Below are 144,179 nucleotides of genomic sequence, written 5' to 3'. Positions count from 1 at the left end.
GTGCTTCAGTTTCCTGGATTTATGTTATCGCATATTTAACAGCTTCTCAAGTATAGCTCTTACATGTTGAAATCCCCCTATACAATGAATTCACATAGAGAAAATTAAGATTTTTTTTTTTTTTATATCAACTTCAATTACATATTCTCAGAAATATTTTGGATACTTGGTAAAATAACAACACCATTAGGAAAACAAAGATCAACAAAACAACAAACCAGTGCAGGGACTTAAGGAAAGAGTCAGAAATAAGACATGAGATAGTTAAATTCAGATGTCCCTGAGAATGCAAAAATTTGCATTCAAATTTTTTTTTTTAATCCAACATATTGACAGGAACAGCTATTTCAAGGAGCACATCTGCCTTATTTGTGTTCTTTTCTTAAGAAACCTTTCAATTCAGGAGCATTGCAATAAAGTTAACTCATGAAAATAGCACAGGCACATCCAAACCACTGATATAGAATCAGAAAGGAAGAAGGATCATTCAGCTTTGGCTCACCTCTCTCTGGAGGTCCTTTCATTCACATAAAAGGCCCCTTATTTTCCATCTCACTTCCTAGGAAATCTGCATCCCAAGCTACTTCAGTCCAGCACCGTCCTGGCTTCATCCCTAGCACGAAGGTCCCATCTAGCTGCTATAACTGGCCATATTCTCCCTTATCTCAGCATTTAAAAAGAAAACCTTTCAAAAACACGGCCTCTGCTTTCTTTAGGTCAGGTGGACAATTGGAGGTTTGTTGATGATTTTTCCAGCATTTTACCACCCACTGTGAAAACACAATTGCAAGTGAACAAGAGGTAGCAACCAGCTCATACTGAAACCTGTGATTCATGCAAATAATGTTCTTCTAGAAGTCTGGGGCTTTAAAAGCACACATGCAGTGATTAAATAGAGCCATGCTGTGAGTGGCTGGCATTGTAAATACGGAATTTATGGCCTTTCTAGCTATGATTTTTCTATCAAGCCTTGAGAATGATAATGGTTACTCATTCTTTCTTTGCATCTTTCAGTCTGAATTTATCTCAATGGCTGAAAAAGGCTGGGGAAAATTAAAAACTGGGACACTGCTAGACAGCCTTTTGGAAGCCCCCAGTTTGGAAAGCAAGGTGTAAAGGCAGTGGGTGGAAACATTTGCTGTGTGAGAGTAGAGCTGGATAAGGCAGCTCAGGATGACAGAGATGGGGATGTGTCTTCTGCCATGACAATTCTCCTAATAGCAAAAACTGCGGCAGAGCTATAAACAAGAGTGCTACTGATCTGTTTCCTTGCCTTGTCCTTTGTTTAGGCAGATAGAAAAAAAAAATTTTGCAGCTATATTTGATGTTGAATCTGCTTATCTATACATATCTGTTCAGGCAGGAGCCCTGACAGTCATTAGCAAGAAGAATCCCTTTGGTTCAAAGGGGCAGCAAGCGCTGACTAGCCCAACACCAAGGGCTGTTGAGGTTGACAAGTGCCACTCTGCCAAGCATACGGGTGTCCCCTCTGCCTCTGCACCTCCTGGGGAGCTGCAGTCTGATGTCTGCAACAGGCATGGCTCTGTGTCACTGCACGCCATCCTGCTGCAAGCTGGGGGCTTGGAGATCCCCACCAGAAAGTTAGGTTACCTTTTCATCATCTTTTGCCTGTTTCATTGTGTACAGTGCAACAGTATCCACCCACCATGTGGCGCCTTCAGCTTCATCCCAGTATCCTAAATATCTGCCCAAAACTCAGCGCCTGTTAAATTCTCTGCTTTCCCAGCCCTTTCCACTCTATCTTCTCCATCCTTGATGCCTTAAGTCTTACCTCTTTTCTTGCTTTTGACCATCACCAATTTTGCTCCTATTTCTCTCATATTTGTGTAGGAAAGGGAGGGAAGGGCAGAAAGGAGGAGCTTCCAAATGTTCTTATTGCAAAGGACCCTCTATCAGTGGAAGTTCTGCACTTCTTCAGATGCTGCTCCTGGGAGGTACAGATGCTGGCCAGGTATGCTCAGCACTACTGCTCTGTCACTCTTACCTGGCCAGGCTCCAGCCACAGTGGGTGTGTGAGAAACTGGAGAAATAGTAGAGCATAGCAAGGCCTCTGAAAACCTATTTTGGCTTCCAGCCCCCAAAACAGTACCATTGGCATTGTCCTCTTATGTCAGTGGAACTGCAAACAAGGTAAGCATTAACAAATACTGCTTTCAAAACCTTGTAAGGTCCTCGGCTCCCACTTGATTACCTTCAGTGGGTGTTTGGGCACCAAAGACTGCAAAACATTGCCCCAGTCATTCATGGCATCTAGTCAGACAAGAAAGATTTCTGAGCTCCTCACTCAAATATTACAGTGATTGATGTTGCAGAAATGGCAGTAAAAACAAAAAACATCAAAATATGTATTGCATGTACATTCCAATTATTGCTCAGCACTAGATCAATGTAAATGTATTTTTCTCCTATTAAACTTACTGGGACAAATTCATCCTTTAAATGGAGCTATGATGATTTACACCAGCTGATGTTCTGTCACTTTATGCTTGTCTTATCATATTTTCAGAACAGCAGGGAAAATTTCACTAGTATAAAAAAACCCCACAGATGCTGTTATTAATTTTCTGTAAGTTTTGGAGGCTAGCAGTTGTGTTTGCTTTTCTTTTGCTCTCTCACTCTTTCTCTCAAGAACAATCAGAATAATAGAAAAATATACAATGTTGTTATGATTACATCTTTTTTCATGCTTTGGTTTAATTTTTTCTGACACTTTTGTTTATACCCTTCTGGAAGAAGGAATTCTTCTTTGAGCAAGAATCCTTAAAAGGAGAAATTATAGCCATACACCTAATGCATCACTGAAGAAAGAGGATTTATTATCCTTCAAGTATCTTTTCACGAAGAATTTATCCCAGCAGGTGGACTCAATCTATGTGGGGTAGGTAAGCGTAAAATTTGATCCACAGATTTTAGAGCTACTGTAAAATAGCCATTTATGTTGGTACCTTTACTAATAAGTGTTTCGATTTATACTGAAAGAGATTAAATTGAAGATCCTCTACTTCTTGATGAATACTTCGGCAAATGAGGGTTCAAACTATTCTGTGTCTGGAAAGGCTTATTTCTGTACACAAAACTGTAATAAAAAATGTTTGTCCTTTTTGTGTTCCCCTTTCTTCTTCCCTCTTCATCTTTCCTTTCCTTCCTCTTAAATTCTCCCCTGCCCTAGTATGAACACACACTATTAGTTTCACATTTTTAAAGATTACTATGAGCAGAAATAGCTTAAATCTTTGTGGTACTGGTCAAGGATAACATTCATACTCTTGACAAAACAATCTCTCAGTCTCATCTACTTCAATTCTAATTGCTGAATTATTAAAACCAGAGAGCCTCTTATGCTCTGTCAGTACCTACCTTGCTTCTGAAATACCACCAGTGATGGTGCTGGCTTTGAAGCTGCTGGCTTTGAGCTTGCACCATGCCTGCCTTGGAATTGCTTGGGAAGGATCATCAATTTCAGATGAGCATGAAGAGACTCCCTTTGCATGTTTGAACTGGTTAGAGGAAAGATGTCTTCCAAACAGCATGTCCACCAAGAAGAGACAGTGCTTGCAAAATATTGAGTGCTCTTCAGCTACCAAAAAAAAACCCAAAACAAAACAGAAATTCATATAAGGAAGTTGAGCTACCGACTTACCTGAGCTCTTAAATAGCCTCCTCATTGATTTGAAAGTGCCTGGCAATAAACATGACCACTTGAGGATAGTTACTGACTTTCTCATGTCCAAGCCATACTCAGGTGGGGCCAGAACTGCAGCATCTGGGACTGAGTCAAACTTATTCTTGTAACCAGAAGAACTGTTCATCACTCTGCTTTTGCACATACACTGGGGTAAAGCACAACCAGAAAGGAAGCCAAAGGACTGAGATGGGTCAATGCCCACATATGCCACATTTGGCTACCTGCTTATAAAGGCCATTAAAAAATCTCAGACTGTACAGCATTTCTGGGCTGCTTTATCTTCATAGTTTGCAACTGATATAAAACAAGAGACCAAACAGTGTAGTTTGTTTGCCTGATGCCCAACTCCCAGCCCCTTTTGGAGCCATTCATGGTTCCTAGAACAGCAGTGAAAGCAGTGATATCACATTAACTGTGGGCATGGAAATGAGCTTGTGCCATTGTGCTGTATGGAAAGAACATTCACACCATCCTGCTGACCTTCTCAAGTGGTCAAAACCAAAGTTACCTTATTCTTATCAAAGCAAATGTTGTGATTGCAGACTATTTTGATCTGTTTTTTTTATATATTTGTTTGCTTTTGACTAAAAAAGAATAATACAAAATAAAACATTTCTGATGCCCTTAGCATAAGAAAACACTTCTTTTTCATTGAACCTATAATTTGAGTCTAATTTGACCTGACAGAGTCAACTGACCATGCAGTTACTTGGCACCTGCTGAATGCCTCTCCATTAAGCCAAATTTACACTAATAAGCAGCAGTCATTAGTATTCACTGTCATTAGATTAAATCAGTTACCTGAGACACCTCCCAGTAAACATAAATCTTGATAAGATGCATTCCAGTTAAGAGCCAAATTATTCTTTCTCATCCATTTTCCCTGTTCATGTCTTTAAGGCCCAGACACCCACCAGGCACACTGCACGTGTGTCTGTTGAATGCTCACGTGCTACCTCTCTTGTTGTGGATCCCTGGGACAAGGAATATAGCTGTTTGCTTCTGACATATGCTAACTGTGATGGCTTTTTGGCAACTCTATTTGTGCTGTCCTGCATATTGGGGAGCAGACCTCAAGCTTTATTTTTCCCATCCCTGCCATGTGTAGGAGAAAAATGGGATCGGTTGCAGATCAGTTTGATGCCTTCATTTTCCATTTCCTGTGGTTTTAATTTGTTTTTATTTTGTAAGGAGGTATTTTGAGCATATTTATGTTTCAAAAAATTCTGAAATGTACCTTCTTAGACTATTGTAATATTTTATTTTATGCCAGAACTAGAAACACACAATATGATTTATACAGTTCAAAGCTGTGTTATGCTGTATTCTGTCATGACATGAGGCAATTGTTAAAACAGTAACATAATTTATTTTATGGTTTATTAGTTTTAGCTTCCTGTAAAAATAATTAAGTCTAACCACTACACAGTACAATTTGAAATACTGTCTTTTCCAGATGAATATGTGCCTTCATTGGATGGCAGTGACATTGCCTGACAATCTGCTTATATTTTGTTTTGAATGTGTCTCCTGTTTGCATTGAAATGAAATGGGTTGGCACTTTCAGCAAGGGAATAAGTTAATGTAAAACTTTTTTTTCAACACAAAGTGGTGTTATTTTGATATAGAAAACAAATATTTGACTATGTATTATATACCAGCTGCCTTAAATGATTTAAAAATAAAATAGAGCAAAACATAGTATAAAATAAAGGAACAGAATGTTTCAGCTATCATTAAGTTAATGTATCAGAATTAGCAAGGAATCACCCTATCACAAATGACAACGTTTCAATTTTTTTTCTTTTCCCCGACAACACTAAGGCCTATGAGAAGAAAAAATAACTGAAAACATTAGTTTAGGTGCAAAGCTTCATCAAAAGTGACACCATGTACTAAAAACCCCTCTAACTTTTCTGAAACACTTTTTCATCCAATTAAAGATTTCTACGGACCTCCAAAAAAGTTTCCCCTGTACCCTGATCTGGATAGCTCACACGGAGATGGAAGGAGGCTTTTTACTCTTTACTGTTATTCTTACATGTCAGTTCAGACATCTAATGGTACAGATCCACAGCTCTTTTATTTCCTGGGTGGCAGTGTTAGTTTGCCCCATCTTTCACCTTCAGCTACTCAATGAACTGATTTGAGTTGAAAACACTTAATTTTTCACTCAGATACAGCTGAGGAGATGGTTCACTGGAGTGGGAGCAAGCAGCTGGAGTGAAACACACATGAATTGGTCATTCTAGCACAGGAAGGGTTTTGCTTTGTCACAGACACATTATGACAGGCATGTGGGCTCTGTTTCCAGGGGGAATTTTATAGAGTCTTAGAATAGCCTGGGTTGGAAGGGACCTAGAAGTAGCTCTTCCCTTGACTGCTGATGCAGTCACTCCATTTCTATACAAGGCAGGGAAAGAAAGAACTCCAGAGCACTCCAAATTCTTCATCTTTGTGAATATTTGGATTTGCAGAGATTTGGGAGAGTTTTTAATTTTTTGTTCATAGTGTGTCCATAGCTCAGATATGCTATGTTTGAGGAATTCTTTTCCATTTATGCAAAAATTCCATGGGCTGGCCAGAGGTATACTTGTCAGTCATGCACTAAAGAAGTAAACCATTTCTCAGAAATGTTGAACTTAATGATGTGGCATAAGCACTTTTTTGCTCCTGAGAAATCTTTGATGTAAAGATGGAGGCCTTATCACATGCATGATTCTAGAGTCATCATGTTTTTCCAGGTAATCAAGCAGTTCAAACGACAGACCAAGCCTCTTACCCTGTGACCCAATTAACACACAGTACCACAGTAATCCTACAACTAAATACAGACACTACTTGTAGACATGAGTTTTAATCCTTTTAAATTTAGCAGCAATAACACCTGCCTCTAAGACAGCACATTTCATCAGATCTCTGAGAGCTTTACAAAGGAACTGTATCCATCTCACATAAAGCTTTATGGATGGTGAAACAGAGACACCACGGGGCAAGCTAACCTGCCCCAGCTCACCCTCAAGGCCAGCCACAGAGCTGGGAACAACAATTCAAGTCTTCCTGGTGTTAAATTTCCCACCTTCTCAAATAAACCAAATGACCTCATTGTCATTTGTGATGAATAACCCATTTATTGGAAACAATGAATGGAGCATTACAACACCACAAATCTATTATCTTCATCTGTAGTGGATTCTTCTTATGCTGTCATGAAGTGTCCCTAAAAAATAACCTTTTTTAACCCAAATGTGTACCCAGGGTTAAAATTCTTTCTATGCAGATCTTTAATTTTAGATACCATCTCTATTGGCTGTTAGTGAATGCTTAACTTTCACAGAGGGTCAGAAGAGGTCATCACTATAGAAAAGCTTTGTATAAACTGACAATTCTGCCTTCGTCTCTTATTTAAAAGGAATAATATATTGTGTGAAAAAAAAAAACAACAAACAACAAATAAAAAAAAAACCAAAAGTGTTCTATTGCAAAAATGACAAATCTATTTTTATTCCAGCCTGCAGCATACCATAAATTTTTATTTTTTTTAATATGCTGAATGACGTGCACCCATAGAATTATCAGATAATTGACACAGGATGTAATGGGAGTGATAATGATCTTACATCCTCAGTAAAAAAAAATCTTTGTTAAAGCAAAGTTAAGCTCATGCATATATCACAATTAAACTAAAAAAAACACTCCGGTTCTAAAAAGAAAACATTGGCATGCATGGAAATTCTCTGTTAATGCTGAATTCAAATTTTTAAAATATGAAGGTCAGGAAGTTCATTTTTTTAAGTTCTGCAATCAATGACAATCCCTTCCTACCTGTCATCAATCTCCACCAGCCATTTAGCTCACCACAGACAAAAACTGTAACATGGCTTTACAAATCTGGGGTATCACAATCATGCATGAACTTGATTCCTAGTAACTGCCTGCTTTTTTTGTGTTATCTGATACTCCTAGAATCCCACCAAGAGGATGTCTTGAAGTGCTGATGGCATGGAAAGCCATTTTATTATCATATCCTCTCCCAACACGTTTGGAGAAAGACTTTCCAACTATCTTTAGCAAAGAAGTGAAAATGCCATTTGTGAATCAAACTCATTTAGGACCCATAGGTTCTGGGTGTCTTCTAGAAAGGGACCCTTCAGGATCCTGAAATGACCTGGAGCCTCTTACTCTCTTCACTTCTTCTATATCTACATGTAGATGTTTCTAGACAGTTTTGGACTCTGAGTCCAAAGGCTTCTGTTAAATTTCCAAATTACCTGCTCAACTATCTGTGCTCACTGTGGCTATGTTGACTGATATTCTGAAGGGTAAAAGGTGAAGTATTAGTAGCAGCTGCTGTCAATAGAGCAACTATCATATGAACACACTTTTGTGGCCCTCAAGTGATGTGAAGCACAAGAGGATCTGGTCCTGTGATCTGAATAATGATTTGGAGTAAGTAGAAAAAAATCTTGCAGGATCGGGATTAAGCAATTCCAGGACTTCAGAGTCTTTATATTTGAAGTTTTAATACTCTTTTCTTGTTCAGTGCATTGGTTTTGAAGAGGCTTGAATGATAAGCAAGTTCAGGTTATGAGACATTTGTCTGAGCAGCACTTAGCTGTCTTGGAAGGGGCAGGGACAAAGGCACTAAAAGTCAAACCAAGGAGAGTATTTGGTATAGGGTGTCATCTGCATGACAGTTACTTGGATAAAAGGAACTTCTGGAATTACATCCAGTCCTATTCTAGTCTCTCAGATTACCCACTCAAAAGTGTTTTATATGCTGCAGCTGTCTGCTTTCCAGAGTAATCAGACAATTTAGGACATGGTTGGACCAAATCATTTTCTATGTTTTCTGTTTCTGTACTAGAGTGCATGAAATGTGTATAACTGTGTTGTTCAAAGTTCCCTTTAAAAGAGGGGTGGGGAAGAGAAAAACAAACCTTGTCAGAGCTGAGTTTTTTAAAATGTTTAGATTTAATTGTCAAAGAAAAGAAAAAGGAACTTCTTTTTAAATATTGCCTTTTGTGAAATCTCTAGTTTTCCTTCAAGCTGTGTCAAGTGGTATAATAAAGTTGCCACAGACATGAGAGGTGGTAGCAATTTCCACCAGCTTTTCTTTTCCTTTGTATAGCAGCCCCGTGCACTGTTAGTTGTGCTCATTCTGTAGCAAAGCTCCTTGCAGTGGGAGGGAAATGGTGGGAGAGCACTTGTGGAACGAGAAAATTAGAATAACAATGGAGTCGTGTTGTGAGGTGCAACCTTCTACCACTGACTCAGCATGTTCGGGTACATGTGGGCGATGGTCTTGGGCTGACCTAGTTGACTCAATCAAAGGATCTGAAATAAAATGATACTACCAACTTTAGAACTTCAAGGGGTATTAAAAGTCTCTACAAAGATCAGCACATTGGGCTGGAAAAAAAAAAAAAAAAGAAGTAAATGTAGAAGCAGGAGTGAAAGAAGGATTTGAGAGAGATTTGTGAAATAATCAGGAATGCTGGCTAGTATTTCTAATTTCATAAATGGACATGTTTGTCCTAGATAGAACTGGTTGGAACTCACAATATTAGCATGGCTTAATGTATGAGTTTTTTCACCAAGGAGTAAGTTCTTCAGTTGCCTTAAACTTTAGCAGAAAATATGGGGCAATTGATACCTCTTCTCCAGACTAATTAGCAGCAGAAAAAAGTTATGGGCATCTGGGATGCTGGGTCATTCAAGAGGGGACAGGGCGTTAACTAAAGACAATGAGATGAGCACATAGGATAGAAAAATCCTCTGATAGCTTGAAAACATGTTGAAGTAAAGCAGCAGGAGGCTAGGGCTTTTGGGATAGTCTTCATTTTCTGCCTCCCTTAGCATTCTGGCTTTGTCTCTTACAGATCCTATTTCACTCCTCTATGCCTCTTTTTGCTCTTCCTCCATCAAAGTGTTATGTAGGTCTGACCTTAGGAGGAGGCACAGAGAGAGGAGAGGAAGAGAGTTTGTCCTGTTCTCTGAAACCAGACATCCATCCGATCCATCTGTCCACTGTAGCCTAGGGAAACCCACAGTTCAATGCACTGCAAGAAACCTAATCTGGGTTAAAAAAAAGGTGGAAATAACACTGTCCCAAAATAAGTGTGGGTTAGCATGGTCATGCCTCAAAGTGCTGAAGGGATGGTGCTCACCCACTTTTCCAGGTGTTTATTTGAAGTTGTGGAAAGAGGGAAGAAGGCAGGAAGGGTCAAAGCAGTAGCCACAAGACTTCCATCAACTTTTCCTCCTATGCAGCCATACCTGCGGTAGATAGGAAGGCTGGGGCATAGCTAGAGGCATGCAGATAACTAGGCATTTCAGCTCTGCCAAGTGTTGCCACACTGAGACCTGTCATTGAGACCTTCACATGCTTTTGTTAGCAGCCTGCTTCCCTTCCTCACCCCCATGAGCAATTGTCCAGCCAAGTCCTGGGTGAGGACTGAAATTGTGAAGCATCGCATGGGACAATTTTCTCTTGCTAAAACCTCCTGGCTTACCTTGAGAAAATTGTCTGTAGAAGCATGCACCTGACCAGAAGTACACACCTGACTCTCTCCTTATTCAGAAAGGACATGTAATGGAAGATGTGGGCTGTGTGGGAAAGGGGGAAGAAAAGAAAAACATCAGTATGACTTTATCAGCATGAGTTTAAAGGGAACAAATTTGGATTAAATGCATAAGGGACTGCAATGGATAGGAGCCTAGCTGAGAGTTGATTCCCTCTCCTGGCCAAGAGACATAACAGAATATGTTTTTGTCAAAGTGTATTCGGTAGAGTATATATGTTTATGTTCATTGTGACTGTTTGTCAGAAAGAAGCAGGAAAGCATAGGTGTGCAGCTGTTCTCTGACCTTCATACTTGGCTGCACCGGGGCATCTGGCCAGCACTCTTGGAGTGGATGACAGTGAGATCATGAGAAACTGCATGGCCCCACGATTAAATAATCACAGAGCTGGCTTAAAACCCATTGTTTTTTCTAAGGGTATAAAAGCAGGACCCTCTTGTTGCCAGATCCAAAGCCTCACCCATGGGTGGACACACCGTGTAGGAATTTTCCCAGTTACCTGAAACTCCTGGCATTGGCTGCAAAGGGGCTTCCCAGCTTGAACTGTGAGCCTGGATGATGATTTGGTGGTATTTGGTGATGTATTTGTTCTTGATCTCTGTTCTCTCTATGCTGTAATTTGATGCATTGCTAATTTTCTGCTGTAGTCTATATATATAAGCTCAGATTTGCTTCATTTACTTATTTACTGTATATATAGAGATATATACGCAATTCACTTTAGTGTGCTTGTTTAATAAACTGTGAATATTATGTGTGGTCATTTTGTAGCATACCCAGTGATTCAGTTCTGAGCTTCGGCTTAGACACTTGAAAGCATAGAGAGGTAAGTTTGTGCTGAGTTAAATTTGTAAGGTTTTTATTGCAGCTACCACAATTAGATGGGTTTTTTTTTTGTTTGGGGTTGGGTATTTTTTAAGGAAGAGAAACATTGTGGAAATTACTAGACTTCTAAGAAAGTGCAGATACAATTATCAGCAGATTGCGTGCTTTGATTTGCTCTGAATAAGTTAGGTGCATGAAAAAAAAACAAAAAGCAAACATTGTGATTTACAGATTTCTCCACAGTTTGCCGGTTTTATAAGGTTCACTCATGCACAGCAGATTAGATCAGTCTGGAAAAATCACCCCAGAAAGAACATGTTACATCTTTAAACTGTCTCCCTTTCAAGGAACACTGTACAATATACAAGTTGGAACTGAACTAACTGTTCATTCTGAGTATGTCTTGATTAAATGTATCCTTTAGTTCTGTTGATGAATGACCCAAAGAAGGCCATTTCTTTTTATACTAATTACTGTAAGCTTCCCTTTTTGCAAGTATATTTCAGTCTTGATTTTGCTTCACTGAGATGAATGCTGTGAAGAACTATTTCATATCTACATCTCTAAATTGGGCCATCAGGGCCTAAAGCTATTGTTTTTGTTCTATAAATGTAAAACAACACACTTAAAGCTGACCTAGTATTCTGTAACCCTTTCCTCTTCTACTTCCCCATATAAAATTGATTCCTAGTACATACATGTAACTTCAGTCTTTTATACATCTTGGGATCCTTGCAGCCTTTTCCATGGCTCACCTCCCATGCTCACCTAGATTCTTCCCCCCTGTGTTGGGTGGCCAAACAATTGCTTGCATTTTCCAATTTTTCAATGGCTGACTCCTGGACAGACACCCCAGAGACTATGAAAAGGGGCCTCCAGGACTAAATGAACTGGCTTAGCATATGGCTGAGAGCTCAAACCTTGCCAATTATATCCCCTACAGATTTCAGCAAGGCTTTCAAGTCATCAGTGAGTTCCGTTCTCTCTCATCCCACTTTTAATATTGTCATTCTTAGAGATGTCTTTGTTGGCTCTGAATACACATGTGGTCTGATTCCATTAACAGAAACCCCTTGCTACAAGAGAGACACTGGGGTTCTGGAGAGTGTCCAAAGAAGGTCAGCAAAACTAGTGATGGGTCTGGAGCACAAGTCTTATGAGGAGCAGCTGAGGGAACTGGGGTTGTTTAGTCTGGAGAAAAGGAGGCTCAGGGGAGATCTTATCCCTCTCTGCAGCTAGATGAAAGGAGGTTGTAGTGAGGGTGGAGGTCGGTCTCTTCTCTCAAGTAACAAGTGATAGGACAAGAGGAAGTGGCCTCAAGTTGTGCCAGGGAAGTTTTAGATTGGAGAATAGGAAAAATTCCTTCATTCAAAGGATGTCAAGCATTGGAACAGGCTGCCCAATGAAGTGGTTGTATAACCATCCCTGGAGGTATCTAAAAGACATGTAGATTTGGTGCTAAGGGACATATTTTAGTGGTGGACTTGGCACTGTTAGGTTAACGGTTGGACTTGATGATCTTAAAGGTCTTTTCCAACCTAAATGATTCTATGATTCTATTCTATGATTCTATGATATCCTGATTGTCACTTAAGTGAAAGAAACTGATTAGACATTTTTCTAAGACAAGTCTCATCCTTTGTGCCGGAATGTGAGAGCTGACCTCTGGATGCTAGAAACTTTGCCCACAGGTGACATTCATATTGTATTTGCTCATGAACAGGTTTTCCCTATTTGGAAAAAAATCTTTTATATCTCGGTATTTTCTGCATTTATAAAGTTCTTTTGTTAATGAAAAAGCTTCAGCGGGGGTTCACATACTCTTAAAGTAAACACTTAGTGCAGGTGAGGACCAGAGGTGTACGCTTCTATGAAGCTGCCCTCTTCAGTCTTCACTTTATCAAATAAATTAAAGGTGCTTCATCTATACTTATAAGTACATCATTACTTCTAAGTGCTATATTATTATTATCGAAGTGTTCTTACACTGTGACAGAAAGACCTTGACATGCTGTAAATAACTTTGCCTCTCGCTTTGATACTACATAGACTCCTGCAATTGTGTTTATTGCCTGCAGGCATTATGGATGCCTAATATGAAAGAACTGAAGAGCTCACACTCAGAATGAATGGATATACATTCTCTTTCAATTTAAGCTGATTCTTTACCTCAGGGAATATTTGATACATCATCTTGGGCTTTGGGACTGAAAAGGCTGAAAGGGAAAGGGAAAAAAACACCTGTACACTGACTCTCAGTGCTTATTTTTCTTCACCACCCTTCAGTAAATGAAGGAAAGATAAAGCATTATGGAGATAGCAGTGGCTGAACTTCAACAGCTTCTTGGGTACAGGGTGGATGCTTAATTATCAGCTCACATAAAACCTGATTAGCAATCTTGTACTGAACACTCATATGATTCCTGATAGCTGCTGTCTTGAGCTGGCCACTGAATCCTGCAAAAAGAACTTGAAATATCACAGTAATTTAGTATTTCAATATCCAGTACCAGAGGAAACAACAAATAAACAAAGATCATACCACATAAATGACCCAATAGTGAGTCAAACTGCCAAGATACATTAAAGACCAAATTTTAACCTGTGAATTGCATGTCTATAACTCAATAGCAAGATAAAGTCTGTGACAGCAGAAGACAGAATGCACATAAGCATGAATATCTGGCTAGGGAACAAAACAAAGAATGGACAAATCCATTCAGAAGGGCTTGAAAATTTTACTTGGCCAAAGACCCTCTTCCTGGCATTGAAATTTTCATCTGTTCACAAACTTGCAGCCAGAGACTTGTCAGAGCCTGTAAGAGCCCTTATTGTATTGCATGTTGTTTGCAAATCACTCAGATATAGAGAGAACAATGACAATATAAAATCCCTAGAAAGAGAGTTTGTGTTATATCCAGCAACAAGAAATATTTTTACAAGACGTATCTACAAAGTGACACAAAATCCTTGCATCTGTTTCTTTCACCAACCTCCATATGTCTTCCTAGTAATGGCTGATTTTCTATAACCATCCCTATGTTTGTAGCTTCCATATAAACCTGGCATTGACAGAGAATGGACTGAAAGTATCAACATTAGATATAAGAGAAATATCTATTCTGGCTTTATATATAAAGCCATCTTCCTTGATACATCAAGAAAAGGCTAGATTTACAACTGGCAATGATTAAAAAAAAAAACCCACATGTATATATATAGTGCATATGAAAGAAATTACAGTGACTTGTAGCTACCAGCTCTAGAATAACTACAGTATAAGCATCATGGGCAAAACCTCCAGGCAATCAGTTTTCTAATGAAGCTTGATACATACACAAAGAGGATTATACAACTTCACTGCTTGTAACTGGAGGCCTGCTGATGACCTGCAGGGTCCCTTCCGGTGCTGTATCTTAATTTGCAATTAGGTTTGTTTCTGCTTAGATAGCAAAGCCAACCTAAGGCTCAAAAAGTTAGCTGGTTCAGATCTGCTTTTCTTTATCAAACAGTGGTTGCAGAATCTTTGTTATTGCTGAGACGTGAGCCAGAAAGAAATCACCTTAGGAAAAAAAAAAAAAAAAGACCACTGTGCTTTCACTTCTGTTCTAATTACTGTCTCTGTGAGTAAAATCTATTCTTAGAATGCCTGCTATTGAAATGCATTGGTTTATTAGATTATGTATTGTATTGAAATTTAATTAACAGTTTAATCCCTGTGTATCCATCTTTACATGCTATGCCCATCACAAGGGTATCTGCACACTTTGGTAACTGAGTTGCAAGCTAGAAACCATCAAAAATGCTGACATTCAACAGGCATTCCAAAAGGTGCCAGCAGTTTACCAGGATGTTTGCCTGAGGAAAACCTGAGTGACATCATTAGAATTTGGTGGCTCTTCTAGTGATTAATGTAGAGAACAAAACTGTATTTTTATGTGAATAGAGGATCATTTGGTTTTGAAAGTAAATATGCCTAAGCTGCACTGAAAGTAGTCAGAGTTTATGGTTACAACAGATAGAAAAAAATTTATGCTGCTCAGAAGTATATCAATCACACTAAATAAATATCTAAAATATCACCCTATTCAGAGCCGAAAGTTTAATTCCATATGTTAATGAGGTACAAATCTGTATTCCAAAAGGCTGTAATAACTTCCTCTGTAATGCCCGCTAGGGTTGTGTTTTTTTCAGGGGCTGGAAAGGGGTAGAGTGCAACCCTTTTCATGGCCTTCATAGGTTTATGGAAAATAATTTTAAATTTCAATGGCAATGCACATTATATGATCACCACCACCTAGGCAATGACATTAGTTGCCATAGTAACCTCAGGTTCCATCATTAACAATTTTAAATGTTGACAGTTGGGAAGCATAGCTTGAAACACTGGGAGAAGAGCAGGAAAGAGACAGGCTTGAGAGAAGTGTGTAAAGCGATCAGAGGGCTGAGTGCTTTCTCTTGTGCCAAGACTGGCTGGGGGAACAATGGAGGAAACCGATGGCATGGATATATGAAGTGGCTTTTCTGTTTTTCTCCCTGATCATTGAAACAGAGGGGGGAAAAACTGCTCTCCAGCTTTCTTATTCCTCCCTTGTTGTAGTCAGAAAGAAGGGCACCATACCCATTTGAAACTGATTACTGATGATCTCTTTTCACATTTTAGACAAGCTAGAAGCGCATGTGGCTAGCTGGGGAGCCACGTCTGGCTTCTCTGGAAATTGTGGTGTTTCTAGGAACTTGGTTATTCTGAATCTCAGTTTGTTTGCACTGGTGTTGCTCTGCTGATTCTGATTACTTCTGCATTATACTCTCTGTTAACCAGGATATTTACACCACCGCCTTTTGCCACAGCATGAGGTGGCCTTGTAAGTGTTGAGAATACCCAACTTTCATTTATAATATGACAGAACGAATGAGTACTTTCTATTCAGACATATTCCTCTTTGATCCCTTATTCTGTAACCCTTCTTTTCCCAGTGATTTGTGGTGAAAATAGTGGAATGTTGACATGACAGCCAGAGGAGGCTGAATGAAGTGCTCATGTAGTAGCGGTCAGACCCTTATGCCACCCAGTCCCTCCTGGCTTTTTTTTGCCTTAAAACTCAGTAGCTGTTGCTAACAGACTGGCTTTGGAAAACAGTGCTAGAACCTGAGTATCTATCCAGGAAACTATTATTGAAAACCCTGAAGGAAGTCAAGTGTGGCAGGAAAGTTTTCATTCTTTAGTTATTTCACAAATGTGAATGCAATTATAGTTTAATTCTATAAACACATAAAGGAAAATTTGAGTGCCAAACACAACTTCTGGAGGAAGCATGAACAACTCTCATGGGTTCCCAGGGCATGTCATGCAGAACCTACTTTCATGCTTCCTTTCTTCTTTTTTTGTGCTTCTTCATCTTTCTTTCTATTTATTTTCCAGATATCTGGCTATAGTGCATCCTGGTGAGTAGGAACTTCTTACCTAACCTACCTCTAAAATCTTCTATGTGACAAGGAAGGGACAGCAACAGGTTAAAAATCGTAGGCTCCACAACTGCACTGACTACAATGATATATCTAGTAGTCAAAATATATCAATAAGAAGTTTCCTGGTGCACCCCTATCTTCTGTATCAGAGGATGAAGGGCCCTATGTTGAGAACAGCTGGTTTAGGTGCAGATGTCAGACTCTCATGCCCCCTTCCCAGCTCACAGTAGAAGCAAGGCTCCCTAAGTGCATCAGTGTCTGTGTGTCTTCAGGAAGGTTTCAATGCTATTCTAGCCTTGCTCAGAGCTAACTCTAGCCCATTAATTTAGAACTAGTGTTAAGCATGCTTTTGTCTTGGTTTGAGTTAAACAGTGCTCACAATCCTTTTACCAACCCCCATAAAAGATGGACACTTCTGCTAAGGGTTTATGGCGAAAGACAGACCCTCTCCCAAGATACCTGCACAAGTGTTTCCGGTGACCAGCATTACTAATTTCTAGTCCTACACAGCTGAAGTCACACTTTATTTTGATGCTTTAGGAATATAAGATACAATTTCCACCCATGATTTATCACTAATTTGGGATATAAGAATCTAAATAGGACATTAGACAAGCATATTAGCTCAAAGCCCAGCTGCTATGAAATGGCTATTAGAGATTAACTTTAAAAATATATTTTACAGCAGTTATGCTCATCTTGTTGTTGAATAATCAATGGCTGCACCTCTGTGTTAAATTTATTAGCATATCTACAAGGTGCAAGTGCATTTTCATTGCAGAAATATATACTGGATGGATATTTTCAAATTAAGAATAATCACACGGTGAGATATATTAAGCAAAATGGAATTGATAGCAGCACTGATGTGTCACATACACTGCTACTGGGTTTTGCATTAGAAAGTATTTTTCTTTGTTGTTGTGTTTTCTTTAAATACACTAAAGTGACTCACAAGCATATGCATTTCTATGAGGCCTAATAGAAGAAAAAATCTCCCCAGTCAGAAGTAATTCTTGACTCTGGAGTGTTTGTAAGTAAACTATAACAACTGAATCAGAAAATCAGGAATTTCATGCTAATTTTACCAGACAAACATGTGACTAACTCGACATATTCTACCATAGGTTCAAACATGCAAGTTTGCTTTAATGATTAAAGACTTATATGAAATTGTTCAGATTAAAGGATAAAGAATAAAATAATCCTATCAATTGCTGCTTGTTAATAATGGTTAAATTTTACCATGGAAATGTAATATACAGAATGAATATGTGCTTCTCAGATTCTGCTTCAAAACTCTACCAGTCTGTGGCAGTAAAGTGGCTATGAGAATGGCCGCATCATCATGTCTTGCAGCCGGCCCAGCAACCCCTTAGGCTACGCACAGCATCTCTCTCTGAGATCTCCAAGTCTTTGATGGCCAGGAAATGGATAACACAACTCACATGCCAGGCACTCACATGTCCTAAGACATGGTTCACAACACCCATATCCAAAGACCAGTGTGAAAGTGGTCCTTCAGCCAGACATGCTGAGCCCACTGCAACAGGCACATAGTTTTATCACTTCAAGTACCCCATTACAAAGCAGGTCTCTGGACCTAGATTCCATGGATCCACACATTTAGCAGCCTGGCTTTTTTGTCTAAACTGCCTTGGAGGCCAGGCAAGAACACATCCTGTCTGGTCATTTTGGGCAACTAGCCCAGGGAAGAGTCCTAGAAGGACTCCTAGGTACATTTTCACATGAATAGGCAGAAAGGTTCCCAATGGCCTTAGCAAGCAAGGTCTTGATGTGTGTCAGACCTGTGTCTAATATGAGATGCAAGTGGCCGTTGATGTTCTATACATCACTGCTTTCTCTTTTTTCAGCTTTGTGGTAAGTTTTTTTTAGGAAATATGGACTAGACTTCAGGGTTTGCTCCTTGACAACAGCCTCTCTATCTTGCTGTTTGCATCTGACAACAGAAAAGCAGCAACAAATTAGTGGGTTGTGGGGTAGTGGTTTTTTTTTTTTGGGGGGGGGGGAGGTGGAGGATTTATTACAACATGGAATTTAAGGGCTATTCATAAGAGCTCTAAAACACCTGAGGACGCATTTCTCAAGGAGCAGAGATGCTCAGATGATAGAACCTCATGTACACACATCTAACATGGCTGACATGAATGCTCAGATCATGGACAGTGACAAGTGAGAGTAAGGAGTTATGGTGACCCATGCAATTAGGCTGAAAGCCAGGAAGCACTTGTACAGGAATATCATGTGGAAGCTGTGCCCCATCAGTGCTGTGGCAGAGCAGGCTATGAGTATGATGTTATCCTGAAGTCTGAGATTGACATTTGGGGTAATGTGAATGATGTAGGAGAATGATGGCCTTCCAGATCTTCTTTGCCAAAGCCAAACTGGTAGTATGGAGGCAAGAGGAAATAATTGAGAGTGGTCTAACAGAGAAGTATAGAGATGGCAGTAGCAACCGAGTCCTCTAAACAGACCCGGTGTTGGGCCCTGACATGGGATCTGGAGAACTGATTCAGCACTCCATTGCAGAGGGCCAGAGAAAAAAATGCAGCAGTGGAATAGACACCATTTGACATGTTTGGCTGACCCTCTTAGATACAGACATTCCTGAAACCATCTCAGGCAGTTCCAGGCAGGAGAGCTCTTGTACTTGGCTCATTCTGGGGAAGACAGTTCAGTTCTCACACAATCTTTTTTTTACTCTGTTAATGAAAGTGCTTTCCTAGGGTGCAAGAAGTATAAGGCAACAGGACATAATAGCATGTATTAGCAGTCTCTGATATTAATAGTACAGATTGTCACATGATATGACAGTGATTAAAGTGGCCATGGGTAGAGGTCTCCCTTTTTTCTGGGAGGCACTGTTCCCCTTTGCAAATAGAAAATAAACACAGCCCTTCCAGAGCATAAATGCCAATAACGGTGAAATTTTGATTAAATAATAGATATGTGTTCAGAAGCACTTTTTATAGTATGTGATTAAGAAAGATAACTAGACATTCTTACAGCTATAATGATAATAATTACCACAACACATAAAGTGTAGAATATGACACTGGAAAGGCCACTATTAACCTTTCCAAGGGTTATTTTTTGGTGCATTTTTGACACTATGGACAGCAGTGTTCAGAGAACTAAATAAAACTATAGCTGTGACAGTTCTTTCCAGCCATTCTCTGGTATGTTAAAGAGGAGTTGCAGAGGGGAGTGAGATATCTTCTATTCAAAACAGATGTTTTTTTACTATCAAACGTCTGAGTAGTCTTAGAAAGACTGTTTTGCTAAGATGTCTGCAACTCTTGGTAATTCAGAAAACTGACAACATTTCAAAATTAGGCTATAAAGAATAGCTCCTTGCCCCAGACCAAAGGCTTTTTTACTCCTAGCAGCAAATTCCATGTCTCTAAAGTGTGATGCCATGTTGTCCAACAGATCATATACTTTATCATTTAATGCCGATCTGTGAATTCTATGTTATGACATCTTTGTTCCTTGCAACTCTAGTAGAGAATAACAGGCCATACATAATTGATCATAAAACCTGAATCACTATTTTAGGTCTTACCAAAATTACTTGGTGTGGAATGGCTGAGTAAATAAGTTGGGGAAGGCAAAAAAGATTGGCTGTGATGGCATCAGGTTTCCCAATGGCAAAAGCAAGAATGGGTAAATTCCAGGGGTCTAAACATGAGGCAATGCAGAATATAAGAACACAGTAAGTAGGTAATATTGGTACAAATCACCTTAAAGATTACCATGACTGAAAAAAGGGAGAGCCAGCTCTGGAGCTTTGTAATCCACCTGTAATAGAGGATGGCCTCTGTAAATCAGTCTAGCTTGCAAACATGCCACTGATGTTGAGTTCTGCTTTTTATATGATAAAAAATTCCCTATTAGTCAGAGTCTTCACAGCTCCAAAAATCATTTTGTATGAAGGCAGGAAGATGCCATTATTTTAAATGATGGCATTGCAATGTAATAGATGGTGTGAAAGAAGGCTGTAAATTCTGGGTCAGTCCTATCTGCAGTGTCCTGCAAATAACAAGTAATCCAGTAGTCCAAGCTGCTCAGGATAGTGGGCTTTAAACACATTAATTAAATCAAATTGAAGTAAGTTCAGCTAAGCCAAGATTTCTTCCACAATTTATTATTGAAAACACAATTAGCTGGAGGCATTTGGAGGAGTTTTGTGAAATCAAAGGCTGCACTGCAACTGAGAGTAAGTTTTCAAGCCGTCAACTCATTAATAGCAGAAAATGGATGTGATGCTGCAAGGCACCAAATCAGAAGTAAAAATATGGAACTTGTTACTGTGACTTCAAGAACAAATTCTAAATGTTAGAATATTTCCAAGCTGCTGTCACCAATGCTCTAACTTCATCTTAAAGTTGAAACTCAGATTCCTTATACCCAAACTGTTGGTCTTTGAGGCAGATTAAGCAGCTAAAGGGTACAGCTATTATGTTCAAATACATTTTGCCAACAGAGTTATCCTGACTTTTCAGGATCCTTTTTCTGACTCTCATTTCTCAATTTCACCATCATTTCCCAAGTTGCTCACTTCCTGCATTGAACTGGATGCATCAGAAATAACTGTTACTGAAATAAAGGCATATTAGCCAAACTCAGGCCACAAAAAAGAAACCTGCTGCTCTCATCCATGCTGCCCTGGGAACCATGAACTCTGGCATCACAACTTCTCTGTGGAAGGAGCTGAGACTTCAGTCCGCAATAGCTGCTGAAAGGTCCAAATAACAGAGGCAGCAAAATGTTCTTTAACCAGCAGAGCAGGGCCTGACATTCTCTGCAGGAAGGAGTAGCTGTGTAGGCACAAAAGAAAAGCAGTTTTGCAGTAAATGTCTGTGGGTAGTGAGGATTGAAACCACCATTCCCATGTTAAGTCTGTAAGAATGACCCAAATATCCAAGGATTCTATAAAATTTTTGTATTAATAGGAAGAAAATTGAAACCCAACTGACCCATTAGTATCTGAACCTCACTGCTCAGAAACATAGCAAGAGTCCAACCCTGCCCACCACAGCATTCATATCAATGTACCTCATGAGTTTCACTAGATGTCAAAAGCCATTTGAAGTGAATGCTGTCACAAGTTTGAACCTGGATGTTCAAAACAGTCTTAGGGGTAAAGAACTGTCTTTCTCCTGCTCATATACAGTCCCTATTGATGTGGGCTGTTTGCAAAGTGAAAGTAAAAATTTGCTTTGTCTTCTGTCTTCAGAAAAAGCTGGCTTTTCATTAAATTTTGGTTCACAGATCTGAGTTTTTACAAAAAGAGGACTTAGGATTCTATGATGCAGCTAGGGACATGTAGACAGACTAGACTTCATCCCAAGCTGCCAAATATAAGCCAAAGTCCTGATGCTGACTTAACAAGAGAGTTATGTATTTTCTGAACCACAGGGTTTTTCATCCATACAGCTGGGAATGTAAAACAAAGCTCAAATGTGTAGACATGGATCCTACTACATTTAAGGTTATGAACAGTCATCTGTGCTGCTTCCCCTCCTGTATTATATTGAAAGCAGAGGTAACAGAATTAAGGAATTGTGCCTTCCAACCCTCAGATTAATTGAAATTAATTAACCCAAAGGAGAAAATGTTCAGTACTTCATTATTAATTCCTACTGACTTTCATTTTTCTTTGCTTTCAGAATAGATTTTGAAATGCTAAAGTAATTCAAAGAAATCATATGACTGCCTCCAATGTCTTTGCATAGCAAGTACTAGAAATCTCAGGCAGGCCCTGACAAGGCTACATATATTTCCTGATTTTGTTGATGCACTAAGTTCTGTTATTAAACGCCAGCTTAACTCCAGCTCTGGGATCATGGTATTGCAAGTTTGCCAAAGAAATTAGAGTTATGATGTTCTCCAAATTTCTGTGTGTGCTCATTTCTCCTTGTAACATCAAAACTCAGTGGCCAGTTTCAAACAAAATTAACTAATAGGCACTGTCAAATATACTAACTTCCAGTGAGTTTTGCAGAAAGAGTTGATGAGATGGAGTACTGAAACTCAGATTAGTGACCTACTATGGAAAAGAATACAAACTGATCTCACCAGCATCATTAGACACAAGCAAATCCAAATCAGTTAGAGATACTTCAAATGTAATTGGTGGAGAATTTGCAGTCAAAGCTTATATCTCATTAGCATGTGACAATCCAAGTTGAAAACATGGGGCCAGGACAGCAGCATTCAACTTCTGCTACTCTCTGAATTGTGTGGCATTTGTCAACCAGATGTTTCTAGGTTTCTTGAATTTATAGGGAATTTTTCAAAAGTATAAATAGTCACCAGAGATGACTGGCAACTGGTGAGGTTTAACACTTATACAGGACACTTACTACAGTACAGTGCAGGAATTTGGCCACGCTCTGCCTGTAAACCTACACAGCCATACAAAGGAATTGTGTGAATTTTCTGGGTTTCCTTTTTCTTTTCCGCATTTAAGTTAAAGATGCATATGCCACAGACGACAGAAGGAAACCAAAGTAAAAATAGTATCTTGACTTAGCATGAGAACAGGGCTATCTACTACCTTTTAAAAAACTGAAACAAACTGAAAGCATAGAGAAAAAAAATGAAAAAATAGCACAGGATTTGGCAACCAACTTCTGTGATGAAAAGTTAAGGAATTTGTCTTTGCTTAGAGAGTGGAAGGGAAATGGAAGAGCGGTTTCTAGACATGGGGAGAGATAGTGAAGAGACCATTAATCCATGAAGTCACAAAAAAAAAGAAGTACAATCAAATGATACCTTGCTTTGAGCACAGCATAGTCATACCCTGCACAAATCCCTTTGTGTCATGCTTCACTGGCAACTCTGAAAACATTAAAACCAACAAAAACCCAGATGAAACCTCTGTCCCAGGCTTGGTTATCATTAATACGTCTTTGGCCTAGTCCCTTGCTCACTTGCCCAATGGTCACACTCCAGTCCCATATATATGCCAACATGACATAACAGGATACTTTACTCACCAGAGGACATATATTTGCTACTTCCATGTATGTATGGTTCACCTTGCTGTTTGGATTACACCATGGTGCCATGTGGCTAACATGCTCAATACTCATGTTAGGTGAGATGATCTCATTAAAGCAGCCCCCTTCTACTGCCCAGGGCCTTAGATACTTCTCTGTAATTTATACATGGAATGATGATGAAGCAGGTAAAGATAGCAAAATCTGAAAATATAGAGATGACTATAGATTGGAAGTCATTTGGATGAGTGGATTAGCAAATCATTAAATTAATCCTATTGCAATGCAGGGGAGAAGACTATATTAACCTTTAAAGGTTCCACAGAAACAAGGGTGCTATAGAATGCATCATGGTTGAGGAAAATAATCAATTACACACTTTACCAAACATAAATACATATCACTTCTTTTTCAAATATACAGTGATGTTGATGATTATATTCTGTACTTATGAAATGCCCCTCAGCGAATCATCAATGCCTATTTGCAGAGGTGCTTCACAAATGGACACAGCTTTCAGAAAATACAAATTATTTTCAGGAGCCAACTGAAGTAAGCTGAAAACCTGGATATATAGCAAGGATCAGTTATGGAGCTTTTCTGAATTTCACTGCTCATGCACCCATGAGATGTCTGACAAAGCATTTTTTCATATTTGACAAAGAATACATCATATTTCACTGGCACCATAAGCACACAGAAGCTCTTCTGATCTCCAAGAGTAAAACATCTAATATGCAGTTAAGAAATTTCTAAGAGCACATATACAAACCTTAGGCAGCCCATAAAGAGCAAAGCCAGAGCAATAAAGAGTAAAAATTAGCCTGGAATTATTTTCATGTTCTCACTGGTCTCAATTCTGACCCCCTGGAAGCTGCTAGAAATATTGTCACTACAAGTCTTAAAACATGAGAATACCTCAAGCTGCTCTTGAAATATTACTTCTGATTTCCTGATGTGAACTTCCTGACTTCATGGGCATGAATGGAATTTCTCCATGTGTGTTTAAACTGCTTTTTGAAATTTCTATATCTGAGAAAGACATTTGAAAAACAACACATATACATGTATATGAATGTATAAGTACATATCTCAATTAGTAGTGGGAAAATTCGGTTTTTTATTTAAAAGTTCAACATGGTGATACTTTTCTGTCTTCTTCATCAAATGCTGAAATGCCCACATAAAATATGTCAGCTTATGCAGGATGCAGCATTTCTAAGAAATTGTACAGATGTTTTCCCTGGGCAGAAAATGGGATGGAACAGCAGCTTTCCCTATTCTTCCATGCCCCTCAGGTCAAATTTCAACCCTTGAAAGTATGTTGTACTGTCAGCATTATTGTGGGAAAGGCAGTTGTAATATTGGGTTTCCATGCTTGGTGGAAACCTTTTGTGTTGTCTAATTGCAAATGTTTAATACTTGCAGATCCGAATAAGCAGATAGGCACTATTATGTCTGAAGCATGTACCTGACATGTAAACGAATGTGGGCAATATTTTGTTGCTAGAAAAATGTTGTGGTTTAACTGCAGCTGTCAACTAAGCACCACACAGCCGCTCACTCAGTCCCCCTCCAGCAGGACAAGTGAAGAGAATTGGAAGGATAAAAGTGAGAGAACTTTTGGGTTGAGATAAGAGCAGTTTAATAATTGAAATATAATTATAATAATTTGTATATTTTACAGTAAATTTTATTGAGAAGGAAAATAACAGAGTGAAATAAATCCCAAAAACACAAGTCGGGCAAATGAAAACAGTTGCTCACTACCAACCGACTGGTGCCTTGCCAGTCACCAGTCAGTGGCCTCTTGGCCAGCCTTCCCACTACTTTTGTTGTTGAGCATGGACCATATGGTATGGAATATCCCTTTGGTCAGTGTGGGTCAGTACTGGCTGTGCCCCCTCCTAATTTATTGTGCTCTCCCAGCCTGCTCACTAGTGGGTTTGTGTGAGAAACAGAAAAGACCTTGACTCAGTGTAAACACAGTTCATGCAGTAAGTAACTGCATGATCAACAGTTTCCAGCACAAACCCAAATCATAGCCCCATGCTAGCTAATATGAAGAAAATTAACCCTAACCCAGCCAAAACCAGCACAAAAAGCAAGCCCAACTTTCACAACTCTTTCTGTGAACTCCCACAAAATTAAAGAAAAAAAAATATAGTGTGTAAAAATGAATATGTTTGTGATTGGTGAACTTACCAGTTTTCAGGCCTCCTGCTCAGCAGAAATCACAGCACCTCAAACTGCATAGCTGTTCTGACTCCCATAACTTGCTTTCACACCCAACACACTCCTAACAGGACACCTTGAACATGGGTTCAGCAGTGAGATACTGTGATATTAAACAGTATATTGCTAATATACATAGAGGAAATATAACTGTTACTATGTAGAAGAGTATAAACACTCTCCCTTATGTTAATGATTTCTAATAACAGACAGTAAATACTGCCTGGGTTGATTGAGGTAGCTTTCTTACAAAGCTAGATCTGAAAGCCTTCTGACCTAGGCCACAGTTTTGGAGAAACCCTGTGGTTCATCTGGGTACAGACAGACCTCAAAGGGGCTTGAGTATTTGGTAGGAACAGTCCTGGACACTTGAATACATGAAATTCCAAAACTAACACATAGCATCAAACTGACTTAAAATCCTTGTCTAAGATATTTGTAAGAAAACAACCTCAACAACAACAACAAAACCCTACCCCAAAAAAGTCTTGCAGGGATGACTAAGTTGTATCAGTTCTCCCAGAGGTGTAATGTATACAAATAAAATCAAAATATAAATCATTCCACCCTGTTGTGGGGTTTATGCACAGTTTCTTTTAATAAAATATGCAAATATTTTGCAGTAAATTGATTTCCCAGTTTTAGTTCTCTTATCTCCATATTTATTATTCATGATTCTTCTACTCCCCTACTTGAGAAGATGAAAAAAAAAAAAAAGGAAAAAAGCTGTGTAGAGTTCACTTGCTTTTAGGAACTAGCTTTATTATTGTTATTATTAGAACAATTTTATACTCCTAGGAGTGGAAGATAAATGTAGATATTACTTCTAATCTCAACCAAAGCTAAGAGGCAATACAATGACACTCTCTTTAATGCAAATCACTGCAATAAATGACTACATAGCCCAAGTGCTCTACTGCATTACAAATTGAAATGAAAGTTTGAATTGCTGAGCAAAATGACTATTGTTTAACCTGTGACCAAGCTGGATACTATCAGTACTATTGTTAAAGAAGTACACACTATGACTCTACAGGAAATAAACCCAAATATTTTAGATACCTAAAACTGTTGTTAAATACTGTTTCTGGTTAAAAAAAAAAAAAAAAAAGAGGGAGAGAAAGAAAAAAAAGGGGGGGGGGGGGGAGAAAAAGATCTGGTTTTCCTACAGGAAAACAAGCAGCTAAAATTGCTGAACAGTTTTACATTGCATTAGCCAAAGTATGCAATTGCTGTTTTCCATCACTATGTTGTTAACAAGTTCTACAGCAGAAAATCAAGATGATTGATCAAACTTTGGTGCACTGTTTTGGATGCTATTGCTGGAGGTCTTAGCTGGAATAAAAGACAGACAGATGAGGGAGCCACTGAGCATCAGGGCAGCAGAACAGACATAGCTCATCACATGCCAGGAGAAAGTCAAAGACAAATGCAAGAAAATAATTAAATGTTAGATTTCAGTCCTATATAAAGAAAACCTTATCACACCATAGGTATTTTAAATATAACTTATTACAAGCATATGCTTCAAGAAAGATCCATTTTTGGCAGCTTTATACAAATGGAGCTATTTTCAATTTAATTAGGCATAATGGTTTCTTCCCATTAAGAACCTCTGTGGATTATAGGTCTCATTTTTAAAAAACATGCCTCTGATTTAGCAGTCCAATTGCCTTTTGAAGGATTTAAAAGTTTTATTCCTTTATGAATAGAGAGCTAGGCCTGCAAATATTCCAATAGGAATTGTAGTTTGTAACAAACCCTAGAGAAAAAGAAAGATTTTAACAGATATTCTAGGTTTGTTGGACTGGCTCAAGGATTAAACTACATTTTTTTCTGATAGTGCTCATCCTCACAGGAGTTTAGGTGACTGTAACCACAAATCTTGATCTCTGCAGAAACAACATTTTCATCTAAAAATTCTTCAGAAGAAAAATTCCCAACAAGACCCTAAGGTGGGCTATCTGTGAGAAGAGGGCTCTTGCAAGGTTTGGCCCAAAGCACTGAAGATCAAATTTTCTCTCAAGTCAAAGAAATAGTATCAGCACAGAATCTGGCCTTAGGTATCAGTGGTGAAAAGAGACTGCATTGCAACTGCATTGGCATTGCAAATCAGATGGGGAAAGAAGGAAAACTTCACAAAAAGACCTTAGATTTCTTTTGTATCATACCATTTCTTCTCTGCCAAGAAACTGATAGGGCTTGTCTCTGCTCTTTCAGCATCAGCCTTCACCTGGAATAAATCTCCTGCTTTAAATGGAATGGCAACATTAAACTAAATTGATGACATAGAAAGTCACCCTCCTATCTCTGGAAAAAAGACTTGCAGGTTTATTCAAGGGTTAGAATAATCCTCTTTGTAGCCTGACAACAAGTTATTTACCGTAGGCAGGTTTTTTGATGTTTACTTTTTTGACAGGCAAATAAGATGTTTTTACATCAGAGAACCTGACACATTACCAGAAATTATGACTGGCCAGCTGCTTTTCCCCTACAGTCTTACTCAGAGCTCCTAAGGTTTATCTTCTCTGCAGTGGTGCACACCAGGTCCTAAAGCAGAGGTCAGGCATCACGGTGGGTCAGGGAGGAACAGGCTCCAGACTGCAAGTTTCTTACTGCAGTCAGCTATTGCTCACTGCTGCTTGGTTATAACCAGTACAGAACTTTTTTTATTATTATTTTATTAAGATGTAAATGAAATTTAAAAAACTCTGCAAAAGAAAAGTCTGCTTGAAAAAGTTTGTTCATGTTGCAGAGTATTATCTGTAAGTCCTCCAGCTAGGCTAAAAGCCTATCCCACTGCTCCTTGGGATTTCTAGTGAATTAATAATGTCACTGATGAATATTCAAAAGTAGGCAGCTATTGTGCCTCCAAGCACATAATTAATTATTCATTACACATTTTTATTCACTGAATTAAAATACACAGTGTGCTCTGGGAAATGAAGTGTAGTTCACTGCAGGGGCATGAAATTCTACACTGCCCCTTTAAGGATTATTACTCTGTATTTATAGTTGCCAGGGCAACATAAATGCTGGGCAATTAGATCATGGGTTGTCCCCGAAGACTGATGGGATAATAAGCAGTAGTCAAGTATTAAGTTGACCCAGTAAATGTCCCACATGAATAAACCTGGGCTAGGACCACAGCTGGCATCTTTCAAATAAAACTTTTACATTAATATAGTTTAAAAGGTGCATTTATCCAGGAATTGAGCATGCATCCACAGTGGGAAGGCTGCAGAAAGGGCTAATACCACTTCCCGGTGGTGATCTGCAGGCTTTGTTCCTCAAGCAGGGCTTTGTGCAAAGTTAGGAGCATATTGAGCCTCTCAAAAGCTCAGAAGAAGCGGGGGGAGCCCCACATTTACCTCCTCAAAGCCAATGTTCTGTGTTGGTGGAAGGGTTTTTTTTCCCCTAATTATTCTGCAAAACTCACCAGCAGGGGAGAAAATCAGTTTTGTTCCAAGCTTTAAAAAAACAAGTATTAAAACTTGCAGAAAAAGATAACTGCTTAACTGGGTGTGCTTCTGCCTTAGAAACAGTTTAAGAGAAAAATAGCACCAAGAGAACCGCTGGAAATTATCACTTGTGAAAGAGTTCTGTTACCGAGGGCATTTTTTCTGGAATGAAAAGGACCAGAAAGATTCCCCTAAACTATATTTCCTTTCATTCAGTTTTGTTACAAATATTAAATTCAAATTGTTGCTGGCTACTGGCCATCCCTTTTTTTCCCTAAATTCCATGTAATTTCAGAAACCTATCTTTCTTCTCAAAATTATTTTCAAGTAAAAAAAAAAAAAAAAAACAAACTGTGGAGACACACAAACCACACATCCCCCATTAATACTTGTTATATTATTATTTATTTAACTTAATGCTCTCCACTACCCCCACTGGTGACACAAGGTGATGGTTTTATTGAGCTTTTAGATCACTAATTTTGCAGAGGAAAATGGGAAACCATAGCTTATCTCTGTCTGCAGACACTTGGCTATGCTAGAGCATGAAATAGTTCTCAGTTAGAGATACAGTAACGCTTTCTATATTTTTGTAATACATGGGAAAAAAATACAATTCCAAGGAAGTATCCCTCAGTGTAAGAAAAAAAGACACATTTTATCAGTGAGTGTGTGTGTGCATAGATTTATCCAAATATATAGGTACAGATTGCATTGCTCCAGACAGTTGAATGCATTTGCTCATTCATTAAAATTATGGTTTTATATAATGAAATTACTAGCTTTGTAGTGAAAATATTTTAAGGAAGAAAGCAAGTGCTTAGACACAATTTTTCTATGATACTATTATTTGCCAAAATTTCCCTAGCTTTCAACAGATGACACTTTCAATTATTTGGGTATAATTCTAGCTGGCAAACAGAGAGGTGTACCTTTCTCCAGAAGGAGAAAAGGAGGTGCACCATCAACTGCTGAGAGGGCAATCATGTCCAGACCATGTGGTCAGATGCTGGCAATATGGCTTTGAGAAAATAAGATTTATGTGCTTAGAGTTAAGCACATGCTTAATTATTTTTATGTGATCCAATGCTGAGAGTTAAACAGCTTATCAGACTAAAGCCTAACTCTGGTTATGGGTACAGGTCACCCTTGTCATGTAGGATGGGGACCAGCATCCTCATGTACCCATGAATTTGTTCAGGAGATGGAGCAGAACCATCCCTTAGCACAGCCATTAAAAAAAACCCTGAGCTGCAATAGTCAAGGACATTCACCCTGTCAGGGCTCTCCTCCACCACACAATGACTCTGTGGGATAGCAAACCCTAGGATATCACCTCTGCTGCTTTTATTAGTTACTGTTGAGTCCTGTGTGTATTTCCCAATGACAAGTCAAGAGGTACATGGGAATATTTCTAGGTACAAAATATATTCATTTTCATACTTATAAATATAGATGTGGTTATATTTTATATATGTGTATATAGACACTAAAATGGAAAATGTCTAGGGCAAATTAATTCAGTTGCATTTGTGGATTTGAAATATCAGCAAAATATCATTTCTAGCAATTATTTTTAGCTATAGGTAAATGATGGAGGACTGGCCTCATCAGCTTGTATCTATCTATTAATTATAAGGATGCAATAATCTGACAAAAAAACTTGAGATTTCTTTCATGGCATTATGAATCCCAGGAAATTCCCCTTCCTGTATTGATCAATTCTCCACTTGGACTCAAAAAACCTGACAAAAAATCAGCTTCAATGCATACATCTGCAGCATTCTGGTCTGGACTGTCGTTGCAGGAAAATGCAAAATAAGCTGATGGGAAATCTCTGTTTTGTTTAATAGTTAGAAAAATTAGGAACTGTCCCAGTCTGCAAGACCTAGCAAGAAAAACAACATGATCAAATAGAGATGTTGATTTTGCTGGAAGGAGCACACTATCAAAAGTTCAAAGTAGGCTCATGTGGAGATAATCAATCACTATGCTAACAGTAACACTGAAGAGACGGGATTTCTAAGGCTGTAGCTTCAGCCAGTGAAGTTACTTCCAGCAATTTCCCAAAGTTACACCTTAGACTCATGACATGGCAGCTCTCACTCTGAAGCCCCAACAAGTTCAGCCCAAGACTAGTTCCAAGGGTTGGAACTAGGTGATCTTAAGGTCCTTTCCAACCCTAACTATTCCAGGATTCTAAGACAAGGAGCCATTTTCATCAGTATAACTAGGGCTCCTTGAAGAAAAGACAGGACTTGGTGATAGCACTGTACTCCTGGACTGCATGCATGGGCACTGAGATCCCTTGGTAACATTCAGCTCAAGACAAGTAAGAGTCTACACAGCATTTGAAGAGACTTACAGTGAACTGGGAGTATCAGAATATTGATGTGTGGGAGAATAATGCTAACTAAAGGCTCACCCATATTGGTAGCTTCCCAGGCAATGTAACAATAAAATCTCATGCTATTATCCAAGTTTTAAATTAAGAGAAAGACGCACACATCCCTTGTGGTGATTTGAGCATGTACCTTACTAGGTCCATGGGAGTGAGACATTTCTTGTTTGGGTTATTTTATTTTTTTTCCTCGGTTTAACCATTACTGAACACCCAAAATAGAAGCCTTGCATTTGCAGGAACAGGAAGACCTCCAGTCTTCTGCAGGAGCTGAAGCAAGCACCTTTAACAGGTGATTCCTACAGCTCAGACAAACGAATTATCTTTGCAGGAAAATTCACCGAAAGAAAACATGAATGGTTTTGCTTCCATTAGAAATGTGGAAGTAGTCCCTACAACAGGAAGCTCTGCCACAAGACTACAAAGCACAGTGACAAAGACATTTGGACAGCCACCTGTGTTGCTAAAATCTACTTTAAGATTCCTCATACGATTAATTGCACTGTATTCATCCCTCTATAAAAAAGGTGAAAGGTGAAAGTTGGTGGGAGTGCAAAGTGCACAGACTGCATATGAAGGAAATTTTCTGCTGCAGGATCATAAGTCATGGTATCAAGCATCCATGCATCCAGGATTCCACATCTCTTCGGCAAGTAATGGCAATGTGAGGCACCCTGCTTCCTGCACACAGAGTCTAGCCAAAGAGTTGTTTAAATACATATCAAACTAACTATTTTTCTAGGATCCATTTCAGTCTTTATTTTTAATTGCTTGGAACCAGAAAAGCCTCCATATTGCAAGCTCTCGCTGCCTGGACATGACTGCGGTGACTGTCAGCAGCAGCTACACAGAAGCACTGCTGCTACATTTATCCAGCCCATTTCTTCAACTTCTCCCATTCATGCCCATTCCTTGACATTCACATTATCTGCATCAGAAAGAAAATCTCCTTTCAAGGCTGATATATGCTGTCTGCTTTCCTCTTCCCCCAGCAATGCACCTGTATTTATGACAGAGTAAATGTTAGTAATCCTAAAAATGTGACAATCTCATTGAGGGAACAAGAAGCCTCCTTTAAGTCCCTGTCTTGGCTGGTGTTTTGTCACTAAGTGTTCGCAGCTGTAGAACACATAGAGCAAAAGCTCCTTAGGATAGCCCGGTTGTCTTTGGTCTCTAGGAAGTGCTGGACACACATGAAGAGGTCTGTATCAGGGCTAAAAGGACAGTAATAACACTATCAAACACAGTATTCCAATTTCTAGCACTCATCTTTTTTCCTAGAAGAGGAAAATTATTTATATATGTATATATATATATATGTTCTGAAAGTCCAAAGTCCACACTAAGTGGAAGTGTCTGTGTACTGAGGCATCAGGTCTTAAAATCAACAGAAGTCACTGGATTTTTAGCCACTAACAGCATACAGAAACCAATGGTACATTTACAGTGGAAGTGTTAACACTGTAGACATGCCTACACCATGCTTGTGACTCATGCTTGCTCAGAAGCTCCCCCATCAATGGCACCAGTACCTGATCAAATTAGTTCTCAGTGGCACAGTTCTAATAGAGGTAGAACTTCTGAAAGGTACTGTATTTAAAAATGTGGGTAGAGATGCATGCCTGGAGATAGCAGCATCATGTGCCATTGCACAGCATTGACATGACTGAAAAGATTAATCCAAGGTCATGGGGGAAATAAGTGACAAAGCAAGAGTGGCAGACACAGATTTCCTAAGTTCTCATCCTGTGTCTATCCTACCTATTCCTCTGTCCCTCCAAGGAGTTCAAGAGTTTAACCAGACAGGTTAATGTGGGGTTACGCGCATGCAGATTTGCTCCATTGAAGGGATTCTTGACTTAAAAAGAAGGAGGTAACACTGAGAAGATCGTATCCCACAGTCACAGTGTTATATAGGTTAAAGGAAAAGAGCTTTTAGAGAAGCACGTTTGCCTTCTAGGTCACCCACAGTGTAGCAGCAGGGAGGAGAGGATGGAAAGAACAGGAGAAAGACTGAAGTTAAAAAAGAGTAAATTGTGCTCTATTAAAACAGCATTACCAAAAATATCATGAAGGGGTATTGACATCCCGGGCAACCCAGGTCAGTCAACCTAATTCTTATAGTTGATGAGGAGAACTTGATGAAATTTTGTACTGAAGGAGTCTGTTACATGACTTAACAGATGCAGTTGTGTAGACTCTTATGGCTAAATAGAGACATATGTGTGCATGTATCTTTATACTTATATTAGGAGAACAAGAAAAGACATTTTAAATCATCTGTTTCAAGCTATTCATCTATACCAGGTGCTAGCAAAATTGAGGGAGAGAGAGAAAAAGAATAGGAAAAGGAACTTGTCTCTGCTGCAACTCCCAAGCCTTAATTACAATACACAAATAAGGAGGCAGGCAGACAGGTAGGCAGAAGGGCACAGATAAAAGGGCATGTATGTTCAAAGGAAACATAATTACCTGCTATTCCCTTGCTCTATGGAAAAAAGTTCAGATTTTCAATACTGACAGAAGCTAAAAATTGATCCATAGAAAAATGTTCACTTCACTAGAGGCTGCAAAAGAGCCGCAGCAACAGACGCAGTGGAAAGTTGTTATGAATTCCTTCAGGCAGGTTGGAAGGCAGGTCTGACTTGAATAACACAAGAGGCCTTTGAGGCATACAGATGCCCTCCTTTCTGAAAAGTTTTTCTTGGAAAGCAAACCTCCTCTCAGCTCATGCTTGGCAGAAAGGATTGGAGTCCAGGCTTGCTGTGCAAATTATTTCATTCCAGTATCAGTGGAGACAGCTCAACAAAAGTTAATAGCCTCTTTCCTTCGCACAGCTTTTTATATCAAACACGAGTAATCATCCAGTCTGTCCTTCCCTGTTTCAGTTCATCTTAGTCTCTTTCCTGTCCATTCCAGCTAAATTCTCTTCTCCTCTGCCTTCAGACAAACTCAGCCTTGGAAAATTAAATATTTATTCCTTTCCAAGCTCTGTCCCCTTGTAACACAAAGGTTTCAGACGCATCTGGAGGTGAATGGATTACATACTTTCATCTCTACAGCGTAACATTGGTATTAATCCCTCTAACCCTCTCCCCCAAATCTCTCTATGGGGCAAGGAATAGTTCTTCCTCCATGTTTCAACAACAACCAGCGAGATGAAATCATGGGAGAGCCTTTGGTCATATGCATACTTAGCACTCATACTAATACAATTTTGAAAACTCCATTGGCTGGACTGCGGGATCTCAGATCCTCCACTCAGAGGGAGCATGCAGCCAGCAGGGCTCTGCTAGCCCTGCATATGCTCCTGCTGCTCCTCCTCTGCTCCAACTCAGCATCAAACTTCTCCTACGAGTTTTCTGTGAACAAGGACAACTTCTATAAGGCAGTATTAAAGGTTCTTCTCTATCGTCATCTTCAGTCATGTCCATATTTTCTTTACAGCAATAATTAACAACATATTCACCAGCTGGGTTATTTTTTTCCCTAGATTTAATCAGTTCAGGCTCTGATTTACATATTAAAAGCACTAATTAGCCCCTCAGAGTGTCTGAGCACGGATAGTGCAATAACTGGTCATGTAGTCACTAGAGAACACTCCCTAGTGCTTTTGGTAAGATCTCATGTATACAGCCTCAGTCTCTGGATGGCAGGAATGGCCTTGTGTAGAGGGTTGTCTGCTTTGTTTCATAGCATTGAGGGACTGTAGAGCTGTATTGCTTCATTCTTGCATTTTTTCTTTGATGTGTTGTGTTTGATCTGTCTGCTTGTCTGTCAGATTTTCCCCCTCCCCCATTCCCCATTGCGTCACATGCAAGAGCCTGTAAGAGGATGGACTGCCTTTGGCCAATGATGGTGCTGCAAATTCCAGTCCAATCAAAGTCACAATGGCCTTTTCTCTGAGCTTTGATGGAGAATTCAAGTAAACAAGAACTGTGCACTCAAAAAGAAACAAAAATTAATAACCCTCTGAGCCGTTCTTCTGGCTAAGGATATTAGAAGAAATTGTTTCATTTTCTTTGCATGTTTCGAAGTCACCTACAAAATGGCTCTTAGGTCAGGAAGCAATGTTGTGTAGCCCCAGGTGAGAAGCCTGAGTCTGAATCCCAATTGAGATTGTTTCCAAAGTTGCCAGAAGCTGCAAAGCCTCCAGGGTGGGAAGAAAGGGTCTCTGAACCCAACTAACAGGGTTTTGATACTCAGTTTCTTCCTGAAAATGTGTAAAAGCAAGACAAACACCCCTTCCCCATCAACCACTGTGAATACTCCCTAATTCTAGAAGATGGAGAAGGTCCCATTACTCTAGAAAATGTACAGGGCTTTTTACCTCACATGCAATGCTGCCATATGACCATGATGCTTTTTCTGTGGGCAACAGGAGCTGGTGTCACCACACAGCATTAAGCTGCATTGCCTCATGGCACCAGGCTCTGTTTGCTAGCTGGCTAAGGAAAATTAGCCTTAATGTTATGATTAGCCCCTGAAATGGTTAAGTCTATGACTGAGACTCCTGGACACTAGAGTAATGCAAGTACTCAGCACAGCAGTATTACAAGCCTGGGAAATGTAGCACTTAGGCAGATAAAAACAAGCCTGGGTAGAAGAGAGAAGGAAAAAGTAGTACTTCTTGAAGTTGCTCTCCCAAGTGAAACTTAGCATTGTGGTTTGAAGAATGATTTTTGGTGCAGTTGTTTGTCTTTGCCTAAAGGACCCCTAAAGCCTATGAGGAGTTGCAATACCATAGAGGAAAGAGGCAGATGGTATCTACATAAGCACCAGAGGGTTTGACCAATAACAAAGGGGAAATTGTCTTGGCTGTGCCACCATCATTCTTCATAACAACACTATATTTTTCCAAGGGTCCCATTTCAGAATAGGTCTCTTAAAAAGCTTGAATTCCAGTGTTACCAGGAGCCAAAGCTGCAAGAGAGCCCAAGAGATTGTAAAACTATAGCTTCTAACTGTTGATTTCTCTTCAAGTTAAAGAAACCATATAGTAGGATGGAGGACTGGTGACACAACTGTGTAAACCACCCTCTGCTTCCAACAGAGGCCAATACCTCTGACATATTTAAAGATGTTGTGCAAAGGAAATAAGTCAACAAAATATATTTGATTTAAGCTATAGACTCCCACAGGATATCAGAACAGACCCTCTGTCTGCTGAGGGAGCTGTTTGACTAATGCCAGCTCTTGTGAGATGCTCTCCAACCTTTAAATGTGTCGGGAATGCTCAGAAGACATACTATTCTGATTAGTAGCTTTGAAATCATAACTGAAGTTTGACATAAATGCCATCATCCACAGCATGTGTCTCTGATTTCAATTGAAAGTCTCAGTCACAGCTGGCCACATGCCACAAAGAGGAAGGGAATGATTTCCTAGGAACTCCTCCTTCAAGACATGGCACATCTTGTCTTGAATAGATGACAGCTGATGAAGGTTTTCCAAGAAAAACCTGCAGGTTTGCTGTCAAATCTTTGTAGAACAGTATCACAGAGACCTCCAGAGCAGAGAAGACCTTCAGTCCTCAAATAAAGAGTGTGATTTCTTATACAAATTTCCTTTTGGAGAGTGTGTTTCACAAGTTGTTTGTCAATGCCTCTGATAATCCAGGCAGCTAATTTACTCCAAGCTTCCCAATAACTGAAGCCATATGTTTTGCTTTGATACAGATTCTATCAAAATAAAAGATTTGGCAGGAAACATAACTGTAGGCAGTATTTACTGTTCACTAGAGAACAGCAAAAAGTTAGAGGTTTTAGTACATGTATTCAGTTTGGGATGATCTGCTACAGAAGTAAGTATTGGTGAGCTCCATATAGCTCATGTTATTCCTGGCACAAAACCTCCAGGAAATAAAACACCTTTGTGCTTCCCTGATGCACATGCCTTAGAAGCACATGTTCTCATGCTTCCTCCTTCCCTTCTTCCTCTTGTGCCTTTATCACCTTTGGCTCCCAAATAAGACAATTTTTTCATTCCTATCCCACTCAAATAACTTCTCCATTTCTTTCCTGTTCTGTAAACTTTTCTGCTGTCACTACCAATGTCTTCTTCCCTCAGATTTCAAGATAGACTATATAGACTTCCTCTTGTTCCTGTATTTCAAGTCTCTGCAATCTCAGTGCCATTTGTAGTATCCAGTCACCTTAGTAAGACTCAGTGGTTTATGCCCAGCCTTTTTTTGCGTCATCATAAAAGCTGAATTTTAGGAGATGATAGACTAACAGCTCAACAGAAAATTATGTTCTATCCCTCAATGCCAATGTATCACGGCAAGCTCTCCTTGCATGCTGGGGCACCAAGTCATCATTCTCAGAGTACTGTTACCTGTAAGCACATTCGGACTGTGCAACTTTGAGAGGGGTAGGGGATGGAGGTTCATTAAAAGCTTCTGCGATATCCAGAACAGAAGTAACAATCATCAAGCTTCGTTTCATAGCCATCCCTTCAGTCTCCCTATAATGGCATTGCAAAATTCAGTTGCCCCCAGTAAAGCCACAAAAATTCTTGCCTTAAAGCCACGAAACAAAGCAAATTCTCAGCTGACTCATGAACTGCATCAAACACTGCAAAGTGTCTGTCTTGGTAGACCTGGCCTGACTGTGAAGTTTGTGATCAGGTAAGATCAGTTTAGCAGCCTGTGATGTCATCTGTGCTGGGAATATTCATCCCAACAAATCATCCCTATGGTATCACACCCTGCTGTAGATCTCTATAAATATTTTTCCCTGAAATTTTCTCTTTGCTATATGGATGCAAGTCCATGTGCATCCACAGCTGGGGTAACTAAGACCTTAACTCCCATCACCTGTTTGCATCCTCATCCTGAAGAATGCAAGGCTTTCCTTCAAATGCCTCCTACACTGTTGCACACAACATAGGTGTAATTATCTTAAAATACAGCTCAGGCTTAACCATTACCACTGCTAATTGGTGATTAAGACAAAGCCTTTTTCTGTTGACGAAGGCATCCTTTTCTCCATGCTTTGCAGGCTCATTTCTGCAGTCTGGATTGTGCTCATCAGTGGGCAAGCAGAGCAGCTCATACCAACCAGGCCAAAGTCCACAGTGCCACGTCTTGGTAACAGAAAGGTATTGCTGAAAATAATTGGGCCTGGCAGTACTCAATTGGTTTCCAAAACCAGTCCATTAGTTCCAAGGCTCACTGAGTGTTTGGTTGCTCTGTAAACCAGCCACATGCCTAGCTATTGTGCCCAATTAATCTGGAATGAGTTTGATTTAACAAAGTATATTTGCAACAAGCTGCTTCTGTTAAAAAAAAAAAAAAATCCATTTTTTATCCCAGTTACACCTTTTTCCATTTTTTTCCCCTTTTTCCCCTTTCTTTCATCAGCTGTATGGCTGCCAGTGCCCACAGGTATTCCTTAGGGATGTGGCAGGAGACAACAGAACAACTGGCTTCTTGACAAGGGAGAGGTGGCCTGCCAACTGCTACCCATTGAATGGAGTGTGTTCTTGGCTCTAGGAGGCAAGCACTGCTGCAATATGCTCTCCCTGGAGAAATCCCTCCTCAGGAATCATGACTACTGGTGAAATGTTCCCAGATCTCACTGCACTTCTGAAGCATGGAAGTTGAATATCAGGGGAACCAGTTAAAACTATGCATTTAAATTGTGGAAAATAATAATGATGTGCTTCCTCCCAACACTATTTCTGCCATTTTTTGAGTTGTTTTTCTCTGCATTGAACCCTCATCACCAGTAACCACACAGACAAGGGAGATCCATGCTTCAGATGAATGTTGTCTTCTGTCTGGGTTTAAGACATACTCTCTTTGGAGGAGTAAAGATTCTTCATTCAAACAAATTTGCAGACATGCAGAAATGTAACCATTTTACTGTTGCTTTGCTGGACATTTCCTTCCCATAAGTTCAGTCTTTAAAACCTATAAACCAATTCTGTTAACATTACAAACTAACACAAACTCATGATGTGCAGCAAGATGCATAATTTCTAACTTGAAAAGCAGAATTTATATTGTTAGAGCTGTCTGATTTAGTCACTAGACTGCATAAGACAGCCTGATGTAACTCCAGGCTCACTTCACTAAAAGCAGAGAAACTAGGCTAGTTAACAAACCTAACTTTCTCTAAAAGCACCTTATGGTTACAATGATCCCTAATAGCCTCCAACATTGGAGAAAACAGAATTTACCTACACGAATGGGGTTGCAGAACACCTGAACACAAATACTGGGAAGCATTTCTGCGTCCCAAGTATGCTATGTTTCAGCAGCAGGGATGCTCAGGTTTTGCTGATAGCCTCTACAACCTTGAGAATAAAATAGAAGAAACTAGATTTAGTTCCTCACTCAGGGGGACCCTATATTCAGTCTCCATTTTTCCCCAGACTACTTCACTTTGCACTGTTAGATACAAGAATTGGTCAGAAAATGTGAAAATATCACATTAGTAAGAGCCTACAAGAATTAAATGGCTTAATGTGTTATGGCTCATGGGATGTCAGCAACTTTTTATCAGTATGTGAAATATGTCTTGGCACTAGCTAACTAGTTTGGAAGGAAAGAAGCTGAATTTAAATTTCAGCTTCCAAGTTCAGCCAGCCCAGCTTCAACTTCTGAGCAGTGTTATCAACCTTTTCCCATTCAATGCTCAAATAATTTCACTAGATTGTCTACTTCCAAATCCTACTTTGCTGACACTGAACAGCCCCCCATTTTCCTTCCTGCAGACGAAGTCTGGAGCAGGGACTTTGTTTCCATCTTTTGGCTTATACCATACTCAAAGGAGACAGAGCACATACAACCTCTGGGCACCAAAAGTCCCATCTCTCTGCAACATGGGACTGGAGCAGGGTGGGTCTGGCTTTTGCATGATTTCAAGACCGAATTTTCCTTGTGAGGGAGGGAGATGCCAGTGATGGCACAGAGTTATCTTCTTGGAGCATTTTACCCTTTCACAAAGCCCTCCCCAAGCTGTGTGCGATCCAGCCCTCCAGGACAGCTCACATTTCTGACCAGATTGTGCACAAGGTTCCAGCAGCTGCCTGCAAAGTAACTCCAGCAATTAAGTGTTGGTAGGTTTTTTTTTTTCACTATTTTTTTTAATCTGAAGGATATGGCCCACTGTGCAGGGTATTGCAGCCACCCTCCCTGTCAGGCCGTTTCACAGTAGTATTGTGGCGCCATGGAGAGGAGCTAATTGGATTTGTTGTCACCTCCCGAAGCTGCCAGGAGCTCACGTCTGCTCTGGTTACAGATGAAGACATCACAGTGACAGGCTTAGAGATGGCTCAGCTGGCATCCTAGGGCCACTAATAGAGCCATGTTGATTTAATGTCCGAGTGGAGAGGTGCAGACAAGCTGTTCAAGTTTTTTATTCCAAACAAAGCAGAGATCTGTTATCAGTTGTCTGTGGATCAGTAAATAAACTTCCATGTGGCTCTCACAGCACCTAACCATCTCTACAAAAGAATGACAAAGTATTTTAACATTGAGATGGTACTTTTAAATGAGAGCACTGTCTCTATGGTTTATGTTGCCCTCAGGGAAATCAGCTAATTCCTTCATACATAAATTTTACTTAACTATGTAATTATGGATGAATCCTATTAGTCTTTAAATTGCTCACTAGCTAAAAGGTGTGTGTGTGTGTTTTCTATGTCTCTTTTTTGTGGAATGTACAGATCATCTGCATTTATGAAGATTAAAATCCTATTTGTGGATTTTTTTTGTTTGTTTTTTCTGCTTCTCTTTTAAGTGAAAGCATAGAATTTATTTGAAGATTAGAGCATGGGGGGTTTGCCTTTTCTACATAGTACTATCCACTCAGAGCACGAAACAGGGCTCAGGAAGCATTTCCTTTATCCTTAGTGCTCTCAAAATCTCTGTCAGCACTCACCCTGACCCCTGGCTGCGCTCACGTGGTATCACTCACCTCTCCCTTGTGCTCCATGTTAAATGTTCACTCATACCAGCGTGAAGGGAGTGTGACAGACAGCTCAGACAGGACAGTGTCCTTTCATACCCATTTTCACAGCTCTGAGCCAAGGCTGAAGTACAGCTCTGAGTCACGTTTTCAAGGTCTTGGCACCCAATGCCGCATTAGACTTCCTTTCAGCAGCGTTCAGGTCCCACTTACACACTTCAGGCTTAGGTTTCTGAGAGCAGTGGGAGTCCTGCTCTTCCCACAGCCATGTTTGCAGCCAGAGTTTTAGAGGAGGTTAGCACCTCCCATCTTAGTACCAAAATGAGACCTTTCACTTGATAACTCAGGATCACTTTGAATAATCCAATCATGCCTAAATCTACAGGCATTTACAAAACAGGTCTGTGGCTGTTAATATCTTTGGTACTTCCACTGGCTCTTTAGGAAACCCCAAATTCTGTCACATCCTGAACCTCTGAAAGGCAAGAGCACAGTCTGGACAGCTTCCACAATGCCATCAAGGAAGAACACTGAGGCTCTGCCAGTTGCCACCACCATCATCTCCAGCCAAGGAAAGCAGTGACTCACCAGTTTGTCTGGATAAGAGGGCAATGCAGGCCTACAGGGACCTCAGGAGGGCTCTAGCTCAATCCTGTGCTCAAAGCAAGGTCAGCCTTGAGCCCAGCCCAGGTTGTTCAGACCCAGGTTGGGTCTTGAAAACTTCCAGGGTAGTGCTATGTCTGTTCATCACCAGCACTGAGGAGAGCCCAGTGAGAGAGCAGCCTGATCCCTGAAGAGCTCAGGTAGTCCCAGTGATATGGCCTGGGTTGCACTAGCTGCAGGATGGAGCTGCTCCTCCTTGCCCAGGTTAGGGGTTGCTCCCTTTTCTGTCATCTTGCATGCTTGGTGACCTGGGAAGCCCTATGGAGAAAAAGCAAAGGGAGGGAAGGTGGCACCTACGGAGCAAAGATGCTGATACCAAAATGGCCTTTCTTCAGTCTGTCACTTACTGACACAGGTACCCAAGATCTCATGGTACCTGAACAGGCTGAGAGCATTATTTAGGAATCTGGCTAAAGGGGAACAATATCCTCTCTGCTCTATCAATACTCAATGTAAGCCTGAAGCAAAGCTGAAGACTGCCATTACACAACTAACCTGCAGCAAACCTGTGAACAGAAACAAATCAGGAGAGAAACAAGGACCCCTCCATTAATACCTGACTATAGCATTTCTCACCCATAGACTGCAGGATTTTGTAAATGACACTGTTGTTATCTCTGTTTTCCAGGCAGAATAGAAATGTGTTGTGACTTGCTGGGACAAGTGCTTCATCAGCCCAGCAGCAAAGTCAGGAGTCTGTGTATTGAAGCACCAGCCTCATGCCCAAACCACTGAAACCCACTTCCTCCTCCTTAAAGAGTTATTTCCTGGCTGTCCTTACCTGAGGTGTGGTCAAGGCCTGTGCGCTCCACACAGCACCTCAAAAAAAGCCTCAAAAAAGCAAGCTAAACCAGAAAAATCAGAGACTCAACACGCCCTCTAAGGGCTCTGCTGGGCCTCTGCTGGACCTGGGGCAGCTGACCTTAAAGGGAAGCACACCTGACAGTCCTTCATCACTCATCACTTTCAACAGCAGTTGTATCCAGCCATGTGTGGCCATCCAGAGGGGCATCAAGATGTGTCTCAACCAGCAAAGCTCCATGTTGACCTTGATTGGCCCCATTGCCCAGTGGTATGGCCAGGGGTGTAGCACCTGCAATGCTCCACACCCCCAAGGAGGACATCCCAGTCCCTGCCCAGGAGCGGGGCAAGCGGTGGGAGTAGGAGTGTCCACATACCCCCAGTAAGGACGAAAATGAAGCTGTTCAATTTGGAGCTGCTTGGATCACGCTCCACAGAGCCCAGGCAAATAACAGAGCCAGCATGTGGTGGAGGGACTGGGCTCTGAGAAGTAAACACTGGGAACCTAAATGGTCACCAGAGGAGGGCAAGCACCTCCTGGCAGTGAGGATTTGCCTCTTTGTAGAGACAGCTGGGCAATTTCATCTCTGATAGACGTGCAGAGATAATGGAGGGAGAGGCCCACTTGGAAAGCCATTTACAGCTGACCTTACAACATGATTGTCCCCTGCATTTTGTCCTCCGGGGTGTGGATCGAGCCTCCACAGAGTACAGAGAAATCAAAGAAAAGCCTTTGACAAACTGCCTGTGAGCCCAAAACAGAAGCCATTGTGAGAACGGTCCAAGGACACAAGCCACAGTGGCTTCCAAATCAGCTATTGTCCCTTTCTCAGGTGCAGATTGGGATTTTCTTAGCTAATGCACAACAGGACACTAAACAGTTGAGTGATGAGGAGAGGACAAGACTGGACTGAATCCTCCTCACCTGCTGATGAGCCAGTGAAAAGTCACCCTCTTCTCCAAGCTGCCCTCTCACACCTCCAAGCTGCCTTTTTCTAGTGGCGTTACAGGCATGTTTTTTTTCTTGCCAGGCAGTAGATTTTCTTCCATAACACATCTTCATTTTTCCAGCACAGCAGGAACTGTACTTGGAGCAATGGTCCAAAGAAGGGACACCACTTCTCAACCCTTTTTTCCTACAGGATTTTATAAAGGTAATCCAGTTACCATTATCAGTAACCTCCACTGACAGTTACAGTCTGGAGAACTTGGACAGATTTTCCTTCTCTTCCCTCTAGGCTCCAGTTCTAGCTCCTTTCGATAATCTTCCCCAAAGCTGTTAGAACAAATGATTCCAGCTTCATCTACATTCCCTCATATTAAATGAGCTAATTTGTGTGTTGTGGAGTCACTGAATAGATTAAACAAAGCCACCCAGCTGGAGATACTGTGCAGTACTCCAGATTTCTCAGGCCAAACATTTCTGAAAAATAATTCAAAAGGATTTGGACTGAGACCTGGATTAACTGAATTAAGATAATTCTGCCTCCCAAGAGCTGGCTGGGATATTTCCTTTTCTCTTCAAGTATAGGAAAAGAGAGTGTTAGAAAACGTAAGAAAAACTGAGTTCAGATATATTACACAGAGGGAAGGGCAACAGATAGAGAATAGCTTCTACCTGCTCCTCTCTACTCCTTCTTTGGACTTAGCTAAGAGAACAGCTAACAGCATTAACCTCAGCTAAGTGGGTAGTACACTCAGCAATGCTCAGTAGGTAGCAGACTTCAAATTCCCACATTTCTAAAGGCCAGGAGCAGTGCGAAGAAAAGCACAATCAATCCTGAGGGATGCAGGTCTCTTGTTACACTAGTGTACTCACTGCAACCACTTTTTCCAGGGCTGCAGTATACATCCCAGGCTTGTTAGCTGCAGCTTTTTTGGGGGCTGACCCCATACTTCCAGTGTCACCTTACTACTTTACTTGGCTGTGTTCAACCAGTCTCTCCCTTGGCAAAATGACCAGCACAGTCCCTCACCACAGTACACTTTGTTTTCCTTTCGCTTGTTTCCACGAAGCCCCACATATATTAACAGGAGCAGTTAATACATAGATAGTAGCTGTTTGTATGTGTGTTTTGGCACAGACTGTCCTGGCTGTGTCTGGAATTTGGTTTAATGTCAGGTAACCACAAGCCAACTTCATCAGTGAGAAGACAGAACATGATGAACAGTATCTGAACAAAAATAATTGTCTAGTCTCTTTCCTTGAGCTACAGGATAGCGCTTACAAATAATGCTAAGGAAGTTGAACTCGGCTCATTTTCGGCTTCCAATCTTTCATTCTGTTAATAAAGTAGTGAAACAAAAGACCATGTGGCTTTTTTTCTCAGCTACACTGACTATTTCATGCTTTTCTAGAGGAATTTGTTTTAAAGTTTTAAAGTAATTCAATTGGTTCAATCTGGTTCCAGAGCTCTGCTACATAATGCTGCACTCCTGGCTCTCTCTCTTACCTGGGGCTTTATTTCTTAGGGCTCCCCAGCCTAGATTCTTCTTTCTTACTACCACAAAGGACAGGCATTCTTCACCAAGACTAGAACAAATCTAAAAAGAAGCCACTTCTTTTTCACACAGGTAAGTGTGTTAAGATTTAATGACAGCAATAGACAAGTGTATTTTATGTATTTACTCCTGCAAGTTTACTCTAGAGCCAAAAGCAATAAAGAAGCTGCTTCTCATCAATAAAAGAGTTCACTTTCACTTCTCCAAAATGCTTTTTTTCTCAGGTTTAGCAATTAATCCTGTATTCACTTGCATAAGGTCCCAGCTGATCCTGTAGCCACTGGCTCATCACTAGCAAGCTGCCTCTCCAGACTAGTCATATCTATCTGTAAATAGACATAGAAGTAGTAACCAAAAGCCTGCTCTAGTGGTCAGCATTCACAGTGTGCAAGAAGCAGGCTAGGGCAGCTGATCCGAATACATCGCTAAGCATAAGTCTTGAATCCTGAAGTCTTGAATGACAACAACTAGTAATACAAGAATCATAGAAAAGAAATAGAAGGGTCTAAAAGCAGTGTCAGAGTGCAGCATTGCCTGCCCCATTATATTGTCCAAGTGTAGATTGGTAGGTTTATTTACAAGAACAGATGACATAAAAATTGCACCTTTAGTCAAGGATCCCAAACCATGGTCCGTACACTGATGTTTAATTTTAAATGATTCACCCATCACTGAAATGAGGTTGTTAATGCCATTGAAAATCTGCAACCTTCAAACAAAGCAAATGAATATGATACATATTCATTTCACAGAAGACAAGGAATGCCTTTGCCTGGAGAACAGAAGGCTGCATAGAGCCTTCCAGTACCTGAAGGGGTCCTATAAGGATGCTGGGGAGGGACTCTTCATTAGGGACTGTAGTGAAAGGACAAGGTGTAATGGGTTAAAACTTAAACAGGGGAAGTTTAGATTGGATATAAGGAGGAAATTCTTTACTGCAGGGGTGGTGAGGCACTGGAATAGGTTGCCCAGGGAAGCTGTGAATGCTCCATCCCCAGCGGTGTTCAAGGCCTGGTTGGACAGAGCCTTGGGTGACATGGTTTAGTGTGAGGTGTCCCTGCCCATGGGATGATCTTAAGGTCCTTTCCAACCCTGACTATTCTATAATTCTATGAATACTACATGCAGTTAGGGAAGCAGGAGAAATTGGTGGCTAGCAGGAGGACACAGCAAATGCTTCCATTCTTACAAGAATACCAGAAGATGTCAGTGTTGAAGACACTGGCTATGCCTCTCACAGAAGCCAGCCAGAGTCCCTTCTGTGATGGGGGAGAATTAGCAGCTTATGGGTGGGAAGAATGCCCTGGTTAAGCACCAAAACCAGCACATATTTTCCCTGGGGGCCTCCTGCCTGGCTACAGGGATGTGACCAAGTCACAACCTGAAGCAGTGACACAGCACCAGCCAATTCCAGCTCAGATTTCCTGTACTGCAAATGCTTTGGCCTGGCATTCTTGATTATACTCTTTATATCATGCAGGAAACATGCATACATTCTTCATATTTGGAAGTACTAATTCTATAATGAGTCATCAAATAGCTTATGGGAAAAATGAAAATATTCAGAGTCAGCTAACAAGAAAGTGTAAAAAAAAAAAAAGAAAGAAATACCCCAACCCTATGCTATTCTTACTGTTACTTATTTTTAGAAACCACTTTTGAGCAAAGTTCATTCATTACATTTCATAGTCAAGACCTCTATGCCAGCATTCACACTCTCGCCTCCAAATCAAAAGGTCCTAGATTCATCTTGCATCAGATATCAGCTCACACCCCGCACTGACACTGCAAAGGAATATTAGAGAAGTGCTGCTAACCTTCACAGGGACAATCTGAGGACATCCTAAACTTCCTCCAAGCATCAGAAATACTGACTTTCCATCTGCAGAAAGGGACACTTAACTCCAAGTCCTGGTGTTCTGAGATCACAACGTACAGCATCTCCAGCTAAATTGATTTTTTTCTTTCCTCATTGCTTAGTGAAAAAGAACGAAGCTGGGAAAGGCAAAGATAAGCCTGTTTTTCCCTCCCTGTTGACCAGGTGCGCACACAGAGACCAGTGAGTGAAGCCCAGCTACCTGTGCGGCTGAGCAGCACCTGAGGCCGATCATCTCTCAAGATTTGCGATAGCCAGCACAGACTTGCCCTAGGCCCTAGTGCATCCCACTCAGCCTGTGCTCTGCTGGGAGTAGCAGGACAGGTATTCACATGCCTCTGGCTCCATACAGATGTGCCTGCACAGACCTCAGCACACCTCATTCTCTCTCCACACTGGTGAAGCATGCAGACACTTGAACGATATTGCAATTAAACTTTTTCCCTGTCAGAAAGGTGAAGTTCAGCTCGCTGCCTCACAACCTGTCCTCCACCCAACTATCCTGAACCCCCAGAACGGGTAGCTAACATCTGCTAATGCAAGTGAAGTTGAGTTGATAGGGATGCCCTAAGGAACTGCTCATCAGCCCTGGCCAGTCCGAGATGCTGTTCGTGACATGCAGGCCTCAACTCAAAATACTTTTACCTGATACATGCTCTAAGTTTCCGCTCAGACATGACTATAGCAGTGTTTTTTTCAGGAATGTCAGTGCCCTGAACCTTCTGGTGGTTATTTTGCAGACAGTGTTCTCTTAAACTTCTACTAATATGTGTGTGTGCATATTTGCGTATATATCTAATATGTCCACTTTGTCCCAGTGTTAAACAGAGAAACTTTTGAAACACAGTTCTAATGACATGGCTGTATGAAACACAAAAAGCAGACCCTGAATTCATATGCTAACATTTGTAACTACAGACATTTAGAAGCAACAACCTGCCCACCCAGTACCATACTGGATTTTTATCTCAGTAAAGACTCCCAGTAACCTCATTTACCTTGACTTTTCTTTTACTATGTCTCTCAACCTTCCTTAGAATCCACATGTGACCTTGCATCATGAGTGCTATTCAGATGAACCCATTTCCCTCTGTGATATTGCAGTGTCTACAGCAATCACTAGAAACATTTAAGTTGTTGCAAAACCAAAAAGGAATCCAATGCAAAAGCTGTCTTATGCCTTTATTCTTCACTGGGTTTCCCCTAGCTCAAGAAAGTGAGTTTTCTTTCTGTAGTACATATATTCCTGGCAAAGCTCTGTTTTCTGTGCTTTACTGAACTCCTGAGCACAGATGTCCCATTTGTGTTTCATTAGTACATCAGCCTCTCTGAGGCTTTCAACCTCTGCACTAGGCAATAATTACCTGGCGCAGACCCATTCCCTTGCCAGCTGGCCTGGGAACCGCTCTGCTCAGACCAGGGCTCTCTCTGCTGTCAGCCCTTTCCAGTCAACTGGACAGCTCAATCAGCAGAAAATATCAAATATGGCTGTTGTTTAAACTCCACCAGCATTATTTCTGCTTGATCTGACAGTGCCTCTCCAAAGAAAGATTATGCTTCCCAAGGCAGAAGAGTAAGATATCTGACAGGGTTTGTTGAGTTTAGAAGCTCCTTTGCAAGCTGTTTGGTCTGATTGTGTTCTTCCCTTACTGCAAGTAGTGTTGTAGATACCTCCATCTCAGGCCCAATGACTATTTAGTGATTTGTACAAAGTGGAACAGCTCTAAGGAGAGTGAGAGAAGATGGCTGAGAATGGCTGTAGTCCTGGGCTGAGGGCACTTGCCTTGGATGTAACTAGGCAGTGTGTCTCAGATTGTTCCGAACTTGTGTCCCCTCCCACATGTGCAAGCAGGGTGTCAGGCATGATTTTGCTTTTACAGATTTCAAGAGCAGTTCAGATTTGGCTTAATGCAGAAATCAGAATCTTGGAGTTACGCCTGAGTAATCCTTGCCTGCTGCACCAGAAACCACACACTGCAGTAAAGGTGCTCCTGTGCCCAAACCAGAGCATCTCGGCTTTCCTGCCATGTTTATAGCACTGCAGCCCTTGGTTTAGGTGTTCTGCTGTCTGTACTGAGGGAATTTGTAGGAGTTAAGGTTGAGGATAATTTTTTTATGTCATCATGCTTTCTGAAACAAGGTAGTGTAGATCAGAGACAGCAACAGATGAAAAGATAGGCTAGGTGACACAGAGTCCCAGGCAAATCTGCATTCCCGAGATATCTTTTCAGCATGTTTTAGAGAATAAGTGACTGAGCAGTATCTAAAGACAGAATATGAACCATGAATGAAAAGGGGAAAAGACAAACACACACACAAAAAACCCAGTGGTGTTGACAGCTCAAAGAGTACAGTCAGGCACATCTCCAGTTCAGCTGAAGAAATAACAAGGCATGGTACTTCTTACCTTCCATGGCAGCAGCTCTGAAAGAAGAGTTTGTGGATGAGCTGAGGGGCCTTGTTTCACTCAGCAGATCCACTGCAATCCATAGAGACGAGGGAAGGTTTTGGACTCAAAGATAACTGCTGAAAGAAGGCAAAAAATGTAGCTCATGATGATAATCCAACAGGAGAGAGGTACTGGAAATCAGTTGGTTATGTGACTGAGTACAGACCTTCTGCTCAGGGTACAGTTTTCAGTGGGTAATGCACCAGACTTTAAAAGAGATTTTGTTTCAAATAAAGGAGCAGGAACTATCATCATCTTGCTCAGAGTCCACTGTGGACTCTGATTTTTAGTATTAAAAGAAGATAGGGGCATTCTAAAGCAAAAGGTGAATCCTTTATTTACAGGAACATATGGTCATTATGTGCCTATTCTCAAAAGCAGAAAGGTAGAAATAAGCCAGAGGAACAAGAAGGTAGGGTGAGTGATGGATAATGTGATCTAGTGGGCCTAATTGAAAAATGGTAGAGATTTATAATTGAAATACTGATATTGATGAGTTCAATCTCTACAGGATAAGAACAACAATAATATTTAGCAATGATGCAGCACTTTTCATCTTTAGAGCTCATTAACTAATTAATCTTCACAACACCCCTGAGAGGCAGGTAAGGATTATTATTATTAGCCCATAAAAAAGATAAATTCATGATAGAAGAAGAGGAAGTTGGAATTAAGTGTCAGAACAGACTTTGTAATAGGGAGGAGGGTGGAAAATAACTTCCTTGTTCAGTCACAGCAAGGGGCAATTTCATTACCAGAGGAAGATGGCGTGGCAAAGGAAATATTCATGCAGGAGGTCCATTCTTTTCCCACACTAGAGTAAAAGTCACAAGGTGAGATGGGAACTCAGTCAGTGGAGTAAAATTCATAAAAGGAAAACAAGGTGAGTCAAAAGGCAGCAGAATGAGTTAATGCAAGCTAAGAATGGCAAAGGGCAATAAGATGCTGAAACCTAATGCCAAAGCAGTGTTTTTTTAAGCTAGAACAGAACAGAATTGGACTGTATTTGAGTAGAGAAATAATAATATGACTGTATTTGTAGACGGTGAAGAATTAGAAAAGGCCTTGTTGATAAAGCTAGTGATAAAACACAGGAATTTGGCTATGCTGAATGGTAGACTGGCAGCAGGCTCAAATCACAGAAATCCCACATATTAAAATGAGATAAATCTTGACATTTAATTCTCTTATTCTCTCCTTTTATGTGCAAGAGAAAACAGAAATATTGAAGGGAAAAAAATAGGAAGCAGGCATAACGGTAATCTTCCAAAGAAGGTAGGAGCTCATGTGGATCAAACTATTCGAGAGTTGTCATGACTTTGGTGTCTTGCACTGAAGGCCTTGCATTTTACAAGTCAGAGAGTGCACAGATTCAGTTGGAAATAACAAAACTGCAATGCACAGAAATTTTGTCTGAGATCAGTCTAATTTTGGCAGTTTAAGAAATAAAATTGTTTGGCGAATTTGAAGAGATTGCCCATATTATTCTCTGTACTTCCTGCAAGTAAATGAGAGTTGCAAGTTTAACATGACTTTTAACTTTATGTGTAATTACAACATTATTGGATGCCTGCAAATTAACATTCATATTTTTTTAAAACACAGAGATTCTCAAAAACCCAAAATAAAATGCTTTTTTTTTTTCTTTCACAGAGAATATTTTCTGTGCATTTCATTGACATATACAAATTATTTCTCACCACTCTTCTTCCTGCACATGGGACTGACCTGAGAATTTGGAAGAAAGCAAACTTTTCGCTGGGGTAGATCTGACAGCAAAAGGCCTGGTTTGGACCAAGGGCACATATAGCCTTCCAGCAACCTGCTGGCAAAGGCAAGCCCAACATTTTTTTTCCTTTAGATCTTAGAATTTAGCTCTTGCACTCCTGTAGCTTTCCTGTCTTTTGTAAGGAAAAGTGAGAGACACTGTTCTGTTTTGAAATGGCACATGATGAACTCTCCTTCCTGCATCCCTGTACGTGAGAAGAGCCACAGCTAGGGCCTACATTTAGAGGCTTGCGTGAAAGCTGGAGGTTTTGTCACCTTAAATATGGGCTACCAAGATGCACACAGTGTTTTTTCTAATCCACATATTCTCATGGCTTTATCAGAGATGCTACAAACTTTGAGACATGCCTTATGCAGCAATACCACACTGAGCCTGGTTGTCCAGGGTGAGAAGCAGCACTCCTGCCCTGGAAATGTGCTGTTTAAAAGTTTCATGAAGCACTTGCACTGTCTGGGACAGAGTTCTGCCCTTGTTTCTCTGCAAAAAGAAAAAAATAAGAACTTTTGTATTGTTCCTTGTAAGAGTTGAACTCAGGAAATTAATCCATCTTGAGGAGCACTTCGGCACCCTCACTGTTGGGCCGATCCCAGAACTGTGCATAGTTGCCTTTTTGGTCACATGCTGTACTGTGACACCTACATAGCATCTGGAATGGGTTACTGATACAGAAAATAGCCATGCAGAATATGTAAATTCCACAAACCAAATTTTTAAAGGGCGGGAAAGAGGCAAAATACACTATCTTATGTGCATTACGTATTGCCTTCAGTGGGGTATGGTTTGTTTCTTCCTATATCAAGGACAGGAAAAAAAAGTCTTTCTGCCTTATTCTAGAATTACCATTCTTCTCACTCATTATGAGAGTGACTTTTGATTTAATAAGCTGTTTCCCCTCTGCAAAGAAATCACTCTCCTAAAGAAGAAGTTGTGGGGGGAGGCATTTTCTGTCCTTTTTATTGACTGTGGGAAGATCTGAATAATCTTTGGGATGAAAAAAAAAGAAAAAAAGAAAAAAAAAGAGGACATGAATTTCAGAGCATGTGCTATTGTGTTATTCAATATGACTGATAGGAAAGGAAAAGGTTGAAGTTCAAGGCAAGTATGGATGTGTAATTTCTCTCTGCACAGTCACAAATAAAATGAGTCTCAGCTCTACAGGATTAAATTAATTAAAGATGAATCTTGTGCTTTATGCTAGTTTGATAGAACTAAGTTTTAGTGGTTGTATCATGAACATAAGTGGATATCTCTAGTGGCTAGCTACTATTTTCTTTATACTCATGAGTGTTTTCTATGGCACACAAATGCTAACCGGTTTTATCACACAGTCATTATCATATCTTCTTCCCTTTCTCTGTACTACTCAGGTGTTGCTGCTACAGAATGATTTCATATCAATTAGGAATTCCATTTCCTTCAAGGGGCTACTGAAGGAGTAACTATCTGTAATGCAGACTGTTAAACTTCAGCTGCGCTGTGTCTTCACAAGATCAGTTTCTACAAAATCCATGTCCAAAATTGCAAGCATTACTTACAGAGTTTTCATACTAAAACCAACCAAACAACAACAAAAAAAAAACACACAAAAAAAAAAAACACAAAAAAAAAAAAAGAGAGGGGAAAAAAAGAAATTAAAAAAAGAAAATAAAAGAAAATAAATATACACTCTACTCTGTGTGTCTGGAAAATTCAGTTCCTATGACACACAATATATATTGCAAGAAAAACCTTCTAAAGGTGACTTTAAAGATAAAAAGAAAAGTTGTAAATACATCAAATTTTTCATCCACTGTAAAAGTCAAACAATAGCAAACAAGTACTGGGAAGTTTCTGTGGTGCTGTTGAAAGCAAAACGATTTCATTCAGGTGACAGCTTCTTATCTAAGGGACAGTGATAAGAAACACAACCAAAACAAACACCTTTCAGTTATTTTTTTTTAGGGGGGTGGGGAGAGAGCTCTAGTTTCTGTGTAATTTTATGGAAGAAAAGATTATTTTTTTTCTCTCACATACTGGAAATAATGGATTTGAGAACAGGAGTTCCAGTTGTACTTTCACACCATTTTGTAAGTAACATTAAGGGGATCTGGCATTTGGAAGGTTAATTTTCTTATCAAAACTATACAAAATCCTAATTTTGCAGAGTAGCAATTTGGAAAAAAAATCAGCAATGGGAAAATGTTGGTTATGCAGCACTAGACATTCAGTACTCAGGGGATCAATTATAAAAACACTCATTCAGCTATTTCTATTCAAATGAACACCTGAAGAGGAGGTCTCAATGGTTTTAAAAGTGTGTGGATATTAGTGGATAAATGTTAGTCCAATAAAAGAGATCATCATCTGCTATTTGTGTGCATTTAAGTTGACACTAAAAAGATCTTTGTGGAATATTGCTGCTTCTTTTTCTTTTTGTGTGTGTGTATCTTTTATCTCTTATTCCCTTAACACTTTGTGAACTGAAGAAAATAGACCAAATGAGCTGTTCTTTAAGATTAAAGGGGCAGCATTTAGTTGAACACACCTGAATGTGGAAGGAGTCTATTTTCTTCACACTTATGAATATGTAATGATGTGCTTGGAGGCACAGTCACGAACCCCTAATAAGAATTCACGAGTCTGTGTTTGAAAACAGGCATTTGCATTTGCCCTCTGGTCACAGTACATGGGTCATTCTTATTCAAAAATTTATTTGCTTTATTTTTCTATTCCCCCTCCCTTTCCTTCCCACCTCAAAATATTTTCTCATTTCTAGGTTTTGTTTTGAGAAAAATTAAAAAGGGAGGGCTAAATCCCTCCAGAACCTTCAGGATTCAATTAGAGTGAGATTATTCAGGGATATATACATTTATTTGTGCAAGTGAAAAATTCCATTGTCTGATTTGCGGAAAGAGTATTTTTCAGTCTCACAAACGCATTTGCTTTACCAAAAGCATTTGGCAGGATTTGAGAAGAAACAAAAAAATTCTACAGAGGTGCATTTTAAATAGCATTTTAAAAAGTGAAAATCAGGAATGAAGTGGTAGAAATAAAGTGATCTAGATTAGGGGTATTATAAGATTGAATAAACACTTAGGAATTGGTACCACCAAGAACAAAACAACAAAGCATCATAAACGTTAATACAGGGAGCTAATCAGTGTCATGTACCAGACTACCAGCTTTGAAGGCAGGGTATCCAGGTGGGGAGGAACAGGCTGTGGAGATTGCTACTTAATGAGAACATTGCATTTCTCTTTAAATTTCTTGTTTAAAAAGCTGTTCGGGAGCCACTCCAAAATACCTTCAGAATTGTGTTTTTTGTTCACTGTCTAAACAGAATGTTGTACTTTCAAATCAGGGGCAGGGGAAGATTGTGCTAAGATTTTTTAAACCCCCTTTTTTCAGTTCTTGCTCATTCTTTCATTTTCTTTAAAAAAGAGCAAGGGGGGGGGGGGGGGAGGCAGGAAGGAGAGAAAAAGGTGAAAAAGAGAGTAAGTAAATTTGCAGCACTTTACTCGTTATCTGAATAACAATCCTGGAAGAATCAGTCCTGTTTACTGGGTTAAAAAAACAAAACAAACAAAGCAAAAAAACCACAACAAAATCAGAGACTGTTTAAAACAACCAAAATAAAACCAACCAAAAAAACCCCCAACCTACAAATAAATCCAAACAAATCCATTTGCAGAGAATGGAAGGAATTACTGAGCTACTGCAAGTTGCTGTAAACAATTTCAGGTGCCCGTTATCAAATCCCCATATTACTGCTTATACATTCTACAGCTATATTAAAGATTTCATCATCACTTTGCTGAGGCTCATTGGAACTTAAACACCCATCCTAAAGCATGGGAGGATTGCAGAGTCTTCAGACTAAAACTTGTAAGTCTTATTCCTCGAGATGTTTGAGTTTATTGTAAAGATGCTGTGATAGCTCTTGGTGGGGTGTAAACATGCACAGATACACACCTAGCATATAGATACACCATCATGACCTGTACAAGCACACGTGTGCACGCAGGCACACTCATACGGAGCTCGAATTGAGTACAGTTTGCTACACGTTTTCTAGATTTTACGTTACTATCACAAGCGTGACTTTGGTAAGGAAAAAAGTCTATTGTGACAGCAGTAGTAGAAGAGCACACCGTTATTTGAGATCTAACAGTGACACCTGCAGTGAGCACTGCGCACTAACACGCAAACAACTCGTTTAGAAAAATGTGTCCGTATTTTTGAATCATACATATCTCCTGCTTAATTATCCTCGGGTACCTCAAATTTGCCTCTCCCATTGGCAGCACAATCAGCTTCTACACCAGCGTGAATCAGCTTTTCCTCTTACAAAGCAAACAGCCTGCCATAAAGTATAAAAATAGCCCAGAAAAGCTTCCTTGAGCTGCTCGGTGGGAATAGAGCTGCCCATGCATATACATACACACAGATCTCTCCTCCACAAGCAGGCATTTCAGAAGAACCACCTGCATGTCTGAAAGGCTCATCTCCACATTTCAAAGATTTAATCACTTTTCTGTTAATTGCAATATAAAGCATTACATTTGGTATGAAAAAAGACGAGATAACTTGAGGTTTTGATGAATCCCCTCCATTTTCACTGCTCTCTCCTTGTTCTTGGTTACCAGCTGGTGAGTGTCAGTAATGTGGTCACTCTGTTCTCCTTCTCCCTCAGACAGTCCAGGAGTTTTCACTGTTTCTCCGTTATATAAAGCACTTTGAGTTTTGGGTTGGGGGCTTTTTTCAACAAAACCGATGTTGTGCTTTGATTACTGCTCTGAAGGTAACTTTTAGAGGCCCGACTCTCCAGTTCAGTCAAATAAGATGTGAAAGCCTACATACCATTTTTCTTTTTCACTATTATCCTAACTTACTGTTTATTCTAGCTTCCTCCTATATACTAGGAAACAAGCTCCTTGTTCTCTTTTAGAAGCAGAAACTGCAACTAAACCATAAATCTTACTTTGCTCTAAGATAATATTTTTATCACCAATTCTCTTAATTCACTTCAACTACAACAATTTCTAACCAAGATCGGTACTTGTGTTTCATGTAAGTACACTACGAATCCAGATTTCATTTACAGCTCTTGGAGCTACTCCTTTTGTCATGTGGACATATAGAATCTCACACATAAACATGTTCACAGAACAAAAAGATTTCTTTAAAACTTTTGTCAATATTCTGCTGATTGCTATTTCAGTAGCGGATAGGCTCTGCTTAATGGTGCAGATACAAGCAGCATTCCCTAATCCCTAAATGAACTTCTTATCTCTAAATAGATACAGGATAAGTCATCTAAACTCAATTTGGCAACTATGCTATTAAATCTACCAGAACCAAACAGTGAAAGGATGTGAAAGCCAAGCACCTGCTAGCAAAACCCAAAGAATCCTACTAAAACAAAACATGGCTAACCATAGATCAAAATAAATCAGATATAGTTTTATACAGATTCATTTCTATTATCAGTGCATCTTGAACCCCCATATTGTCATTTCACAAGTGTACACAAGCAGCCTTAAACTCCTCTGGTTTTGTTAGCACCACCCTATGTCAGTCCTAATTCACTGCAGAGAAATGAGTTGTCATCAGATCAGACTTTCTGATTGCATATGAATGCAGCTGGATCCATTATGGGATTTAAGAGAAGTGCACACAAAAAAAAAAAAAGGTGGTATCATCTGCTGGCTGGATTACAGACCCTGAAAACTCAGCTGACGGCACAGAGGAGGTTCCTGCTGCATCACCAGCTCTCTCTGTGACCCTGGGATGCAGCTGGATACAGCACCCGAGTATCTTCATATATGGAATAAGAGCATTTTCACCTTCATGCACAGCCAGACTCGCAGGCCTGGCCCATCACCTCCTCATCAATGAACCCTCCCATTCCTGGACAATGCAGAGGAGAAGGCAGGGGATGTTTTGGGCAAATGGGAACATACTCTTCAGCTGTCCCTGGCACAGGTCCCTCCCTGCCAGAGGCTCAGCAGCAGGTCACTGCCTTCCCATTCACCTCCCAGGACTGGGGCAGCCTTTCAGGTGAATCCTCAGAGCCACATGCAAGTTAAAGCAGTCCTCACACTGTGGTTCCCACAGCATGGGCTGGGCAGCAGAGACCCAAATTTACTATACAAATAACCTCTTCCAACTTAATTTATAGGCAAACACCCTCTACCTAACAGGCCAAGGGACAAAATTTCCTTCCCTATAGTCTTCCCTTCACCTCTTTTTATTTGCATTGGAGCAGGGTAACACAGGACTACAGCAAGGAGAAGCCAGTTATAGTTTTCTTTGGAAAAAAAGTGCTGAAACCTGGTGCAAGGAATAGGTTGTAGCATCTCACAACCACACAGTACCTGTAACTACTGGGAAACAAACATCATCTGCACTGCAGCCACAAAATGCATTTTGCAGTTAATCATTACCTGACAAAAAAATCCCAAACACTGGACACATCTCTTATTTCCACGCAAGTGTTTCTTAAAATAGTTGACTATCTGCAAAGGCATAAAAGCAAGAAAGTATACAGGGATCAAGAAGGGACAACTTACACTCAGGCCCACAAAAAAGGTGACTCCTGATGTTACCTGCCTGGTGAATGTTGCCTGCTATGGTGGATAACTCCAGCATAGTCCAGAAGGTTCTCTTCCACTCCCTTTCTCCTCCCTTCAGCATGAAGATCCCCCAGTACTAGTTGTATACCAGAGACCCTAAAAAAACACTTTTCCAACCACTAGGTTGAAAAAAAAGTAGCATTAAAAAACTTTTAGGTTTGTAGAGGTTGATTTAAAATATAACAAAATCCCAAGCAAAATCGTTGACTACCTTCTCAGAAAGAGTTGCATGTGTATCCCAGTTCAAAGAGGAGGGCTCCAGTATGAGACCAGAGAAGAGGATGAAAAGTTGCCACAGAGGTGCATTTTCAAGATGCATTTTGTGGCATCTCGTTATGCATTCCTCACATTGTGCTCCTGTTATTGTCTTATTAGCTTGGGAGAAGTATGAGAAAATAGAAAAGAAAAAGGAAAGGGAAAGAGGAGTGGAGAAGAAAAAGGAAAAGGAAAAAAAAAAAGAGAAAAAGGAAAAGATTAAAAAAAAAAGGAAAATATAATTTTAGAAGAAAAGGCTATGCATATGCAAACTTGATTCAAATGCTTTCAGATTGCACCATAGAAAAGCTGTGGCCTAGTTTTTGAAATACATATTTCACTTTATTTTGCACACAGCTGGGTTTATATTGGCACTCACACTAATATGCAAAATGCGATATCTTATATTCATGAATGACTCTTTATAAAATGCCAGGAGGGCACCTGCTTTCTTTTCTTTAAGTCTATACCATGACAAAGAAGCAGCCTGTATTAATGGCCAACTTCCATCTCTGACCACAGCCTGGAGGGATTTTGCCAGCTGTAACACAGGTTTGGAAGTAAACAACATGCCCTGGTCAAAAGGAGTTTCTTACACTCCACAGAAAGAGGCTGCTAATAAGATGCAACATACTGAAGGAAGGAGTGCACATCAACACTGTGTACGGAGCTTTTACAGCAGTGTATGTGCTCCCAGCACATTGCACACATCCTGGTCCTATCCACTACATAAATTGTATCCATCATCCAGTCCTTGTAGCATTGCTGTAGTCACGCTAGCCAAATGTCTTCCTGTACCTGGGGGTTCTCAGAGCTCAGGCTCAGTGACCGCCAGGGCACTAGGCAATCTAATTAAAAGCAACCTAGCCAGTTTTATGTGGTGAGATATCTTAATAAAGAAATTAATTAATTAAAATAATAATAATGATAGCTTTGTATCTCAGTGGTTTAAAAGGTAGGCTGTTGAAATGACTCATCTTAAAAAGTTGCTTTGTCTGTCATGCAAATCTGACAGGATCTCTGTGTGTTGAACTTCAGATCATGCTGCAAAACTCATCTCTCAAGATTGCCCCAAAAAAAAAAATCAGGATAACATACATGAAACAGCTTGATAGAAAAATACTTTAATTCAGAGTTGATTAAACATACTTAAGAAAAAAAAAGAGATATGGGCAAGAATCATTAGATGAATTTCATAGTGCATATACTTAGAACTTCAAATGTGAATTTCTGAAGTTGGACTGATGTTATATTCATTATGTGGCCATGTTAAAAAAAAATAATAAATTGCAATCTTCCTACATTAAATTTATTTACCTTTTCTACACTCTGCAAGATTGTTCATGCAATGTGCTTTCTGGTGCTGATTTGGATTAATTCTTTCTCCTGACTAAACAAGGGCACCACAATCATCTTGCTGTGCGCTTCTGAGGTAAGCAAAGTACTGCAAGGTCAAATCAGCCTGAGTCTGATCAGGATATTATTGAGCTGATAGCTTTCCATCATTACTGTGCTGCATTTCATGTACCATTTGATTGCCAGATGAGAAATGGCTGTATTTCACTGGGTATCAACCTACATATTTTGTCAAATGGGGAAAGAAACTGAAAAGTAATGAACATGATATAGACAGAACAAGCATGTATATAACATTACATCAAATCTCCTAACCAAACCTTCAAGAAATATATGAAGATAGAACTGTATTTGTGTTCAGTTCTTCAAAAAGTAATAATCCTTATTCCATTTCCCAGCTCCAGACTTAAGCTATGTCCTTATTCCTGCATCAGGCATAAGACGAACCAAAACACAGCAGAATTAAGTGGAAAACACAGTAGTTAAACTGAGCTTCGTTCAGTCTTTTACTTTTGTCCTCCAGCTCTCTGCAGCAGCCTACAAAATGCTTGCCACTTTCATTAAGTATCAGAATGATTAGAGATGTTTATTCCTGAACCAATATACTGCATATAAATATGTCTTCCTACAGAAGTTAGCTCAAAACTTCTTGAAGATCTCACTCTGAAAAATGCAGTTTGCACTGCAAGAAGTGAGTTTAGCAACACAGCATCTGCAACAGTCTGCTCAGAAACACAGCATGATAGGAGAGATTGTTAACTAGTTGTTAGCCTAACAAAGGTATTTGATGTAGAATGCAAGACCTTGTCTATAATGAAGTTATCACTGAATTAACTAGCAGCATTAACTATTTTAACAGCAGCAAGAAGAATCAACACCAGAAACAATGAGTTTGATACTGTCACATCCTCAAAGGACTCCAACCCAAACTATTCTATGAGTCTATGACTCCAAAATATTTCAAGCACTAAAAGTATTATGAGAAAAAATGTCCAACCAACGTCCTGCATAAAGGTGATGCTCTCACAGGATGCATTTTGAACACACACTTTATATACTCAAACAGCAAGACAGATTTCCCCATTTTTTAACCTAGCAGCAAAGGAGATATGCGTCTTCTGTGTTCAGATAACAAGGTAAATCCAGTACAGTTCTGATGAGAAACAAAATCCTATCAAAATACTAAGCTTAAGACCCTCTGAGATCTATCTCCATTTTTCTTTATTTCCTCATTCCTATTTCATATTGCTGGCTAATCCCATTCCTGATATAGAATATTTGTAAAGTATTGGATAGCCTCTTCTTAGATGCCAATAAGTAAATCATGCGGTTTATGTGTCTTGAGACATGAGGTAAAATCAGGGAATATTAAATATTAAATAAACAGAACTACAGTAGTAACAATTCAGAGTTGTAGAAAAGCTCTGGTCATTGTCAGAAACAAACTGCAATCATTTGCTGTATCCATCTTTCCCAGTGTGAGTTTGGTTGCTACCTGCATTTATCTGTGAGAATCTGACTTAAACCTAGTGATCAGAGGGGCATCAGGCAGCTAGTTTTCTATTTCTTAGCTCCACTGCTGAATTACTAGGTGACCTTGGGCAAGACAACTACTCTGTATCTTCATTTACCTACCTAAACTGCACCTATTGTAGCTCACAGGGGCATCAAGAGGCGTAATTAATGTTTGTAAAAAGCTCTGAGATTGTCAGATGAAGGGTGCTTATACAAGTCCAAAATATTATAGTCAATGAGGAAAAAAAATGGATAGGTGCCAAGAGAGTCAATTGGACAAACGGCTTCCCCTATCCACATTTCAGTTTCTATTTTATCAGAGGAAATATATGTAGCCGTTTAAATAAAGTCTCATGTATGTTCCATTGTGTACAGAACCAGTCGCCACAGTTTGTAGATCTGAAAACAGAAAGCTGTAGACGAACTCTTGGGAAGATGCATATTATGCTTTGATTCCCACACTAAAGAAGTCCTTTTTCCAGAGAGGTTCTACACTCTATAGAAGAATTCCCAATGGCAATTGGCAGCACTTACATGAAGCTTGATTTAACATTTTTATACACTGTAGGTTTTTGGTAAGTGGACAGTGGGAAGCATCTTTCCTTGATTGTTTTACAAGGAAGAGCTTGAACTTAATATCTGCAGAAACATAACCAGTGTTAATAAGAAAATCCCTTCTCCTCAAGGATCCCAATGCTATAGCATTTAGGTCACTGCTATTAACTTCTTCCTTAAAGAATTAGAAATAACTTCAAGATCCCAAGTAAACTCTACTCCTTGGCTGATGAGAACCCCACCAGAAGACACTGTTTTCATAATTGTCCTTCAAACCTGGTGACAAGTAGGCTTGCTTACAAAAGTGATCTAAGATACCGCAACACTATCCTGCGTCAGGCAGGACCAGGCCAACTGGAGGTGGGTCTGCTCAATACCATGGCATATCACTTTCTCACCCACCCCAAAGCCTAGCATGCTTTTTGTATTCATGGTTTTTAATTGCAACCTATGTCCCAGAAACAAAGGTTTTAAGTGGCCTTGTGTAGGAAGGGAAAGTGCTGTATTGAGCTGTCCAGCAAATATATATGTAAAGCAGCAGACATGAGGCCAAGCTTTAGATACTTCCAGGGGCCTTTGACAGAGACAGGCTCAAATAACAAAAGGTAAGAGATGTGGACAGCAATCAAAGCATGATTAGCAAGTGTCCAGTGCAGCAGACATTAATGTAACACCCAGTCAGGTTTAGTTTTTGCTGCCTCCACGTAGAATAAAGTAGGAGGTGTTATTTGAAAATACCAGGAGTACTTAGAAGAGTGCTGGAAGTAAACAACAAAAAAAATGGAAGATGTTGAGATCTGAGGGGAAATGGGATCATCATGGAGGACATCCTATTCACCATTATAGGACTGCAGACACTTGTTTTTGAATCAAGCCAGCCAGCCTAGAAGTAGCTGTCAAAATGAGTTATGGGGGTCCATGTTAGTTCCAGCTTTTATTCCAGTGTAGCACAGGCTGACGCGCAAAAGGTGCTAAAAAACTTTAACTTCCATTATTTGCTTAGACTAACTTCTCTGTGAACCAAGGTAGTGTTTCTGTGCAGTACTATGTGTGCTGGAGTAGCAATGCACAGTGTTCTGCTGCTTTGTAAAACCAATGTGCCTTTCTTTCATCTAGAGCTCTCAGACATACTACAATGGAAAGGAACAGAAAAATAGTAAATGAAAATATACTCTACCACTTCTATGGAAAATACACTTTAAAATTAAGTTTTCCTTTTAAAAAATAGAACCCCTTTACACCTGACTATTGTGAACTGCCTAAATGCAAACTATGAACACCCATACAATAATGCCTCCCCCAATTTTCAGAGAAGCTTCCATATGAAAGCAATTAGAGCCTGGACAACTAGAAAAATTCCTAAGTTGTAAATAAAAAAAGAGATGCCAGTCTTCCAGTAAAGCCCTTGCCACCTTCACTGGTTTTGTTTACAGGGTGAGATAGACCACAAATATACATCACTAGTTTCTACTGTCAGAAGCTGGAAAGTTGAAGGGCCAGAATTTAATTTCAGATATGTTAGGCTTAACATGCATTGTACCAAAATAACAGTGAGCTACAAAGCTTGCAGACCATACATAAGCAAACGGAAAGATGACAGGATTAAATAACTGACAATCAGAACAGCAAACAGGTATATGGGTTTAGATCCCTAAAACCTCTCTGTATTATTCCTGTGGAAAAACCATGATATGCAGGTCTGTGCTTTTTTTCTTTTCCTAAAGGCAAACTAGAATGCAATATGACTCCAAACAAAAACAAAATTAAGTTGCCCAATTTTTCTGTTTTCCTCTACTGCAAGACTGTTCTAAAAGCATGTACAGGAACCTTTCCTCTTTCATGTAATGCCCTTAGAACTAATTTACAGCAGGATATAAAGATGATGTATCTGATACAAAACAAATTGGAAAACTAGAGTAAGAGTTTCAAGTGGTGTGTGATTCATGTTTACAGTACTATCCAATGGAGTAATTTTAAAGCATCTTCTATATGAAAATTCCAAGATATTGTCAACAGTCATTTTTTATGAAATGTCTGATAATCGCTAATCTCATTTCATATACAAGAAGGTTGAAGCAAAGAGCCAATAGCCCTGTCAAGGTCACGTAAACACAGAAGTCAGGATTACAATTCAGGTTTGGCTTTCCTGTTTAGTCAGTTTTCCTAACAAACTGCTTCACATTATAGTTGGAGCTTGTTTCTTTGCTTATACATTATATATTATTTCTCCTCATATAACCACATAAAAGCATCTTTGAAATAACATGACTATGACCCCTCTCATTTTGAGGCAACTAAAACACTAGAATTATTTTATAACAGGAAACATCCTATGGCACCAAAATGAGCTGTTACAGCTGAAGGCAGCACTGCTGACATATGATGCTGGTGGAATGTACAGGAATGGATGACTCAGTGCCACAATACTTAGAAAAATTTTGTCTGTTGTCAGGTAAGGCTGCATCCAGTTTGATGCATAACAGTGAGTGCTGAAACGAGTAATTTGAGGTAATCTAAAAATTTAACATCCTAGAACATTAAGTAATAATAGGCAGTAAAGATAACCCCTATTCTAAACAAAACTAGAAGTGTACTTCCAGAGCAAATGTTCAGATTATCCTTTAAAAACTAATGGGCTAGACAGGAAAAATCAACAGGTCACGATGATCGTGACAACTCAAAGTGTGACTCCCATGCGTTTTTTAAAACGCAGCCTACAGTAAAGCAGATATATTCTTTAAGCTAAAAACAAACAAAAAATCCTAATGGTACTAGATCAAACCTGCCATTCTGACTTTATCTGTGGAGACAGAACATCTGGTGTGCTTCTGGCTACACAGGTCCTGTTCAGAGCAACACTACTGAGACTATGAACCAATTCCTACACCTTCAAACCAAACATAAATGCAAGAATGAGTTAGCTTATAATCCTACATAAAAAAAAAAAAAAACAACAGAAAAAACAAGCTGCTTAGGTTACTATAATCACAGCCAATCAAGTCACAGACTTGAGAGTCTCTGGAATTAAACTTACATCTTCATAAGAGAAACTTCATATTTTATTTTATTTTAAGTAGCCTCACTCAAGATGCAAAATCTAAACCTTGAGAAGAAATTACTTGCATCTGTATCAGCTACCAGAAAAACATTACTACATCAGTTCAATATTTTTTTTATTCACAACAGCTACTACAAAACAAGACTTCATCCGTATCTAGGTCAAAGGCTCATAGAGCAGAAGCATTTTTCTTAGTGTGGTGGTGGTTCTTTAAGAGTTAGAATGAATACATATGTAAAGAATAAATTTATTAATTCACTGGTAAACTACTACATATTTCAATCCATTAAAAAAAACCCACAACAACAAAAAAACCCCACACCTCCCCCCCCCCCCCCCAAACACAAAAAACCAAAACCACCACGATGTCCTGAAGGAAATAAGCCTGGAAAAAGTCTATGCTAGCATTTGTACAGTTTGTCCACAAAAAAATGATCCACCACTACTTAAAATGCAATCAGACTAAAAGGATTGCTCCTCCTCCCATAAACACATTCAAAAGCAACACATTGAAGCATGGGCTATTGAAACTGCTTTTTAAGTCACTGTTCTTATTAGGGTTGAGAGGAACTTTTTTATCTCACAACCTACTTGGAGTAGATGCTACAAGAGAAATAACAAGCACTCCTAGATGAGATACAGCATTTAGTGGTCAGAGCGATCATTACTGTACAGAAAATTCACACACTGTTCTGGATGAAGATAAGAAACAGTACGAATAATCACTAATAATTCTAATATACTGCATGAACAGATGGCCTGAACTATCAAATGTTTTATCAGTCTTACTGTTTTTTACATTGTGATGGACAAAAATTATACATTATAAACTGTGGCTGAGACAATGAGTGTTTCCATCCATCATTTTAGGCTTCTCTTATTCCAACCATGTGACAGAGTTGAATAAAGTTTATGACATCTTGGCAGGGAAGATTCATACAGAAGCTAATATCTAGATTGATTATACGAATACTGCATTTATTCCCCATAAAAGCAAAAAAAAATGTTAATTTTAAGAAGGGATCTCTATTTCACTTCACTGAACTAGACCACAACAAAATATTTTAGAAGCCCTAGCAGATTATTCATAAAAAAAACCTCACAGATCTACATTAACCTTCAGATTGCTGCTGAAACTGCATTTGTTCTCAAGAGGCTGTAAAGTTATTGAAAAGCTGTACGCTGATCCCAAATAAAGGAAATTTCACTTTAAGAAAGCAAGCTAAAAAATCTGATAGAAATACTTCATGTAAGCCACAGACTCCTCTCCCCCCACTCTAAGCAGGCTTGGCACAGCATCCAGGCATGGCCAGCTCTCTGCTGGGGGCAACGTTCTTGGCTGTGAAGGCAAAGCATGCCCTCTGTCACTCATGGCGAGCAGTCCTGTCCAACTGTCTCTTTTCAACAACTTTATCATCAATCTCTTTATTAACAGCTCCACTGCAGACTGAGAACGCAAACAAGGACAGTGCGCATGCCAGATTTCTGGAAAGCACACAGCATCAGACACCAGACAGGGCAAGGTTTCAGGAAAGCTGGAGCAGAAGCTGTAGTGCAAAACTCTTACCTGCCATCTTAGGAACTATCATGTTTATTATGTTTACTTAGAAGCAAGCTTCTGCTTTTTTCAGCTTTAATAACTGCACCTGCTTTAGGTTAGCCGATACTGTAATGCAAGGAAACAGCACAGAAATAATCTTAGATGAAGAGTTTGAATTGATGTGTAGATTTTAAGCATGTAAAATATCTCCTTAAGTAGCAGTATTGAGAATATATACTTCTAAAAATACAAACATAAAATGCATGCATAAAGTAAATGTGCTAGCTCACAAATAAGAGACAAAAAGACATTTGGAGTTGTAAGTCCTCCAGTACCTGTGTGGGCCACAGTTATTATGGGGCAGTTTAAATGCATTGGCTACTTTCTTAAATAAATAAATGCAGCTTTCCTTACACAAGAAGTTGGGAGTTTTTATCATTTTACATCAACAGTAATTTTCCTCTTTATCCTTTCCTATTACATGCCTGGATTCTGGCTCTTACTGTAAGATAGTAATTTACAGCAAAAAACAAGCTTGATAATATCTGCATATACCGTTAAATGATTTTCTTTCAACAATTAGTATGCTGTTAAATTTGACTTTCTCCTAAATTCAGTATCTTTGGTGGTGATGAGGTAAAAATTAAAGGAAGTGTATAGGACATAATCATTATTAGTTTATTTTAAACATTCCACTGGAATAGAGGTCATAAAAATACTGAGGTAATTGAAGGGGGGGGGGGGGGGAATGACATGCTGCATTACGAACTGGGATCTGCTTAATTCATTAGGTGTGAGAGGAAGGGGAAAAAAAAAGTTACCTGAATATAGCACTCTAAAATTTAATCAGAACAATACAAATACGCTTAAGCTTAATTAAAAAAAAATAAATATCCAAAGTTTAAATATCCAAAAGGCAGATGGGACATCCAGCAGTGGTTCATTGTATTACCTTTTTCATAACAAAAAATGGCCTCTGAAGTTTCATACCGAAGTTCACGTTCTTTTGGTGATGATAGCAGCAGATGTTTGATGTCTGTAGATACTTCAAATTATTAGCTTGAACTCTGTAGACACATCGAACTGCATCTGCCTCTATCAACAAATCCCAAGATGGTTTGCTCCTTTTGAACAGATCCTTCTACTAAGATTACTGAAGTAACCCAAAAATGATTTAGTACTGATGTTTTTCCAATACAAACATTAGATCTTTAAAAAAAGTGAACCTACCAAACACTCAGCTATGTCTATACAGACATTCATGGATGTACTATCCTAAGGCCTGCATGATTTTAAGTCACAAAATCTCTGGTAGTTTCATTCAGCCACAACGATGCCAAAGAGAAATAAAGCACAGCAAAGCTAGCTGACTGGTGTGTTTAGGAAGTCACATAAATAACACCAGGATTACTTCAACATGAGAAATGCTTTTTGTATAAATACACACAACTTCCAAAGACTACATATTATGAGAAAATATGTATTTTGTCTTGCATTTAAGTACAGATTCTGGCTCAGTAATACCTATACTGAACTATTTTTGGTTATTCTAGAAACCGAAGAACTCAATTTTAACTTTTATTGTCAATTAAAATCAGTTCTCTTATTAAGGTACATTTACTATCAATTGTTATTTATTACTACACAGTTACTATATATTTAAAAGATTTTGCAGTAAAAAAAAAAAATGGCACACACACACACTACCTACAGCAAGAAGGAAGGACAAGTTTAGCTAGAACTCATCAACTCAAATGTGATTCCAATCAGTATGTCTAAAGCCATCTGTTAGAACCATGGCTTATTAATGTTAATTATTTTGGCTACAACAGCAATTTTCAGCTTCTTCTTTGCAGATCCTTATGAGTCCATGAACTTACTTCTGGAGGTTCATGACAGGTAACTCAGAAAAACAAGCCTACTGAAGCCTACCACCAGTAGATCCAGAAACACTGAACAGAAATTTGTATATCTACTAGCAGATTTTTATTGGTTGGAGAAAACAAAAGAGGAATTAAAGCCATAAATAACATCAACTGTGATGAAAGGGAGATGGGGTGGGCAAGATATAAAGATGATGAATCTGTTCTAAACAAGACAAGCAATTGCATGCTGTGAAAAATATATACATCACAAGGTTTATTGTTTTAGGCAGGGTAATATGAACACCAAAACTATCAGTGGTTTTAACAATTAAATTTTAGTCAAAAGGAAGGTATTTAAAGTTACTCACATGAAGCATTTGGAGGATTGGGCTCATACTGATACAAAGATCAATCAAGTGATGCACAGCTACTTCTAATTTTTACTTTTATTTCAGAGCAATCTTAAACTATTTGACAAGAAGAGAAATAGTGCCATCTGCTGACATAAGAAAGAGTCACAAGAAAAGCAAGTGTAAGATGCCAAAACTGTTATAGCCGTGTTTTTGAGAAATGAGCTTCAAGCTTTTTAAATATATAGTACTTCACACTTTTGATACCAAACTATTTTTTTTCAGCTTTTAAATATACAAGATTTTTGAGAGGGACTCCTAATCAGCATACAAGGAATGGATGCTCTTAAAATTGGGTATTTTTTGGGCATTAAACTCTGTTCACAACAAGCCACTACACAATCCACGACCTTTCCCTTTTATAGACTGGAACTCAACATTCTGCTGAGCGTTACTTCCACTACCTATAACATCACACTTCTTTAGAGAACATTTATTTATGTACTCTTTTATGCCACATGGTGTTTTTGTCTTAGCAGAAAACTTAAGAGCTAAATATGAATTGAGAGTGCATTCAGAAAAATCACACAACTATGGGATTGTGCTGTTTTTTATTGTGTTTTCAATGGAGAAATACATCATCTGTTTACAAAATAGCTCTTGAAAAATACAAGGAGTACAGATACTATAAAACAAAGCAAACTCCAGTCATGAGACACTACGTACATCATGCGAAAGCAACAGTCTGATCTCCAGGTTATGAAAACTAGAATTAAAAAGTCACTATACAGAAAGGTTCCAAGTTTCCAGCTTGGCAAAACTTGGGTGCAGTTACATGAAACGTTTAATAAAATGAAAAAGATTTTCTGATGTGTAAACAAAATGACAAGACTAAATTTGTGCCTGGCAATTTCGATCTAAACTCCATAGCTACACAAAATACACAGACACCTTGTACACTTCAACTGTTAATATAACCTTCTTCGGGGGGGGCAAGGAAAAGAGAAATATTGTATACTAGACATCTTAGACAAATGGCAAAAAAAACCCTTCAGTTACTGCACAGCCTAAGTAAAAGATAAGCTACACTCTGACTTTGGAGAATTAATTTAGAAGGATAAGGGGAAGAGTGTAAGTAATTCAATTTTAACATGAAAGATGCACGTGTAATAGGATGGAGCACAAAGGGAGAAGGAAGTTCATAAAACATGCTAATCAAAGTATGGGAAGTATGATTTGACATCCCACATTCCAGACTTAAGTAACAGTAAAATGAAGTTTGTTATCTACATCTGGTATTACTGTTGGTATCCCTCATGTTCCTTTGCCATGAGAGATTTAGTTCTTTCAAAAAGAAAAAGTTGTTACTTTATTGATAGGACTACAATAACAAAAAAACAGGAGTCTAGAGCTTACTAGATGTCAAGTGCTTACTAGAAATATGATTTTTAAAAATTCAGCATTGTTCAGTATGTAAAACTATTTTTGATGAGCCATCTAAAAATAAAAAGGTTAAAATTCTTCGGGAAAAATCTTTTTGCCTTTATTTAAAATTTGAAGCTTTTTAATGCATACAGGACTTTCATGGAGTGTACAAAAATCACCTTATATTTAGTGATTCAAAGGCCATCAAGACGGGTGTTGTATTTCACAGGCACGCAATATTTACTTAAACACTTTAGTCATGAGACAAAATTCTGAATTTGTGCCTACAGGCCAAAAGGTATTACGACAAGGTAAGGAGCAAGAGGGAATCCAAATGAATACATGGCTTGTTTTTTTTTGTGTAAATAACCATTGTCATACATGGTGCATACAAGCTGGAGAGGAAAGAAAAAAAGACACGAACAAAAAAACCCCACCCACCATTAAACACAAAAGCTTTTCCCAAGAAATAAAGGGATCAAAAAAAAAGGTAATAAAGAGTTTGATTAGCTCAAAGGAAAGTTTATTTGCTGTTTCACTGCTGATCTGTATGCACCTTAAAACAATCCTATAAATAAAAAGTAGACCACATCTTAATCATGTCCCAGTCCCACCAATACCAAAACTTCCCAATTACTCCCTCAACTTATGTCTTATAACCTCAACATTTGACATTTCATTCTAAAGGCTTACTGCTGCTTGATGGCAGTTGAACTAGATATACTACACACTTGTTTTCAATGCATAGTATATTGTAGAACATCATCCAATTTGCACTACTGAAGATATTCTTCAATAAAACGAAAGTGTATCAGAGCTAAGATCTAAAATTAGTCATACTCCAATAAAAAAAACTACATAAAAGTGCATTTAAGGGATTCTTATGCCAGTTTTATCTCAATTTTGAAACAATGCATCAAACAAATTCAATCAGAATGTCAAATATGGCTACAAATAGTGTTCATGTTTTTAAAGGCAGTAATCCTTCGAAATACTTAATGCAACTGTTGCTAACACATTAATTGTACTCCTGGCTTCACATACTAACCTGGACTTCCAATCAAGTGGTGATTTTAGCCCAGAAAGGGAAGTGCACAAAATATACCTAAATCCATTTGCGATTATGTTCTAGTCTTGCACCCTCCATTCTCCTTTTTTAATAGCATTAGAAGACAACAGGTTGAGTTGGCAGATATTGTTTATGGACCCCTGAGGTTGTTTTTACCGATTCAATCTCAATTTTATTGAATTCTTGATAACAGGAATAGGATTTGCAGGGAGAGCAGGGATATCTGAAAGGTCTGTACTGGGTGTTTTCTGAAAAGAAAAGAAATGAAGCATTTTAACTTTGTCAGTATCAAAAGAAAAATACTGTAGTAACTGGCATTAACTTTGAAAAACAAGATCTTTAGAAGAGCTTTTTAAAAATATACCAGGATGAGAATCATTACCAATTATAAACACAGAAGCAGATATTTCCTTTGCCTACATAGTCATTACGGAAAATCTGTACCAGTCTTTTCCATAACATGCATTTCCTTTTTTGACAACTGCAAGAAATTAGGAAGTGCAGATATGTCTGAGCCTACTAATAACCTGTATTATAACAAAAAGTAATATCCACAGAATTAGGGTGCTTGGTAGGTGACACCTAGTGTCTGATCTACATGTTTAGCATTTAAAAATTCCTTTGAACAATTCAGTGTTAAGCTTCAGCCCTTTGCAAGTCAAGGATGAAAAACTGTCTCCAGTGCAAAGTGCACGTCTTCATACATTCCATTTCAGACTGTGCGGAAGCTCTTACAGCCAAATTTCCAACTTTTCTTATCCGTTTAAATTTACATAGAAAAGGTACGATGAATAGTGCTATACGGCTGGGTTAAGAATTCCACCTTGAAAATACTCTGAACACCTAAAAGACTTAAATCCCATTCAGCAAAATTACATCTACAGCCAAATAAAGGAAAAAATAGCAAAGGAACACACCCAATATTCAGTGTGATTCATTAATTTCTCACATGCTTCTTTATTGCTGGCTGGTGGGTTTGTTTTGTTGTGGGTTTTTTTTTTTCTTTGGGGGGGGTGGGGGTGGAGATGTGGTGGGTAGAAGTGGGGTAAACTTTGAAGTATTTCTCTTCCACTGTGGCAGATCAGTTGCCATTCCAATAACCCAGTTATTATGCATTATTTCCCATAATGATTTATCATAAAAGGTTATTTTATAAGCACTGAAAATTAATATGAGGTACATTTGATAAATGGGGGAAAACTGCATTAAAATGACTGCTCTTAATTGTTGTTTTAACAAGTTAACACTAACTGATATGGCAGCAATGCAACCAGGACTTGGGGCAGAACAGCTCTGACCACTTGCCTCCCTCTTGCCCCCAGTAGCCCACTCTGGTTGGTGCTGATCTGTGGTTTACCATGTCTCTATTTTCTGGCACATGACCAGGGCTTCAACCAAACCCAACAATACTATTCAAAAATGAGAAGAGGCCCACCATTCTTTTGCAGATTACTTTTGCTAAAGTAGTAGCTACACAATAAATAAAAACTACAAAGCTTCCTATAATCATCCCTCAACAAAAGGTAAGACAAACTTGGTGTACTAACTGATCTAAAAATATCCCTGAAACAGCTTAGTTGGACCATGGAACATCTAGAATTTTTGCCAATTTGGTACTTTTATTCAGTATAGTTCAAAAAGTCCACTAACAAATGCCACAAATACTATTGCAATGTATCCTATTTTCAATTAAAACATTTACTAGACATCATTTAATAATTCTGCATAAAATGCTTTGCAATAGCATAACTTTAATCAGTAGAGCACTAAGAAGCTCAAAAATGCTAGTAAAGATGTGTTCTCTAAAAGTTGTTACAATATTAGGAACAAGAATTTAAGTGAATGCCACAGACGTCGTAATTTGATGTCTATTTTTCCAATGCTCCTTACACTTACAATACCTGCAGTGAAGAAACACAGGTGGCTAAGGAATTACAAAATTACGATAAATTTTCTCTCTCATACTGAATTTCAGAGCCTAAAGTTACATTTCAAACATTTTCAACCTCTACAGGGATATCTTTGACCAGCAACTGTTTTAAAGCTTTTTGTTTCCCTGTTAGAAAGGATTATTCTGTGATGTGCAAAGCACAAAGGAATAAGCTGAGGCCCTTACTTTGAAGGCACAATTCAGAAGAGCGAATCCAGCTTCAGTCAGTTTGTATGGCAAGCCATACATGTTTAGCTACAATGCACATTCATTAAGATCAATGACCATCTAAAACACAAAAATTGTGACAGTAACAATAACCAGCTTTCCATATGATGGAATTAATTAAAAATTATACATTTAGTTTTAACATCTGGACTAATTTTAATTTCAATATTTTCACCACAGATTACTGCACACACATACAGAGAGGTGTTATTTTTAACAAACAGTACCTGAGGAGCTTGCAGAGAAGGTGTCTGAAGAGTTTCTGTTTGAGAATTAACATTCACTTCTGTCTCAAGTTGCTCCTAAAAAACAAGAAGTATCAACATATATTAAAGAAGTTGATTCCTCCATTTCTTCCCTGAATATTAAGCACATAAGATTTAGAGGAGTCTGACAGTAAAAAGCTAACAGGATTACCTATGTCTCTTATAATGATCTGTTATCCAGAGGATCTATTTTCAATATTAGAGTTACAAGCTTATATGCATTTCAGCCTTTACGCATCTTGAGTTTGAAAAAGATTTCAAGGTGACTACATAATAAGATACAATTCCTCATCTGAGGGTGTGAAGACTATAAACCAAAGCACTTAAACATTTTAATAGATATTTTAATTTCTTGAGCATTTCCAGAGCATTCCAAAGGCAACAAAATATGCCCTATAAAAACCGTGTATGCCCAAGTGGATAGTTGCTATCATAAAGCTAAAGACAGACTTTCACCCTTTCTATTCACCAATAAGCAGAAATTGTCTGCTAAGTTACAAGATACTGGAGTGAATCTCTGCAAGTCCTGAGAAGTTATGCTGTAACTTCATACAGTAATTTCACTATCAGAAGAAATATACTTACAATCATTTGTTGTTGCCTTGTGGGTTTTTTTTTAATCTAAAAAGTGAAAAAGTTTGCACCTGGCATTGGGATTCTCAGCCCAACATGCAAAAAATCCCAATAGACAACTGTTCTTAAACTAAGTAACTTACTGTGTTTGGGATGCAGGCAAAGCAAGGTATACAGACACAGCCCTTATCCGATTTAAGAATTTTAAATACAAATATAATCATTAATTTTTTTGCTATGCATGATGCTGTGTGAATGACCAGCAAAGAAATCTCTCTCCTATGCAAACATAAACTCAGATTCAGCTTAAACTGCAGCAAGTAACATACTGCAATTCATTAATGCTGACACAGTGAAAAAACAACATATCATTTTGGTATCTTCACTGGAGAGTCTATAATATATCTGCAAACAATAATTCCTACAGGAAAGCACAGTAAGCTTCACAAGGAAGAGTCACAATTAATATACAAAAGTTGTATGGGTTAGGCACAGATACCTTAATGTCCATTTTTTCATGTTCATTGAAATCTATACAGCTAGTATCTTCGCTTATTTCATCCTGCTGAAATGCAAACAAACCCAGAAAATATTAAAAATCATAAAAACATATTTTAAAATAATCAACAAGGTCGCAAAGTGTTTTTCAAGACAAAATTAGCTGTAAGACTTAACACGCTCATATTCTAACAACAAGTAGCTTTTAAGACAAGAACTTAAAATCTGAGCATTTGTGCTAATCCAGTACATCATGTGATGAATATCAGCATGGTGAAAAACCACTAACACATAAACAAGCTGCATACATAAAGCAGCAATGCAGTCAGAGTAGGAAATATACATCCCATTTAACAAAATAATTATAACTGGGAATATTATAATCAACACTGTGCAGCTGATGTGAATATATGAATGTAAAGTTTTGGGCACTGCTATGGTATGATCTCAAAAATCTCAAATACCTCTTCAATTTTTATTTTCTTAGGAGACTCTTCCTTATGGGGAGATGATGTCCTTTTCACTGCTGTGACAGGGCTAGGCATTTTTGTTGCAACATTTCCTGAAGTTCTTGGTGATGGATTTAGCAGACACGCTGAGGAAGCAATTCTAGAGATGGTAGGCTTTGGTGGTGGAGAAATGGCTGGTTGCGTGGCAGTTTGAGGAATGCTTTCATTTGAAGTACCTATGGATAAATAATTTTAAAAGCTTCAGCAAGATGAGTTGATACAACCATTTTAGGTCAATCACTGGTATTCTTGGTCTCTACTCAAAATCACTGGTATCAAGTACGCACCAAAGAAGCGGTACAGTTAGTTGTATAAGCACCATATTTGGAACAGCAGGTGTGCATCCACAGAGTTTAGTCTCAAGTTAATTCTGAGATAATGTGCGTACCAGATACAGGGTATCAGTGACGTGCTGCTTGGTCTCATTAACCCTGCTTAACAGCAGGGTATATTAGCTCAGACAGAACTCTGTGCTAAGACAGCTGTATTATTCTTGGTACCCAAAAGAAGTTTTACTGTTTCTGTACTTGGCCATATATATATATATGCATTGACAAGGAGTGCCTTAAATCAAATTCAAGAGCAATCTGGTACTCCTTTTGTCACTTAAACATGAAGTTTATCATTTCTCATGCCTTGAGTACACAATGACAGACTAAGTCACAGAACAGTAGACAGAAATCTGACATTCCATGCATCCTTTTGAAAAAGGCTGCATATGACAAAGCTCTAGCTCACCAACTGCCTACCTCAAACCGATGAGCACACACAGGGAGATGCTCAAGTAAGAGAAACATTACACTTAGGACATTTTTCACTAGTAACTATCAGGTGGCTGCTTCAACTAAAACACAAGAATGAGCAACTTCTGATATGCTTCCAAATCCAAAAATGTCACACCGTTTAAGCTCCATTTAGTGCTCATAGACAAACTTATTCACTTTGATGCACCTGTGACTTACAATAAAAATCAGTGAACCGTCTCACATGTCAGAGTGAAATAAGAGAAATCTCATCTTGAAAGGCAAACCAGTTGGTCACCTTTCCCATCTATTTCTGACTTGTTCCTTGTATACAGCTAATGTTTATCAAAAAAGAGGAGCAGCTGACTCTAAGTGAACAATTTCATCAGATGCCTTTGCTCTTTCACTAAAAAATACTTTAAAAAGAAAAAATATTACTGAATGAAGTGTACCTTTTCTTGTAGAAAATACAGATAAAGCCTGCACACAGAGTGAGACATAGCTGAAAAGACATCAATAAGCAGCATGTGCTCTGCTTACATCCGAGTCGTTTTCACTCCTAGACTAAATTTCCATGAAGGACAAGGAGCAGGAACATGGGAGCACAGATGACAAACAGTACAAAACCCCATCTTGGGTTTAACTATAAAATGGATTAAAAATAAAAATTGCTCTTCCAGCTTTAAATAATTTTTCCTCATTTGACGAGCTGAACTACAGACCTGCCTCAGGACATCAGAAAACTACTGCTATTGTGAATAGCAAATAAAAATCCTTAAGAACAAAAGAACAAACAAACATCACAAAATATTCCGCTGTGATTTCCAGAGTCCTAAAGAAATTAGTTAAATCTGTATGCAAAGAGAACATGTTACAGCATGCATTAAGTAAAGAACCCAAACTGGAAGAAAAAAGCCTTTAAGTGTTATCAAAAAAAAGCCAAAAAAAAACAAACAACAAAACAAAACAAAAAACCAGTATCAACAGACCAGCATATTAAGCCATTTCCCTTACCCCCTGAGCTTTCACTGGAATTTATTTGTGGCACAGTGACTTCAGAAGCCTGTATGTTGGTCACAGATGCTGCTGTTACAGCTGGCGCAGGACTGGTTCTGCTAAAAAGAGAAAAATGACGAGATGCTAAGCATTACATAAAGTTATGGTGCTATATGATCGGCCAGTAACCACAGCTGATAAGATTTTACCTACGTTACAGGCCAGAACTTGAAATACAGTGTCACAGTAGGAAGACAGAAATGAGCACTGGCAATCTACTATCAAACTTGAGTAAAGGAAGCTATTTCAACTATTTAACCTGAATCACTTCAGAGACAGCTTTTTAGACCAGTAAGAAGCTGAATTTAAAAAAAAAAAAAAAAAGCAACAAATAAGGCTCTTCCTGCTAACTACCACTTACAGCCTCCTACTGCAGTGCCCCAAGTTTTTATATTATCTTGTTCTAAGCATATTTACCCAACTTTATTCCTCAACTGAAGTCCAATACCATAACGCCTAACTCCAAATTCAGTCCTGCTCTAGTGCTCAAACTGGACATAGGAGTGTCTACAAGCTCCAATTTGGACCATTCACGCCTTGATAATCATCTCACATATGATTATTGGCGAGGCACTGGAATAGGTTGCCCAGGGAGGTTGTGAATGCTCCATCCCTGGCAGTGTTCAAGGCCAGGTTGGACGAGGCCTTGGGTGATATGATTTAGCGTAAGGTGTCCCTGCCCACGGCAGGGGGGTTGGAACTAGATGATCTTAAGGTCCTTTCCAACCCTAACGATTCTATGATTCTATGATTCTATATGCAATATTTGCTGTTTCTCACACAATTACTTCAGAAACAGAAAGCAGGAAGAAGACTGAAAGTCTTCATTACCCCTGAGAGCTTCCAGAACTGTTCAATGGACTCGTCTTCATAGCACTAGTAGGTGAAGGCACAGACGTGCTGTTATCACTGTCCATAGACAAGTCTAGGCTGCTGTCATTCAGAGTTGTCAACCTGATCCCTTCTGTTGAATGCTGCAATCCACAAGACAACAGAAAATCATTAGTCCTATTAAGGGCTTAAATATCAGCAAAGATTCAAATGATGCAATATTTCCATAATGCAAAATATTAGCTGTTACATTTGTGAAGAAAAAACAAACAAAAGATGATTTAACAGCGATGAGCTTCCACCATAAGCTAAGTTTGTATGCATGCCTTAAATGCAGTTACATTTTAAGGAAAAAAACCCACAAAAAACTAGTGTCAAAACCTGGTGTCAAAATAGGAGCATTTAAAACCACAAAAAAGTGGACAAATTTAAAATCCTTTTATGTGTAAATACTACCCCATCCTGTCACTACAAGCATTTACATTTTCACATTCACAATTCAAGTGTAGATTTGTCTGAACCAACAATGTTCAAAAGCACAAGATGAACTAATCTATTTAGTGATTGTATTTTCAGCTTTATTTCCAGTTTCTTTGGCTTATAGATACTGCTTTCATTAACATCAAAGTAATATTGATGCACACCAAAACCACAATTAATACAAAGAATTGAGAGACTGATTTGAACTTATAGTCAGCAAAGAACCCTCCTCTGACACAGCACTACTTGAAAGAGATCTATTAACTACTTAATACATTTCAGAGAACAATGTAAATACTATAGTTTTACACTTGGTTTCAATATTAGATTTCCCATTCTTTAAAAAAGCAATTAATTTAAAACAGCTACAGTAATAAAGCACGTTACTCAGATATACCTAAAACAGAGTATATTCTAACAGTGGCTAGCTATTCACAAAACCAAGTAAACCTGTACTGTTCTTGGATTAAGCTAAACAAACACAAAGAAGTAGGGATTTAGAAACACAGACTAAATTATTAAATTCAATGTTCCAACCCCTTCCTCCTGCCTCCACTGAAAGTAAATCACAGCCAACACAATAGCTTAATTAAAAAATTTGCTACCATTCTCATATCTATCCACACAGGTAAACTATATACTGAGGGAGAAAATAACCTTGGCTAGACAATGGGCAACTTTCTGGCGTCAAAACTGTCATTTAAATCTTTTAAAAGAGCATACAACACCAAAAGCTGCCGAGTTGCAGGTTGAAGAATGCTTTCCTCCAAATTATCCTCAAAGTATTCAACATCAGTTACAGCAACAGACTACCATGTTAAATGGAAAAAGGCAGCAACAAATTCAACGCTCTACACTGCTATTTGGTTACTTGAAATTTTACATTTAGGAAACTTATAGGATAATCTAATAACAACTTAAGAGAAAAGGGATAGAGATAGCAATTGCTTGACTGATTGTTCCATTACTATTGTTACAGATGCTTCCTTTACATGACCTCCATGTTAAAATAGCAAGAACGCTTTAAAACTTTATTATTACACCATTTCGTTTAGGAAGGCCAACAAAATAAAATATTTCAGCCAGATCTGAAGACATTGTTGATGTTCTGGGAAATCTGGTATCATATTTAGTGCATCTAGTAAAACTGCTACAGTCAAATGAGATCACACTGCTTATACAGATAAGACTAAGCTTTCAAAATGTGTTTTTAGTTCTTTGATTAATAAGTCTAAGAAGCTGAGAAATCATTTCCCAACAGAGTTTTTATTGTTCAAATATTAGTCAAGTTTACCTTTTTCTTTTTCTGAAGCACGTGATTAGGTAGCAGTTGGTGAAGTTGCTTACGTTTCACATGCCTTGCAGCAATCTTCATATCCATCTCAAACATCTTGCTGTTTATTGCTTGCCTATAAACTACACAATTAGAATAACATTAAGACATACTGAAGCATTTTGCAACGTCCACTTACTTGCCCAGGCAGAAAAAAATTGCATTTCATAACACCACCTTCAAGAACAAGCACAGCGTTTCCTTATTCTGGATGCAGAAAGGGAACTGCTTACTACACCACCACTGATAGTGCAAACACTAAAATGTTACTTTGGAAGCAGGTGACCTGCTTTTCTAGAAAAGCATCTTGCAAGCAGAGAGTTCTCTAAACTATACTGTTAACAAATTTTAACAGTAACAGCTCTGAAATGACTTCTTCATTTCATCTCAAAGGAACAAAAGACAGAAATAAGATATCCCTTATGAGAATTACATTATTTACATAAAAATACTTTCTTCAGAGTAGATTGAATTTTCATTTATGTAGCTCCTATAGCAAACTGTTCCAAATTCAGGAGCTGAATACTGACCCGCCAACAAATATACTACAAATCATTCTGGCAATTCAGATACCACACTACATTTTTGTTGTTGTAGTCTGGGGGGCTGGTGGTGGTGGTGTCTGTTTTTGTTTTTTGCTTGCCCTATTTATTTTTTATGTCTACTATAATGTTCTAAAATGTTCTTTGCCTCAGAACATGTACTTCTAGTGAGTCCACATAGAGCTAATAAAAGAACTAACACTGCAACTAAGGGGGGCTATAGGGATGCTGGGGAGGGACTATTCGTTAGGGACTGTAGTGACAGGACAAGGGGTAACGGGTTAAAACTTAAACAGGGAAAGTTTAGGTTGGATATAAGAAGGAAGTTCTTTCCTGTAAGGGTGGTGAGGCACTGGAATGGGTTGCCCAGGGAGGTTGTGAATGCTCCATCCCTGGCGGTGTTCAAGGCCAGGTTGGACAGAGCCTTGGGTGACATGGTTTAGTGTGAGGTGCATCTGCCCATGGCAGGGGGATTGGAACTAGATGATCTTAAGGTCCTTTCCAACCCTAACTATTCTATGATCTTGTGTTCCAGTAAAGCCAGGTGAAAGTGGTTAAAATGAAAAAAAATGTTCTTTCACATCCATTTTCTAGACATTAAACAAAGCCATAGCAAGTGTATGAATACAAAAAAACTTTCTGTAGATCTTCACCTTTTAAGTTCTGTTATTTCCCTTATTCGCTGTCTATTCTACCAACATTAAGGAATCTCATTAAGGAACTGATTAGGCTGTATGTAATTAAAATTTGATTAAGAGTCAGACACACAAATAGCTCAATGAATTCTGCATATTAAAGAGCCCACTACACTAATTTTTGGCATTGAAGCTCATAAAGCCTCTGTGTGAAGATTATACAGGTTACAGTTAAGGCAGGGGCACACACAGGAAAGCCAGACATGGTTAAAGCATTCCATATTCCTAACATTAGGTCTTACCAAAGTTTCAATACAAGGAAAACCTAGCCCACTCTTCATGGCTTTCTTCCTCTCCCTGCTCTAAAAAGTAGGCTATTCCATAATTTCATTCTTGAAAATGCTCTGGTAGTTCTGATAAAAATCTTAGGATCTATTCCAAAAGACAGGGCAAGCATGTTTTCAGGATGGATTAAAAACATTGAAAACAGACCCACATTAATTTGAGGTGACAAAGAAACCCATAACACACAAACAGAAATTGTTTGTTTGATACTTTTTACAATAATTACAAATTGAATGGAAAACTATACACTGCAGTCTATAATGTTTTTGATGAAATACTACTTAAGTTAAAATTGCATGTAGCCAAATTTCAGATCTGCATGTAATGCAAGTAAATCAGACTCATTAAGTGCAACATTTAGTATTTGCAATTGCAAATTGCAAGTAACCAAAAATTTGACAAGTACACTACTGAAGTATCGTTTATAAAACACAAAAAGACACTCTAATTCATAGATCCCTTCACTCTTTCAAAGCAGCAGCCAAGCTATTATACCTTTTCTAAATTCTGAAAAATTACAATGATGTGTCAATAGTTTCACCTTCACCACTTAAAAGGAATATTCCACCTCTCAATAAAAATCCCCTTGCCCCCACTGTAGCTTTATATGACTAAAAATAACTTCAGTACCTTGGCATAATTTACTTATAAACATACATATTTATTAATATTCACTCATACACCCACACTGTGTATGTGTGTGTGTACGTACAGTTTCCTCACTTCCAGACTGAGTTGTGGAAATTCGGAGACCAGGGCTGCATTAGGTAACACCTGAACCTACTCCTGTAACTGTAAAAATGTAATACTTGAGCCTTAACCATAGTTTGTTAAAGGAAAAAAATCTTGGTCCTAGACTCTGGAGATGCACACTTTTTCAGCTGTGACCCATTCTTTGCTTACATATTTCTTATGCATGTGCTAAAATATTTTCATGAATCAAAAAGTAAACATCAGAAAAAACTCAAAGATTTCTTGCACTGGGTGTTGGACATGAAAGTAAAAGTTACTGAACCAACTAGCTAGTATGAAATGCTATGGAATAAAAGGCATTTTGTTCTGAAGTCTACTAGTTACTTGGCTATAATCCACCAATAAATTCAGTCTCATCATGCAAAAAAAATATTTAAATTATATATGTTTTAAACATGAGGTTATGCTAGGTAGCTAGCATGTAACCAATCTGCCTGTTTAACAAAGATCACAATATATAACAACATTTTTAGTGAGATCTGAAAGATGCGTGCATCATTTTCACCAGTTTTAATGAAAAAAATGAAAATTATTACTGTGTTTAGCAGCATTAAAACTCATTAAAACTGTATTTCATTAAATAACCTCAACTCCTTAGCTGAATCTCTCTTCTCTATGCCTAGACAGAGCTCTGCTACTGAAACAGACTACATTATGAACAAAGACAATAGCTTCAATGATTTTATCAATACCAGAACATGTAGAAAGCAAAACTTACCTGTGTCTGTAAAAGACTGAATGTCATAGGTAAGGTCAACACTTAAATTCTCAGAATTCTCTGTTTTCTTAAACACCAACCCAATCACCCACATTGTACGGTATTCTTCTCTGGAAAATATTATACAAAACAATCATATAATACTGGCAGAAGAATAATCTAAACTACTAAGACAGACAACAGTTGTACATTTTTTAGCTCTACTAGCAATGGGGAGCTAGCCATAGAAAGGCAAAACCCGAAGCTGACAATGACATTCCCCTTTCATTTGGGAAAAGTCATGAAAAAATGACACATTTATCTCCAGCAAACTTAATGAACGAATATCATCAGTAATTACTTCATTCAACTGTGCTTCTGTACAGACTCTCTCATTAGGAATTTTAACTAGCCATTGCAGCTGTAAAGGAGCGATTTGAAAGGAGAAAAGAGATTTTCAGTACTTGATCCTGAAAGTAGTTAGAATTTATTCCCTAACTAACCAAGTCCTGTTTCGGCACCTAAACTTTTCTTTAACTCTCCAATTTCTTAACCATGACTAGACAAAGTGCAGTTTTGGGGCAAGAAAAGCCTCCCTTTGACAGCACACCTTCACTTAATATACATGGAAGATGATTACAGTTTATTACAGAATATAGCATAACAGTTCGGTAACAGCTAAAGACATTTGATGTTTTAATTCAATTGTCTTTTCCCATAGGACTATTTCAGGAGAACATTGTCTTCCAATCAACAGGCAGCTTTAGCTGTATTCACCCACTGACATGGTGCTGAAAAAGTATTGCCTGCTTTTGTCCAATTTTACTTAGAACACATATGTAATTTATGTATGTAACTTAAAAAAAAACAAAAACAAAAAACAACCCAGTAGCACCATACTGTCACTTGAAGCAGATGATGTCTGAGAAAGGCCGTGTGGAAGGCAAGCAAACAAGGCTTTTCACACACTCCTGGTGAAGACAAAAATTTTCTCCACGTTCTCACAAAAATGATTCCTTACAATTATAATGCTACCTAGAAATAAATTTTATTAAAAAGAGGTTTTAACCAACTATAGTTGTTTTGGGTGGGGTGACAAAGCACGGAAATAGTTGAAAATATATGCCAAACAATTTGAAGCACTTGGTATCTTCACCACTGTTCACACATCCAAATTCTAACACCAGCCATTACCAAGTTTCAGTGATAAGCACCTTAACTGCTAACAATATTAAATGTACTTAGTTACTTAAGATTTCGGCTCCACCTCTGATGTTCTTCCTGATTCTCAGTGCTGCCTCCTAACTAAAACTGTCTTATTAGCTGATGCTAGCTGCTCAAACAGCAGCTAAGCAGCTAAGTAACAGCAGATTATTGGCAAGAAAATATGCAATTAATACAATTTTCTGCTTAGAAACGTTCTTATACAGAATAGAGTATCTAATTTTACAAATAGTACGTAAGAGCTCAAAATTATATGCCTTTAGATGACGTAATTGAAAATTAATCCATTTAAGATTCTATAAAAATGCTAGTGTATTTATTAATGAATTGGCTATTAATTACGTTAGTTCCTCACCATTACATTAAAAAAGTTTTGCTTACTTGTCAGGATTCTCCTTGGGTGCTGGGAATGACTGTGGATTCACATGAGCCAACGTAATGAATTCATTCTTCTCCAGATTTCCAACTAGAATACGAATTTTTGATTCCACCAAGCCCACCCTGCATGAATGTCATTTATTAGCAAGTTCTCATTAATATGAAATAGAAGTATCTAATATCATGTATCAGGACAAAATCCTCAACATCCTCCCTATACTAATAGTTGAGTCGGCAAATTAATTAGTGCACTACAGATGACAGACTAATTCAGATCAACAAACCAAGCGAACATGTTCTGAAAACTAACACAAGAGAAGCTTAAGAGTGCCTGAAGATCTCATTATGGCCAGATTTTACAAATCAAATTAAATAGCAAGACGTTCCACATCAAGTAAAAGGCAGCAAGAAACTCCAACGTATTTCTCCAACATTCTTTTGGCTTTAGATGATGAATTTTCAGGTTGAAGAAATCCTCAACATGTGACAATCTTAAAACTTTTATAACAAAAGAGGGCAGAAACAAGGGAAAGTTGTGGTTTTTTTTTTTGAGAAAAGGTATTTCAAGAGATAGAAAACATACTCCTTGCACTGCTTATTAAAAATGTGCATAAGGCTTAAGAAAACAAGATTTTCCAGTGCACCTGACTGTGCTGTAAAGAAGTAAAATGCAAGCAACAGCTTTCACTCCTTGGTTCTTCACTTTACTGTTTTTCAGAAACATGCTGTCTTCATCCATTTAATTCTGAAATGCCACTTTGTTCCACTAAAAAGATATTAGAATGACTAGATCTCCCTTACATCCAGGGTTGACAGGGTTTTGGTTTGTTTGGAGGGTTTTTTTGTGTTGGGTTGTTGGTTTTTTTTCTTTTTCAATAGCAAGCATTATACTCACCATTCTAGACGCTGTTTTTCTGTCGGTGCACTTGCTAGAAGTACAATATAATGCCTTTGGAGATAAAGACAATATGCTATTCTATTTATACTTCTAAAATAAGACATCAAACCTTAACATTAAAACTTTGTAGCAAATTGTACATGGCAAACTACAGATTATTAGCTTAAGTATATATACTCATCAATATAATTATGCATTTTTATGTCCCCCAAGCATGTGACTAATGGACTTCCCAAAAAACATTTCAGATTTTAGGGAATCGCATTTTTACTTTAATTAATACCAGTAACCTTAACAAAACCTAGGAACGTAGCACTAGTTGGAAAACAGTACAGATATTTCAATATGACATATCAGGGATTTAAATGACGAGAGATTCCTTGCAAGTGAAAACAACTGTTCACAGCCATCTATACATATGCTAGCTTAGTCACATATCTGTTTAGAAGAACAGTTAACAAAAAAAATGCATTTCTTCAAAGTAAAAAAAAAAAAAAAATGACACTAACAAGCGTGGTTTAAAAAGCCAGTATCTGCAGCTTAGAACTGTCTGAAGACGCTTAATCTGAAACTTCATGAGGAATGTTTCCTCTGACGATAATTCTTAAGCTCTCAATTATATTCCAGGACAATCAGTGTATACACACTGTAAGTAAATTTCAAATAAACAGAAAACAGAACAAGAATGGTGGTGTAAACAAAGCAGCCTAAGGAGAGTGGAATGGAAGATGATTACTTTTAACTTGAGTTCATAATGAGGGAGATGAGTGAACCTTACATGGTTACAGCCAGGTTTTTCAGAAGTTTAGCAGAAAAATCTATTTTAACATCCAAAGTCATCCAACTTGGCATTACTCCATAATGATATGGTATATTTAGGTATCTTCAGATCAGGATTTAAAGAACATAAGTAATATAATGGATTTGACCCTAGTATATATACCTCATGGAAAAGAACACAAGGTCAACGATGGTGAAAAACTATTGTGCGAAAAGTCCTATGAAGCTATAGGCCTTCAAATTGTAATGGCAAATAAAAATCAACAGATCAAATTAGTAAGTACATAATTACGTATTTAAGTGGCAAGAGGAAAAAAACCTTCTAAATGCTACAGTCCTTTGAAATCAGTCAGAGGATGTCAATGACACTAGAGGACTGAAACAGATTTGGAGAAACTTTTTTCCCCTTTCTGCATAGATTAATTTTTCTGATAAAACAGAATTTTTAACCCATTCTGAGTCAGTTTTATCTATTTTTTTTTTTTCCATTTTGGCATTAATAAATAGTAAGGGTCCTTTATTCAAATTCCATATGGGAAGCTCCTAACTTCTGGTATCTATTTTCCCTAATGAGCACTACATATGCAACTATCATTCATAAGATTCCTAGATCATACATACCACACAAGCTTGCAGAATGTTTAATTTAGTAGGAAAGCCAACTTAAGCTTTTTGTTGTTTTTAAACATATATGAACTGAAAAAGATCAAGTATTTGAAAAAACTAATTTCCAGTTACTTATTAAAAGCAGCTCTTTGAAACAAATTTCTGAAGAATTAAAAAACAAACAAAAAAAACCACAAAACCAACTTGGCTATGTCTTAAAACCTCAGCTAAGTGGTTAGTACCTAGGGAAAAAAAAAAAAACCTTAAGGCTTTTTTATTAAAATATAATGATTAGCTATTTCTGCTCAGGTAGTGCTAGCTGAAAAAGAAAGAACAGGAGAAGATGCAATTTCTTCCCCCATACCCAACTGTTAAAACGGTGCTAAGAGGGAAATCCACTACTGGCAGTTTCACCAAAAGTTAAATAGCACAAGCTATTAAAAACCAAGATGTACTTAGTTTTAAAGTCAAAGTTCTCACTGCTAAATTTTAATAACAAGATTATCAGTTCTTCATTCATAATTTTATCACACAGAATATTTCTAATCCAAAAGTATCCATTACTTCATGATAAAGGGAAAAAAAAAAAACAAACAAACAAAAAAAACCTGAAGTTAAGCTTCTACCTCTCAGATTTTTAGATTGAGAATACTGTTTTGAAGTACGTGGGTTTGGTCTTTTTTGTTGTTATGTGGTTTTGGTTTGGGGTGCTTGATTGATTGTTGAAACAACTGCTATTTCTCTCCTATTGTCTCCCTATCAGTATTGTTTTTATAAAAACAACCTTATTGTAGATATTACAGAACTGTCTTACAGCATTAACACCCATACCTACAAAAAAAATGAAGGATTTTTAAGTCATGCTACCTTCTCAAAAAAAGTGGGAACACCTGAACATGTTCATTTCAATTTTTATTAAGCTGTCCAAGATTTACACTTTAAATTATCCAGTCCTTTTAGATAGAGTCCTATCAAGGGAAGTGTTCAAAGCACCTTTTTAAAAGGTATGTTTACATTCTACTTATTTAGCAGGGTATCCCTACAACAGAAAAAACATGCCAGAGCTCATTAAATGAGTGTTATTTCTCTCACTACTGTACTTCCCTCTTTGCTTTAAGCTCTAATAATTTAATTCTTAAGTATCACTTCATCCTGATGTTATACCCATTTGAAATTATTTTTGTAATTTCACTCCAAAACACCATACCCAACCAAGTGTATGTCCTTTGTTGTTGTTTTCCCCCCCTCAAAATTTAAAAAAGAATGCATGAAGGGCAGATAACACATGTAACTACCTAAATTCCAAATAATTTACATTTTGTATAAACAGGAAAAATACACACATAAAACCAGATGTCCCCATTTCCTTAATTTCTAATCTGCTCCTGCCATGCAGGTATGCAGCAGTCTCCTTAGTCACAAAGTTTATTTTAAACACTGCTAACAAGTCAAAAATGTTTATGATCAAGATAGATGTTTAGCAACCAACCATCATCAAGAGTGCTACGGATTACTAGAGCAATCAGAGAAGTGTTTTTAAAACTGTGTCTCAGAGCAAGGACCAGACCTTGTCTTACCTGACAGAGCACTACATGCTACTTCGAATTTCAGCAGGGACAACTCAAGGCAACTACAACTTAGACAGGAGGAAAGTGTGAAGGAGGGAGGAAAAAAAAAAACAAAACCATCTAGCTTTCAGATGGAGATTTGAGCAATAGAGCCATATTTATTGCATATGGATGACTGTATATAAAGAATATGTAAGAGCTTACTAACCAAAATTTTTAGTTAACCAGAAAATCTTGGGTAATTTAAACAGCTCCATATGATCATTCCACGATTTAAAAAATAAAAATAAGCAAAGACATTCTGTGCAAAGCATACAAACCCTGAACACTTAATGTTAGCAATAGAAAATTTTATTGCTAAAAAATGATAAAATGGCTAAAGCCAGTACACAAAAATATATTTAAATTAAGATTATTTCAAGTGACACTTAATGTTTCCCATTTTTCCTAGTTTTGAAAGAAACAGAAAACTTACTAGGGAACTTACTAACTCTTGAGCAGAAGCTGATTTGTCTGCAGCCCATCTTAACTTGAAAAAAATAATATAACTTTACTGTGCTTTTATAAGTGTTTTGAAGCTTACATCTCCAAGGTACAACATAAAAGCCATCCAAATATTTTAAAGCCTTTATCATGCAAAAGGTATAGAAACAAAACACAGACACATTATGAAGGTCATCAGTCTCTTTTAATGGGGGAACTGTATATTTCAATCTTGTTTAAATTAGTACATAACCAACCAACCACCCAACACACAAACAAGTGTAAAAGATATCTGATTTTGATTCAACAAGAATGGGTCTCCAATTTCAACTGAGGGCAAAGAAGATGTAGTCCATATTTTAATAATCCGCATTTATTATAAAAATACAACTTTCAGCAAGTCCATATACATTTAACAACCTTCTGCCCCACAAGCATATTACTAGAAACCCTAAAAATTGAGGTGTAAACTTCAATATTTCCTTTAGAGACATTACAAAATTAGAGAAACTAGGTGTGAAAGAGTATTAATAAAGACCCAAAAGCCTTAAGCTTTAATGAAAAAAGTTCAGTGAAACCTAGTACATCTGGCAGTTAGTCAACACAATTGCAAAAATATCTTTTATTATCAGAATGAACTGTTGACTATGTTGACAGAAGAAAACAGTTTCAAGCATGTACTCATCTTAAATATTAACTTTCAGAATTAGTTCTTTAAATATCTTGTTTCCTGAGAGGCTGAATTTTAGAATGCTTACTGACACCACTAATGAACGTTTCTGTTAGTCAAACCAGCTGATATGTCTTCACTTTTACTGGTAGCATACAGATTGTATACTTAACTGGTGACATTTTAAGTATCTGGTCAGGGACTAACAGTTTCTGAAATACATGCTAAAGACAAAAAGAAAAAAGATCTGAGGAAATTATTAATTTTCTAAGAGAAAGGATAACAGTGCATTCACTCCCCCTCTGTATAGAAAAATCCTAACACTTTTTGGAACTCTAATGTATGTATAATTTAAGATCCTGTGCTACAGAGCATCATAAGATACTTTAACTGATAAAACTTAAAATATTCTCCCATGCCATAAAATACATACTTGTACTTTTGAAAGAAGTTTGGAGCTTCAAAAAGTTTGGACCACTCTGCCTTACTCAGCAAAATTTCATCTGTGATAGCAAGACCTAAATTATAAAAAAAAAATAAATTTAAACTTTGTTTTTAAATACAGTTTAGTATCCAGAGTAAAAACAGCTTATTAACTTAGCAAAAAGTTACTAAAATTATTTTACCCCCTTAAAATTCAAAGGAATTTATCAAGTTTTATATTGCAGTCATACCTTAAGTGGTCATTATTTATATAAATCATATTATTAAGAACCTCAAAATGTGATTAGAAATGTATGGTAGTTGATCAGACTGAAAACTTAATGTATTTTTGCTCTGCAGTGTAACACTGCTCAGTTCAATCTTCCGTGTATGCCACAGTAAGTACTCAATTCAAAGATAAGAGATCTTTTTCCTTACAGTACTTGAATCATCTCTTCTAAAAGGCAAAGACACAGTAAGACAATAAGCTACTGCTCTTTCTGAGATAGCTACTGGTGCTGATGCTCTCTTCATCAAGTCTACTTCCTGCTTTGATAACATTGTCCCTTATTTACTGCAATCTTCCAAGCATATTACTAGGAAAAATCTACAGGACTCATCTCTAAGAAAGTATATGCCTTATATTAGACCCCAAAATGGCCATGATTGGATTACTACACTTACCTTCACTGGGACATGCCACAGTCTAAAGCCACCAAAATAAACCAGGCATTCTAATTAATTACTCTCAGCTTCTAAGAGTGAAGGACAGGTTTGCAGAAATCTTCACTGAATTTGGAACTTCAAGCCACAGAAGTGTAACAGGCCAAGTTCTACCTCCCTCAAAGACAGTCTCACACCAAGACACTATTGAACATCCTCCCACCTCCACCCTGACAACCCATACCCACAATGGAACTGTTTTAAAGCCATTTGAAAACATTTATATAGAGACATAAGATAATACTTACCTTGTTTAAATTCCTCAACCATGACCATCCGTGTGGAAACGGACACATTGTAGGTAGAGTTCTGCTGTGGGTATGCTGGTGTAATTATAGGCATAAGATGGTACCTATCACTGGGGTTTACCTATACATAATAACAGCCAATCAGTTTTCTTCAAGCATACACATGAGTTAACAAATTTGGATTTCTCCCTTTACTACAACTGCATCTTAAATTCTAAGAGACTTTAGTTTGCAGACCAGGTTAAATTTACCAACAGTTCAGAAAAAGTTTAGAAAACAAAAATAATGCTTTCAAAGGTCATCATTCTGAAACACAGTGATGTGGGGAGGGCTGTAACCTGTCGGCACATCAAGATCAACTTGCTGGCATTTCAAAGTACAGAAATGCCAACTGAACAGAACAATTTCTCTTTAACAGAAATTAGCTTGGGAGCACATCAAAACAAGGATACCTTATCACCACATGAACACCTTCAGAAGAACAACTATCTTCAGACCTTGCAAAAAAATATCTTATACTTTATTTCTGTAATGCTACTGAAAACAAAGAGCTAACTTAAGACAAGAAGCTCTAGGCAACCTGACAGAAGCATCACTTGCATTAGCGTATCTTTTATTAAACAGCACACAGAGGAAAAAAAAAAGTGACAAAATACACACATGCAAAGTACATTTTAAATAGCATTACGGTAGCATTCTTATAGATAGTAACTTAAAGATAAAATGCTGACATTAACTTACCCCACTTTTCTTATTAGCTACTAAAACAGAAACAGTTCCCATCACACTGACCTCAAACCCCCATTGCAAGAATAACAGCAAGACTTGAGAACACTTCACCTGTCTCACATTATTTAAATGTGGACTTTTGTCAACCAGAAAAAAAAAAATCTGAAGTACAACAGGGCATAAACTTCAAACTTTGGTGCTTACTTTATTCACCAAAAAAAGATTAGTTGAACAGCAACCATTCTAAAATTCACAAAACAGCATCAAACACATCCACACTAAGCCCTACTGAAACCTCAGAACGTGAGCTGTGCTGCAAGCTATTTCACTGAATGCCTGAATGACATTAACAGCTGCTGCCCTTAATGCAAGTGCTACAGAGATCAAATATTATAAATAATACACAAAGCAACTTGAAGTCTTCAAGTTATGATCTTCTTTGGTTCAAGATGAAAAGACATTAATACAACTGCATGGAACTGAACATATCTAGCTGTGACTGCACTGAAGTGAATTCAATAGACTTGTAAAAGTAACAGGTTTTCAGTTAGAAGCAAACCATTTTAAGATAAGCAGTTTTAAAAAAATTAATTGCTTTAAGGCGCGTATCTAATTAGGCCAAGTATTTATTAAGATCACTTATTGCAAAAGTTGGGAGTAAAAAAGTACATTGTTCAGCAAGTGTACTTCCAGTGGTCGTTTAGAAAGATAAGCTTTGTTCCACATTCAGGAGAACTACAGGTTAATTATAAGGAAGACATAATACCAAAATATTACATTTAATAAACCCAAAATGAAGTTCACCTAGGACTCTTTAAGCAACTGAATTTATCGCACAGTGTGACTTATACGGGAAAAAATAATACACTAACCCTTGGGTCCCATACAGGCAAATTAAGATTGCATTCTTCTGGCTGTTTCAATAGCACTGGATTTGGCCATTCCCTGTTCAAAAAGATTGTAGCACTGAATAAGACTATTGGATACAACCATGTTCAACAAACAATACTTTTGAACGCGATCCTTCTGCTCTCAAGGTATAGCATCATTTCTGTAAGACTAAGCTGGTCTAACTGGAGTTCTTTACATAAGCCGTATTACTGAACTACAATACATCTGTAATTAGCTTTTCCAGGCCATTAGAACAATTAATCTTTTTGTAGTCTTTGGAGTTTCATAACTACTGCTTTAGGGAACTAAAACTCCTCTAATTTCTTCTTGAAATACACCTAGCAAAGAGAAATTCCACTATGAAGATGGACACTGGGTCCATCTTCAACCTAGCCGTTTCATGGACAAACTACAGAAGAAACAGCCAGCATGGTTACAGCATTACAAGCATCATTACAAGGTGTACGTATTTTAAAAAAAAAAAAACTAAAAAATCCAATCAAGTAAAAAAGAATCCATGCTGAATGAAACACTAAAAAGAGGCAACACTTCTGTTCTTCAAGTCATCTCTACTCCCATAAATTATCTTCTTATAAAGAAGTAGAAGTCAGTTAATCTCTTGGTATTTGTACATTAATGCTCCTATGCTATGCACATATAAAACAGAATAGCAGCATAAAGAATACAGTGAACAAAGTTTGCAACCAGTTTTCCACTTTGTGTGGCAAGATACTACTAAACACTAGGGACCCCAAAAAGGATATAAAGCCTATGGATTCAAGAAACTATGGAAATTACCTTCATGTTAAGAAGGAAACACACTATACTTGAAGTAAAGCAACAACTTCATACAGTGATCCTTAAAACATGTCAATGTCTCATGAAGACTGTAGGTAGAGACATGTCCTTTCAAAAAACCCCAGTATTCATTTGTAATCTGCAAAGTGCACTCTCATCCTATTAATTCTAAATTTACTTGGAATGTTACCATTGTTCCCATCAGAGTTATTCCAGTAATCTTTCCGAGGTAACTAGCTCAGGAGTATGAAGCCATATGTAACTGCAAAACACCTACCTCTCCGCCCTGGCAAAATAAAAAAAATACAACCCACACTTTTGCCACTGGTTCTCCAAAACTGTGTTTAATCTACATGCCTAAACCAGATACTGACACACCTCCTCTCTTCCATTATCCCAGCACCTGAATATTAAAAGACTTTAAATTTGGGGGTGTCTGCTCTTATTCTGCACTATGTAAGTATTTCTTCTAAAGAGTAATGTTGAGTTACAAAAACCTAGGAAAATTTTTATCAAAAACTGGGTGGATACTTTAAGAACACAGTATGTTGGATGACTTGTTGAAAAAGCTAACAATTTTCTGTCAGTAAGAACAAAGCTTATAACTACGTCTTAATCTAGTAACACCTGAAAATGATACCATAAAAACAGGACTAAAATTTAGTGTCTACAAACAATTTTATTTTAGTTTAATCTAAATATAAGAAAATAAACAAAACAAACAAAAACCCAAACAACAAACCAAAACAAAAAACATACCATTTAGAAAATACCAAGAAAAATTTATGTACAAGAGTTGATGCTATTGCATTTGGATAAAGCTGGCAAGTTCTTGCTACTAGCATAGCCCAGGAAACACCGCCAAGGAAACCTAGTATATTGGAATAGATGTTGTGGCCTGTGGATTGAAAACGAAAGAGACAAAAGAAGAAAGGTATCAGTAATTACAGGAGTTAAAAGAAACTTTACAATTTTTTGAATAAAACTGCTTACGTTTTGCCCACAGTTTGATAGCTCTCAGTGTTAACCTGAAGTTGTCAATGTTTGGTACTAGATGCAGAATTTCATCGGTTACCCGGCAACCTGCCAAAAGAAAGAATCCAAGCAATCTGATGACGTTTATGCATACTAAAATAAAAAACTCAAGCAAAAAGAAAAAGGAAAAAAAAAACACACGCAAAATAAATAAATAAATAAATCCTCAACGCTTACATATCTTTATTTATAGAAATGTTGATCCAAACCAGAGTCTTGCAAATCCCATTAATGTCTACACAGCACCACTTACCACCCAAATTAAAGAAAAACATTTTATGAAGATCTGGCCAATAAGAAACTTTCTTTCCAAAGTTAAATAACACTGGCTATGACTTCATTTCCAGGTATGGAGTTGCTACATTTTCAGACAAGTCCACAACTGAATTACTGTACCAAACAATCCAGGATACTTATTAAAAGATAAGATGAGAAATTTATATGCAAGACTGTATATATACATACCATTAAGACTTCGTATGCATCTAATGTCTAAATTTTTAAGTAGGCTATCGTCTCGTAGGTCTAAGTCCTCGGGAATAGTTTGCAGTGCTAACCTCGCGAACAAAATATCAATCTTGGAAAGAAAAAAAAAAAAGAGATAAGAAATTAGAAAACTGTTCTTCTGTAGAATTAATTTTTTAACCTATTTTTATCAAGTAGTACTACTTCCCAATGTAAAACAAGTTCAAAATTAACTTCAGATTAAAGCTGTATTATCTCTAGAAGGTCTAGGACCTCTGAAGATTCAAAGTTCTTGAAAGTAAAAGCATTTTTGCAAATAAATAAATTAACAGCTTGACCTGTGTCTTTCTGTGTGTGTAAGTAATTTTTCTACAGGAAGAACAAAATAAAAAAAAAAAAGCAAGAAGTTTCTTGTTTATTTTAAGCAAGAACATAAAATGCGTATATAAAAACTAGTATTGGCAGAAATATTTGAAGTTTAACTGACAGGATCACCACAGAACTAAACTTCTTTCCCTCAGTTCTAAGGTTTTTCTTCACAGATACCTTTTGTCTGGATTAGGAAAAGGAAAAAGAAATTAAAATGTTCCAATATTGACATTCTGGGCATAAACACAACCATCAGAAACTGTGACCCAACAACACTTGTGCATATATAAAAAGAGTGCTTGTGAGTTAGCATTCAAGGCTAGAGAACTCTCATTTGCTGTCAGCAACATGGGATAAGCCTCAGTCATACCCCTAATCATAATCCATCATAAATTACTATTTTGAAGCAAGATACTACTACTCTTATAGCAGACAACCCTTTTTATTAGCCTATTTATGCTTGTATTTTGAATTTTATTTCAAAAACAAGGAGAGACAACAGTGACCTAAATGCGGCTAAAAAAAAAAAAAACAAACCCCAAAACAACCACACCCCCCACACACCCCCCCTCCAAAAAAAAAGAAAAATCAACAAACCAACCAACCAAAAATGCTAGCCAGACAATGCCTATGGAAAGTCAGAGGATGCCTATGGAAAGTTTCAGTATTTAAAATTAATACCCAAGCTATGCAAACAGAAAACAGATTCTCCAGAAAAATGTTCCCAATACCCAATTGCATATGGAAAGTAATAAAATTGCTGACACAGATGAGTCACTGGCTACCTTACTGCACAGTATCACACTGCACATCTCTCTCATTTGGAGAAAATGCATCTCTTTGCCTAAGCATCAACTGACACGTCGGTGAAAGCGCAAGTAAGTAAAGCTGGATAGATGAGGGCAGAGGAGGCGGTTCATCTTCCCAAGATTCAAAAATTGCCAGTACCCTAATGACCATTATAAGTGCAAGGCAGAGATTTAACTAAAATTGACATAGAAGTACCCAGTCTTGTATACAATACTACAGCTCTTGAAGTCACATCATGTGTCAGACAGTTAATATGGAATTTTCCCCCCACTGTAAAGTACACTTCTTATACCACCCCCAGTTGCTGCTTGACATAATCCAGCTACAAGTCTGATGAACTGTGTGTATGGACAGTTTATATGTTTTTGTCTTGTCACCAAGATAACAGGTTAACTATAAACCAAGCTGAGAAAGATGAACAGAATATCTTTTGAAAGCAATATTCTTGTATTCTCAGCAACTTTACCCAAAATAGTAAAAAATCAAGTTAAACAAGTTGATCACTGCAAGATAGCTGATCCATAAGGCTACAGACACCAGAACAACTGTTTTGGTCACATGTTTACAGACGTCTGAAGAGATCAGGACTAAGGGGATATCCCCTGTCTGCCTTCAGTCATACATTTTTGAAACAGATAAAAAAAACACTTCCTATAGTAAAGACACTGAAGCAAATCTGTATTTAAGGTTCTGACAGCTAATTATTAGCAGCCAAAAAAATTACTAAAGCCACATTATTAACAGAATTTCTATTAAGTCTTAATAATGCCAATACTAGTATTCTGCAGATCAGTAAACTAATCAGTACTAGCAAGTAGCAGTGCCTAAAAGAACAGGTAGATATCCTATACAAAGATCTAAGTACATAAAGAAAGACTTGTTTTAGTCTTAAAGCCACACTTTCACAACCGAGTACTACTGTCATAAACTTAGGAGAGTCATTTTAACAGCACTCATTAATGAATACTACACGAATTACAGATATCTTGAAAACTTCGTTTTAACCATGCTCTACCAAAACAAAATAAAAGATCTTTACCTCTATTCCATCAAAACAAAGTTTAATAACTGGGACAAAAGCTTCTTCAACAGCCTGGGGGGGGAAAAGTTGTATTTTATTTTCAAGTACAGAGAACACTTACAAGCAGGTCTAAACAACCACACTGACATGCTAATTATACAGATGCTTTTTTGTTTTCAGGTTGACTTTTGTCAGTAATGCCTCCTCCACCACTTATGCAGTAAGCCCTGATCTGCTACATCCCACAGCTGTCTTGATGTTAATTATAATCCAAACTCATACCAACCAGCTCTAATGATGTTACTTGAAGGTCCAACTCTCTTCTCACTACATGTAGGACATGATCAAATGTTTTACTCCTCACATGATCTCTAAGGCCAACCTAGGGAGAAGTCTTACACCAAGAGGCCTCTCCCTTCTATGTTTTCTCCAGTCAGTATCTTATGAGAAGTGACAAGGAGACAACTGTGTAACTACATAGTCTAACATCATCTAAACCAGTCGCAAGTCACCAGTCTTCAGAGCTTGAGCATCTTTTATAAATGTTGTCATTAATGAGGTACTTTGACAAACTGTACCCATGATGAAATAATGGAAATCGATGCCTACTCTGACACAACCTTCCTGAACTGAGCATCCAAACTAAATGCAGATCTGCAGAGCACCACTTTAATAAAAGCAAAGAACACTGCATACCTCCTAATAAGTGATTTAGGAACTGCAGGGACTTAACGTGGTTTTAAGAGTTAACAAGAGGAGTCAACACTACCCTCAGCACCTAACCTTCATTAAGGTTACCTTAAGGTTACTGGATGTTAGGATGGATCCTAAGCAAAATATAACATTCACAGGTCTCCGAGTCATTCACTAGAGCAATCATTAAGAAAGCCTAAGTTACGTAAAGGTATACAAACTTCATTCGTTCTAGCTTGAATGATTTAAAGTGTTATGACACCCTGACCTAAAAGGTTATCTGTATCATTGCAGGGCTACACTGAAGAGTAGATCGACCTTGCTGCTACATCAGCTTAAGTCACAGTTTACAGCAAAGTTAATCAGAAATCTGCAAATCAAAATCCTCTTAATTGTGGATTGTGTATTTAAGATTATTAGAAGTGCTCAGATAATAAAGCATTCAAAACAATTGTTTCAATAATAGTATTGCCACCAGGTGTTTCTACTTCCCTGGTAGCTACCAACTACAGGATGAAAAGGGTGGAAGAATACTGCAGAGACTGTTACATTTATTCTATGGAAGCATGAATAAACCAAAGTTTCAGACTTACCAGCAGCTCCCTTTATTAAAAAAACAAAACAACCAAACTGCAGCAGAGAAAATTAAATTTTCTCAAAGCAACATTAAGATTAAAGTTCCTACCAGTTGACCTAGGGAGGCTTGTCATTTATGTATAATAGAAAAAAATACTGTATACCAGTTGTGTCTTACATTCCTACAAGGAAAACCATCTTACCATACTGAAAGTCTTACAAAGCATCTAATAATTGGACACACTAAAAATGTTACTTCCCATTTCAAATGCATAGCTGACAGACAATACAGAGTGTCTCAATAACATGAACCACTGTCATTGTCCATACAAAGCATGAAATTATACAAACATCAGCATAACTGGATACTTCAAAACTTCAGTAAGACACTTTTGGTCCTGATCCTTTCCAAGCTAAAACATCTGCATTTGTCTGCAGCTAAAGAGCAAGCAGAAATTTTGCAGTTCTAGCACACACCCTAGGACATCATTCTGCCATGTAGATTTCTTAAAATTACTATCTCTATTAAGTGGAAACAGAAAAAACAGAAGAATCTCTATTTCAATTATGGTGGTAGGCTTTGCTGCAGGTTAACTAAAAATCCACTGCAAGCCTTTAACAGTAAAGTTCAATTTAGTTATTTAATGCATCATCTTTCACTAACTTTTCAGCAGCATCGTGAGTTCAGTTAGCTACATCGGATACTTCACATACCCTCAGATCTTTTACTTCTTCTTGTTGTTTCAGTTTTTCATAAAATGATGTGAAAAAGTCACTTCTTTCAACATGTCTTGGTGCAACACAGAGGGCATCAATATCAGCACCTGAAATTGTTTATTAGCACAAGTTATTCACACTTCACAGCTCCAGCATTAGCCAGACTCTTTTCTTTTTAAAGCCAGGCAAAAATAATTTCTCTTCCTGTAGAACAGCTTTTCTTCAGGAATACTAGGTCAAATCACATACAAAAGTTCACGGCCATGGAGCATACTGAATACATACATACATTCTTGCAGTTGTTGAAGATTTGTAGTAATTTTTAAAGAGCAAACCATGAGACTCCAAGTATACTACTTGAGCTTTAAATACTTTCCAACTTTATTATCTCTTTCCCAACCCATCACAAAAACATAACAGAGAAACATATTTCTTTTATTTATAATAAAAAGTAAAAATGGCTGACAAATTTAAAAACCTACCACCACCTCAAAATACAGAAAGTCCTGTTACTTAAGGGTGGTGGCATTTACAGCTATGTCATTAGCTCAAACACGAGTTTTTATAATAAAAGTAGATGTTACCTTTTGTATGAACCCCTAATCTATAGGATCCAAATGTAAAAATTTTTCCTCCAACATTTTCTATTACAGATTGTGGAAGATTCTAAATGGAGCAAACAAAATTGGTTATTTTACCTTAACAAGTTTTAACAAACAACAATTTATTTTCAAACAAAAGGAAAAAATATTCCACAAACTTATGTCGTTTTAATGTATAATGATTACTGAATTAATAATCTTTGCATTTACAGAAAAGATGGAAGTTATGTTTACCACTTGGGAACTATCTGTAATATTTCAACTACATTACACATTACTGCCTCAAACTTGGTAACTGTTCAGCAGTCCTACACTTCCAAGTGCAACAGCTTTAAAATATTAAGGACTTTGAACACATTTTGCTTAACACACAGACTTTTTAAGACTGACTTAGAAATTTATGATTAAGTGCAACTTAGAGGGAAAAACATATTACCAATTTCAATATCAGTGTTTATTAAATTACTTGCAGACACCCATACTACAATCTCTATATAAAAGTCTGGGACTGGGAGAGGTACTTATTTCATGTTGAAATTGTTCAGGTACATCTACTAAAGTTCCTAAATTTGCAGCTTAAAAAAAAACAACTCTTAAACCCACACTACTGTGGGCAAAGACAGTTACCCCTTCATAACAGGATGCAATGTTACAATCTGAAGCTCTACGCTAATGGTTACACAACAAAACATATTAAAAAAATAATTATTTCGCAATGTATATTTAACTGAAGTAGTTCCCTGTCTTACATCAGTTAAGATACTCTCACTATTTTGCTTTCAAGAATTGCCCCACCCATAATCTTGTTCATATATAAATTTCCATTTCATAAGTGTACAGAAGAAATACAATCCCAAATATATTTAAAGCATAATAGGTTAAAAAATACGGGTTTACCCCTAAAGGCATCACCTCCGTCTTTACAACTTTTGCAAGTCTGTAATAATTCAAAAAAAGGCATGTGTAGGGGTGTGGAGGAATAGAGCCTAGCAAAACCACTACTATCATTGTTAGTCTACAAAAGTAACATTACAGGACTAACACTAAAGACTGCAGATCATAAATCTGCAAGAAGTCCATTTTATGATATAGCACTGCTTCACAAAGCCAAACAATTTAAGTATCTAATTAACATAATTTATACATATTTGTTTTGACAAAAAGTTAAGCTGCATTTCTATCCAGGGAGATGAGGGAACAACTGAAAATTATTATTACAACTACAACTTTTTTTTCAGTTTCTTTCTTTGACAACATTCTACTTTGAAGGTGAACACTGTCTGGAAACTAAAGCAGCTACACACAGGTGTTACTTATTTTTCCATTTTTATTAAACTAGATGCCCAAATCTAAAATTCATCTCATTTAGAGCGGGAACATATTTTGGAATTGTCTTCCTACAGCAATCTTAGTATGAGCAGGTTCCATGTAAATACATCCATACCTTGCTTTCACTGATTTCCCGTATCCATTCCTTTACCAGGTTATTTAATTTTCCCAAAATTAGAATCCTGTTGATAAAACAGCAGAATCACAGGTCATGAACTTAGACAAAACTAAGTCTCAAAAAAAACTTTTGAGACGCTGATCATCATTACACACAGTCATTCAACTACAGGAACGCCACAGAACTAATTACAGATATTGCTTTATATATATACACACACACTCTCAAAGTCAGTCTTACAACATTTCCACTGTCTTTTCCCCATTAAAGACCTTCAAGTGATTTAAACTCAGAAAAAATGCAATCATGCAAGGCCTACACACATTTTACATACATTTTGCTCACTTCCAAAATAAAAGCTTCATTCATAAAACACATGCACCTAAAAAGAGTCAGACGCAGTACTGAGAGAAAAAAAAACTCTAGAAAGCTTAATAAGGAATAAAAGTAGAAAAGTCACTACAACAAAACTGTTATGAAGGGAAGAAAAAAAAAATGCAAATCAGCCTCCAAAATTTAAAGGCCATTTTCATTCATTTTCCTGTTCTCAGGTATTCCTTTTAAGATAAAAAAAATAACCTTAATATTCTACTAGGCTTTTAAGAAAGCATTTGAAAGAACATAAACATGTTTGAGTAGTTGAGGTTCAACTACATGAACCTCAAGACAGGAGAAAACCACTGATAAAGTAAGCATTTACTCACCTGCGCTGCAATTCTTCTTCCTCTTCAAATACACCATAAGGTTTTAAGGTTTCAATTAATTTCTGGGTAAGTATGCAGTCAAACTCCTTGGGGGCAGCTAAACTGATAGGTGAGGTAATGCCATAATGCTTCTGTAGTTGCTGTGTTTGTGATCCCTGGGTTGTAACGGGACTAATAAAGGCAATTAGATAAAGTTACTGACAGAAACCAAACAAAACAAAATCATTTTAAAATTACTTTTTCTCAGCAAAACAGACAAGAGACACATACTAGGAAAATAGAAAGTTAAGCCTATTGTTAGTTTTTACACCACAGATCAATCTGTATTAAATCTGTGGTATTATGGACAACAAAAAAATTACCTTTCTCTAACTCCAAATATTGATTGCAGGGGTACAAGTTGCTATGAAGCATGATTTTTTTACATCAGCTGCCTTCACACACTCAGAACACTCACACGTGTAAGATGTTCTAACATATTTTGAGTCCATTAGCAACATACAGTTAGCTTTAAGCTGACTTCTCTGCTGGCTAGCATAACTGTGTGTGTAGATGAATGGCATCAGCTCAATTTATCTTGGCAATATTATATACAACATTGGCCTTGCTTCATGAGGTAGGTGTGGGGAGATTATTAGGTTTGTGCTAGACTTTGCCTAGCTCAAGTACCAAGGATGTAAGCAATACTCTCTCCACATCACTCATATCTCATTAACATGATGCTTAGCTTCATATAAGTATTTCACTAAATAAGTATGTAAGCCTCAAGTAAAACTAACCCACCACAACGGGTTAAAACTGCAAGGACTTAGTTCACTAGTAAACAGTTGTCCTGGGTTCAGCAGCAGCAGTCATTTTTTCTCCTTCTTAGTACCTGGGGCAGTGCTGTGTTTCTGATTTTCAGCCTGGGAACTGCGCTGATAACACCGATGTTTTTAGTTGCTGCTCAGTAATGTTTACTCTGACCAAGGACTTTCTGAGTCTCATGCACTGCCAGGGAGAAGGGGAAGCCAGGAGGAAGCAGAGACAGGACTGACCCAAACTGACCAAAGAGGTATTCCATACCACAGCATGTCATGCCCACTATATAAACTGGGGGCAGTTACCCAGAAGGGTTAGATCACTGCTCAGTCGGGCTGGGTATCAGTTGGCAGGTGGTGAGCGGTTGTATTCTCTTCCCTTGTTATTTCCCTTATTAGCAGTAGTGGTTTTGTGTTATACCTTAGTTACTGGACTATCCTTATCTCAACCTGTGGCAGTTACTTTCTTTCGATTCTCCTCCCCATACCTCCAGGAGCCAGGGGGGAGGAAGACAAGGAAGCAAGAGAGCAGCTGCATGGCTGACCGAGTTTAAACCATGACAACAGTGAAATCAAAAGTCCTCATAGCATCCTTGCCTTGCATTTTTCAAGCAACCCAGACAGATATGGAGGCAAACCTCAAGCAAAAGGATGATACTCAAGTCAGTCCCCCACATTTCAACATCACAAGAGAGACCACCATACAAAAGAACTTCAGAAGAAACACAAAAGCAAAGTTACCATCATATTGTGAGAACTAGGTGAGCTTTCTGGATGAAAAACAGTCATGCAGTTTTTCATAATGGGCATACATTTGCAGTGTTCATGTTTTAAAACAGCCTTTTTTTGAGAAAAATTTGAGCTGTATGGGTAATAATTCTACGGGTTTCAAAACTAAACTTGGGCCTGTGTAAACATACAAATGTCTGGATTCAGTGATTACTGCATGCTATTCCCGTACAGTTAAAACTTTTTTAACTGACAGTAGCAACAGCAGGCAGCCATTTAAAAAAAATCTTAAACATTCAGTATTGTAGAATAAATTATATATTTTAACATTTAAGATAGCCACATTTTAAGAATATCTAGTCTTGCTCATTATATACTTCACAGGTTTAAAAATAAGAATACTCTACTTAAACCTGTATTTCAAAAGCTCTAAAAGTTACTTTCAGTATTAAAGGTTTTACATTGATATATAGGTAACCTTTCCTCTAAATAATAAATATTACTCCTCCTTTGATTTTGTAAAGGACAAATCAAGGTAGTTAAGCATACTAAAAAGCTGCTTTTCTGAAACCAACTTGTTATTTAAATTAATCAACCTTCCAGAGATCAAACAAAAACATTATGATCTCTCACCAAAACACAGATTTCAGGAAACACAGGTATTACATCAACAGCTATTTAAAAGTCTTACCAACAATTAAAGCAAGTATTACCTGAAAGTTAAGGCAATGCTTGTGTACAACTGTCTATCTGCAATATTTACTATGCAAGATTACTCCCCCTCGAAGACATTGTGTTTTAATACCAAATGCATAATATATTCAATTCATTTTTAATTAACATTTTTTCTGATCAATGATTCATTCCACTACAGCAAAAGCTTTACCATCAATACGATCTCCCTCAACTTCCATAAAGTCTAAAGAAAAGAGAATTCCACACATCAGAAAGTCAAGCTAACAGCTTATATGAAAGTCCCCTTCTTTGCAAGCTTAACATTCCCCTGTACACTGCTGTATTATCAGTCCTTCATATTTATGGATTTTACATGCTATTTCTATCTTATGAAACAAGAAAATTTTCAGGCTAACCAGATATTGCATGTGGAAAAACTACAGTGCAATTTCACTTTCACTTCCATAATCTGTTGTCATTATCTCCTCATGATTTCACTCTTTATTTCCAGCATCTTAAAATCGGCAGGAATCAACAAAACTTAATTCTCCACAAGTTAAACCCATTTTAAAATTATTCTAAGCACTATAATACATTTGAAATCAAAAATTTAGTCCCAATGAAGTTTCCCACAAAGCAGGTTCCGCACATTTGTCCCTTTGCTTTTTAGCAAAAAAGGGGAAAATGACTAAAAAACTGTACATTTAAAAAATATATATGTCAACCCCCCACGTAATCATGTCTGGGAATGTTATTTGGTATTGCTTCCTCTGCTAAAGGGTTTTAATCACCTAGTAAAGAATTTGGTAACAGCTGAACAAATCATACAGACCTTAGGACTTGTATGAATGAAAACATTTTTAAAAACTGTCCAGGTGAATTATACAGAACAGTAATTCAAATTAAGTCCAAAGAAAGCCACTAAAACGTTTTCTGTTTTTCAAAGAAAAATAGTAATAGAATATCAACACAAATAGTAACTACAGCCACTTAGTTGCTACTAAATAAGAAGTCAGGAAAAAAAAAAAAGTCTCATACATAAACATCCTTTGGGTAGTATGAGTATTTTTACTTACACCACAACATAATTAAATTTTAACTGCAATTTCTCCCCTTTTTATCAGCTGTTATCTTGGGGGAAAAAAATAGATTTGCTCTTTAAGATTCTGCAATTTATTTTTACAGATCTTCAAAGCAGTAATACAAAGCAATCAATAGTTCAGTTGTGTAAAAATTTCCTGATGGCCCGATGCAATTTTTACCCATCTGTAACTAGAAACAGTATCCAATTCAACAGCTATTAGACATCATCGGGAGGGGCGGCAAAACACAGGCTGGCAGATACTGCTGCTAAGTATTAAAAAATAAAAGATTCAATGTAACTCAGACCCAGATTCCGCAAAGCGGACTCCTGAAGTCAATAACATGGACAGAGCCCTCCCCCCACTTGTGAAAGCCATGCTTCACCAATCTGAGAACTACCAACTGAAAAATAATCCTTTGCCTTGCCCCAGAATTATAACACTTAAAACCTAACCAAACATTAGATCGCTTCCCTAACCTGGTTTACAGCATAATCCTGGTAGTGCAATGAACAGGTCTGTCGTCACAGAACACCACACTGACATGGTTTAAACCATGTTTTATCTCCAACCCCTACACGGCCATCAGAACATGGTCACAGGGCACAAAATAAGCTTTGAAACTGTTCACTAAAACATCATCTTTACACAACCAATTAAATCAATCACTTAATAATACATTTTTGGGAGCTGTTTCACAAAAACAGTTTTTACACTTACTGCTCTTATATTTAAATATTTTATAATAATAAAATAACAAGGTTTCCAACAGCACAGGACCTTCCCACACAAATGTTTCACCTGTGTTTGAAGGTTGAGAAGTTAACACTTTCACTGGGATGGTACCTAACAATTCTCAGCATAGCTGCTCCTAATAGATTTACCATGCCAGAAGATACAACAAAGCTCACAATGAAGATACAATGAAGCAATGAATATAGTGATCATCTCCCCCCATACTCACTGTCCCTGGAAGTATTCAAAAACTGTGTAGATGAGGCTTCTAATGATCTACTGATGGACTTGGCAGTCCTTCAGTAACGGCTGGACTTGATCTTAAAGGTCCTTTCCAACCTAGCTGTTTCTATGATTTTAACACATATTAATATTGAAGTATTATTAGTATTAAATTGAAGCTCAGTTGTTTACACCTGCTGAAGTTAAGGCTAGTCTAAGGTAGCACATCAAAAAGATCAGAACACTGCTTTTATAAAATGACAGGAAAAAAAAATTGCATTTACCAAAAAAGTCTGCATCCTTAACTTAGTTCAACAAACTAACTAGAGCTAGGTAACTCATTCATTCATTTAAGTGACAGCAAGTCATGAAAGTTACTATAAGCAAGTAAAGGTAGATCCTCTCCCCACCCTCTAATTTCCACAAAACCAAGAAACTTTGGTAGCTGCTTTTTAAATGAATAAATTATCACTTAAAAAGAAACTTTAACTGCTCATTTTTCCAACTTTAATGTTGTATTTATATGTTACCTTTTAGCCAGAAAATGCTAACAATCAACACTCAGACTTATCTTTTACTTTTTCCTAAAGTCACAAAGATGACACTCTACTTCAGTATCTTTCCTCTTGGAAAGATACAAACATTCTAGTTTTTACCTGTGACTGTCATGATACAGCACTTTTGGAATCCCTTAAACTAATAAATTCATCCAAAGAGAAAGGACAGGTATATATAAATGCTAACCTCCTACCTGAGAGGATTAGGGAAGTTAAGGCCTTAGGGGGAGAGGGTGGAAGGGGAAAGCAGCCAGAAGTCAAGACCTTGCTGGTATGTCAGATCTGCTAGTCATTGATGTTAAGCATTGCCAAAAATCAAAGAGTACTAAACACAACAGAAAATCCCACCCAGCTACTCAATCTTTACAATAGCAGAGGCAGATTTGACAAACCTTGTCAATGTCAGACACAATTCACAGCATGTTTAGGGATTGCTTTGAAAGAGACAAACCTTTTTAACATCACAAAGAAATTTAAGATACAGTTTGGGGCTTTTTTTTGTTTGTTTCCAGTCAACCACATACACACATGAAAATCTTGCTCCCTCTCTGCTGTGAATATGAGCTACCTGCTAATAGCACAATCATCAAATATAACTTGCAGAAAATGATGCAGAGTTAAATTTGACATGCTATTGTTGTAGCTCTCGTTTGACCTAAATTTTTTTTAGGAGCATATGCTGAGTTTAGACCATCTGCAAATTGGGCAACAGCTACAGTCATTTTATTCTACTGTTACAATCCAATACTTCATATTCAAGTATGAATTAATCTCATGTCAGATAAACCTATATGCATTCCCCCCCCCCCCGTAGAAAAACACAAAGTTCTAGTCTGCACTAAACTGACAGCAGTACAGCCAAATGACCTTTTTTCTCCAGAACCTAAAGTTTTGGTAGGCAGCATATTCTTATATTGTTATCAATAAAAAGAACAGACCCTGGTAATACTGCCATTGCTAAAACCATTTCACAGCACTGTGTGAAAGTGGAAGCAAAGGAAAACAAACTGAAAATAAACCCAAACAAAACACAAAACCTAAAGCTTCTAAGAGGCTTTACAGTTTCCAAAGTGTACAACTTTAAACTCCTTTAAATGGAAAGGACTACACATTACTCAAAGGTAGAGGGGGGAAGACTGTGAGTTAAATGTAACACTTTCCAATCCATGTTTTAACATCAGGTTACACACTGAACACACAACCACATAAACAGAGAAAGAGCAAATACAGGTACATAACTAAGAGTTACATAGAATTTAAGTACTGTACTGTTGTTTTCTTTTATAACACTGAAAACTTTGTCTGGCTCAGAAGAAACAAGAATCCCATCACAAACTTCTTTTTCAGGTATACTTTGTATTTTATCCTCTCCCTTCCCCCACTTAAAACCCCCTCTTCCTAAGTGCTTTTTCCTCCCAGTATTCTACCTTAGTTCTACTGGTAATATTTATATGGTGTTATTTAAGTGTTTATGCTTCTTACCACAAATAAAATACAGCTGAAATCACCACTACATCATGTAAACATCATACTCCTGAAATTTAGTATGCTTCACAGAAAACAAAATAAACAGAAATCTTAAAAACAGATGCCATAATGTTTAACAAATTGTAACAGTATGAATCCCCCATAACTTTTAAACTCATCTCTAACCCACACTGACATAAATCTTAACCACCCAAGATCTAATGTGGGCCAAGTGCAAGCGAAAACCCCTTCCGACTTTCAGCCATCAAGCCTTTGCTACAAGTCATATAAACCCTTTCATATGTCACCATCCTCAGCTGAGGATTAAGTTTGCCCAGGCAGACATGCACAGTAAGGCCAGCACTGGTGAAGCAAGGAAAACCATGAACTGTTAAACATCTTAGAACATAACCTTAACTTTAAACTTGAGTCAGGACCTTCAGCTCATTCAGTTTTGCCTCCAGATACCAAAACAAAGTACACAGCTTCAGGAATCTCAGTGACTACCCTCTCCTCTCCATTTGCCTCTACTCATTACCCAGTAAAATTCAGTCTTTCTTATTTACTGATGTAAGATACACCCAAGTCAGATTCCTAAATACTGGTCATCACACCATCTGGTCAGTTGAAGCTAAATTCACAAAGCTCAGGCTCCACTGAGTCAGGTTTCAGATGAACTGTTTTGAGGGGTTTTGTTTGTTTGTTGTTCTAAAGACTCCTCCAGCAGGGCTACTTCAAGACAGAAACTTTAATCTGAAATTGACAACAATATCACTCCACACAAAACTTCAGATATCTAGGCCAGAAATCTTAATGAAGTCTGTGCAAATCTGTTACTGGGGAACTTACATTTTAGATGGCTAAAATAATCCATCTGTCCTTCTTGAAAGTTTTAAGTCTCCGGCAAAAAATAAATTGCTAGATACTGCATTTGCACCATGAAGTAAGTTTTCAACTCTCAGTATGAGATTTGAACATGGGTATTGGAGAAAGGAGAGGCAATGTACCTATGGAAAGAGAGACTCACCTGGTAGAAGAACAAATATTCATACACATTCTGCTAACCTTTGACTCAAGCTTGAATTCTCACAGACTGAGTTCTCTGGCTCTTCCATTTATACAGAACAGTGAAGGCAGCATGTCCAAACACATACCCATCCACAAGATTCTTACTAAACAGTTCAGAAGTTTCTCAAGTTTAAAGAAAATGAATTTCTACTGAATTCTACAGGCAGCACTTAGGCCAAAAATGAGGTTTATTATTATTATGGAAAATATAAAAAAAACCTCCAGAGGTCACAATTTAAGAAATTCAGTAAGGTTGAATCAAAAGATAGAAGTATCAAATGAAGAGCTAGGAATCCCATAAAGCATTTCACTGCAAGAGATTAACTTGTCTCAGCAGTGAAATCTGCTCAGCCCAAAATAACCAGGTTTCTAAGTTCTGTGGGCTACCTCCATGTTAAAAGATATAAATGCAGTCTTTTTGGAGTGACATTAGAAGACTGGGAACTATTGCAAACCCACATATACTTGCTATCCAGTTCCTCTGTACCATGTCTAACAAATAACTTCTCGTATTGATTTTTGTATTTCTTCTTGATTAATAAAGCTATCTCTTCAAGGGAATTCTTCTGAGGGTGGCCCTGTGCTTTGCAGAGTTGGAAATAATTCCCACCATAACAGTCTATAAAAACCTGAGAAACACTCCTCATCAGTGCAAGCCATTTTAAATATAGCATTGTACTTTTGGCATACAAGTTAACAGTCGCTAATTAGAAGAAAACAATGACATCGCATATGTCTAAAGCGATGCTCAATGAACGAAAAATACATGGAGACTTACTTCAGAAGTGAGAATAGGCTTGACTGCATACAGTAAAGACTGAAAAAACTACATTCCAGCACTCTAATACGAAAGTTACCAACAATAGTTAAGTTTGACACTTGAGTGTTTGGATATATGACTCAATGCACTTTTCCACTTCTGGTTAATAATAATAAAAATCAATAAAGACTTTTGTAATGATTTCAGCAGACATGGAAGTTCAGCAAAGAAGCTCTAAGTGCAATAGTACTGGTAACTTAACCAGGAACAGATTCATGGTGCCATTCCTCTATTGAGAGGGTCAGAAAGGCCAAGGTTGCATCAATCCACAAAAACATGGCTGCTGCTTCACTGAGTTATTAGCCTTTCTGTGTAAGCCCAGCCCTAACTGAAACTTAGTGAGCTTCATTTTTTCGTACTATCTCATGTTTCAGATAATGCATAGGAACATTCTGTACCAAACAGTTCACTATAACGTACCTATCTTTATAATAGGGGAAATATTCACCTTTGTTGCTAACCAGTTTTTGGAACAACTGAAAGTTTGAGAGTCTTCCCTTATGCAGCTGCTATCCCTTCACACAAGAGATTAATGAGAATGGTAACAAAAAGTCACATAAGTTCCTAGTATAAATTTACATTGGAGTTTTTTTAAACATTAAAAGGCTTTTGCAAGTGCTGGCTATCGGCATCAGCAGATCCCAAGTTTGCTTCCCAACTACTGAAGTGCCTTGTACATAAAATTTGCTTGGCTCTACAGTTTTGCACCATATTGCTAAGAGAAATATGCACATGTACACACAGCGCAGTATCAACAACACTGTACACCTCTTGAGAAGTTTGAACTAACATTTTTAAGGCAAAGTGATGACAATCTCTGTATGGGAGATCAGCTCTGACTAGCCTGTCAACTGTAAACACCTCCCTAAAAAAAAAAAAACAAACAAAAAACAAAAACACAAAGTTTAAAGGATTTCCTGAAAGGTCAGGACAAAAACATGTATTTTGTTTGTCATCTTGAAAGTTTTGGAGTGACACAGATGTTCTACTCACTCAAACAGATTATCATCCAAATGTATGAAAATATCAGCTGGAAAGAATTATGCAAAAAAGAGACACTCTAAGCTTGACCCCCCCCCTTTTTTTTTTCTTTTAAACTTAAGTCAGAGGTATCACGTCATAAACTCCAGAATTAACATTACCAGCATTGCAACTTATCAGCATTACAATGCTCATTTTGAAGCCCTGACTGAATAATACAAAGTCAATCATTCCAAATGACAGAACTAATGCAGAATCTGAGAAAGCTTTGCTTTTCTTCACTCAAATAAATATCCTGTTCTAGGGAGGTCGCCAAGTAATGTTTATACTGAATACAGCAATACATTAGTGTAAATTTAACTATGCAATGTTATTTAAAAGTTTCTAGCTGAAGTATCATAAACACCTACATTAAGAAAAACGACTGAGTCAATCCAAATTTGTCAAAGTTTAAAATCACTACTACTACAACTCATAGGAGCCCAAACTTTAAGATGATGTTATTAAGCATTCAGAATTTATGCAGTCACAACAAAATAAACTAAGAATGAAAGCAGGCAGAGTAAATACCCTCACACTTTCCTGAGGCCAAAAAGCCCAGCCAACTTCAAAGCTGGTTTCTGGTAGTTTTTCACTGCCATAATGAACATGTGCAAAACTTATCTATAAAACATTGTAACTTCATTATACAAGCATCAAAAGCTACTTGGCACAACCATTTTCTTTTCTGCATGTATCCACTGTGTTTTTCCTGCCATAAACTCTCTCATAACTTAAATAAGTTTCCCTCATGTCATCTAACCCACGACTAATTTGCCAGTATTTCAGACTGAATAAAACAAGTACAACAGGCAAGTATGGTTATTCTTCACGTAAAGTGAAGAATTCACATTTAAAACAATAGTAAATAAACCCCATTAATAACAATGAAATAATAATGAATAATCCTAAATAACTGTGGCAAAACAAAAATAACCCAAAATATTTCACATTTCTCCTTCAATGAAAAAAAAAATATAACGCAACACACAAACAAAACCCCACAACAAAAAAAAAAAAACCACGAACCTAGCATATAAACATGCCTTATTCTTAAAACCCACCTGACTACCTACCCATCGCTGGTCCCCTCGAATTATACAGTATGATAAAATACTAACATTACAGACTACAGAACTGAGAAGCAGGAAGTTGTTTCGCTCAACCCGGGACCGTGAAAACGCCGGTAAGGAAAAAAAGTAAGAAAAAAAGAAACCCCGGCGGGGGGGCTGGACGGGCGGAAAGAGACAGGAGGAAGGGTGAAGGAAACTAACTAAGAAACTGGGATGAAATGAAATTCTCTCCCACTTCGTTACTCACTACCAGCAGGGTTACGGTCCGAAGCTCAAGGCATACTTTTTCAACGAGAAAGTCCCCCGGCTCCCGGAACGGCGGGGCGGGGGGCTGGAGAGGTGCTGCCGTCCACTATGGCTACCGCCGGTCGGGGGCGCTGCCCCCACAACCGGCACCGAGGTCCCCGCGGCGGCCTGGCACCGGAGCCACCGAGGACCAGGGGGGTTGCAAGGACAGCGAGCTCAGCTCGGGTCGCCTGTGTTCGAACGGACGCCTGTGTCTCCCCTGCCCCCGGAACGAAGCAAAACTGCTCGCGTGGCCACCGAGGGAGAGGCTTTGTCAGGACTCCGGAGAGAATAAAGCCTCATCTTTCGCAACCGGAGCAAGAAAAAGATAAACATGCGGCACTTCGTATGACCTGACTCCACAGCGGTCCGAAGGGCCCCACAGCAGCCACCCGCCCCGTGGCTACTCAGCTCCTCATGCCTGCCACTATAAGATCACGAAGGAGCGGACAACAACGTAAAAGCCACATCAGCATCTCCTTCGGGACTCATAACGATAGCGAGGGACACGACAAAAAAGCCCGCAGGTCCTGGCAGTCTGGGTGGAGAGCAGCGGATCCACAACTCCGCACACTGCGGCACCGGAAGAGCCCAGGGCCGGAGGCGGACAGGCGAGAGGGGGAAGGGCAAGAGGGAGCAAAAAGGGCCCGAGAGGGCAGGGAGCACGGGAAGCTACGAGGAAAGCATTGAGTAAAGGCCGTCAAACCACAGGCCTTTTGAGATACTCCGACAGCTTTCTAACTTACAACGGCATCGTCTCTCCAGCCCCTCCTCCTCCTCCTCCTCCGTCGCCGCCGCCACCACCACCACCACCGCGTCGTCCCCTTCTCCCTCCTCCTCTTCTTCGTTCTCCCCCACCACTGCCGCCTCCGGGCCAGTCACTCGTCCCGCTGGGAAACGGGAATCGTGACCATGATACGCGCCGGGATCAGGCCTCGGAGAGAGAAAGCCGTTCGGTAGGCCAAACCGCCGCCGCTTCACTTTCCTCTTCCCCTCCGGCCTTCTAACATGGCGCCCAGACGCTACCACAGCAACATCCTAGACCGGGGGGAGCCTGACGTAGCGGCACGGCCACCCCCGTATATCGCGCACACCAGCTTGCCCGGGCATGCTCATGCTGCCGCGAGGCCGAAGGGCATCCTGGGAGTTGTAGTTCTGGTGAGGGTTGAGCTTCAGTTTGAAAACAAAGCGCCAACGGCCGCCGGGCGGCGCGTGCGCGGTCAAGTGGTGTTTGTGTCCCTCGCTGCCCGGTGCGCGCGGGGCCATGCATGGGGCTATTGGGGGTAGTCCGGCTGGGGACGGGGAATGTGGCTCACGGGCGCAGCTTCGCGGGGCTGTGGTTGGTGCAAGTGTTGGTGTGCTTGGGCATCGGGGGGCACAGCAGCGGGAGGAGCGGACTGTAATCGCCTCGGGAACTGAGGCGGCGAGACGGCCCGCGCGTTGCACCTGCAACTTGGGCTTGGGGTCGCCGCGCTTGGTGCATGCGGGAAGCCGCTGGGGAGCGGGGCGGCCAGCGCTGCCCTCCGTTGGGGAAGAGCCCCACGGAAGGCAAGGCGGAGTCCGTAATCAGCTCATTTCGGCCGAGCGCAACTCGCTTTAGTCTGCGCCCCGTGGCCCTGAAAAGCGGAGAGGTTCGGTTCAAAGCGGGAGCTGTGCGCGTCTCGTTATCATCGGGCTTGCTTTCGGCTTCATGCCCCACACAAAACAACGAGATCCTTCTCTAGGTTTTTTTTTTGGTTGTTGTCGTTTTGGTGTTTTTTTTTTTTTTAAGCTCTGCTAGGGTTGCGTAAATGTCAAAGTATTAAAAAACAAACGCCACTCTTTACATATTATCTCAAAACTTTATTCTTAGAGAAGTAAATGTATTACTGCGACTCTACACAAGCAAACCCAAATCTTTGGTGGGTTTTTTTTTTTTAGTGTTCTATTTTCATCTTTACTCTGAAAAATAGGATACCCAAACTAAATTTCTCCAAAGTTACCGATTAGCTAATATTTGACTGCCTCATGATAAATGGTAATTGAGCTGACAGCATAAAAGAAATTCAGATCCCAAAGAAACCTATCTCTTTAGAGCTGAAGATGATGGTTCTGAACTCTGTTCTTGGCTATTGTCACTGACCTGCCTGTGTGACTCTGAAAACAAATGGAAAAAGCCTTTCTCTGTAAAAATATTAATATTTTGAATAAGAATGTTGGGCATTAATGCATCTAAAATGCTAATGTTTAAAGTAATACATGAGTTGAAAATGTTTCTGTATTGTCATTCTTTCGGTTTTTCCTCTCCCCCCCCCCCCCCCCAACAGTCCTTGCTTTCTATTTTGACAAAAACCTGTATTTGTTTTGCACCAAATATGCTGCCAGTTTCAGTTGTGTCTGCAGAGATATTAACAGTTTCTGTGAGAGGTATGTGAAGTCAGCAAAAAATGGGATGCCAGCCACATGCTGTAAAGTCTAGATTCTTCAAGAATCTATAAAAAAACATGTCTCAAATATTGAATGACAAGAAGATTGAAATGAGAACGACACCCATTTTTGATACCAAAGAAAACCCCAGGGTTTATAACCTACCTGTGCTTGGAAGCTGCTTACTGCAGTGCATGACTTTTTGTCTCTTGGTAGTTGGGAAGGGAAATGGGAAAGCTTGTTTCTATTCATTACCGTTTTCAGTGAAAATGCCTTTTTTCCCTTTTTTCTGAGAAAAGGTTTTCTCAGTCTAGCTGCCTGCATTCACTATGGATCAGGGTAATATATTGCTTAAATAGACTGTGTAACTGAAAAAATCAAGGAAGAAATTTTTTGAGAGAACAGATTATTACGGTTCTCAGTTTCAAATAGACAAGCAATGCAGAAGTGTATATCTATTAATATATGCAGTAAATGGTACTTTTATAGAACAAATATTAATAACACAATGCGACTTAGTAATAAAGTATGAGAAATAAAATTGGAGATTACATAATAAACCTAAACAGAAGGAATTTCAGAAACTAAGTATTTTTACATAAAATGCATTACGAATGTTCTCTTTTCTATTTCACAATTTCTACATCTGACAGGAGTGAACATTCATCTCATTAAATATCAGGGCTGTTCTTGAAGAGATATTCTGCCTAGAAACAGAAGAGTTTCCAAGTTATTTTCAAGTCTCCAATTCTAAAATTCATGCAACATAACAAAAATATAGCGGTTAACATGACTACACAACACTGCAGAAAGTATTAAATGGCTCTAAAATGTAATTTCTGTCAGACATGTGCAAGAAACTTCACACCCCACAAATACCATCCACCTCCTTGTCCCTCTTGGTAGCAGTCACCCCATCTCTATTGTGAGCAAGAGAAGGAAGTGAGCCCTTTATGACAGTATTTGTCACTCCATGGAGAATCCAAGAGAGTACCCAAGGGCCTGATTTCTGGACACAGGAAAGTAGATGATACTTGATCTTGAAAAGTTATGCATTTGGTAAGGTAGATCTCATGCTCCTAGAGCTACAGGTAGTTGGTACTCATCAGTAAGCAAAAACATGAAAACAACTGAACATTTCTTGTTGCCTCAAGTGGCACACAGCATTTCATTTTAAGCTTTTGCTTGGTTAATAAAACATTTCATCAAAACAGTGAGAGCTTGTTAGTAACTTTCTTAAGATGTGCAGGAAGAACAACGGTACAGCAATAACTTTGCAACATCTGAATTCTTGTCTGAATGCAGTTCTGACCCACCCTGCTTTCTGGTGAGACCTGAACTAGGTAACCTCTTGAGGTCCTTTGCAACTGGAATTATTCAGTAGATGTCTTCTAGGATTTACTCATTAAGTTATCTGTGTATTGTAAATGGAACTACCAAAGGGCATTAATTTATTATTACAGTAATGTGTTCTGTTGTGCCTAGAGGGGTGTGTCCTTTTTAGAGGGTGGATAGAGGGTAATATCCTGCTTTCTGGTCTCTATGTCACAGCAGAACTGGCAAGAGTCCCTAAGAGATGTAGAGTACACATGCCAAAGAGATTGTGGTAGTGATTCTTGTCCTATCACTGTTCAGCAAAGCTGGATTGTGTCCTTACTTGATACACAGTATCAACTGATCCCATAAAGAATAGTTGCTGTTTTTTCAATTTTCACAGTAATTACTGCTCACCAGAACTGCAGATTCAAACCCTTAATTAATTTTTATCATGACTGTGGGGAAAAAGATTTTCAGTCCTTATGTTAACAGACATTCTTTGGGTCTCTATGAATATTCAAATATGTTTAAGAAATATGATGTAATCTTACCAGAAAATCAACTGGATCATCTGGCCTGATCCTACAGCATTCATTTACCCCTTGCATAAGCATTGGCATGACATTCCTCATTAAATAGTTTCGTAGTGGAACAGACTGGGCCTCCAATAACTCTTGTTCTTGTCTTTTCACTTCCTCCAGATGTTTATTCTTCAAATAGTGAACAAAATAATAAAGAATAAGGTTTATATCATCTTAAAAACAGCACTTGACTAAGTAATAATGGTTGGCTAGAGATAAAAATAGTGTTAGAGGCTGTGATAGAACTTTAAAATGTACTACTGGGCAGGATAAACTATGAACTGTTTATTAAATTTAGAGCACATGGCACACTGAGGACAAAGAATTAAACAAAATGAAAACTGAAATAATCTCCTTAGTAAAATTATTTTAGTTTTCTCTCTGTAACACTTAAAAGGAGCTTTATTCTGAAGTCTCCCTGTGGTCCTGTTTCTGTAAGGTATTTGCCAAAATCGTTGGAATACACTATACTATTACAAATGCAGAGCATTTATTTAGGGTTCTTTGAACAGAAGGGGGGGAGGAGAATATTTTTGCTCAGAAGAGAGCCCTGACTAAATAACTGTAAATTTTTCTGGGTGTTTTGTTTGCTTGTTTTGGTTTTAGTTTCTTTGCTTTGTTTTGGTTTTATTTCATTTATGTTTTTTTTTTTTTTTTTTTGGGGGGGGGGGGGGGGGGGGGAGAGTTATATAAACCAAAATTGCAGTGAATTACATCTGTTCACATCAGCTAAATTTATTCCTAAATTCAGGTTTAGTCAAATACAATGACTACACTCAAAAAGCAGGAGGGGTGGGGCAATGAAACTGCTGGGAGATTTTCTTTCTTCCATTTAATAGCACTTGATAGCATGCATACTCGCAGTAGTTGTGTCCAGGAGATTACTCTAAACCAGTTTTATTGTCCACTCTTCACTCATTTTATTCATCAGTAGCTTGAGTCATCTATACATACACAAGCAAATGATACTTTGAAGTTTTATACTCAAGGCATAGCACAAAAGCAATGTTCAGTTAAAACTGATATACCAATGTCTGGAAAAGATATTTACCTTATTCAGTCAATCCAGGAGTGCTACTGAATAAATTCTGCAAGTGATCTTTGGCCACTACTCAGAGACAGCAGCTAATCTACAGTCTATCATAGGGCAAATGAAAAGTTGCTTAGATTTCCTGAGCATCTGCCTATTTAAAAGGATAAACCTAAGCATACATTTAAATACCTACTTTAGCTTTGAATAAACATCTAACATCTTTTGAAAGTTAGATGGCTTTGGATTGAACATATCTAAAAATGTGTTAACTGCCCTTACTACTATTTTCCACAAGTTCACAGAGAGTACAAAATGCTTTTAATGTTGAATGAACTGTAAATAAGGGTAGAGGTAACAAAGAAAACTTATTTACAAGCCAACATCAGAGCAAAGTAAACACTTCTTTAAAAGTGAGAAATTTTAGGTCATTATTTCCCTATAGGTGTGCATGGACATTCAAACATAAGAAAAGGATTTCCCTGTGGAATGATCAGTTTGTTTTTAAATAGCTCTAAAAGATGACAACAGAAGGACTACTTTCTGGTGAAACAATCTGATTTGAGGTGTGAACAAGAACATTCTTAGAGTATGCATTTTACATTATTTACCTAAAATGTCCTTAGGTGTGGCAAAGTAAATAAGGACACAGCATCATGTGAAAATCCTGTGAGGTCAAATAGCCTAAATACCAAGTACTTAGTAAAGTATTAGCAAACAAAAAGCATTCTTCAGACTGTATCAGGTAGTCTGCCTGAACTGATGACTCAACTCTCAAAGGTGTTTCTGTCCCAGGACCAGAAACCTTTCTGCATTGCAGTGGAATACTGATCAGTGTTGAGTGAAAAATCTAGTTTGGAAGGCATGATAATTAAGACTTGGACAGCTGCTTAGACATAAGGTGAGCAGATGCAATCCTAGAAGATTGGCTATGGAAAATCACTATTGATTACAATAGATATTTTTAAATGGTAAAATAAAAGAGCTACAGCACAGCAAGAAGGTATTGTTAGCCAGGGAACGAAGAACTCAACTACGTGAAGCAGATAAGCAGGCACATCTTTATTGCAACTCTGGGTGCAGGTGGAATTTCCACAAATCGAGCACACCCCATGCTGATTTCATCGTTACATTTATACACAAAAATTACAAGGTAGTACACTCCCAGTTACAATTATTGGTTAGTGATTCGCATATAATTATAATATTTGCTGTGCCATTCTCTTCTGTCACTATGCTTGCACAGAGGAAGGGTCTTCCCCTGGGCAAGGCTCTTCTTGATCTGTGGGTGTGTTTTTTAGTATTATAGTGAAGGCAGTTCACTTCAGAACACCTTAAAATTAAGTTTTGTTGCCAAGTTGGCCGGCTAGATTTCTACCTTGCCAGGTTGTCAAATAACTCATCCTATGTACAATAGACTCTAGGTGCTCTGGTTATGGTCTACAGAATAAGGACTAAGGCTAACATGATCCAGAGAATAGGGAGTTCAAGCAACACAGCATCGGATTTCAAGCAGCACAGCAACCCATACATCATTGGTTAATAAATGCTAACATAATGTTAACATCAAGCCTAACTTCTTACTAACTTCTACTTAACAAGTAGGTTAATACTCGCCTCAATACAACTTTTAAGATTTCCACTTCCTTAATCTTGAGCAGGATAATCTTTTGGGGTAGGTGGTCTATGAGTTGGTGGTTATGATCTCTCCCTGTCAGAATTACCTTTCCCCCAGTTTCGTCTGTTTTTGGCAACTCTAAACAGTACTTCACAGGCTGTTGCCCAGACAAACTATTGTTCACTTTTATGGTCACCATCTGAGGCAGAGATAGATTGCTACCAATAGTTAGAATTTGAACAAGTCCACCAAGCAATTTAGCTAACTTAATGTTAACCTTTAAGTTCTGACATCACTGGAAGCAATCTAATACACGTAAATAATAATGGTTTCCCCCAAAATATGTATTAACCTACCCACTCTTCCCAGTTTGCAATCCTTTCAGCCCTTTCCTCAGCTTCTTTACGCTCTTGTTCAGCTTTTTCTTGAGCTTCTTTGACAAGGCGTTCCTCTGCTGCTTGGTGTTCTAATTCCTCCTTTTCTTCATCTGTCAAACCATAATTGCGAGGTTCCCCGATTTCTTTGATGATCTCTTTTACAATAAACCTGTTTTCAGGGTCTTCAAGTTTGGCTACATCTTTTAAATTATACAAGAGAATTTGTCAAGGATTTTGTAAGTTATCAATGGACACTAGTAAATAACTGCAAGACCTAAAAATATACAGTGTTCATGCTGTTTAAATTTTCAGGTATAAGATGTTTCTTATAGATGTCATTTTTTTGCTATACATAATTAAGTTTTTAATTTAAGTTTTCTACATCTGATTTTCTTTACTAGTTTCAACTAAAATAGTTTGTCTTTTCAATATGAAGTAAGGTATAAATAGTTTAAAGTAATTTTTACAACTATTGTGTTTATCAGTTGCACCTTGGCTAAATTTTGAAACTTGGAAATGAGGTCATTCAGTAATCAGAGATGTTTCTGTCACCAATCTTAGATCAATTTATCCAGGTGCATAAAACCACCAGCTCTTGACCTCATCTCCCCCTCAGGTTACACAATAGGTTGTTAAGATTTGGCAACAAACTCCAAAGTTTTCATTCATATGGATTTACAAATACAGAGACCTATCTCAAGCTGAGCTTTTGCTGTGTTACAGCTACAAAACAAACCTGTAACTTCATGTAGGAGCATAGACCTGCTCTTTCATTTTATTCCTCCTGCCTTTTAATTGCTGGAGGCTACTTGCATATTAAACTTGAAAAAAAGGAAAAACCCCAAACCAACAGAAAAATGGGGGTGTTTCCAGGGCTTTCTGGGCTCTGTATGCATTCAGTGTGGAGAGGTATGTGGCAGAAATGGTATAGAAATGTACATGGAAAAGAGGAAAAGATGGCATTTCAAGTATCCAGAGAAAACAGAAATAAAGGTCTGATTCAGTGCTAAGGGACTGGAGATCCAAAGGCTCAGAAATGGGTAAGGAGAGCAAGCAGAGAAAGGGGCAAAACCAGAACAGCTAGAAACCAGAATTTAGATGAGAATCTAATAGTCCCTACTCCACAGTCCTCTGCTTTATGAAGTTATTTTGAAAGCTGTTGGCAAAGCATGCTTCCACTTTCTTTCTAACCATCAATTCAGACAGAAGACAGCTGTCCAATACTAACACCATTATTCCAAGAGTTTAAGTGTTTGTGATTTGGACCTGAAGTCCAAACTCTGCTAAAAGATTGAGGAGAAAGCTAACATAATTCAACATGGTAAAATTTCTTTTACAGCTTCTTCTTTTAAAAATTCACTAATAAAATTGAATTATGGAATCATTGAATGGTTAGGGTTGGAAATGACTTTAAGATCACCTAGTTGCACCCCCCTGCCATGGGGAGGGACACTTCACACTAGACCGTGTTGCCCAAGGCTCTGTCCAGCCTGGTCTTGAACACTGCCAGAGATGGAGCGTTCACAACTTCCTTGGGCAGCCTGCTCCAGTGCCTCACCACTTTAACAGTAAAGAACTTCCTTCTTATAGGTAACCTGAAATTCCTCTATTTAAGTTTGAACTCATTGCCCCTTGTCCTGTAACTACAGTCCTGGGTGAAAGAGTCCCCCTTAGCACCCTTGTGGGCCCCCTTCAGATACTGGAAGGCTGCAATGAGGTCTCCATGCAGCCTTCTCTTCTCCAGGCTGAACAGCCCAAACTTTCTCAGCCTGTCTTCATACAGGAGGTGCTTGAGCACCCTTATCATCCTCATGGCCCTCCTCTGGACTTTCTCCAAGAGCTCCATGTCCTTTTTATGTTGAGGACGCCAGAACTGCACATAGTACTCTGAGTACTGTCTCAAGAGAGCAGAAGGGCAGGATCACCTCTTTCCTGAAGTATTCTAAATTGAACGAATAATACATTTTCTATGTCAAGCAGTCTATTGTTTCTGCAATTTTAGCTTCATCTGGATATACAAATCGGAGAGCAAACCACTTTTCTAGTCATTTAAAGTACTGCTAAGAATGCTATCAGCATTGGATTTGAGGTCTCAAGGACTACATTTTTTCCTTACATGGCCAAGCAAGGTTACAATGAAAATATTACAGCAATCTTAATTAACTACATGTAGCCTCAGAAATATATATATATATGCATACATACACAAAAAATTAGTTTTGATGCTAATTGAGAGGAAAGGTCACTAATAAAGGAGTTCAGAAATTAAGGTCTTCAAAGGAAATTGCTGTTAAAAGTTTAACATGTTTTTTGTAGGTGATCTAATATGCCTGTATCACCATCCCCAGATGAGAAAAACATGACACAGGATAACTGACTTGGAGACTTTATGCAGTAAGTCACTGTAGCAAAGTAGGATTTCCAGAATCTTGAAGCGCACTCCTTTGTACTAATCATATTTCAGACTCAGGAAAAATAATAGTCATAAAAGTAATTCATAAAGCCATACATTACGATTTTCTAAAATTAAGTTAGAAGAAAATTTTGATTATTTTTAGTCAATATTTAAAAAAACAGGCAAAATTTCTGAAACCATTTCCTGCCAAGTTCCTTCAAAATATGACTGAGAAAGCAGGTGGCTTTCTGCTTAAATCTGATTGTACTTAATTTTATGGATCTGATAAACCAACTGGAACATCAGCTAGAATGGAGGGGTATTGGCAGAGCTGAAGGTTCCTCACTGAAGTTATCTTTGTAATCTGTTGTTACCATTTTACAACAGAAAGCTATATGCTTGCATCTTCAGAGAGTAGAAATTGGTGATATGAATATAGGTAAAGAGAGAGTTCCTGAGATAAGCAGGACCTAAAGACAATGCTTCTTTGAAGATGAGAATTAACACCATAAACTGAATGTGAAAATCATCTGGAAGTCACTGAACAGCACAGTTTCTATACCTCAGTAATTAAAATTAAATTAAAAATTAAAACTAAAATTAGTAGGCCAGTGTTCCTTATTTGGAATAGAGTTTAAGAGCAATCTTTGGTGTAATTCTTAGCAGAAAACACTGCAACATTCTATCATAGAGTATACACTTTATAGTCCCCACCAAAATAAAAGACAGTCTTCAACAGTGCTACTGCTTGCATATTCAGAAGTGTGTGAGATAGGAATATGACCAATTGATGGCATCAGGCCTTAATATTTACTATTTCTTACATTTACTTTGTTTGGTAGAATTACCTCAATTCTAAAATGATTATACTAACACATTACTTTTTTGCACCTCTGCACTTCCTAATATGTATGGTATTATTCTCAAGACAATTTCCATTACTGACATTAAATAAGAAAACTTGGGAAATCAGTTATGGCTGAGGTTATTCAACAATTAACTTGTCATAAGTCATCTCAGATGGACATTCCAAATATCAGCAGATTGATTTTAGATGTGGAGTCTTCCCTTTTTTTCTTTCGTTGCTTCCCTTTTTTTCTTTCCTTGTTTCCCTTTTCCTCTCCCACTCAAAAAAAAAACCCTACCACCACAATTTTCCTTAAGAATGCTGTCATCCTGATCTTGCTGGTTTTGAATAACCAATTAGTAGTCTCCTCAACATTTCCCAGAGATCACAATTTTCTAGATAGTGCGTAGAGAAGATAAATTTTCTCACACACAGGTATAGCGCAAAACAGATTCAGTCCTAGCCTTCTACCTTTAATTTCCAATCATTTTCTTTCGTGCTTCATTATTTACAGATTAACCATATATTGTCATGGCATCTGAGGATAAGTCTAAAGAAAAAATACAAGCAACAATAATACTGAAAGTCCATAAGTCTATTACTCCAGTGTGAAAGGATGCCAGATCCTAAATCAGAAAATTATTTTGAAAATCATTTAGCCTACAAAAATTAACAATTAAACCTCTTTAAAAAAAAAAAAAAAACAAACCAAAACAAGTTAACTGTACGAAAACAATTTAGAATCCATATGAGTATTACAGATATTTTTGCAGGTATATAATTAAATATATATGTACACTGAAATGAAAATATTATTTATATATGCACAGTTGCATACTTAATCTACTAATTTTATTATTCCATACCTATAAACCGAGGATGTATTTCAATTTCATCAAAATAGTTGAGAACAGTCTTATCATCTGTGTTTAACGCTCTGAAAACATTCAAAGCTTGCAGGAACCGGTCCGGGGTATAATGAGTTCCAGCAACAATGCTCTCTGGCAGATTTATTATTCTGTTTATAAGGAATTCATCAGATGCAGTCAATGAAATAACAAATTCTGTGAAGAAGAACACATTATCAGTGCCCATAGTTTTTATTGTCTTTCATCTTTCTTACGTATTTTAATATTAAACGTTAAAACATAATCCAACATAAATTAATGTGACTTGTTTATCTTTATAGAGACTAATTATCAAATGCTTATATTCCACTTTTCCAGTTAGAGCAATCTAACAATACTAAGAGATACATCTGTAAAGAAGCTACATACTCTAGTTTCACCAAATTGTTTCTTAGCCCTATCAGCAAGACTAATCCTCCGGTAAGCAGCACAAAAACCTGAAGAACAGCAATGCAGTGTTGTCCACATTTTCTGAGAAAGCTCTCATACAACTAACACATGCAATAAGAATAGGAGGGGAAAAAAAAAGATAATATTATGAGTGCAGCAAGTAACACTGGAAAATTTAACAACTCACTTGTCTGTCAAGTCACCAAAAGTTGTCACTCTGTATTCTAATCTCACAATTAATATTTTTTTTATTTTTAATCTCACAAATAATAACTGTTACCAGCCAACAGTTGACGGCATTTTCGCAGAAAAAAAAAACAAAACCAAACACCAACAAACCAACCAAAAAGAATAAAATACCCACAAACTGAACCCAAACCTTCCTTCTGGTTAATTGTTCACTTTCAAATAAAGGGCAGCAGCATTACATGAATTAGATATTTATTCTGTGTTACATATGAACAGATGGAGTGTATTTTAGACTCCTTGCTGGTGGCAGCAGCATTTGAATACTCCTCAATTTATTTAAAAAGAAATCTATCAAACTTACCAGGTGTGATTAATGTATCATATTTAGATATTTTGATTTTTGCTCCTTGTTCATCTTCACTTTCCACTAAAACAAAAGTAAGAAATGATTGACATTTTAATTTGAAGCAGCACTATATTTCCTAAAAATGTGCCCAGTACATACACAGGTTTGTCCATATTCAAATAATACTAATTGTTGGAAACCAATCTGTCCTGGAAACCATACAGAGGATTCAGTATGTAATTCGTGCTGCAAGCCACCACAGAATTCTACCCTGGGACACTGATAGTTGTTTGCCTATACAGCGGAAGTATGCACATGCATATATAATTTTAAAATGTGTCCAACTTTAACACTGATGTCCTGACCCTGGCCTCTCCCCCTTGCAAAGTACATCATTCTGACACAAATGGAGACAAGGCACAGAACAGTGAGTAGAAATATTTCACAGTATTATGGTTAAAATGGTTTCTGCCACTGAGTGGCTGCTCTTCTGAATACTCAGTAAACTGCCTTAAGAAAATCAGATGAGCATGATAATTTACAGCCCAACAGAATAAACTGAATGAGACTGCTTTCTGTTTTCCTTCAAATCTCACAATGTAATTTACACATGGAGATAATTCTTGGTCCTAATGCATGGACAGTGGTTGCTCACAATTAGAAATGTATGTTGCGGAGCTCCTCTGAAGTCATATCTACTGTAGCTGATCTAACACAGCCACTCTAACCTGGCTGATAAAACATATATTGCTGCCCTGGCTGCATCCCCTCATTAAGCAGCCCTTTAAATATTATGAAGAAATTCTGCCTCAGAGTTTGATTGAGTAGAACGAATGTTTTTGCAGAACAAGAATGTATCATCACATCTGTGCATTTACTTAGCACTTTACCAGGAAAGTATGAAAACTATGTTGTGCTTAATTTAAATAAGGTGATTTATAATCCTTCTTACATTTTAGGCATCATATGAAAACAGTTTTGTTTTGTGTCCTGTGTTGCAGTCACTGCAATGCTGATGCACTTCAACTAATATGGCACTGAGAACAATAATGATGACAATATAAGCAGCAATAAAAAACAAGGTAGCAATACAAAAAAAAAAAGTAGCAGTACTTACAATTAAAAAGGTCATTTGCCTGTTCATAGGTTTCTGGGAACCCATCTAAAACATATCCCTGATTCCTACAAGGCATTGATTTGAGCTTGTCCTTCATAAATTTAGTAATATACTCATCATCTAGTTGACCTAAGACACAAAGTAAGTTAATAGGTACCTAGTTTATAGCAAAGAGATATCTGAAATTATTTTACTAACATTTTATTTATTGGAGAAACTTCTATTTAGACCCCCCCCAAAAAAGGTAATTTGAGTTACTGTTTGTATATTACATGTTGTCAGCGATCTGTGGGGTATAAAAGTGTAGCTACAAAATAAAATTACATTTCTGTTTACAAGGTTATAAATATTAAAACTTTTAAGATACTAAACATGACAATAGCATTTTTGGTTTTGTTGTGGGGTTTTTTCTTCTTTGTCTATTTGCTTTTAAAATAATACCATCAGATTTTAATGGAAGCAGCAAAAAAAACATATAGGAAAAAAAACCCATGAGACAAAAAAAAAATAATTTTCTGTTTACAATTAATAGCAAGACTTAAAGATAGTCCTGCAAAACAAGCATGAAATAGGTTTTGCAAGTTTCATTTTCAGATTAACAGATGAGATATGAACTGGTCAATTAACTTGGCTTACATTGTTGCACAAATATGTGGGAGTAAAAAGTTTGGGGTTTGTCTCGCTGATTTTTTCTCCTTTTGCAACCGTTGATTCCACTTTTCTACTTTGTTTTGCTTTGGCTTTTAAAAGTCTTAAATATTTATAAACCCTTGTGATCAGAACAGTATGTTATTATTTTAAAAGGCGTTATTACTTTTAACAACAAATCAAGACATGCAGAGCTGATGCTGCCATAGATCTCATTACTGAAGCTTTTGGGTGTGTTACAAATTCATTGTTTTAGAGCTACACAAGATCCAAATGAGGTAAACCTTCAGTAGTAGAATGCGTTTTTAAGGGGGATCACTTTATAACACATGGAAAATGTTAAGCACTAAGTCCAAACCTACATGATTTTATTCATATATATAGATGAGAATTAGTACTTTCTAGTAATGGCAATTTTTTTAGACCTTTTTCAATCTGCAGGCTTTAAAATTGTTTACAGGATTCACTAAATACTAATTACACTGTAGAGATGGCCAAAATGAGGAATAAGGTACTCAAAACCCACCACAAGCTTGTATGACAGTGCGCTAATTATTTTTCTTACTAGAATACTTATTTGCAAATTTGATAAAGATATTATTCACCAACTTTTATATAAATTATGTTCCTTGTTCCAAGAAGAAAACATGTTATTAATATGCAGCCAAGAATTTTATGCTTCTGAGTATATCATTGTTACTTATATATCAAGTTATAGGCTCAAAATAATTATATAAAACTTATAAAAAAGTAGAAAGATAGAAGTTCTACAATTAAAAAAACACCACAGTGTTTTAAAAACATACCCCTTTTAATATACAATTTACATAGTGTAATTATAATGTATTTGATTTTTAAATAGTGTACAGATACGTACAAATGGACAGGGCATGATTCTTGCTTATAATAGGAAGTAAAAGTTCTACAACACAAGTTTATTTCCTGATTGATTTTCCATTGGATAAGGTTGCACTAGCTACCTAAATCCCATCTTAGTACTTTGTGCTTCCTACCTGCATTCTGCTCCATGTTTTCTTCTACTGTATCTAATAACTCCTGTGCATCTTCTACATTTTCACCCTGCTCCCCTTCCTCACCATCATCTCCCTCTCCCTCCTCTCCCACATTGTCAGTGTCTAGGTCTTTAGGAGCCACAATTTCTTCCTGACAACAAGACAATAAGAATAGGCTCAGAAATTCCATACGCAAATTTGTTTTATACAAAGATGTAGTAAAAGAAGAAAAAAAAAAAATTAATAATTCATTTTATGTAAGCTCCTGGACAGTGAGAAACTGAACAACCTTCAGTCTCCAGAAAGAGCATAATGCCCTCTCCAGAGGTGATCAGAATGTCAAAATATATTTCCATTCTAAAATAATGGAATTAAAACTAATCTTCAAATTATGCCATACAATTTGAAATCACAGAAATTGAAATACTAGTAATACTAGAAAACACCAACACACCAGATTTGCTATTGCTTCAGAAATCACATCTTTTGATTTTATGTGATGTAGCTTGTAGTGTTTGCAGAGTTCTTCAGCAATGGTAGATTTGCCAACCCCAGGAGGACCATGAATGAAAATTTTGAGAGACTGGAAAAAAAGGATAAAGATATAACATCATTCAAACAATAGGGATGTTTTTATGTAAAAGAACAATCTCTTTTTTACTATAACTAATGGGAAATAACAATTATAACTAAACCAGAAAATACATTTTAGTTTTAATAATTTGCATATTTCTCCCTGAGCATCTCCTGCATCATCCACAGGCCTTGAGGAACACAATTAATTTAAATGTATGATGTTACCATTGGAGAAAAAGTATGCTTCTATTTAGTAGACTCACAGACTGTTTTGTGGTGGCACTATTAGTGTTTGTATAATCAAAAGAGATGAAACACAACCCTATAAACAGGACCCAGTGAATTCTGGAATGAGGTGACAGACAGACTACTATACACATGCCCTAGCTGTGTTTCCCAGCTGAGATGGAGTTGCTGTCATTACAATGGTTATTTTGACCTCAGAAATTTCAGATCCACTTGTATGTGTGTATTTTGTACTGATTCTTTTTTTTAATTAGATGCATATGTAGTCAGATGGAGCAGTTTAACCCAGCCACTGACCTGATATTCCTTCCAGAGGTAAACAAGCACTTTCAATTAATAACATTGAGCAATTGTAGTAGTATTTTGTTTTACACCTCCTGAAATTCTGTTCAAAGTTTGAACACGATTTATACACGCTGAGCGGCTTGATCATATCAATAAATATGTGCAGGTATGCCAGCCTTTTTCTGGACCTTTCAATAACCTTCCCTATACATTTCAATATGGAAATTCTAAATGTTAAGCTAATACAGGAAACAACAAAGTTGCTCAGAACATTATGCAACAGAGCAGGATAAAATGCATTGCAGTTGAATATCCTGGCTCACTAAATATAATGGACACAAAATACTCACCTAACTACTGACTATTATAAAAAAGTCTAAATAAAAGATACAGTTATTGTGCTCTTGGAGAAAAATATACCAGGGATGCCATATATTGCATGCAGAAATTGGTTTCACAGCAGCATCTCCTCCATCAGGAAGCTTATTTGCATTTACAGGGTTTCAGTTTTAGGCATAAAAGAAAGAAAAGGATTATTGTTTTAATGAATATTACTTCTTTTTTAACTAGTTCATTAAATTTCCAGGTTTTATGTTCACTAAGCTGTATCAATCTTCTATGTATTTTTACTTAAAGAAGTTAAAGTTTGTGTTTATATAACCATTTTATATAGACATTTCTGTTGAAGAAAAAAAAGAAAGATGCACTTTGAAATAGCATACACCAAACCATTACCAGTAATCCTCGGCTTTGCTTGTATTCCTTGACAATTTGCTCAATGTTCTCCACCAGTCCCTCCTGAGCAACCCACTTAATGTTGAAAGACTCTTTCACAAGCCCAGATTCCATTCTCAGGTTGACAAGCAACATATCCAAATGCATTTGCTGAGGGAGCAAAGCTACATTTATTTACAGGCTTAATCTATGCCTGTTAAAAAGAACACAGCTTAAAGTAAAGACCAGGATGGAGGGGTGATAATGGAAAGAATTAAAGCATAAGGAAAAAAGTTTTGTGCACAAAGCAAAACAGGCATTCTAAGCTTTTTTAAAAATATGAACATTTTCCATATATATTGGTATTTAAATATTCTCATGAACTATTAAAACATGAAACATTAAACAACCATTCTGTACAATGCAAAGATTTCATATAATTGCAGGCAATAACCTCTTTCATAAATTTACTAAGTACCATCTTCAAACTACCCAGGTTCTAATTTGTTTATTTCTCCTATGAACAGTTTATTCCAGGTAACTAGATAATTACAAGATAATTTATGTATGCTGTGTTCATTAACCTTAGTGGCACCTCAATATTAACTCTTTTTTTTGTTGTTGTTATTTTTATCATTTTGTGTAGGTTTTGTTAGAATGCTCTAGTATGCTCAGCGCTTTTCTAAATCAGGCTGTAAATCCTCAAAATAATCTCTTCTATGATGGTTAAGATATTAGTTAAACTCACTTTATATATTTTTAGGCATGTTTTAGAGTTTATTTTTTCTGGTGAAACAAAAAAATAATCTGTATTTCATGTTATTATACTTATTCTTTTCTTAAGTAATAAAAAGAAGAAAAGTACTGACTGTTAAGCCTTTGCTCAGGAGCGCATCTTCTGTTGGAATCTTCTCAGTTCTTCCTGTTCCAACATTTTTACTGATACACTATCAGGAAAAGAAAAATATAGTTATCAAATATAATTCTTAGAAAAAAATTGAACGGTATTTCTGTGTATAAAATGTGCTTTAAATTTTATGTTACACTAATACCTGAAAAATCAGTATACTGATTTGAAATAGATCAAAGAACAGTATATTAACTTCAATGTAGGTTTAAACAGCTTTGTTTTGCTATACACCACTTCCTTTTTAGTACTTGCAATTAAACAAAACAAAACAAACAACAAAAACCCACAACCCAAAACTGCAGTCGAAAAGATTCCATAAAATTGTAAAAATTGATATAGAGCAACAGATCAAATCTACATATATGCCAGCATTCTGTCTCAAATGATGTCAATTAGCAGACATTAGTGAACAAAAGTAAGAATCATAGATTCATAGGATGGTTAGGGTTGTAATGGACCTTAAGATCATCTAGTTCCAACCCCCCTGCAGTCGGCAGAGACGCCTCACCCTAGACCATGTCACCAAGCCTCTGTCAAACTTGGCCTTTGAACACTGCCAGGGATGGAGCATTTACCACTTTTTTGGGAAAAGCAGATAGGATGCTCCTTCCAGATACTCTTCTAATCTTCAACTATTTTCAGCTCAGAGACTTCCTAAACTATAAATAGCTACTGTGTATTTAAGTAACTTCTCCAGGTATTTCTGTCCCGTGTACCTTGGCTGGTTCAGCTTCCTGCCAAGGTAGCTCTCTGCAGCTCTCTCTCTACTGGGTATTTCTTGTCTCGACAAGAACTGTCCATTGACTCCTGCCCTCTATTTCCCATTTGTAAACAATGACATATCCATGAAAGCACCCAACTGCTTTTCTTAGGGTGCCTAGCTGCTTCTCAACAGCTTTTGGTGAAAGACTACTTTGAAAGTCTCTGGGAAGACTGTATCAGCTTGTTCACCCTGATCCATATTTGCTATCCACATTAAAGAACTTCAGGAGGTTTTCAAAGTATTTCAAAGTACTTTTTGGAAAGTATTTCTTGGAAAGTATTTTACAAAATTCACACAGACTGCTCCCAAATAGATCATATGTATCTGGGTGTTCTTTCATTTATTATAATAAAAAAAGCCTGAAGACTTTCAGTATCTAATTACAGTACTGTGAATCCTGTAACTTTCTTATGTAAAATTTCTACTTAGGTTAACAATAATACTGCAAGAGTTAATTGTGCAAATTCAGGTCCAAATAATGTATTTTGTTCAAAGGACAGAAGTCTCAGAGGATTTAAAAATATTTTTTATGTCATTACACAAGATAATTCAGGAAGACCTAGGAACCACTACTTTAGTAAAATATATGTTTTTTAAAACCTTGAAGATATCCGGGAAAAAAAAAAAAAGGAAGAATCAAATCTCTTACCTTTACTAATTCTTGCAGAGTGTGCATAGATCCATCTACTGCAAGGATATAATGAGACTTGGGCCTGTGGTCTGCTACATTTTGTAACACTCTGAAACATAGCAAACACAGTCAGGGCCAGTAGTTGGAGAAGCATACTGGGATTTTGTTGTTGAATGTTTTTCAAAAACAGTACAAAGAATTTGTAGAATCTTGCAGAACTTTTCAGAGCATGTATTTTCCTTAATAAAGAAGCACAGCTAGATATTTTATATGGAATTTGGAAAGAAGTTTAAAGGATAAAAAACAACATCTGTAGAAGATACTACCTTAGCCTGTTGTAGAGCCCAGATCCATTTCTGTGCTAATTAACTGGTATCACACTCTGAATGGAGTACTGCTAGTTATTTCTTAAAATCTTAGTACTAGTGCAACAGTCAGATGTTTCCATAACTCTATGCCTAGTAGCAGAATGCTCTTAAACCCATTGCATAAAAGCAACAGTACTGTCTAGTAGATTTGGATTTGTCATCTAGCTGTGTATTAGTTATCGTCCAGGGGATTTTTTTTAATTATTTTTTTTTTTTTACTTACGCTGCTAAATCAAGAATATGAATGGTTGGAATAAAATTGTTTCCATCCCCAAAAATGGGTATTGCAGGCGTCTCACTAAGCCAGCCTCTCTGAAAATACAAATAGAGAGCAATGTGTGGAGAAAGAGGTTACTTTTAGCTACAGGTAGAAAAAGGAGCATTTATTTACTAGGCAAATCTGTATATTCAGGATTTGAAGTTCAGTTTCTTGAATTATTAATAGAACTGCAGTAGGGAAAGAATTCTTGAGAAATACAGACTGGCAGCCTACTAAAAACAATGATTTTTTTTTTTTAATAAAATATAAAATATTTTCTTTTATTCAAATATTCCTTGATTTTGACACATTTTATTTTGTATCCCAAATAAAAGAAATACTTGGGAAAAAAGATAATAAAATGTTGAGAAGAAAGAAATTTTTCCTGATTCCATTAATATGACAGATACATTCTCACTGTAAAGTACATATGGAGATACTATTAAAAAACTATAGAAAAAAACTAAGAAACTATAATATAGACCCAAAAAAGTGGAAAACACTTCCACTGTAGATAAAACACTTCAAGTGGATCAAATCATCAGTTTTGTTTACAAAAGTATTAAGCTTATGATACCAAAGCTACTAAAACGAATTAATCCAGTGTGGTTTTTCCCTAGAAATTAAATGAACCTTCAAAAATAGCAGGATGTCTACCTTAAAAAAGTAGTGCAAGACTCCTTCCCCAGCTCCATATTGATGTCCCGAGGCAACAATGTAAGTTGAAAATTTACGTTTGTTCTGTGAAGTAAAATCAACGAGAAAGTTTTAATAAAAAATACGGTGCTGCAAATGGGATACTGGCTTACACTGAAACAAGAGTACTTGTGTAATGAGAATACAGAGTGTGTAAATTTTATCACTTAAAATTTGTAGCTAAGTCAACTGTTGCATATCCTGTAGTTTTGTAAGTCATATTGCTAAGGTTTCCGTCAAAAAACAAGCATTGCCCAATCAGAATTGATCTATGTTTGAACTGAAATTCTAAAAAAATATTGTGCTAAAATAACTGAAAATAAATCAATGAAGTGAACAGGATAACTCATGCTTCTGCTTCCTGTTGCCAAGAAAAATAATTCTGAAATTCATTGAAGCTATTTTTCTAATTGCATTATATTGGCCTTTGCCTAAAGATGTTGGAAATGCTGGAATGATGATTTTACAATTGTTTTACTTTCATTTCGATATACAATTAAAAAAAAAAACCTCAAATCCATGAACTAAGTGTTTTCCTAGCCACACACCATGATCAACCCACACATTTTTTTGCTGACCATTGTTGCATAATGTAATTAATTTGCCTGTCCTGCCTGTTTACATATAATGTTACTGCTTGGATCAGTGTTAAGGATGGTTATACGGGGGGGGGGGAGGAATTAAAATCGTCTTAAGGACTAGTCACTTTGAAATTTTAAAGGTGAAACAAAATTATTAAATAATTCTCATGTTGTGAAGGTCCTAAACATTGTGTATCTACATAACTATGTAAAAAAAATCCATATTTACCAGCAGAGAGAATAAATGCCCAGATTTGAGACCTTTTTTTTTTTTTTGGTGAAAAAAAAAAAGCATGATTTGTTATCATTTTATACTGGTTCAGAAACATAAAACTAAGAACAGTGTCAGTCAATCTTTATGTAAGAATCATATAAAGGGAAGACAAGTTAAAACATCAGTATATGGTATCTGCCTGTGTGCTTTTATCTCCCTACTCAAAAATAAAACTGTAATAAAAACTATCTTAACTCAGTTGTTAACCTCTTAACAGGTTGTTACCAAAACATTACAGATTGCATAAGAGCTCCCACACTTAGTTTGCTTGGGTAGTACCATGACACAGTTTGTGCCCAAAGAGCAGTAGCTCCCACGATTGCTCTGGGCAGACTGCAAACATGCCCCGGAGAATTTCCATCTCCCAGCAGGAAAGTCTGCCTCTTATGAAAGCACAGGAAGTACTATTCCTCATCTCCCTTAAGAAGAACGTGACACAAAGGATTTTATTCTACTTATCTTGCAGAAGCTTCTGCAGTAGCCAATTGTGGAGACAAACCACAGTTTGGCACTGAGTGCTATACTTCACTGAAATACAAAGCTCTGAAACAGGTTCAGTTCCTCTAAAAGTATTTATTTAGGGTCACAAGTCACACATGAGAAGGTACTCCTTAAGATGACTTGGATATACGGAATTTAAAAAAATAAGCCAATTACTAGGCAAGGTCCAGTTACATGCACCATGTTTAGTCATGAGTTCAAGTTCCTGTGTAATATTCATTAAAGCCACCAGATGTCACATTCTAGCTATTATAATCTGTTCTAGGCTTTGAAGAGGGAAATAGGTGTGCATTAATGGGTACAGGAACTGTAGTTGCACTGAGAACAGAGCTGGGAGATGAAGAGCTCTTCTGTCTGTGGTAGGCAGATGTTTCTCCAAGGATTCTGAATTTTGCATGATCCCAGTCAGTGAGTTCAGAGAAAAGCTACATAGCCTGAACGCTCTGCCACAAAGGTAAAGAATTGCTAGTGGTAAAAAGCAAAAACTTCTAGCTCATAATTCTTGCTGAATTTTGAGCAAAATCTGTGGGAGATATACTAAGTCAGAGGGTGAAACCTTGCTTTAAGCAACAACAGCCTTTGAATGGCACTCTGAACAGATACCAGGGCTAAGAAATTCTTCTAGCAAGAAGAGCAAGATCTTCTCCACATGGCTAAGAAGGCTGCTGAACTCTGTTGAGCTCTTTGCAGGGACACTGTCATTTATTTAACACATGGCACATTCCTCAGATGCCACTGAACTTAAAAATGTGTAAGAATCATCATCCAAAAGTCACCAGCCATCACAGAATCACAGAATCCTAAGGGTTGGAGGGGACCTCAAAAGATCATCTAGTCCAACCCCGCCTGCAAGAGCAGGGTAACCTAGAGTACATCACACAGGAACTTGTCCAGGCGGGCCTTGAATATCTCCAATGTAGGAGACTCCACTACCCCCCTGGGCAACCTGTTCCAGTGCTCTGTCACTCTCACAGTAAAGAAATTTTTCCTGATGTTCACATGGAACCTCCAATGCTCCAGTTTACACCCATTGCCCCTTGTCCTATCACTGGACATCACTGCAAAAAAAACTAGCTCCATCATCCTGACACTCACCCTTTACATATTTGTAAACATTGATGAGGTCACCCCTCAGTCTCCTCTTCTCCAAGCTAAAGAGTCCCAGCTCCCTCAGCCTCTCCTCATAGGAGAGATGTTCCATTCCCTTAATCATCTTTGTAGCTCTGCGCTGGACTCTTTCAAGCAATTCCCTGTCCTTCTTGAACTGAGGGGCCCAGAACTGGACACAATAGTCCAGATGCGGCCTCACCAAGGCAGAGTAGAGGGGGAGAAGAACCTCTCTTGACCTACTAACCACACCCTTTCTAATGCACCCTAGGATGCCATTGGCCTTCTTGGCCGCAAGGGCACATTGTTGGCTCGTGGTCATCCTCCTATCCACCAGGACCCCCAGGTCCCTTTCCCCTTCACTACTGTCCAGCAGGTCAGCCCCCAGCCTGTACTGGTACATGGGGTTGTTCTTCCCCAGATGCAAGACTACACTGCCCTTGTTGAATTTCATCAAGTTCCTCTCCTCCCAGCTCTCCAACCTGTCCAGGTCTCACTGAATGGCAACACTCTGGTGTGTCAGCCACTCCTCCCAGTTTAGTATCATCAGTGAACTTGCTGAGGGTACATTCAGTTCCCTCATCCAGGTCGTTGATGAAAATATTAAACAGCACTGGTCCCAGCACCGACCCCTGAGGGACTCCACTAGTCACAGACCTCCAGCTAGATTCTGCCCCATTGACCACAACTCTCTGCCTTCTTCCTTCCAACCAGTTCTTGATCCACCTCACTACCTGATCATCAAGCCCACACTTCCTTAGCTTATCTATGAGGATGCTGTGGGAGACAGTATCAAATGCCTTACCGAAATCAAGAAAAACCACATCTACCGCTCTAACCATCATCCATAGAAGGCTATAATGTTGGTCAAACATGACTTCCCCTTGGTAAAGCCATGTTGGCTGCTCTTAATGACCCCCTCATCCTTGATATGTCTAGAGATGGTGTCAAGAATAAGTTGTTCCATCACCTTTCCAGGGATAGAGGTAAGGCTGACTGGTCTATAATTACCCGGGTCCTCCTTCTTGCCCTTCTTATAGACTGGCATGACATTTGCCATCCTCCAATCCTCAAGCACCTCACCTGTTTCCCACAACTTACCAAAGATGATGGAGAGTGGCTCAGCAATGACCTCCGCCAGCTCCCTCAGCACCCGCGGGTGTATTCCATCCGGACCCATTGATTTATAGATGTCCAGATTACTTAACTGGTCTCTAACCCAATCCTTATCTAGCAAAGCAAACTCCTCCTTTATCCTGACTCCTTCCGGGGCTATAGGAATCTGGGTCTCCCGGGGAGAGTCTGCAGGAGTAAAGACAGAGGCAAAGAAGGCATTCAACACCTCTGCCTTCTTTATATCCTCTGTCTCCAGGGCACCTACCTCATTCAGCAGTGGGCCTATACTGCTTCTTGTGTTAGTTTTATCTGCTATGTATTTGAAGAAGCCCTTTCTATTGTCCTTGACCCGACTTGCCAGATTAAGTTCCAAGGAGGCCTTAGCTATCCTAATTGCTTCCCTACATCCTCTAACAGCTGTCCTATATTCCTCCCAAGTGGCCAGCCCCTCCTTCCGTAATCCATAGATTCTCTTTTTCCATATAAGTTTGCCCAGCAGTTCCTTGTTTAACCATGCTGGTCTCCTGGCTCCCCTACTTGACTTCCTACTCATTGGGACACTCTGATCCTGAGCTTTGAAGAAGTGGTCCTTGAATGCTGACCAACTATCTTGAGCCCCTTTACCACCTAGTAACCTTTGCCATGATACTTCCCTTAGCAATTGATTGAAGAGGCCAAAGTTTGCCCTTCAGAAATCCAGAAATGTGGCCTTGCTAGGTATTCTATTCCTCCCACACACGATCCTAAACTCCACCATTTCATGGTCACTGCAGCCCAGGCTGCCATTGACCATCACTACTTCAACCAGACCCTCCTTGTTGGTGAGTACCAGATCCAGCAGCGCTCCTTTCCTAGTTGGTTCGTCCACCATTTGCATTAAGAAGTTATCATCAGTGCACTGGAGGAACCTCCTAGACTGTGAATGACTGGCTGTTTAAGTCTTCCAGCAAATATCAGGGTAGTTAAAATCCCCCATAAGGACCAAGGCATGTAGTTGTGAGGCTGCTTTCAATTGCCTGTAGAAAGCCTCATCAACTCCTTCGTCCTGATCAGGAGGTCTATAATAGACCCCCACAACTGTGCCACCCGTACCAGCCTGTCCCTTAATTCGTACCCACAGACTTTCCACTTGGTCCTCATCTGTCCCTGGACAGAACTCAATACATTCTAGTCGCTCTTTCACATAAAGAGCAACTCCACCACCTCGCTTTGCTGATCTATCTTTCCTAAAAAGGACATAGCCATCCATAACCACATTCCAGTCATGTGAGCTGTCCCACCATGTCTCTGTAATTGCCACCAGGTCATAACCTTTAGACCGCACACAGACTTCTAACTCCTCCTGTTTATTCCCCATGCTGCATGCATTGATGTACAGGCATTTCAGGGAGCGAGCTGAGTATGCTAGTGGCACCCTTGGAAGGTGGGAGGCCTTCTGGTCTTCATTCATACTAGAACATTGCCCCACTAGTTCAAACCCAGCTACAACCCCCTCGCACTTCGAATCAAACCTAGAGCTCTGTGAGTGAGCTCTACTAACTCTTGCCCAGGTACCCTTTTTCCCCTGCAGGACAGGGTTTAAACAACTACCTTTTCCCTCAAATGAAACAATAGATTGAGAGTTCTCCCTAGCCTGCCATTCTTCAAGCCCTAGCATGTTTCTCTTGGGCTTGTCCCCAACAGGCCCAGTTATCTCCCCTTCTCCCTTCCTACCTAGTTTAAAGCCCTGTCAATGAGCCCTGCTAACTCCTGCCCCAGAAACCTTCTCCCCCTCTGGGACTGATGCATCCCACCTGCCACCAGCAAACCAGGTGTCTCATATAGCAGCCTATGATTGAAAAACCCAAACCCCGCCTTTGGCACCAGTCCCATAGCCATACATTAATCTGCAGTCTCTTCCTATTTATCTCTTCACCTTTGCTTGTAACAGGTATGGAGGCAAACACCACTTGCGCTCCAGACCCTCTAACCAGCTGTCCCAAGCCCCTGAAGTCTCTCTTCATTGCCCTTGCCCTGCTTGTAATCGCTGCCAACATGAAAAAACAGCAGCGGATAGTAGTCAGAGGGCTGCACCAGATCAGAGAGTTTCCTTTTAACATCTCTAATCCGAGCCCCAGGTAGGCAGCAGACTTCCCTGTGGGATGGATCAGGTCGACAAATGGGCCCTTCTGTTCCCCTCAGAAGGGAGTCACCCACCACAATTACTCCTATTTTCTTCTTCATTAAGGAAGTTCTAAGGCATGGGGGTGAGTGACGAGCCCTAGGTGACTCACTAGATAGATCTACCCCTCCATCTCCATTTACCTGGCCCTGTAGTTCCAAGACCTCATACCTGTTACTCAAGGGCAACTGGGAGGAAGGAAGGGATTGTGAGGGTTTTTGCTTACCTCTCTGAGGAGGGACCTCCCTCCATACTTCCTTGTCCCTTAAGTTTACTCCTTCTATCTGATGGTAGGAGGGAAGGGGATCTATCACTTGTTCAACCACTTCTCTCTGCCCTTGCCTTAGGGTGTGGCTCCACCAATCAATTTCACTTTCACACTCTCTGAAACCTCTCAACCTTTCCATGTCCTCCCTCAGTTCAACCACCTGCTTTAGCAGGTCATCTACTTGCTGACACCGCACACAAGAGGTGTCACTGGCTCTCTCTGATACAACTGTCAGTCACAGGAAGCTAATGTTGATCTACTAGGAAGAATACATGCTTTAGAGCCCTCCTCTTCCAAAATGCTGAAAGAAACCAAACAGAGGCAATGATACCCATTGATGCTGTCCCTAGAGTTCTGGAGAAAAAGGGCTCTTTTGAAAGGCTGACAAGAGGTATGTAGTAAAAATATTCAAATTGTTGTATATTGTTCCAGTGTCTTCTCAATAGACATTCCAGCCTGGCAAACATTTAGAAGCTAATTACTTTAATAACTTTGTTACTAGTGACTCAGTGCTTTGGACTTATCATAAAAACTGAGTCAGTGGTTCATCTGGGTGTTACTGGTGGCAGAAGTTGTTGAGAGGTTTGGTGGAGGCTGTTTATAATCTTCATGTTTTTAATACTACAAGTATGAAGGTTATTCTGTAGGCTTAAAACTTCAAGTTAGCACAGTAAAACTATTTACCAAATTTTACTGACATTCTGTACGACATTCTGTACCATTAAATCCATGTTAGAATAAAAATACAATTTCTAGTGCTATTTTCTCAGCAGGGCATAAGATGAGAAGTGCGTAATCAAACCCGACCAAAGGGGTTTTTGCCCTTCTATAGTAGCCTGCTAAATTTCTACAATGGATACTAAATTGTATTTATTTTGGGAGATTGCTACCCCACAAAGAGAATGACCAAATGGCACCTTCATCATACAAAGCATTTCATTGTCTTCCAGTTTTCTTTCATAACCTCCACGATACTCCATTGCTAATAGCAACAGCGTCACTTTTCCTGAGTTGTGAACCACAGTCTGAGATATGTATTTAATAATAGCTCTTAAATACAAAGAGAGGCATGGTCTGTTCTCTGGCAGGATTAAGAGTCTAATCTGGTTGAAACAAATGAAGCTAAAGGAAGTGATTTTAAAACACATAAGAAGTAATAACACGTATTCTAGATACTCCAAGTCAGCTCTATAGCCATGAATTTAAAGTGAATTATAGGGTGGATTAAAAGTCAATAAGCCTTCTGATCCAAGAGCACAAACTATCCAAGAACATGCTAGGTGTGGCCAGAACATCTTCCAAGTATTCAGATGAAACATAATATTAACATAACTTGCTCATATTTAAGATGCTGCTTTCCTTTAAAACTACACTAATATCCCTTCCCTCTACATTCTTTCATCCTCAAGTCTTTCCCCAAATAGGCCTCAGCTTTCTCTCTGATACAACCAATGAGACAATATATTTTTTAAATGAAATTAGCATGATTTACTTATTACCTAAAGAATAAAGACAGAATTTGGGACTTGTATTATGCAGACACTTATGTTTCAATGACATTATAGTATTCTCTGCACTTGGTATTTTACTAATAATTGATGTTACCGATATTGATGATATTCATATCCATATAAAAGAATAAACCACTCTTAAATATTCAAATTGTTGATAATTTCCTTTACTAAGCTAATGCTCACTGTAAGAAGACCAATCAACCAATTTTTATAAAAACAATTTTTACATACAGTTTTCCCAAGTTTGAGAATGAGTTTTTCAGCATTTATATGATCTGTAAAGTTCGGATGAGCTTTTCTCCTGCGATAATCTTCATCAGTAAAAGCAATCGCAGGATCTTCCTGCAAAGGAAAAAATGTAGCTGCTGCACATGTTGTAGGACAATATTTAAAGGGCTAAATGATTAAAATAAGTCCTTCAAAATAGTTTTAAAATCTGTTTTAACTTTGGTTTAATTTAAATTAATAAAATTTCTGATTCTGATATTTGAGGTTCAACATTTTGAAAGCTTCAATAGTTCAATTTTCACAGTAAGATTTTAAACTACTTTTTATATTTTAAGAAACGTGAATTTTTATTATATATACAGCATTACACAAGCTTGAAAAACTATTTCTGTAACAGTGAATTTGAGAACTGCAACAGCATACTACAAAGCATACCCCATGGCTCCTGATGATACTTACCATATATAAAGATGTATCTATTTATCTCTCCATACACTAATTTAAATACGTATTTCATCAAATATGTAGTAAATATGGGATTTTTTCATGACTGAAAGACACAGCATATTGTGGTTAACATAGCTTTAATGTCTTGTCTGAGCAGTTCCTAATGCCTGCCTATATCATCGTAGCCTTCTTAGAATCATAGAATAGTGAGGGTTAGAAAGGACGTTAAGATCATCTAGTTCCAACCCCCCTGCCATGGGCAGGGACACCTCACACTAAACTATGTTGCCCAAGGTTCTGTCCAACCTGGCCTTGAACACTGCCAGGGATGGAGCATTCACAGCTTCCCTGGACAACTCATTCCAGTGCCTTACCAGCGACAAAATAAATTTACCAATTTAAATTGTCCAACAGAATAAATTTAACAATTTCAGCAGTAAGTTCAGGGCAAAAGGATCATGAGAAAAAACGCGCTTGCTGACACTAGCTTCATTTGCTATTGTTGAAGTACATAATAAAATATTTTGTTTAATGTAATTTAATGAATATTTTCTATTCAATGGAAATATTCAGTTAAAAATAAAAAATTCACGTTTTCATATTACTCACGGGGTCAGGGGGTTTGCTTTTTGCCCAGCTCATTATTGTTGAAATGAGGATGAATAACTTCTGTGTTGCAAAATGCTCTATTTCCATATGTAGGGCTGTTAAATGAAAGAAAAGTTTTTAATTTATTTTGAACTGTATTTCTCGAACTGTATTTTTGCTTTTACATAAAGGTCCTGTATAGACATTTATACCATAATGTTCAATGGGTTATGTATTTTTAAGCAAATACTCTTTATTTGGGTTGGTATAAAATAATCAGGAAATAAAAAAATTGAAAAATAATGGTAATAAAGAATCAAATTACTGTAAATAAACATAACCTACAAAGAGCTATATATTGGGTGTGGGGTTATGGGAAGAAATGAACTATTAATGTTTATTGACTACTAAGGTACTGAAAGAAAATAAAAGTGTGGGTTTTGTCATGACTGAAATATAAAAACTACAGAATTAAACTTCCTTATTTTAATTTAAAGCAAAATAATTAAATGTGAGTTATGTAACTTATGATGATATCCAAGTCTTTATGCTACAAACAGGAAAGCATCATTTAGCTTAACTATCATATAAAGAACAATATTGTGCTGTTGCCATAGAAAGATTCTAGATAATCATTAGAAATTGGATCTAACAATCAGGAGAAAGACTCAGAAAGACCATTAGCAGTACTTTTTATTGGACTTCTAAGTAAAAATATTTTTTAAATAATTACATAAAATATTGAAACATTATTTGAATATTACAGGAGCAAATATTCTACCCATCTCCCAATGTAAATAGATAAGATGATGGTTGATAGTTATTTAGGGAAATAACTACCTACACAGATACGTTATTTGCTGGAGCATTCCATGACAGCTTTTCTACCTTATGAATGCTAGTGTGAATTCCATGGTTCCTTGCTAACTAACAGAACAATTCCTGTGGCATTTCTTCATCAAGGAACCCAGTTTCATATTACAGTAAACTCTAAATCTCAAAGAATTTCATTATATATTTATGGTAAATTTAGATGGCTGTATAGCAACAAGCTTTCTGTTATAGTTGATAGCTATACTAACCAGAAGCAGCCCATATCGCTTCCTCTATTTGGTTTGCATCCTCAGTGATATTATACAAAACAATCTCACACTCAAGCAAGTGACTTAAGAGCTCTTCTCGAGAAGACACCTGGAGAAAAAGATTGTTATTATCTGTCATTAAGTAAAAAAAAAAAAAAGGAGAAAAAAAATCCAAAATTTCCTTCTTTCTGTTCAGGTTTAATTTACTGGTAGAATGTATTTTTCTAAAAGTAGGATGTTAGAATAATTCATAACACCTGTATCAAATTTTACAAATAAAGTGATGAAATGTAAATCAAATGCAGAAACTTCTAATTTACAGTACACATTAATATAGTTCAAGATGATGTACAATTTTTACTGCTATTTCAGGATTCATATTTTCAGTGCAATTGTGAGTATCAAAAAAATAATCTTTATAGTCATTCTAAACAAAGTGGCAGAATGGAGAAGACAAAAAAAGAAGTCCATTTACTTGCAAAATTTCATCCTGTTGTTTTTGTTGTATTCCTTGCACCACTTGGGCAAGTCCAACAAACACTTTGGGCAAGAGTAATGATTAAGATTAAATTCCACCCGCCATAAATTAATGATTGAACAGCTCAGCTGTATAGAGGTTTACACTAATATTTTTTAAATCTTTGAAGAGATTCTGGATGTTCAATTTGAGACAGAGGCAACTTTAGTTTCAGAAAACTAAATCAAGCAATAAGCAATTACATTCTTAAAAGCAAGTCTCTTACAGTTAACTAAACTCTGGACATATCTTCATAAAAAGATCCAAGTATTCAGAACAATTAGCTGCTAGTGAAAGCTGATTTCAGTGAAGAATTAAGAAGGGGGACACTAACTTTGATTCCAGCACCACTACCTTTAAAATGGTGATAAAAGACACAGAAGAGACAAGAGATACTTGAGGTGTGTGTTCTGAAGGAAAAAAGAAAGCAGATCTGCAGATCATGAGGATAGATGATGTCCTGTCCATAACTATATTTTCTAAAAAGTCTACTTTGAGTCTGAGTTCCCTCCTTTTACAATTTGCTGTATCAGACCTATCAGAGAAGACAACAGCATGGAGGAAGCAGAAGAAACAAAATACATGTGTACAGCTGCCAGCAGCAACAAAATACCAGTTTATTAATGCAGGCCATTTTACATGACCTATTTCATGTCAATATTTCTATTGTCTAAAGCAATCTGAAGTAAAACACTTACCAAATACCTTTCCTCTGCAAAACTTGGTTTAGTACTCTCTGGTTTAGAAAGTGTACCCACTATTCGGTAGACCCCCTCCTTTGGCCTATTAGAAACTTCAGCAGCCGAATTATCTTCCTCTTCCTCCTCCTCCTCTTCTATGCTTTCAAGTGATGCCCCAACAACACATGTGGATAAATACTGCAATTATACAAGACACACACTTGTATGCAAATATATATTGAACCCTGCACAGCTTCTCATGATCTTGGGAAGGTCCCAACTACCTCTGATCCTGTTGTAAGTAACACACCTTTCCACTGAACAGGAAAACATTAGGGACTCCTCAACCCCATATGTAATGACTTA

At 38.0% G+C, this 144,179-nt stretch overlaps 2 protein-coding genes across 8 annotated transcripts; both read right to left on the bottom strand.

Annotated features, from left to right (window-relative positions):
- Positions 1-70,333: 70,333 nt before the first annotated feature.
- Positions 70,334-113,203, bottom strand: PAPOLA (poly(A) polymerase alpha). 7 transcript variants are annotated; one of them, XR_009966497.1, is made up of 23 exons: positions 112,866-113,202; positions 101,587-101,757; positions 100,880-100,946; positions 99,418-99,499; positions 98,831-98,940; positions 96,866-96,919; positions 94,648-94,759; positions 94,141-94,230; positions 93,907-94,045; positions 92,331-92,403; positions 90,730-90,850; positions 89,769-89,853; positions 85,226-85,279; positions 84,334-84,453; positions 82,750-82,859; positions 79,718-79,839; positions 77,944-78,086; positions 77,071-77,171; positions 75,269-75,489; positions 74,806-74,871; positions 73,695-73,769; positions 73,426-73,527; positions 70,334-71,557 (listed from the first exon to the last, which is right to left on the bottom strand). XR_009966497.1 is itself a non-coding variant. In XM_062627865.1 (22 exons), exons 1-22 carry the CDS (start codon positions 112,871-112,873, stop codon positions 71,462-71,464), a joined length of 2,214 nt encoding a protein of 737 aa, XP_062483849.1. In that variant the 5' UTR covers positions 112,874-113,203; the 3' UTR covers positions 70,334-71,461. The 7 variants fall into 7 exon arrangements, 6 of the variants coding, with proteins under 6 accessions (XP_062483849.1, XP_062483847.1, XP_062483848.1 ...); XM_062627865.1 differs by lacking the exon at positions 73,426-73,527 and having other exon boundaries at positions 74,806-74,868; positions 77,071-77,168; positions 112,866-113,203; XM_062627863.1 differs by lacking the exon at positions 73,426-73,527 and having other exon boundaries at positions 74,806-74,868.
- Positions 113,204-113,940: 737 nt separating this feature from the next.
- Positions 113,941-144,093, bottom strand: AK7 (adenylate kinase 7; the record flags this gene model as incomplete). Its single annotated transcript, XM_062628167.1, is given in 18 exon segments — positions 113,941-115,232; positions 116,394-116,552; positions 119,428-119,648; positions 123,557-123,754; positions 124,539-124,604; positions 125,641-125,769; positions 127,302-127,452; positions 127,756-127,884; positions 129,144-129,293; positions 129,992-130,069; positions 131,445-131,535; positions 132,018-132,106; positions 132,711-132,794; positions 140,503-140,613; positions 141,556-141,650; positions 142,617-142,725; positions 143,832-144,017; positions 144,019-144,093. Coding segments are annotated over 18 exon segments (2,157 nt in total), but the record flags the coding sequence as incomplete, so codon positions are not given.
- Between the last annotated feature and the right edge of the window lie 86 nt (positions 144,094-144,179).

The sequence above is a fragment of the Pezoporus occidentalis genome, unplaced genomic scaffold (genome assembly GCF_034315485.1).
Source record: "Pezoporus occidentalis ecotype Australia unplaced genomic scaffold, CSIRO_AGI_Poc_V1 ctg31, whole genome shotgun sequence".
Taxonomy (NCBI): Eukaryota; Metazoa; Chordata; class Aves; order Psittaciformes; family Psittacidae; genus Pezoporus; species Pezoporus occidentalis.
Note: the sequence above shows the minus strand (reverse complement) of the source record. Positions and strands in the feature narration are given on the sequence as shown.

What these genes read in the sequence shown, in the direction of transcription:
- PAPOLA (XM_062627862.1), bottom strand. An exon ending in AGAAAATAAAAATTGAAGAG is followed by an intron (nt 74,872 to 75,268) that starts GTATTTGAGATT and finishes TTTGCATTTCAG; the next exon opens with CAGGATGAAATAAGCGAAGA. An exon ending in CTTCTCTGCAAGCTCCTCAG is followed by an intron (nt 71,558 to 73,694) that starts GTACTGTTTGTT and finishes TTTTCTTTTCAG; the next exon opens with AAAACACCCAGTACAGACCT.